The sequence below is a fragment of the Argentina anserina genome, chromosome 5, assembly GCF_933775445.1.
Source record: "Argentina anserina chromosome 5, drPotAnse1.1, whole genome shotgun sequence".
NCBI lineage: Eukaryota > Viridiplantae > Streptophyta > Magnoliopsida > Rosales > Rosaceae > Argentina > Argentina anserina.
Window position 1 is genome coordinate 3827641 of NC_065876.1, and position 136208 is coordinate 3963848.

General features: G+C 38.7%; 24 protein-coding genes and 3 pseudogenes across 31 annotated transcripts in view; 15 read left to right on the forward strand and 12 right to left on the reverse strand.

Annotated features, from left to right (window-relative positions):
* The window catches only part of LOC126794017 (B3 domain-containing transcription factor NGA1-like), a 3473-nt gene extending 1789 nt beyond the window's left edge, over positions 1 to 1684 (forward strand). Inside the window, exons 1-2 of one of the 2 annotated variants that reach the window (XM_050520660.1) lie at positions 1 to 217; positions 346 to 1684. The exon at positions 1 to 217 is cut by the window's left edge and continues 1789 nt beyond it. The gene's annotated coding sequence lies outside the window, so the exon portion shown is untranslated. The remainder of the gene's footprint in view (positions 218 to 345) is intronic. The other variant, XM_050520661.1, reaches the window with a different exon arrangement.
* A 12543-nt stretch (positions 1685 to 14227) lies between these two features.
* Positions 14228 to 15950, reverse strand: LOC126794614 (heavy metal-associated isoprenylated plant protein 30-like). Its single transcript, XM_050521370.1, has 3 exons — positions 15556 to 15950; positions 14997 to 15072; positions 14228 to 14772 (listed from the first exon to the last, which is right to left on the reverse strand). The coding sequence occupies exons 1-3, from the start codon at positions 15730 to 15732 to the stop codon at positions 14450 to 14452; spliced, it is 576 nt and encodes a 191-aa protein (XP_050377327.1). The 5' UTR covers positions 15733 to 15950; the 3' UTR covers positions 14228 to 14449.
* A 3252-nt stretch (positions 15951 to 19202) lies between these two features.
* Positions 19203 to 20438, reverse strand: LOC126794305 (uncharacterized). The gene has a single exon (XM_050520980.1). It carries the CDS (start codon positions 19655 to 19657, stop codon positions 19454 to 19456), a length of 204 nt encoding a protein of 67 aa, XP_050376937.1. The 5' UTR covers positions 19658 to 20438; the 3' UTR covers positions 19203 to 19453.
* A 122-nt stretch (positions 20439 to 20560) lies between these two features.
* LOC126794304 (protein NTM1-like 9) lies at positions 20561 to 24071 on the reverse strand. 2 transcript variants are annotated; one of them, XM_050520979.1, is made up of 7 exons: positions 23787 to 24071; positions 23098 to 23399; positions 22682 to 22975; positions 22198 to 22551; positions 21603 to 22010; positions 21220 to 21531; positions 20561 to 21135 (listed from the first exon to the last, which is right to left on the reverse strand). In XM_050520979.1, exons 1-7 carry the CDS (start codon positions 23950 to 23952, stop codon positions 20815 to 20817), a joined length of 2157 nt encoding a protein of 718 aa, XP_050376936.1. In that variant the 5' UTR covers positions 23953 to 24071; the 3' UTR covers positions 20561 to 20814. The 2 variants fall into 2 exon arrangements, with proteins under 2 accessions (XP_050376936.1, XP_050376935.1); XM_050520978.1 differs by having other exon boundaries at positions 22198 to 22569.
* A 5066-nt stretch (positions 24072 to 29137) lies between these two features.
* LOC126794789 (uncharacterized) lies at positions 29138 to 31160 on the reverse strand. Of its 2 annotated transcripts, XM_050521568.1 has the most exons (6): positions 30525 to 31148; positions 30311 to 30445; positions 30189 to 30231; positions 29757 to 29813; positions 29570 to 29684; positions 29138 to 29465 (listed from the first exon to the last, which is right to left on the reverse strand). In XM_050521568.1, the coding sequence occupies exons 1-6, from the start codon at positions 30764 to 30766 to the stop codon at positions 29332 to 29334; spliced, it is 726 nt and encodes a 241-aa protein (XP_050377525.1). In that variant the 5' UTR covers positions 30767 to 31148; the 3' UTR covers positions 29138 to 29331. The 2 variants fall into 2 exon arrangements, with proteins under 2 accessions (XP_050377525.1, XP_050377526.1); XM_050521569.1 differs by lacking the exon at positions 29138 to 29465 and having other exon boundaries at positions 29595 to 29684; positions 30178 to 30231; positions 30525 to 31160.
* A 2035-nt stretch (positions 31161 to 33195) lies between these two features.
* Positions 33196 to 34214, forward strand: LOC126793882 (transcription factor WER-like). The gene is made up of 3 exons (XM_050520509.1): positions 33196 to 33346; positions 33500 to 33629; positions 33770 to 34214. The coding sequence occupies exons 1-3, from the start codon at positions 33196 to 33198 to the stop codon at positions 34212 to 34214; spliced, it is 726 nt and encodes a 241-aa protein (XP_050376466.1).
* A 943-nt stretch (positions 34215 to 35157) lies between these two features.
* LOC126793881 (dolichol-phosphate mannosyltransferase subunit 1) lies at positions 35158 to 37800 on the reverse strand. Its single transcript, XM_050520508.1, has 9 exons — positions 37708 to 37800; positions 37085 to 37320; positions 36882 to 36981; positions 36759 to 36792; positions 36560 to 36636; positions 36028 to 36053; positions 35769 to 35933; positions 35567 to 35681; positions 35158 to 35389 (listed from the first exon to the last, which is right to left on the reverse strand). The coding sequence occupies exons 2-9, from the start codon at positions 37180 to 37182 to the stop codon at positions 35285 to 35287; spliced, it is 720 nt and encodes a 239-aa protein (XP_050376465.1). The 5' UTR covers positions 37183 to 37320; positions 37708 to 37800; the 3' UTR covers positions 35158 to 35284.
* An 826-nt stretch (positions 37801 to 38626) lies between these two features.
* On the forward strand, positions 38627 to 39136 carry LOC126794170 (uncharacterized). Its single transcript, XM_050520829.1, has one exon. The coding sequence runs from the start codon at positions 38627 to 38629 to the stop codon at positions 39134 to 39136; it is 510 nt and encodes a 169-aa protein (XP_050376786.1).
* Positions 39137 to 39477: 341 nt separating this feature from the next.
* LOC126796539 (uncharacterized) lies at positions 39478 to 39655 on the reverse strand (annotated as a pseudogene).
* Positions 39656 to 39815: 160 nt separating this feature from the next.
* On the reverse strand, positions 39816 to 41811 carry LOC126793880 (WAT1-related protein At3g30340-like). The gene is made up of 6 exons (XM_050520507.1): positions 41478 to 41811; positions 41326 to 41388; positions 41123 to 41239; positions 40613 to 41030; positions 40240 to 40391; positions 39816 to 40124 (listed from the first exon to the last, which is right to left on the reverse strand). Exons 1-6 carry the CDS (start codon positions 41657 to 41659, stop codon positions 39947 to 39949), a joined length of 1110 nt encoding a protein of 369 aa, XP_050376464.1. The 5' UTR covers positions 41660 to 41811; the 3' UTR covers positions 39816 to 39946.
* Positions 41812 to 52303: 10492 nt separating this feature from the next.
* Positions 52304 to 53585, forward strand: LOC126794176 (serpin-ZX-like; annotated as a pseudogene).
* Positions 53586 to 55600: 2015 nt separating this feature from the next.
* Positions 55601 to 56832, reverse strand: LOC126794837 (uncharacterized). Its single transcript, XM_050521621.1, has one exon. It carries the CDS (start codon positions 56823 to 56825, stop codon positions 55854 to 55856), a length of 972 nt encoding a protein of 323 aa, XP_050377578.1. The 5' UTR covers positions 56826 to 56832; the 3' UTR covers positions 55601 to 55853.
* Positions 56833 to 57535: 703 nt separating this feature from the next.
* On the forward strand, positions 57536 to 58280 carry LOC126794178 (serpin-ZX-like; annotated as a pseudogene).
* An 857-nt stretch (positions 58281 to 59137) lies between these two features.
* LOC126795113 (nuclear pore complex protein NUP98A-like) lies at positions 59138 to 61668 on the forward strand. The gene is made up of 5 exons (XM_050521935.1): positions 59138 to 59874; positions 60015 to 60248; positions 60337 to 61124; positions 61320 to 61405; positions 61488 to 61668. The coding sequence occupies exons 1-4, from the start codon at positions 59394 to 59396 to the stop codon at positions 61374 to 61376; spliced, it is 1560 nt and encodes a 519-aa protein (XP_050377892.1). The 5' UTR covers positions 59138 to 59393; the 3' UTR covers positions 61377 to 61405; positions 61488 to 61668.
* Positions 61669 to 62297: 629 nt separating this feature from the next.
* On the forward strand, positions 62298 to 67777 carry LOC126794265 (nuclear pore complex protein NUP98A). Of its 2 annotated transcripts, none has more exons than XM_050520929.1 (12): positions 62298 to 62387; positions 62611 to 62686; positions 62993 to 63943; positions 64056 to 64289; positions 64392 to 64906; positions 65314 to 65401; positions 65498 to 65555; positions 65821 to 65962; positions 66042 to 66158; positions 66235 to 66409; positions 66604 to 66657; positions 66802 to 67777. In XM_050520929.1, exons 2-12 carry the CDS (start codon positions 62668 to 62670, stop codon positions 67482 to 67484), a joined length of 3036 nt encoding a protein of 1011 aa, XP_050376886.1. In that variant the 5' UTR covers positions 62298 to 62387; positions 62611 to 62667; the 3' UTR covers positions 67485 to 67777. The 2 variants fall into 2 exon arrangements, with proteins under 2 accessions (XP_050376886.1, XP_050376887.1); XM_050520930.1 differs by lacking the exon at positions 62298 to 62387 and adding an exon at positions 62491 to 62509.
* An 833-nt stretch (positions 67778 to 68610) lies between these two features.
* On the forward strand, positions 68611 to 69352 carry LOC126796511 (60S ribosomal protein L9-1-like). Its single transcript, XM_050523352.1, has one exon. The coding sequence runs from the start codon at positions 68624 to 68626 to the stop codon at positions 69209 to 69211; it is 588 nt and encodes a 195-aa protein (XP_050379309.1). The 5' UTR covers positions 68611 to 68623; the 3' UTR covers positions 69212 to 69352.
* A 136-nt stretch (positions 69353 to 69488) lies between these two features.
* Positions 69489 to 70610, forward strand: LOC126796512 (WAT1-related protein At2g39510-like). The gene is made up of 2 exons (XM_050523353.1): positions 69489 to 70338; positions 70421 to 70610. The coding sequence occupies exons 1-2, from the start codon at positions 70099 to 70101 to the stop codon at positions 70541 to 70543; spliced, it is 363 nt and encodes a 120-aa protein (XP_050379310.1). The 5' UTR covers positions 69489 to 70098; the 3' UTR covers positions 70544 to 70610.
* Positions 70611 to 70635: 25 nt separating this feature from the next.
* LOC126794179 (uncharacterized) lies at positions 70636 to 77828 on the forward strand. Its single transcript, XM_050520837.1, has 14 exons — positions 70636 to 70948; positions 71061 to 71173; positions 71813 to 72007; positions 72082 to 72279; positions 72423 to 72666; positions 72768 to 72926; positions 73127 to 73278; positions 73396 to 73523; positions 75701 to 75899; positions 75988 to 76167; positions 76555 to 76795; positions 76884 to 77042; positions 77186 to 77337; positions 77422 to 77828. Exons 2-14 carry the CDS (start codon positions 71166 to 71168, stop codon positions 77606 to 77608), a joined length of 2202 nt encoding a protein of 733 aa, XP_050376794.1. The 5' UTR covers positions 70636 to 70948; positions 71061 to 71165; the 3' UTR covers positions 77609 to 77828.
* LOC126796510 (probable cinnamyl alcohol dehydrogenase 1) lies at positions 77663 to 80186 on the reverse strand. The gene is made up of 7 exons (XM_050523351.1): positions 80118 to 80186; positions 79648 to 79740; positions 79204 to 79317; positions 78890 to 79120; positions 78510 to 78795; positions 78167 to 78317; positions 77663 to 78073 (listed from the first exon to the last, which is right to left on the reverse strand). The coding sequence occupies exons 2-7, from the start codon at positions 79725 to 79727 to the stop codon at positions 77877 to 77879; spliced, it is 1059 nt and encodes a 352-aa protein (XP_050379308.1). The 5' UTR covers positions 79728 to 79740; positions 80118 to 80186; the 3' UTR covers positions 77663 to 77876.
* Positions 80187 to 80876: 690 nt separating this feature from the next.
* On the reverse strand, positions 80877 to 82474 carry LOC126795009 (uncharacterized). Its single transcript, XM_050521817.1, has 2 exons — positions 82195 to 82474; positions 80877 to 81321 (listed from the first exon to the last, which is right to left on the reverse strand). The coding sequence occupies exons 1-2, from the start codon at positions 82432 to 82434 to the stop codon at positions 81088 to 81090; spliced, it is 474 nt and encodes a 157-aa protein (XP_050377774.1). The 5' UTR covers positions 82435 to 82474; the 3' UTR covers positions 80877 to 81087.
* Positions 82475 to 84022: 1548 nt separating this feature from the next.
* LOC126794180 (uncharacterized) lies at positions 84023 to 84736 on the forward strand. The gene has a single exon (XM_050520838.1). It carries the CDS (start codon positions 84023 to 84025, stop codon positions 84734 to 84736), a length of 714 nt encoding a protein of 237 aa, XP_050376795.1.
* Positions 84737 to 93851: 9115 nt separating this feature from the next.
* On the forward strand, positions 93852 to 96943 carry LOC126796166 (actin-7-like). The gene is made up of 5 exons (XM_050522931.1): positions 93852 to 93969; positions 94932 to 95005; positions 95102 to 95495; positions 95634 to 96247; positions 96649 to 96943. The coding sequence occupies exons 2-5, from the start codon at positions 94946 to 94948 to the stop codon at positions 96712 to 96714; spliced, it is 1134 nt and encodes a 377-aa protein (XP_050378888.1). The 5' UTR covers positions 93852 to 93969; positions 94932 to 94945; the 3' UTR covers positions 96715 to 96943.
* A 600-nt stretch (positions 96944 to 97543) lies between these two features.
* On the reverse strand, positions 97544 to 98478 carry LOC126796167 (RING-H2 finger protein ATL79). Its single transcript, XM_050522933.1, has one exon. It carries the CDS (start codon positions 98303 to 98305, stop codon positions 97655 to 97657), a length of 651 nt encoding a protein of 216 aa, XP_050378890.1. The 5' UTR covers positions 98306 to 98478; the 3' UTR covers positions 97544 to 97654.
* A 5440-nt stretch (positions 98479 to 103918) lies between these two features.
* On the forward strand, positions 103919 to 112219 carry LOC126794486 (uncharacterized). Its single transcript, XM_050521219.1, has 27 exons — positions 103919 to 104200; positions 104284 to 104426; positions 104515 to 104794; positions 104876 to 104943; positions 105089 to 105158; positions 105259 to 105611; positions 105725 to 105727; positions 106069 to 106152; positions 106244 to 106295; positions 106512 to 106665; positions 106773 to 106860; positions 107413 to 107515; positions 107612 to 107702; positions 107913 to 108010; positions 108282 to 108464; positions 108641 to 108892; positions 109033 to 109128; positions 109248 to 109342; positions 109467 to 109530; positions 109622 to 109709; positions 109794 to 109867; positions 110230 to 110430; positions 110551 to 110624; positions 110887 to 110993; positions 111204 to 111322; positions 111448 to 111525; positions 111664 to 112219. Exons 1-27 carry the CDS (start codon positions 103928 to 103930, stop codon positions 111865 to 111867), a joined length of 3495 nt encoding a protein of 1164 aa, XP_050377176.1. The 5' UTR covers positions 103919 to 103927; the 3' UTR covers positions 111868 to 112219.
* Positions 112220 to 114387: 2168 nt separating this feature from the next.
* Positions 114388 to 118035, forward strand: LOC126794890 (probable methyltransferase PMT18). 3 transcript variants are annotated; one of them, XM_050521685.1, is made up of 6 exons: positions 114388 to 114633; positions 115330 to 116027; positions 116113 to 116323; positions 116666 to 116963; positions 117070 to 117534; positions 117656 to 118035. In XM_050521685.1, the coding sequence occupies exons 2-6, from the start codon at positions 115338 to 115340 to the stop codon at positions 117879 to 117881; spliced, it is 1890 nt and encodes a 629-aa protein (XP_050377642.1). In that variant the 5' UTR covers positions 114388 to 114633; positions 115330 to 115337; the 3' UTR covers positions 117882 to 118035. The 3 variants fall into 3 exon arrangements, with proteins under 3 accessions (XP_050377642.1, XP_050377644.1, XP_050377641.1); XM_050521687.1 differs by lacking the exon at positions 114388 to 114633 and adding an exon at positions 114761 to 114893; XM_050521684.1 differs by lacking the exon at positions 114388 to 114633 and having other exon boundaries at positions 114938 to 116027.
* Positions 118036 to 119612: 1577 nt separating this feature from the next.
* LOC126794893 (uncharacterized) lies at positions 119613 to 124336 on the forward strand. The gene is made up of 10 exons (XM_050521690.1): positions 119613 to 120045; positions 120163 to 120241; positions 120355 to 120449; positions 121188 to 121292; positions 121473 to 121552; positions 122393 to 122483; positions 122562 to 122669; positions 122753 to 122839; positions 123226 to 123294; positions 123898 to 124336. Exons 1-10 carry the CDS (start codon positions 119776 to 119778, stop codon positions 124024 to 124026), a joined length of 1113 nt encoding a protein of 370 aa, XP_050377647.1. The 5' UTR covers positions 119613 to 119775; the 3' UTR covers positions 124027 to 124336.
* Positions 124337 to 126377: 2041 nt separating this feature from the next.
* Positions 126378 to 130897, reverse strand: LOC126794889 (trihelix transcription factor GTL1). 2 transcript variants are annotated; one of them, XM_050521682.1, is made up of 3 exons: positions 129879 to 130896; positions 127673 to 129236; positions 126378 to 127461 (listed from the first exon to the last, which is right to left on the reverse strand). In XM_050521682.1, the coding sequence occupies exons 1-3, from the start codon at positions 130292 to 130294 to the stop codon at positions 127141 to 127143; spliced, it is 2301 nt and encodes a 766-aa protein (XP_050377639.1). In that variant the 5' UTR covers positions 130295 to 130896; the 3' UTR covers positions 126378 to 127140. The 2 variants fall into 2 exon arrangements, with proteins under 2 accessions (XP_050377639.1, XP_050377640.1); XM_050521683.1 differs by having other exon boundaries at positions 127297 to 127457; positions 129879 to 130897.
* Between the last annotated feature and the right edge of the window lie 5311 nt (positions 130898 to 136208).

The following is a 136208-nucleotide window of genomic DNA, read 5'->3' on the forward strand; positions in this document are numbered from 1 at the left end:
TTAGTATTCAGAGACACGCCGCAGATGGATCGATCATGGGAGCAGACAATGTATGTGCTGAAAGAATAAATATTGGTTTGAATTTCTGTACAGAATCGAAGGAGTAAAAGGTTTGGGGTTTATATGCCTAGCAGCAGAGATATATATGCCAAAGCCACCATGTGTTGTTCCAATAGTTAAACAGCTCTTTCTTCTTCATCATCATCATCATCACCAGGTGTATAAATATTTAAATTATTTATATAACAATTTATATAGGAGAGATGATAGATAGTTCATGATATTCGATGAAGCATAGATCCCATCAATTCCAAGATTTCATGCTCTTATAATTTCATTTTGTAGGCTCTGGTCTCCATTCCAAGCCTTCCTGATGAACTTGTTTCCTCGATTTTGTTTATATATTCAGCTCCATCTTCTAATATATTCATATAAATTCTCTTCGGCCACCGACTTCGATCTTCCTCTATCTATTTACTAAGTTTTGGAAACAAAGTTTAGCTTTGCTGTCATGTTGAAGGCAGTGATCGAGCACAGTGCTTGCTAAAGCTACCTGATGTAATTGCAGTTTTGTATTTTACCCTGGTAGGTTGTTGCTCTTGTCGCTGCAGCTAGCTACTTCGTTGGGCTCACCATCCTCCCCCGCAGATTTTGCAGAGAGACTTGCAGACAGAGCTTAGAAACAAACAAAAGGTATAGGGTGTATGTAATTTAAAACTATTTCTTTAATTTTTTTTTGAGAAGATTAAAACTATTTCTTTAATTAAATCTCTTTATCATCATTAATTTTACTCATTACTTCTTGCCAGTAATTAGTTACCACCTTTGCTGCAATATTAATTGATTTAAAGCATCTTATTAGTTCCCGGCCAGCTGCTGTCCCTTCTCTCTATGCATATCATTTCATTTTAATTACTCCATGTACACACTTTGAGATCAATTCTATTGAGACTAGCTTCTCTTCTTATAGTACGTACACTGGAGTTGATCATTATATAATGTATGTTGTTGAAAGATACTACAAGATCTAAGACAGTACGTACTTACAAATTAAACTGCGCTCTCTCTGTTGGCTATGTAACCAGCACTAGGCTGTCTTCTTTGTCCATCCAATTTCACATAATGCTTCTTTGGATTTTACCCATGCCGCACCAATGTAATTATAAAGTTTGCGCCTGAACGTAATTAATGTGTAGACAAATATTGGACATTTCTAGCTGGTAAAGATAAAACAGTACTATATAGGCATGTCTACGTACATTCACTAGCTACCCTGCACAGTTTTTATTTGCATATATAAGTTTTTACTAAGCCTCCTAATTAATGGCTTTCGCTAGCTCCAGTTGAAGGCTTAAACTGTTTGATGAGGCCGGTAAATATATATTACTAAGTCGATCTGCTTATTACTTGTGTATATGTATATGATTTATCAATAGTTAAGTAGAAACCTGTTATTTCATCCATCATATTGCATGAAAATAAATCAAGTATAGGAACAAAATAGCTTGGAAAATAATTGTTTGACTCACGTACGTTTAGTAGCTGTAATTAATGTGCCTAATTATGTCATTCATTTTAGAGCATATCCAATAGATTTGGCAAAATTTCTCTAAAATAGAGAAAAAAATGTCAAAATCTTTAAAAAAAATTATGCTTAAACTCCAACCGTTTCTCTATTTTACATATTTATGCATTTATTACAAGTGAATAAAATATTACATAATCTTATTTTTATAATCATAAATTATTTATATATTTAATTTGTTAGTTTGAAATAAATAATTCTAATTATTTATTATTTTAATTGGTTGTTATTAAAGCTTGAGTTATTTGATAAATTGTAGGAGCATTAAATGTTATTTCTGCAAAATTTTGCAAGTTGTTACAAATTTGAATAATTTTTCATTATCTCTCATGTTTTTCTTTATTTTTTAGAAGGAGATGCAAAAGATGTTGGAGTGGGAAAAATCTCAATATTTTGCAAAACTCCACTTTTTCTCTAAAATGCCAAAGTTATTGGAGATGCTCTTAGTATTTATCTGCAATATGGGAGTGAGCATGTAGAATTCATCTTTCGTACGCACTATTCTTCTTGCTAGCTAGCCAAATATATAGTGTAACAGGTAACTGGATTAGTTACCGGCTTATTACACAAAATAAGTGAAAATCTCACTTCCCTTTACCTGCAGGTGCATTGTTTCACTAAATCTCATCATACATAATCTAGGTTTGAAAACATGCTTTAATGTTTTGGTTTTCTTAGATGGATTTTCATGGGATGTTCAGATAGATTATCGGATTATGCAGTGAGATAGAGTTGGATATCCGAAGAATATAACTAGAAAAACATTTCAATGAGTAATAATTTTTATTTTTGGCAATGAATGAGTCTTAACCTTTGAAGGCTGATTGAAATGTGAGGTTTTCAGATCATAATTATATGTTTTTGTTAGCTAGCGTCAGATGTACATTCTTTTATTCGTTACTATAAATATCATGCCTATATACTGTAGTTGACGCCTAGCTGGTTTGAATCATAGCTAGTCAGACAAAGGAAGGTAGCAGGCAGAAATATAATTAAGTTCAACCCTACAACACTTTATATAGGTTTAGGGAAGCAGCTTGAATTTGTTTCTTCTATCGAGACTGTCCTAATTTACGATGCATAGGAATTACTAGATAGAAATGTTACGTACTTATTTAACATGGTAGGATTTGTTAGTAATTTCTAGCTTAGGCTCCTTATTCTAAGGAAGTAGAGTTCATGCACCAATTTACTGTGGGTCTGCAAATGGTTTCCAAATTTTGTCAAATTGTTAGTTCTTATATGTTGAAAATACGCTAATGATGCTTTCTTAGTACGTAAAAGTTGCAATTCAATTGTCTACTGGTACAGGAGATGCACCTACTAAAAAAATGAGCAGATTAGAGCTCTAGATACTCCCCCCGTCTCCCTCCTTTCAAAATGAGTTGCAGGTTTTATCATGTAGCAGTTTTTAATAATGAATTAACTACTGTTTCAAATAGTTATAGAAGCTGATACTGTATGTATATTCTAATTCAGATATCACTGCATATATATGTATATATAGATATCTTGGTGTTCATGCCTGTTTTCCTTTGTTAAATACAAAATTGTTTGAATGAACACTATACTACCAAGTTTTCTGTTTACTCCGATTTGAGACGTGCAAGTTGTTTCATCTGCATGCATGTGCAGGTTGGTTATATATATGTGCGAACTAGTTCTATCTGCTGAATTTCTTTCACTAGAACAAATTCGCGTGATAACTTTGTGAGGCACTAACCAATTCTAGAGAATCATCTTCAGATTATTTTTCTTTTTGAATAATCATCTTTAGGTTCTCCACATGTTGTACGTGAGATTAGAATAGGCTTATACCGATGATTTGACAAGGGTGTTCGCATGAATTAGAAATTAAAGAGATTACATATCTGGTGCAAATGGACTTGGATATATGGTCTATATATATAGAGTATTACTGTATTACAATGATGAAATAAAATAAAACATCCATCACCATGGTTATGTTTTATAATTTCCTAGGGTTTATGCTATACAGACTACATGTACACCTTAAAGTATCATAAATCAGTGTTATTTATTGCGCAAATTCGCTCGCATAGTACATAGTTACCGACAGATCCAAGCACACAAATTCAAAGCAAATATTGAACCAAACACGGAATCATTTTACACTAATCAAGCGGATAATATAATATACTGAAATTTATATTCAGTGCTGCTGGCGGGCAGGAATTAGGTTTTCAGGTATAATATATCTAGGGTGAGTCTCTTCTCTAGAATATATGGGGAATGAAACAAGCACCTCATCTAATTACCATAATGCATACTGCTCAACGAAATGAAGCAAAATATATTGTGGTTTGCAAAAATTATGGTGCGAAAAGCCTAACTAGTCTTATTTAGGCGGTGTAGATTTCACTTCAGTTTTAGTCACGTATGCAATTGTGCATGGAACTTAGATTAAGCCAGACGCATACAAATAAGCAATTATCATTTGCCTTGACAAATTGCCTAAGCACAAGAACTGTAATTTGAGTATCAAAATTTTCTACGTACGTCTTGGACTATGACAATAACTCGGAGAAAATTTCAGATATATAGCTTGATGTGTCAAAAAGTGTCAAGTGTGCTATCTAGGTAGCTGCCCTCAAGTCACGTCATGCTGCATTGAAAATGCCATGTTTGATTTCTCTCATGGCTAGCTAGCTAGTTACAAGGAAACCAAAAGGTGAGACGGCATATCTGACAATTGACAAGTATATATTCAATGGAAAGATACAGCTCCATGTTCTAGTCAAGGCTTAAGATGCCATCGCAGATTTTTCTTCCAACTTAAATTTACTAAACAGACCACAAAAGAGAATAAGAAGAAGAAGAAGAAGAAGAAGAAGAAGAAACGTGTAGAGTCAATATAGCAGAGTAGGGTGTGTCCTTAATATAACTGTTGGGTGCTTGGGGGAGGGGGTGTCATGCTTTACAGAGACAGGGCCACTGGCAAAGCTTAGTTTGATATATGAACCTCCTTCACTTCTGCCTCAAAAGCTAATCTACATCAATTCAACTAGGAAATTCTCTCCATCTATATATATATATATATATATTATAAAACGGGGACCCTGCCCTAGATTATGGTATAGCTAGTTGTAGACAAGCATCTAGGCACTGATAGATATGTATATAAATCATGAAGATCGAATCGGTTCAATATTTTCGACCAAAAAAAAAAAAGAATCGGTTCAATCTGATCGGACAACAGAAGAGTGGCATGAGTACTGTTACAATATTATAGAGTTCAGTGATATCAGTATGTAGGGCTGCGTATGGATCTGACTTGTACCAGTGGCCGTACTGTTGAGGCATGCCGAGCTATACTGCTGCTGCTGCACCTAAAAGAGTACGGCATGGAGGACAAGCATAACGAATTGCTGGACATATCGATCACTGTTCAACTGAACATTTATCGCTAACTACTACATTGCCATTTTGTCCATTTCTGGTCAGTTAATTTCTTATGGACAGAAAGAAACGTGTTTTCATTCCCTATTTTCGATCTTCTGGGTAAGAACACTTATTCTGATGGTAAATACTGCGGGATTTCACATTCTTGCTGGGTTTTTACATTTTACTAAGCTCAAACGTCCAAACCATGTTGCTGCAGTCGAATCTGGTAGACTCCCTATCCGCATAAAACCCTGAATTGCATATGTAGTTTTAATCTTCTACATGTATTTGTCAAGTCTTTCTGAACTTCTATCTGTTTTTTTATCCTGCAGGGTTTAGTTCTCTGAATCCAACAGTAAATGCTTATACAATATCCTCCTAGGTTTGCTGTAACTAAAAACAAGATTCTTAAGCGCTCGATGCAGTGGCGGAACATGAAAAATAATTTGGGGGAGGGGGGGGGGAATTGTTTTGCCGGAGGGGTAATTTATACTAAACATATCACTAACTGTGTAATTAAAACCTAATTAAGGGAATAATTAATTTTCGCCGGAGAGGCCGTGGCGCTCTTTGGCCTCCAAAGAGATCTGCCACTGTCTAAAATATATGTTGATACACTGAAGTTACTCTCAGTCACTCCTAAAAAAATTAGAATTTGTATATCATTGACTTGTTTTCTATAATTTTATATCCAGCAATTAAATATATGTTTTGATCTTACCAATCTCAGTTGCATAAACTATTGAAGCTATGTGATACATGAATGATAAATCAGAGGTGCCTCCGGTAGAGCAGTCAGTTAGGAATTGCGTCAAGTTTGCGTCAATTTACTCAGCTAAATGTGTTGTATTTGTAGGAGCATCTACATTACTTGCAAGTCAAAAAATAAAAGACAATTGTTTTGTGCACCTCTTTTACTCCTAATCCAAATTATGTATAATTTGGAAATTCACTCTCCCGTCGCCACTACAAAGTAATAGTGCTTTGTGGTATTTTTAGATTGCAATCATGGGGCTGGTTATGTCTAGAGAATATAGCTTATCTAATCATAAAATCAGTCTCATTGATCTTACTTGTCATCAGAGGACACCCTTTTCTGCTCATTTCTTCAGTTTTGTTGTAGTAAAGCACCAAATGATTGTGTGATTGATTAGTTAAAAGGTATGTACGTAGTAAGAACTTTACCAAAGAAATTAGTTAACAGCCTAACACTAATGTTTGAGCACTTATTTTTAAGTTTGTTGAAGCAACATTGTTAAAGAACTATTACTGAAAATCACAAGAGTCTAGTCGGTCACTGCTAAAGTTATTACTTTCATTTCTAGTTGAAGCATTAAGTGCGAATAGATGATTTTTCCATCATTAGCCAAACTGCATTTTAATTAATTGTTGAAGCGATGCATACATTGACTGTAAGATATATATATGTGTGTGTGTGTGCGCCTAGGATGAAATGTATGTGTTTAGTTAAATCAGTTTCCACCGTCCAGTTGTTACAGAAGATTACTTCCATTTGCCTTCCTGGTCCCTTGAAATTTCACCTTGAAACAAGGCATGCTATCATATCTTCTGTTCTTCGCCAGAGAGGCCATGCACCCCTCTGGCATCCAAGAGGTTTCTCCACTGGCCCGATGGAACCATTTGAAGAAGAAGAAATGAAGAAGAGTGCAGCCCCACACTAGTACAAAATAGAGGGCGGTAGGCCTCAGCTAGGTTTTTAATAAGCGTAATCAATGACGCAAAGAGAGAAAGGGTTAAGACTAAGGAGTAATATTCGTCGGTTTGAAACTTCTCCGTCGTATTTCGAAAGACCCTACTTTGCCAAACAAAGGCCGAACGCGTGCAGTCTACACTGTTCCGTTTGCATGGCCCACGTAGGTTGATATTTTCCCTTCGTTTTAATGCACCATATTCCCGTGATACATGTGATTGTGAATTTGTGGTATAAGTCTCTTGGCCGATGAATCGAAAAGCATGTCATACTCTCCTAACACGTCCAATTTATCTTTGATCGATTCTTTGTCATGGTAAAAATGAGAGCATCTTTACATCATAGACTACGAAAGATGAAAAAAAAATACGTACTGTTTACTCCATCATGGTAAAAATTCTTAACTATCTTTCGTTGTAATTATATATGTTATACGTACTGTTTACTCACAGTCACACATACTTGAATCACTATAACAACAACTATATGTAAGGAATACAAAAATATATTCATCATATAACAAGTTCCCGTCATTCATCCGTCAAATAAGATAATTTATACTACTTAATATAATGTACGTTCAATGCCATATGATTATGGTGGCTATGTGGATAGAATATGACATATATTTAGTTATGAGGAGTGCTAGGGAACTTTAATATGATGCTAAATATGATGCTGTAATCCTATGTGTCATGTCACGTTACATTGTCACATCAACGATTTAAATTATATAAAAGTGTAATTATAAATGAAAAGACAATTATTATAAAGTATATATATATATATATATATATTTCAAGCATACTTTATATATCGTATTTTTTTAATTACATTAAAAAAATAATGATATAAAAAAGAACTACAATTTTTATAATAATCTAGAGTCGTTAGATTAACAAGGATATAATTGTCTTTTCATTAAAAAAGACATTTTGTGATTATTTGTAATTGTTGACTTGACAAGATAGCGTGACATGCCACGTGAGATTGCGGCGCCGGATCTGGTGTTATATTTATGACGCTAAATCATTTTTCTTTAGTTATTCACTCTCGAAGTTTACTGTTGGATATACGTGGAAAATGTAGAGTCTTGAGTGACAATTTATATTTATATATTACAAGCTGCCGTAGCTCACTCATTGCTATTCAGGTTAACTATGCAAGCATGCCAAATATAAAGCCAAACATTTAACTCGAGTTAAATGCACCACTCTTGTAAAACGGAACTTGCATGTACGTACAGGGTTGGATCACAATCAAGAATGCTAAGCTTTACAGAGGCATGGCATATGGCGTATTTGCACGGCATGCTTTATTTGTTTCTTTCTTCTTTCCTATCTTCTCCTCTTACCTAACATTCCATGTCCCTAAAGGTTAAACATGGACCATCTACTCATCTGCCTCTGCTCAAAACTCGATCCCGAATCGTCAAAGAAGCTCAACAACCGACGGCCGTGGTGAACTGACTTTTCACTTTTGGTTCGTTACTATCTCTGATCATTTACTGTCATGCGTAAAAGCAAAGCAATATAGAAGAAAAAAGAGACGAATCGAAGAAGAAGAAGAAGAAGCAGCAGCAGCAAGAAATTTAAGGAGGAGGAAACAAACAAGCCTGTGGGGCTAAACAGTCCTTCTGTTTTACACACAGATCAGCTCTACGGCTTTCAAAAAATTTTGGGTGACAGAGAAACAGAGCATTAACAACGACAGTACAGAGGGTGAGGTTGATGCAGCCGATCCCATAAGAAATTACAACCGCAATTATAGAGTAAATATGAAAGCAATAGGTCATGGCGGGTTTCACAGTTCCCAGTTCTACACCCTAAAAGCTCCAAAGCAGTCGTAAAGATGAGCCTAAAAACATTACTATATTCGTGAAAGACGAAGACGATCGCGAGGATACCTAACAGAATTTAACAGGGGAGGAAGAGAGAGAGGTGGGCCTGCAGATCGATCAGCCTGATCGAGCCTGATCAGAAAATAAAGCTTTGCTTTTTTCTTCTGACGACCCACCTCTCCTGGATGGGATGATATGTTTCGTTAAAAATGTGGATCTGTGCTAGCTGATCGATAGAGAAGGTATATATCGATCGAGCTAACATTGCGCTCTATCCTTTAAAGATAGGAAGCCAGTTTCATGCTATGGTATCCAAAACTGAACCGTATGCCAGACCCAGTTGGCCAACCCTTATCTCCACTCTATTCCTTTCCTTTTTCGTCTCTTTCTTTCCCATTACCCATCTAGCTTAACCAGCTCCTTGGAGTCCTTTCTCGTTTCTATTTCTCCTCAAAGTACGTACGTACAGCGATTATCAGCTTATTGTATGTGGTTCTTTAATGACCTTGAGATCGGGTATAGTTTGTTTTTCTTTAACGGGTTAAGTGCCAACGCATATCTTTCAAGAAAAATGATTTGTATAGAACGAGTCTGTTGAGAATCTAGTTTCTGTTACAGAGTCGAGGAATATATACTAGGGATTCATTGATCCTAATTCGGTATGCAATCTTTATCTCAAGCTCATACCTTAATAGGGAGGCTAGGTCTTTATTTGAACACAATAGTAAACTGGGTATATTGATCTGTCAAATCAAATACTGCTTGTTTAGATTACTACCTGATAATTAATTACAGAAAAAAAACAAATAAATCAGTAATTTAGTTGCATCCAATTAGCGTATGGTACTAATAACAATTAGAAGTTTTACTAAAACAGATATATTAACTATCATAGATCTTTAGTTAACGTTTAACTATAGTCTATGTATGTAATAACACGTGGATGTGATTTTGACGACTTATTCATTTGAATTTCACTTCTAAATCAGATATTTTAATTATGAAATGCTGATGTTTGAAATGCGATGTTTTGAGAATGTAAACCAATTAACCAGCTCAGAGAAAGAATATAATATTGGAAATGGTTATAAGAACATGAAGAAACTGTAAGTAAATTTACCTTGCATTATTTAAACTCTAAACCATTAGTGTGACCTTCGATTTCTTTGTGTGTTTCTCTCTTTACTATATTTTATCCCATTTTCTATTTGTGTTACATCAGAATACAGAAGCGTTGGATAGAATTATTATGATGTACGTGATGTGGATCATTTTCAAATGGACCATATATATGAACTATGTGGCAGGGAGTGAAAGAGAAAGAAAGCTTGGTCTCAAAACCATGAAAATGCCAAACTTTTTACTCAAATGGTAGTAAATGTTGATAAGAGAAAAAGGTGATGATTCAAACCAAGTGATTGTTAATGAATGAATTTTAGGGTAAATGGATGGTAGATGATGGCAAAGTCTGAGGTCCCCTACTGCCATGATCTGTCAATTTTCGCTTTAGTGGGTGAATGGGTAGTGTCCAATGTCCATGAACAAGTACGTACTACTACTTCCCACTGGGCATTGGGCTCCTAAAGGCTAAAGCCAATAATCACACAATATTTCATGTGTGGTACCACATGTACCAGCAGTAATCAATTCGAAATTCATAATCAACTATATAGTGAATGCCCTTTTGTTCGCCTATTTTCTATCCCAGAGGAGATTTGATTTGTTTTATACCATATGATAATATGTGTGCCTACCATTGCAGAACACATTTTGTTTGATAATGATGAGCATAAGTTCAGCTGGAATGATTAGCCCACTATGATCATACTAGTTATGGCTTTAGTAGTAAAATTTGCAGGAAAATAAATGTGGACTCTCTCACTGTCATAGTTGTATGATACCCAATATGTTACCATCACAAGTTTGCTTGCAATGTTTTACTGCTGAATGGCCCAGCCCAAATCATCACTTCTTTGAGTTCTTTCCCCTAAGGATAGATTCCCCTAGAAGACATTTTTACCGTACTAAAAGAAGTAGCCTTCTGCCTTTTACAGCATTCCAAACAGTATATTTATCTTTCTTACAGGTAAAAAGTGGCCGTTCGATGTAGAATAAATGCAATATTTCAGACTTATGTGCATAGCTTGTAGTGTAGTTCTTCCTGTACTGGGCTTTTTTGGCCTCCTTTTGAACCAGATGTAGAATTAAAAGAAAATCTTTAAATAGCACAGTGAATTCAACATTGTCTTCAAACAAATTCTCAGCTTAAACCAAAACAAAAGAGGGACAAAAGACATACGTACCCCCACCTCGATGATCTTTGTTGACTTACTAGAAAAAATATGGAGTGCCTGAAACAGTAAAATCAGGCAGCAGAGTCTTTACACCAGCCCTATGTTGTATGCACATACAAGGGTTATTGATTATTTGCTGGATCAAGTCATGATCATCCAATAAAAGGTCTTTTGAACAATATTGTACAAGAAAACTTGACATATCATGCATCATATATAGCACTGTTGCCACATCTACTTTTGAATCTGTCGACAGTAACTTGCATACACCCTTGTTGAGTGCTGACTCACTTCTTGATTTATCCATGGATGTTATTTGATGTTTTAGTCGCCATTCCATTGATTGATAATGATGACTTTGATCCTGCTTTAACAACATATATATTCTCCTTGGAGGATGAACTAGTAGCACCTACTGCTCTAAAATCACTCTCTTTGAAAGATGAGATTTCATCCACATCATATCCATTTACATAGCAATTAACAAATGCTTTTAAAAGGCTGAGGAAAAAAAATGAGGCGCTAGTGGATTCAGACTATAACTTGTTTCTTACACATTTTCAATAGTGTGAACTCAAAGATCTTGAAACTCAGAGTGGAGTTTGGCTTGAAGGCCAGGCTTCCTCTCCAACAAGGTGAGTCCACATCAGAGTCATTTCCATCTAACTTTGGCGAAAGAGAAACAACTACCTCAAGATTAATCCTGATGTTCCAAACTACACTTATCATGGAGCTTCTTTAAAGTGACTTGTGGAGCAAGTTTATCTGTTAGTAATTGGTCCAAATCCTCACTAGATACAGTTTTGCCACATTTCGTCTCCATTCCTGTTTTATCATGGTCAGTCTTTTCGCCTTCACCATACAGTGGCTGATAGAGATCCATTATGTTAGGACTGTACTTAGAAGAACTATCATTGCATTTCACTACAGAGATGCCAGTAACCTCAGAATTATTTGAGGGAGAAAATGATATTCTGGTAGCTGATGAACCAGACCACATATCTGGAATAACAAAGTTTCTTGTTGACTGAGATTCTGTAGAATTAGCTGTACAGGGATTATATGTCGTCAAACCATTCTCACCAAAAGTCATTGTACAATTTCTTTGGTTCCAACTTGCAACTGACGTAGTATATGACTCAGGTTGAGAATAACTCTGAAACATGGATGCAGAGCACTAAAATGACACCGGAAACTCATTTGGAGTCATCACAAGATTAACCGCTGAAAATGAGAAAATTCCGGTATCAACTTGTTTTGTGGATCTTGAAGAGAATGGAGCTTCTTTTCCCTTGGTCAAATGACTGCGTTTCTCATGAAAACTTTTTGAGTTCTCATCGAAGAGTTTTGATTTTTGTTAACAAGCTTTCCTGCGTAGAAGCATGTAATGAGTAAACAGCTTTCTGAAAAAGTTAAGTAGGCTCATTACATAATTACTAATCATTTTCCTCTATACGAGTAGGTTCAGGTCCATTACAACTTACAGTAGACAACAAAATGAGAGGAGAAGAGCAAGAATTATTTTGCTTGACAAAGTGAAGTACTTCCCCAGGAACATTGCATGCAAAAGGTTAAAGCCATTTTCAACTGACAAAGTTTGTGGCATAGGCGCATACAGAAAGATACATAGTGACAGCAAACACAAACTGTGTGATAGAAGATCCTGAAACTGAAAATACAAGATCACTCAAAAAACTTTCCATCCATTATATCGTATTATCGTCGATCATACATATCCAATAATAACAAAACATGACTAGGGAACTATATCTTCACAAAGTAGGCACATTTGAAAAATGCAATAAAATGTTGCGATATAAACAAGGAATTGAAATCATTCATGTGCTTATTATTAACCTCCGAAAACTCTAATGCCAAAAAGTAACTCAATTTTACACATTTACAATCGAGGCAAAGAAACTACCTTGTTCAAGCAAGATCTCATAAGCATAGTTGGCGCAAATATGCAAAACCCAAAACCTAAATCAGAAAAGGCATAACAGTAATGTAATCTACTCAATTTGGATGATGAAAGCACAAATAACAACATGATCGCCTTAATTAAGCTAAAGGATGAGTCTTTGGTGTGCTCCATGTTTTTGGTAAATGAAAGGTGGAATCTTTAGGAAATAAGCATATATATTTACTAAGATAAAGCAAAGAACTATAAAATCTTCGAAGAATATTAAGAATAGAGATTTAGAACATGCCCTGTTGCAGAGGAAGATGAGGAGGAGAGGTAGAACCGTAGAAGAAGGTTGTCTCTGTTGTGTTTGAGGTTTCCCTCAATACCATCGATTTTGTCAAGTTCGACTCTCTGTCTCTTGAGTCTCGGCCGATCCCTTCTTCCTCTTTGCTTTTGTTCTGGTCAATGCCCAGTCCCGCCCATTTACCCATATTTATTTTCGTTGATATTTTTTTATTTTATTTTATTAATTATGAATGGACACATAATATATTACTATTATAACCAAACAAGTTTTGTTAAGTAAAATGAATGTGAAAAATATGATCTAATCCTTATACCATAGACTATATTAAAATAGTTTTAATAAACAATCTAACTCTAAATCATAGACTATATTAAAATAGATTTTAATAAATAAATAAAAATATAATAATAAATAAAATAATATAAAAATAAAATTTTCCTAAAATCTTTTTGCAACTTCCCACTCACACTTTTTCCTCTTACCTCACGTTCTTTCTCTAATAATATCTTCATTAATTAAGCCAATTTTTCATACAGAACCGCCTAACTAGAAGATATTAAAATTACCCTTCGTTGATTAAAACTCTAAAATCCTAAACTGTAAAATATAATTAGTAATTAATGTGTGTCAAGAGGCTAGTACTCTTTTGGAATTTTAGAAAAAAGAACCACGTGAACTACATACGAGAGACCTTAGCAATCTCACATTGAGTCACCAGAATCTGTATGACGAAGCTAACTTATTTCTAAAACACCCAGAACCACCCTACCAGAGAGAACTTCAATTCATTGAGCTCAAATGAAAAGCAAGACAAATTAATAAAGAGAAATGCCCTACGTGGAGGATAATTTTGTACGCATAGATATTTATGAGAATAGAAAACATTCCCGAGTGTTTGTTTACATCATTGTTCCCCTATGGGGCTATACCATGAATAAGAGGACATCTCTAAATGTTCTTTGCGGATCAAATAGTTGGTTATACTTTAATAGCTTATACCATTATGATTTGACTCCCACAATTGCCTTCTCTGCCAAGTAATAACCTCCCTGTTAGCCTGTTACTGTCATAAGATTCATAACCAAAGTTGAACCAAGGAGGGTGACAAAGATTAGAGTCGCTTTCTAAACAGGAGGTATCCCATCTTTGCTCAAAACACTAAACTTTTACAAGTACAAATCCGATCGATTCCTTGGAATAGTTATATTGAATAGATTCCTTACATAACTACAATCACATTGATAACACGCTTAACTAATTTACATACTGTACAGAACTGTATGGTACAGATTGAAAGCTTTGAAAGTTTGAAAACCACACTATGATTTGTTAATACAAGGATCGATCGTCGATCATATAAAGTACATGGTAAACAGAACTGGCAGAAGATCGATCGTCTAGTTACATGATAGAGCAAGCATTGACATTATCGTCGTTGAACATGTTGCTGACTTTATCATCTCCCCTTTGAGTCACCGGAATGGTACCATGTTTGTCCCCGATATTGTAACCATGCTTGTAGTAGTTGTAGCTCTCTTTGAACTCATTGGTTGTGTCCCTGAAATACTCGCTGGTGGATGTGAAGTACAAGGGAGGGTTTGGGTAAGGCCAGAACTCTGCCCTCTTTCCGGCCCTCCTCACGGCCTTCAGTACCTTGTTTCGTTCAACATACCCAATTACTGTCACCTTCTCCATCGGCAAATCCACCTCGACCGAATCAATTCCTAAGTGCACGTAACAATATATGAAAATTGTAAGTAAAATATACAAAAACGAAATAACGGAAGTATGTGGAATACGTGAATATATTGAGACGATAGGACACTTCATTTATATCTACAAATCATAAAGCAGGCATCACAAATCTTAAATTTCAAATCCTTTGTTCTCTGTTGAAAATGAAAATGAAATGAAGAAATAATATCAATGATAATTTTGGTCTAATAACCTCTGAGCTTGAAAATTGCATGCTTGACAACTCTCTCACAACCAGTGCAGCACATCCGGACTTTGAGCTCCACAGTCTGTAAAAAGAAACAAAATTTCAGAATCTGATCTGTTCGTGCAAAAGCTTGTTTCGATTTAATTTTAATCTAAAACTTTCCTTTCTTTTGTTCCCTTGGTTCTTTCAGACATCCTTTTACTTTAGGCAGTTTATTAATTGGAAACCAAAGGGACTAAGAAAAGCCATGATTCATGAGCCGGGATAAACCTTTTCCTCAAGATCATTCAATATTCTTATAGAATAATTAGCATAACTAACAAAGATTTTATCTGATAAGTACACCAGAAAAGCTGATATAACATGAAAAGATTGGTTACAGCTTTTATCTAGTCATTTCTTGTAGTTCATATCATATAAGGTTAGTAACTTAGTACAGACACAGATCAACGGAGGGAGGATAAGAAGTCATTCATGTGCATGGTGAATGGTATACTCATGCACCAAAAGAAGATACCTCAAAAGATCAAAACAAAATATTTCATAAGGGATCACGAAAGCAAACCTGCAACGAAAGGGGTCGACCCCTAGGCATGCCGTACTTGACCTTGTGGATGCTGCTGATGCTTTGGTGATGGTGGTGTTGATGGTAGCGTTGATCGTGGTGGTGATCGCTCGTGTAACACAAGTATGCAATGGAAGATAGGATTGAGCCAAATGTTCTCTTTAGTGAGGTTGCCATGACAATTGGGGTTAGTTGCTATTTATATATAGGAAAAGGTAAGACATGTGAGAATGCTATCAGGACAAACAAACCCTAGAAGATATTCCTCAGTAGCCTTAAGCATGCATTCTCTTCCTTCAGCTTTGTCTAAACCAATTCCAACTTAGCAGATTTCGCAGCTTTCTTGTAGTTAAAATCACAAATTATTAGACCTCTTAGATAGGGAATGGTATCTAAATCCTCACATTAATGCTTGAAATGTGGGTCAAGCTAACATGACTGCTGACAATTGAGGAAATATCAGGTTTTCATGGGGATATGGATGAGCTTAAGGAATAGGAAAGATGGGCTTGGATGCAAAGGGAACAATATATTCTCTCAGGTTCTAAATATCCTTCTTTTTTTAACCATTTTGAAAATCACTACACAACATGCACTACCATTTATCTAAAAAGCTTATGTACAAAGTTATATTCCCACATTGCTATTAGTAAACCCTGTATATATAACACTATAAGTCTATAACCTATATAGGTGTTTTACATTTCTTAGCCATAGCACTATACAAGAAACGAATCATTTGGTTCTATACTGTTTACTTAATAATATCAGTTGGGAATTGCTCTATCAATAAACTATGTTATCAAAATTGGTACACTAGCATTAAGAAGTTAGAACAACCAAGTGCTAAACAAAATGATGACTTTCCCACACATTACCAGAAACATGGGCTTATACACCTGTGTGTATGAATTGTTTAAGCAAAAAGTTAATCAAAATGGTGTAGTTAATTGGTGTACTTTTTTAGTAGAAATTGTATTTCATTTGTTTAGTTTCAAACTTTCAATGCAGTTCATAAAAACCCAGAAAAGAATAATTCTGGAGTAATGGAAGGTTTTGATGCTTCAAGGGATAATGCTTTTCCTGCATTTTGATCACATTTCTGCATTTATAGTAAACTTTAGGAGACACACAATACAAAATGAAGAATATAACAGTACATGTGAATAAATATATACTCTCGCAATACCACCATGCCAAGATCCCAGAAATGAAATACAGGAATACCTGGTAACCTTGGTATTGAAATACCCAGTTGAAAAGGAAACATGGAATACACATTATGCACACACATAAGAAAAGCTAGAGGTTCTTCCTAATCCAAATGAGATTATTATGCATCTGATGTGATTTGGTGAGGTTATTCCCCAACAGAGAATATTGGAGATGTAAGATCATTGATAACCCTGAAATACAAAATACAATGTGCTCATAGATGCCTGGTTTTCGACATTTGATGAGAAATAATAATTGATTTTAAGTAATTTAGAGAGTTAATATACCAATTAAACTTAAATTTATAAAAGTAGAAAGTGGAATTTAATGTCTATATATATGAAAAATATAATTATATAGATAAACAAAGTCTTGTATTACATATTTAAATCAATAAACTATATTATGAGGTAAAAATCAAATTAAAAAAATTATTTTTGTTAAACAAAATAAGGTCATGCTTGGCCTTTTTTTGGTTATATTTAGCTTAGGGATGACAAAAATACCCAGCAGGTAGGATACTCACGGGTATTCGACCATAATGGGAGAGTGTTTCGAGTAAAACGGGTGATGGGTACGGGGATCCCCGCTATTCGAATAGCGGAAAGGGATAAGTGTCGGAGATGATATTTCGATCCTCATCCTCATACCCACCCATTAATATATTATATATTTAATATAAATAATTATTATATATTCACTCAAATCAATTAATAGACAAATTAAATAAATATCAAAATATATTTTGTGATTATTTGCATGTACAACAATTTTTGACGTAAGGAGATATTTTTATCATGATATTTGATTTATATTTCATGTACTTTATTAGAATTTTTAAATATTAAAAGCAATTACTATTAATGGGTATTGAGACGGGTATGAAAACTCAATCCCCTAAGGGTATGGATACGGGGAATACCCAATATCATATTACGAGGATCGGGGCGGATACGGGTATGTAAATGGACTTAGATATGAGTATGGTTTTTCAATCCCCTAACTCTACCCTCCCCATTGCCATCCCTAATTTAGCCTTATTCGGAAGGGTGGGTCTAATCAATCCTTTTAATCCTATCAAAATAAGCTTTTAAGATGAGTAAAGGCTCGCATATTAAAACTTTGGTCAGACTTTATCCGGCCTTAAAATTTGTTGATCAAAATCAAACCGGACTCTATCTAAGCCTTAAAATTAGTGTCAGTCCTAGGGTCGGCCCCGGCCGGGTTAATGATGACCCCTACCGGCAAATAAGTGGCCATGCCCCAGAGGAAACAGTGATGACTGAGAAATGTTATGGTAGTTTGGGCTACAATGGGATTCAAAACATTATTTGAGTTCCAAATACCTTCACATTACATGAATAGAGAATCTCATAATTGGCATATATTCTGCAGCACCCCACTCCAGTACTCCCTACCCTTTTGGTACCTTTTGTCCTGCCAGCATTGGCACTCTTCCTTGAGTTCCATCCATACCATTTTAAACCTATAATTCCCTCCTATTCTTTTAGATAGCAGCAATCTATATTTATTTGAAGAAGAGCATCCAATCCAGGGAATAACTTTTCAAAACCATGGGGTGTATTATAGCAAATCCACTGTCCATAATGTAGTGGGTGTTAGAAACTTAGAATTAGAAACCGAGTCGGCATTAGAAACTTCAACCTCCTACTCACCTGGATGGACTTGTACAATTAGAACAAATGAATGAAATGACCATGAAACAAATTTCGACTTTCTATCACTTTTTCTTTCTGGTTCAACTAGAGTATGAGGTGGTGGAAATCCAGCTCAAATTTTGTACCAATGTTCTCATTGGATTGCACTGTTACAGTTGCATAATACTAGTAGACTGATTGTTCGATTTTGGCCCATCCAGGAGCCCAAATTTTGTACCTCGTGTATAATTTAGGAACACCACAATTGGTGTGGTGAGCAAATTCGGCAAACCATACTACAGTACACCACGCTAATGTTCATTTTCCTGAAGGGATAGATCTTTACGCTTAATGTTCATCTTCCTAAACAAATGTTTCCTTCTCATTAACCTAATGGAGCCAAGGGTTTCCCAAGTGCCGGAAATCTCGAACGAGTTGGAGGGTTTCGAAAGCTAACGCAGCGTAGTTCAGCACTGAGATCAGAAACCTGAAATGCTAATGTCATATTGTCATTAGGCATTGGAAACTAGGGCGTCCATTTTCTGGATAAGGACTATCCATCAACTTTAGAAGAGACATCAACACCTATATGTAAGTATTAGTTGGTAGTGATAATGGAACAATACCTATAATAATTCACCCATTTGGCAATAGGACTAAGTTCCGATGAAGACCAAACTAAACTTATCCACAAGTAGAATGTTCATGAACGAACACCCAGGCATGGGCAAGCTTAGCACCATTTTCCCAGTGCTTAAATACAACCCAAAATTCATATCTACAATTTATAGTTATGCCAAGTTGGAATCTTTAATTTGTTACAATACACAGATAGATCATCATGCGTTGCTCAGGAGCAATCAAAATATGCTAGATTTCCATGCAAAGAAATTACAAGCTCAAAATATGTACATGAAATCCAAAACTCCCCCCTAATAAATTCTGACAAAGAGAACTAATTTGACCCAAGAACCCTTACATCCTACTACAAAGAATGTCAGCAAGCCCCTGTTCTTCAAGTTTCCTTAAGCAGCAGCAGTAGCTCCAAGCAAAGGAGGAGGAGGAGGAGGAAGTGGAAGAGGATACGTGGACACAAAAGGAAGGTTTCTGAGAATGAGAAACCGAACCCTCCAGGGAAAAGGTGCAGCATGAAACATGTGCTCAAGAATCCTGGCCAGCAGCGCCGTGTACTCCTCCATCATCTCCGCCACAATCGCCACCAGTATCATCTTTCTTACTTACTCTGATTTTTGTTCACCACAAGACCAGACTTGAAATACTTGATCTAGCTCTCAAGACTTAAAGAGACCCTTTTATCCAGGCACTTGTGGGGATCGAACTCGAAGAATTTAAAACAGTGGAGGAGGGTGAGTCATGTTATCTTGTACGGGGTTCTGGCTTCTCATGGGTACGTTCTTTCTAGTGGGCGTTACCACGGCGCCACATGGGGATTTTATTACTAGGGGTTTCCAGTGTGTTGGAGGTGACAAGTGCTCTTCCCCACCAGACGACTCGTTCGGGTTTCAGATTTATCATCACTTCTTTTTAAAAGCTTTAATTGGTGGTGAACTGGTGATTGGCTTTTCTGAATCCTTATCCTCTTTTGTAATTTCTATTTCTATAAGCTTTCCAATTATTACGCGTTCGTTGGTGTCGACATATTGCACGGACACCGGTGAACACTTCACTCTGGTTTTGTATGTTTGTGCCGTTTGTTTCTGTGTATTCCTCCTATATATACCACCCTCAGTCACCGGTCTGTTCCAAGGAATAGAACCCTCTGTTTTATCCCACAATTTCAAGTCCCTGACTACGGTGACCAAACTAGCGGACCAGTGCCTTCACATTAGACATTGGCCTAACTAGTGTTGCGGAGACTCGCATGGGATGACCATACGAGTCTCGGCATTCTATTTTTTTAGTATAGTTCTAGTTCACTCTTTCATTTTAAGGTCAATCTAGTGCTCAAGGTCGATAGGCATTGAAAACCACCAACCCAACCATATCTCCGTCGGCAAACCGTATATGACAGCAGACTAGCTTGACTTTCACCTGTTCTGTGCTTGGCATGCTATCTGATAGTTCAGTCATCCTAATCCAAACTGCAACTTATGTAATCACCTATAGGGACAGACTACAACTCATTTCTTTAACTAAATACGTGATAAGTCCACTAAAAGTACGGTCAGCTAGAAGCTTATACATAAATACGGACCAAACCCTAATACACAACAGGTTTCTAACCTAAGGATATGACTACTACATATATATGCACACATAACAATGCAACTTACCCTAACACACCTGCTTCATATGGTGTACATGAGATTCTGGAACGAACCACCAAAGGCCTACGCTGCCCGCATCTTCCTTGCAGCGTAAAGGACTACTGGGATATTAATAATCCACTAAAAGCTACGAACAGGGTTAGAACTAAGGGAATCCCAACTGTAATAATGATCACAGTATTCAACCCATGATGTTTGGAAGGCACTGACATCCCAATATGGCTGTTATGTAACGAATCATCAACCCCTCCCTTCCTTGACCTGATATTTGTTGCAGCTTCTTCAGTGCTTTTCTTGTTTTCATCGTTCAGTGTTGTTGAGGGTTTCTCCGCAATTTTCTGGCTATCATCCAACTTAAGAGGATGAGACTCTACATCTTGCTCGTAGAGGTTAGGAGTTTTCTCAGTGGCTTCGCTGGCCTGCATGGAACAAAACTATTCTGTTAAGAATTTAATTAGAGCATCTACTCGTAATCTCCGTTTGGTTTCATTAATAATTCTTACCTCAATAATACTAGACTCCACTTCCTCTTCTTGCCCATGCTTTGTATCTCTCACATCACTATTGGAAATTGACCCTGGGGAACCATTGATCGCCAAGCCAATTCTTCTAGTATCCATGCTCCGAGTAACAGGCTTGTCCGAGTTTGATGGCTCTGTAAGTTGGCTGGTCTCACAACTGACTCCATCTTTACCAACAAGATTATAATCATTGTTAATAGAGGAATCCCTACTGGTTACTTCTTCCTCCTCGAATATCGCAATAGCTTTCTCCTCTTCATCAGAAGTAAGACTCTCCCGTTCAGCTTCTCTGGCCTGCATGGAACAATAAGAATCAAATAAATGCATACAACGAGTTATCAAATTGGCTCCTCAAGGGTTTTTACCTCAGTGATAGTTGAATGTGCTTCACCTTCTTCTTTTCTGTGGTTTGAAACCCTTGCGTGGTTATCAACAACTAAACGAATTCTTCTGTTGGCAGAGCCCTGATCCACATAGTTTGGGTTAGGTTGTTCTTGAGGACCGCGGGACCTGATCTTAATTTTAGGTCCACAAACTTGATCACTGCTGTGGCTATCTACATTCTTGTGATTGTTAGATATATCCAAATTATTTGACACAGGAGAATCAGCATACAAGTGACCAGAGTAACCGATATTTTCCACTGTAGGTTTACGGTCATAAAGAGATGCTGGGGCTTCAGCTTGGTAAGCACCAAAAGAGGTTTTCCGCAGCAGATCCTCCGTATCAAATTGCTCATTCAACAAGCCATGAGCTCCCATGTGCAGATTATGCTGCTTAACAACAAAGAAAGAGAAAGCATTTAGGTTTACATAGTAATGCGCAACCAATGTAGTCCGATAGCTTCCAAATTCATTTTCAGAGAGCAGCTTAGAATCATTAGTCAGAAAAACAATCAAATATACGAAATCTGTGGGTTCCAGAAAATAAGAAACACAAAAGATATTCTTTGACTTTTACCTGGGCTGTTGTGCTGTCTGTGTAACCCCATGCACCATTTTGCGAAAAGTTTTCTGGTAGCATGTCTTGCAACATGAAAGAATGATCAGATAGATAGGCCTCACTGCCCACAACCAGGTTCTTCTGACTGGTTGACTCCTCAAATGAGCTTTCATAAAGGTTATTGCCAACCTCATCAAACACCTCTGGGAGGTATACATCCTGTTCACATGTGCCATCCTGAAAGTACAATCCATTGTTATGGTTGCCAAACTCAAGTGGTGAACCCACATAATCTAGCTCCGCATTGAATGGTGTATGCGACGGTGAAAAGATTTTACAGTCAATTGTGGGCTCAAAGAATCCCATTTCTCCCTGCAGATGACAATGTACCTGTAGTTGAGATGAAACCAGTGTTGGTAATATATGTAAGCTTGTGTAAAGAATTAGCAACACATTAATTGGATAAATTACAAGACAAGAACACAATTAAGAAACATCTTACTGGAAATATTGCTTCTTCTGGTTCATTGACTTCAACATCAGAAGCCATATAACTGTCAGTAGGTGGCATAGTTACAGCATCAGGGGTCATCTGATCAAAACTGTCATCCCACTTCGATATACCTTCTGAATCTTTTCCACCTTTATCTGGAGTAGCTGATTCCTGAAGTACATCTGAGGATGCCTCATCAGGAGAGGCTGTAGGAGATAAGCCAGGTTGATCTACTTCATCATACTTCAGAACTTCAGCCTTCTCCTCTGGTTTATGGAACAGGCGACACAGAACAAAGGCACACTGCAACATAGAGACATTACAACATCTTTAGAAAGCGAATGAATCTAACAACTACTAGATATATATACACAAAGGACGAGCGACCAAGGCAAGCATCTAGTGAAGGCTCTAGGTGGCAGTACCTGGCCAGGACCGGTACCATCAAGCTCCTTCTGAGTGGGACGATACTCATGCATGATCCAACTAGTGCGCTCGCCCTTGGGAGCACGGCCTCTGTAGAAAACCAGCGTCTTCTTCATCCCAACCATGCCGGTGGAATTAGCAGCAGACTTGAACTGGCGCGACTTAATAGTGCGGTCCTTCCCGGTCGCCTTCCAGTAGCCAGCATCCGTGGCTCTGTTGGAACGATGACCATTCGGATACTTCCTGTCACGAGGACAGAAGAAGAACCATTCTTGATCATCCGACTTTATCTTCGACAGCTCTGCACCACAAATCAGACAAGTAAAAACCTACAATGCCTCCGCGAAAAGATCAAACACTTCAACAGCTTACTGGCCTTAGGCTTGAACTATCGTAATTAAGTACAGCTGATAGAGTGATGAATAGAGTAAAATTCGAAGCCAGCCAATGAAAACACTCTTGTCTACAATTTCCATATTAAGAGTGAGCGATAATCTTTATGAATTAGTAGTACATGATTCTGAAGCGAAGAAATAAGCAAAGAATCTAAGGCAGATAAATATTCACAGTGACGAAGCGAATAAAGAAGAAATTCGAAGCCGTCCAATCAGATTATTCTACATCACAAATTCACAGCTATAAATTGAATATAATAGAAGAAACCAGAGAGAGTGAGAGGGATTAGTACTCGGCAAATCCCAGGGCTCCCATTTACAGACGTCGATTTCGGGGATGACTTGGACCTCGGAATGACGGCCGTTGATCTTGAGGCAGAGGTAGTGGTTGATGAGCTCTTCATCCGTCGGCCGGAACCGGAATCCGAGAGGCAGCGACTCCATCGACAACACAGCCATCACGATCTCGTGGCTTCTTACTTTCCCAAATTCGCAAAACCCTAGAACGATGGAAAAAAAAAGAAGAGGCACAACTGGATGATTGGAGTAAGTAACCTCCTGGCTCTGACAGTTTGGTAATTTCAGCCCCTCGCTCTTCGCTCTTCGCTTTTCGCTTTCTCTCTTTTTGCTTCGAAATAACGTGCGCAGCTTCCTGCCCTGTATCAATTAGCTGCTTGTTTACTTGACCCTCAGCTGACTAGCTTCTTATTGGACGGGTTCAGATGACTCTGCGTGCATGCGTTGCACCAAATCCCGGATTCACTTAACGAGGTATATATATTATATGCTCGTTGTTTATAAAGCCCGACACGTGTCACTGCCATTCGATCTTTACCTCTCCAACTCTTGTTCATTTTTACCGGGGGAGTTGTAGGTGAACATACCTTTGCATGCCAAAGCAGCAATATTTGTCATGTTTCATTTACCATATCATCGGACTAAAAAACTCCGACCGTTGTCGTGAACTTTTAATTATAATTCGCAACCGCACGAATCGTCGTTAATGTGCAAGTATGATGTCGTTCTAAATAGGGATTATGAATCAATTAATCTAAACTAAGAACACAAAATCAAATGAGATAAGATAACAAATAAACAACATAAAATTTAGGGTATGATAATCAATTACCAACAATCATGTTTATGTGTCAATGCAACTAATGAATTCTTTGGTCTCTCTAGATAATAATTCTCGTATCTATGTCATTCTCAGGTACTCTAGACCATAGTTTTCCTTAAGTGTGTGATGTTCTCCATTTTCGGGTCGTATATCCTAACTATGTAGTCTATTATTCTCAAGTATATATTTAACATGCATAACTCATTACGTTCTAGAAAACAAGGAAATCAAGCAAACAATCATTCTCTCTCGAATAATAATGTAATTCACCACACTTAATCACAAAAAGCTTCATAAATTATATTACATCTATGCTTCAAATTTATCTTCGAATTACTATATGCAAAGCTCTAAGGTGATCAATCAGATAACTTAAACATAAAACATCAATTCCAATAATGACTAAGCATTCATCATAAAAGAAACTATAAATCAATCAATAAAATATCAAACTACATAAACAATCATGATAGGGCATCATCCTAATCATAGAAAAAATGTTTAACAAACTATAACTAAAAAAAACATAACAAAAAACATAAAAAAATAGAATGGTGAAGATGAATGGATGGTCTCTGTTTCGTTGGCGTCTACATTGTGCTCGGAAGACTCCCTCTCATATTAAATTCGTGCTCTCATATATAGGAAAAATTATTGTTCATCTTTGACTTTAGTTTCCTTGTAAGACTTGATTTAAGACTCCTAATTTGATATGAAATGAGAAAACCTTAAAATATCTTTTGCAAAAGTAGGAATTCATGTATTATTTGCATCTTCATCTGAAAATCATTGATTTTAATGTATTGGAATTGAATGAACTTTGTAATGACCCTAAATTTCAATACATTATTTGAATTAATTTGAGTTCTATAAAGACATGAATTTCAGTTTAAATGAATTTGATTTGTTTGCAAACGTTACGAAACGGAAACAGAAACGTTCCGAGAACGTTTAATAAGAAAACGCTACGTTTCCGAACGAATTTATCGACTTTTATTTCGTCGCTCGGTTGCTAAAACTTTCTTCACGAAAGTTGTAGAGCTCGTCGATACGAGTTCGGGGATATGTGACGCGTTCTAATCGGACAACGTACGCAAAAGTTATTAACGACGGAAGTTAGTTTCCGATTTTCGGAGGGGGTATAAAAGGAAGTTTTTTAGATAGGGTTCCCATAATTGGAAACCCTTTCGTTTCTCTCTCACCCCGCCTCCCTCTTTCTCTCTCTCTCTCGGTTCCCTCTTCCCTCCAAGTCTCTCTCCCTTCTCCTCCGAGCGTCGTTCCTCACCGCCGGCAGCTGCGACCTCACCACCACGGCGCGACCTCCCCACGAGCAAGGCGCGGTCACCAGCGACGCCGTGACTCTCGGATGCAAACGCAGGCGGACCGAACCAACCAAGGAACTTCAACGACTTCAAATCGTGTTTTAGGTAAGGGTTTTGGTTAGTTCGATTGTTGGATTGCTTGTTGGTGTAATTATGATTGTTCTGGAGAGATTTTGAGGTAGATTGGAGAGGGGGAGCGGAGAAGAAAAAGGAGGAGATACCGCCGCCTAGAGGCGGCGCGTGAGGAGGCTAGGGATAGCCTAGGGGTAGTCGGAGGCCGTAGAAAGGTAGAGGAGGAGGAGGGGGAGAGTTTGGGCACGGCGGGGGCGTGACACGCGCCGTGGTGGTGTCGGCGAGTGAGCCCCACGCGCCACCTGCCGGCGGGTGGCGCGTGCGGCCCACGCGCCGCCACGTGCGGCGGTGTGTATAGTTTTGACAGAAGGGTATTTTGGTAATTTACTGTGTAACGGTAAATGTAAATGTAAATTTTATTTACATATGGTAAATGTAATTAAATTTTACCTGCGGTAAATGTAAATATAAATTACTTTCAGTAAATGTAAAAAGTAATTTATAAAAGGGTAATTTAGTAAATGTTATTTACTGAGATTGTATTTACATTAAACAGTATATATACGTACAGAAATACGTTTATAATATTTATACATACAGAAATACGTATATAATATTTATACGTACAGAAAGACGTATATAATATTTATACCTACAGAAATATGTATATAATATTTATACGTACAGAAATACGTATATAATATTTATACATACAGAAATACGTATTAATGGTATATTTATACAGTAACCGTGAATAGTAACAGTGAACAGTAACCCTGAACAGTAACTTCGTAAAACCGAAAATTGCTGAACAGTATCCGATTACTACTGTTTCGGCATTTAAAGGTTTACGAAACGATTCTAAATTCTTTTCTTATCTTTTCAAGGTGATCGTTAAATCGAGGAAATGAATTATCTTCGGGAATTGTGGAATTACGCTCAAGTCAATAAGGTGAGTAAAATCTCACATATTTATGAATCTACCCTCGCGGTGATTCAAGATTTTACAAGAGTATTTAATAATGAATTACAACATGTATACAATTTAGTGGATTATATATATATATATACTGTATAATGGTAATAAGTGCATATATATATATATATAGTTCATTATATTATATATTGTTATTAATTCATTAGAAATGATCATTTTGATGACGGAAGATTGTGTATTGAGCAAGTGTTGTGAAATATGACATGTATAAGATATAGTGGACCATATATATATATTGTATAAATGGTAAATAAGTACGAATATATATAGTTTGCTATATAATATACTGTTATGATTTTATTGTGAATGTATTGAGCATGTGATTTGAATTGTACAATATGATGTGAGATTATTGTACATGATTTTAACATTGAGATTGTTAAAATATTTATTTGTCCTCGGACGTGATTTGGTACAATATGATGTGAGATTATTGTACGTGATTTTAACATTGAGATTGTTAAAATATTGATTTGTCTTCGGACGTGATTTGATACAATATGATGTGAGATTATTGTACGTGTTTGGCAAGTCGGAACCTAGCCTTTGGCCGGGCGAAAGTTACGATACAGTTAGAGCTCTAGTCTGTCTGCCTTAGTACTGCATGTGAGGTAACGGGTGGTTATCTGCTCATGGGTACTCAGATTGTTTGGATGTTGGGTAGCGGGTGGCTATCCAATATCGGCGGTGTATTACGAGAGGAGTAACAGATGTGTACCAGCGTTCTTGGTACCCGTATATAAATGCATTGGGTAACCAGAAGGGTTACTTAATTTTCTCATGAGCGTTTCATTTCATATTTCTTTGGGACAACCAGATGGGCTGTCCATTGACTCATGAGGGCATTTATATTTGTTGTTTTGTGATTTTTCGTATATTTTGATATGCGAATTATATTTTGATTTTACTCATACGAGCTATAAGCTTACCGGGTTTGTGTTTACAATCCCGGTGCACCAATTCGATGGTGTAGGGGATAATTCCGCAGGTGCTGATTAGTGGAGGTTGAGTGACGACTACAGAGGCTCGAAGTCGTTCGTATCTTACTTGTGGTAAGGTTTTAGCATGGATTTGTGTGGGAGAATTTGTGTAATTTCATTTATGAGATTTATGAGTGATTTGTGAGGATTATTACATTTCCATTTTATGTATGGATAATAAATTTGGGTTGTAATAATTTGTTGTCTGAGTTGTACTGAGAACTCAGAATTGATCCGCTGTTACACTTTAATGATTTCGATTTATTTGAGATTATTTTGTGTTTAACGACTTTAGAATTTTGAGTTTTTAAGCTTGAAATTTTGGGGTCGTTACAAACTTGGCAACACAACTTGAGTTATCCATAAATGAAAGCAAATTCGGGCAGGTTTCAGCTCTGACCTCTCGTCATTCAAACGATTATAACTTCCTCTCATTGTATCTAAATCAAGATCCGTGAAATCCTACATAAAATGGACTTCTGTATTTTGCAATAATATAAGGCTCATGGTCTAATTTGATTTGAAACTCTCACAATAGCTCGACAAAGTTGGATATTATGCACATGCAGATTGTGACAATGAAGAATATAATTGTCATTTATTATTTGTTAGCTCATTTTAGATTATTTTCTTCTCTCTTTGACACAAACCTACATACAAACTAAAATAACATAAATCAATAATAAATTAAAAAAAAGATATAATACATAAAAAAATAGAATAATATGAGCAGTGCTCAAACTTTACACTACCTAAAACCGCATGACACTAACATTTTTTCGGCTCATAAGGTTGCATGTTCATTGTTGGAGAGATTCGCCGAGTAAAAACGTGGGTCAATCAACAACTAAAGGCGGGAATTGAGGATTAATTATGCATCTTTTCCCCTTCTTTTGTTCCATGGTCCAACAATAAACCACAAAGTTCGACGTTTTGGTGCCCGTTGAAAAAGGGCTCGCATGCCTAAACAATGTTTTCCCACTTTTATACAAAGTTAGATTCTCCGGCGCCGCAGCACATGACTTGTCTTCCCCGAAGCACGAAGCAGGTCTTCTTCGAAACGCAATCAATATGAAGCTCCATAGCCCCCCACTAACAGTAAAGTTAAAGTTGGAATATGAATAACAACAGTAACCACCACTTAACCCAACCATGAGGTTTATATCAACCCAGTTTTCTTTGTATTCAATCCAACACTTACCTGACATTTGGTATAAGAGGTAATCAACACTACATGACAAACAGAGCAAATGACAAGCTGAACATTATGAGGTAATCAACATTTACCCAAAATAAAGTTAAGTTTTTGTACTTCTACATCTTCTTATTGTTATTTACAGGTTCTACCTAAAGACCAGGATGGTAGCCAAGAGGCACTCTCTGTGTTTCCACCCGCTGCACAACTCTTCTGGAACTCCACTCATGGCAAAACGCCAAGGCAAGTCTTAGTACAGTTCCAAGCCCAAGGACCACAATAACGCCTATATTAACAATTCAGCTTTTAATATCAGCAAACACCTGTATACGAAACTATGAAAGTGATACAAGATCCACATGTTAACAGGCAAAAGGGTCAAAAGCATACCAATGATAATGTTAAGGGGAACTGCCGAGATGCCAAGAGTAGCAGATATCAGCACGTCCAATAGCAGACCGCCTATAAGGATTGAGAATGCCAACCAAAGTGGGTTCAGACAGCCCTGCAACAAAGAATAGCATAAGCAAAATCATCACAAAATAACTGAACTCAAGCTTACACACTGAAATCTTACCCGGTCTTGGTTTTGCGATCGATAGGTTGTTTCGATTCGCCAAACCCAATAATTTGTCTGTTCCAGCAAATACACTGAGGGTAAGTCTTTGGAAATGACACTGCCAAAACTACATCAGCTAAAGTTTGGATCTAACCTAAATGGCTAAAAAAACATATTGAATGGCAATCAAATTTTGGATTTGAGAGAGTCCAGCTTCGACCAACAATAGATAAACAAATGTGTACATATCCACTTGCATTTAATTAACTCACAATCTCATCTCCACAACATCATCTTTCATTTCCATTTTTCTATCCAACAACATTATTCTCTACGATACAAACATACTATTTTTTTTTTGGTAATACTTCACATCATGTAAATAAATATCATAATCATGGGTTCAAGTGAAAAGGCTGCACATAGAAACCAAGCGTACTTATCACATACAGTTGGCTGGGATTCTGGAGAGGACACATTGCTAGCTACCCCTCTGCATTAAAAAGAAAGAAGCATTACAATGTGATTCCTAATTTGACAGATTATCAAATCAAATAGTGAGAATTAATTACTGGCAAATCTCGCATTTATTGGATCCTTTGCTGCGGAACCAAGTGTCTATACATGATCTGTGCGCTTTCGCAAGCCCACCTCGACAATGGCACCCCAGATCAATCAAGGCTTCATCTTTATCCTGCTGACACACCCTGCGCCAACATTCCGATACCAATCAAACTCAAAATCAACAACAGCTTGCATCGACGAGAGAATGTTGAAGACTCTTACCTGCATGGCTCGTGAGCACTGGAGCTTCTGGAGTGCTCTCCCTTCACCTCCTTCGCCGATTCGCCGGCGACGGGAGCTGGTGTCTCCGAAACCACGACGTTCAGCAGCGGCGGCGACGTGCCATCACCTGAAGAATCGGGAACTGAGGTGACCGCCTCAGCGCCGCTGTCAGGCAGCTGCTGCTTCTCGAGGTCAGGAGGCTCGTCGCAATTTGAGCTCTCGTGGTTGGTGTTGGTGTTCATATCTCACTGCTGCGGCTGTGATCCTCGATCAGTCGGAACCCTAGCGCCACCGAATCGAATCGGATTGAAGAATTGAAGATGAAAATGGTGTGGAAATTCAGGGGTTAAATCGGTGGCTGTGATAATAGGAAGGTTGGGATAGAGAAGCGAAGGAGGTCATAAGCTTTGCATTTAGGGATAAGAAGGGGAAGATGAAGCGGCGAAGAAGATGAGTCATGAATTCGGTGGGTTTTCAGAAGCGTTTTGATGACTGATTACTCTAACTACAACCACTCTTCTCTATCAGCTCTCCAGAATGAGCTCCAGCTAAACCGGACATGTCTGACCCGGCCCACATTCACCTGCTTGTTTAATTTTGTTTGGGTCCCCAGTCCAAGGGCTTCTATTGTGATTATTGATATAATTAAGCATTAAAATTTGCTTACCCCTAAATTTGTTGTCAATCTTTGCCAGAGGGATTGTGCATTTGTTTTGGATCGCAAACACAGATGGCCGGCAGCACATACGAATATGGAATCCTGTTGAGTTGTAACAAGGTAGGCAAAGGCCTTTTCGATATTTAACAATATCATGACTTTCTACTTCTAATGATACTAGTTAGTGATACTTCAATTTCATGCAACTGATTAGAAGGAGTATTTCTGTGATAACAACCTACGAAGAAGACAGCAAAAGAAGCTAATTAAGTGGATTGAAAATGCTACAACAAGGGCTCTCCTGCAGCGCTGCAACAAAGAACAGTGTAGGCACAATCATCGCACCATTAAATCCGGGATTGTACTCCTGGAACAATTGGTGGTAGTTTTTTTTGTCCTTCAACTGCTACATGACTCTGCGTTCTACGCTCCTCCTGAATTCCTAAATACACATAGTCTTCACTCTTCAGCATGCAAAGCAATACCAGAGATATCAATTAATTAGGCTGAGTTTGTAGATGCATCTTGGAAATCTTTCCACTTAATTAGGTATTGTGGCAATACAAGAAGGTGTTATAAACAGGGGCGGATACACATGGTAGACTCTATGGGCTTGAGCCCATACGAAAATGTTCTCTAGTACTTTTACTTTTGTGTGTGCTATTTGATATCATATATGTGTTAGTCGGGTTGGTTTGCTCCTATGTTTAATATCTTTTTGACTCTGGTTCGAAACCTCATTCCCTCATTATTATTTTCTTTTTTACTTATGTGTTTTCTTCCCCATTACAACCACTGAACCACACACTCTCCAGTTTTTCCCCCAATTCCCATTCCTTTTGTGTTGTGAGTCCGATACAACTTACTGCCTAAATCCAAGTAGGCAACTATTGGTAGATATAATTTTCTGAACTGATTTATATTCAATTGTCTCAGCCTTACTCAAGTATGGGATTATCTCTATGTAGCACAAGTGCACAACATCTCCATGCAATTTCTTCTATCATGTTCAACCTAGGTCCTCTATTTGCCTGCACTTCTATAGGCATTAATTATATTTTGCAATGCAAATTTTTTCATGCCAATTCATGTCTCTTAGTATCATTTTTATGCACTTTAATTTTCATCATGATGTAATGTATTTACTCATAGTGTAAGAAAATGTCACTGCAAAGTTTTGATTTTGTTATAGAACTATATGGACTCAATGGAGGATATGGCTTATATATATAGTTAAGTGTTGTTTTATGGTAAGTGTTTGCTTGTAATTTAAGCCTAGACAAGTTTCGGATCCTAGATCCGCCACTCGTTATAAACATACTTAATTTGTTCAGTTTGTTGGGTAAGAAAGCTAGGAAGCTCATTTGAGTAGTACTAATGGTTGTACTAAGCAGAAAATATGAAATGTGTAACAGTTACGACATTCTCGGATCTGAATCTCTGTTTGGGCGAATAATATATACTTCTAGACTCTGGTTTCTACTTGCTAGCCCTTATAAGAAAATAAGCATTACATGTGATGAAACAAAAAACACATGTCGTGAGTTTTGGTGTTATGCCTCATCAATTTTCACCAGGAAATTAAGATATCAAAATTGCAGAGAATATAGATAGAGCAGTTGGACATGTTCGCTGATGAACATGCATATATTTTATTATTACACTTGTATTTCTAAAATACTACGCCGCATTAGGTCAAAAATAAAAAGCCACCACCCAGATTGGTACTTACTGTTTCTATCTACAAAAATCTGTACTTATTGTCGGAAACAAAAACCAAATATTTGTATTTCATAGTTCATTCTTTATTTCGTTTCTTCCCAACCACGTTGTTAAAGAGATGAAAGGATTAATCATAGATTTCATAGCAGTCTGATAATAATATGTGGTTAGGTTAATACCAGAAAACAGCTTCAAAATATGTCACTCCCAAACACTGGCTCAAAACGTGCAATTCTGAAAGAAAGGGAGTTCCGGCCAAGAGAGACAAACGATAACATGCAGGAGTGAGAGATGGGACGAAGCAGCAGCAGCAGCTTTCATTGTGACAATAATGAAAGAGCTAACAGAAGATCCTGCTGGACTGCTCATGAAGATCAGGTTCTGAGAGATTATGTCAAGGAGCACGGTGTAGGGAAATGGAGGAAGATGTCGAGGGAAGCAGGTGATCGAAATTGTTTCAGTACTACGATTACGTACGTACAACTTTCTTAATACATATTGATGCATGCTCTATTAGAAAATGGCCGAAGATATATAGTTGAGGATCGATTTACTAGTGTATCAATGTAATTTGCCTTGTTGGACTTGGTTGTAGGTCTGAAGAGATGTGGAAAGAGTTGCATGCTAAGGAGGTTGAATTATCTGAGGCCTGATATCAAGAGAGAAAACATTACAGAAGATGAAGAAGAGCTCATCATCAGGCTCCACAAACTCTTAGGCAACAGGTACTTACCTCCCTTGTCCCCTGACTCGCTTCAATAACGATCGAAAACTATACCATTCTGATCGATATGGCATAGCTTCTATATATTTACCAGTTTTATATTATCTTTTTTTTATTACTAGCTTTCTGGTATATTTGTAGATGGTCACTGATAGCTGGAAGGCTTCCCGGCCGAACAAACAATGAGATAAAGAACTACTGGAATTCTATCTTAAGGAAGAAACAGAAAAACAGCTCAAGACGCCCTAGAAATGAGAGGCCAACCATCAAGTACCCTAACTTGACCAACAGCCAAATCAGACCAGCAAGCATCACCAGAAATGAATCAGCAGAACAACCATTACTCTCTGGAGTTGAAAGGAATAACAAGGTAGAATCAGACTCTGGTGATGGATCATTTCCGATCACCAACGGTGAAAGTGATGCGGCATGGAAGTTCATAATGGATTTAAATGCAGGGCAACTTAGCATATCTCAGTTTCTTCTTACTGACTTCTCTAAGCTTTGTGAATTGAACCCCATGGCCGTCGACTGCACGAATGCCGTAGACACCGGTCATTTTGACTTAAAAAGTTCGTTTTTATGAAAGCTGTTGATGTACTCTACTTGTACTTTTCTGCAGGAGTTGCTAAATAATTGGGAAGGTGTACAGTTGTCTTCTTGAAGCCGCTATATATGGGTTGATTGTGTTCTGGATTCTTCTATCCGCATGCTTTAAATCCTTCAACAGCCATTGGTGATTTGGTGTTTGATCTCATAAACTGTAAAAGTTACTTGGCCTTCAGGCATGGCTTACTTTAAAGAAGCAATCCAACTCCGATCCACCACCTTTCCAAAATGTTGTGAATTTACGATATTGACAATAAAATTATATCTTTTTTTTCCCTATATTTACATAAGTAATCCAAGACTATAGTATTTTGATTAGTAATGCCATCAAAACAAAACCTATTAGACTCCATCTCATATATTAATTTACAGTTCCCACTAGAAAGGCTTTTGCGGAACTTTTGAGTAATGATCACTTGCGTTTCGATGCTAACTGCAGGGTTTGCCAGAACAATACGAAGATGATGAGGGATTGGTGTGATTGGTGTTCTAGCTAGAGTACAGTTGATCCAATTGATTGCAATAAGAGCAAGTCTTAGACTGCTGAGTGCTGAGTGCTGAGTGCCGAGGAGCGAGGTATAAATTGCATTTTATTAAAACTGTTAAAAGATGATTTTTGAAGCCTAAACATCAAGCTAAAAATCCCGTACTGTATCGCTATCTTTTCATGTTAACAACATTAACATCAAGAGAGTTTTGTGTTCTGTTTTGATTGATTGGAATCTGATGACACTGATGACGGTAATCAGAGAGCTGTTGGCTCAAGCCCGGGAACTCTTCCGGTTCAGTACTAATTATAAAAATCATCAACTTATTTGCTCTTGTGCACGTCATAATAATGGAGCAGAGCACGAGTAAGACGTCTACTTTCACAGATTTATCACAAGCAACTCATATAAGCAACTGCGAAACCTTTCATGGTGGCCTTAATTTAGTTTATATCACTACAAAACCCAAGTCATGAGCCAAAGGATATAAGTAACTCAAAAAGTTTACAAATGCTCCGGCCTAGTATGAATGTAAATGGCAGTGAACCGTAATAATGTCTTATGTTGTAACAAGAAGATAGGCAAGGCCTTTCAGATATTCAACAATCTCAGAACCTCCAAGCTTTGAAATACCATATACTCTGTCAACAAAAGTGATTGGAACCTGCAGGTGCGTACACGTAGGCAAAAGGACCAGGAACAGTGAGAATCCAGCTAATTGGAATCAAAGATAGAAAAAGCAAGCAGAACAAGCAACAAAAAAAAAGGCTTCAACGTCACAGAGCTATCAATCTCATCCAGAACCACAGTAGAAAAGCATGTATGATGTAATTTTATCTACCTCTTCAATATGGTAGCCTTTTCTAGAAGCCCGAACTATAATTTCCATCTGAAAGACATATCCCTTGCTGACACAGGAACTAATGATATCTTCAAGAGCTGATTTTCTGTAAAGCCTACAAAAGAACCACAACAATCTGAGTCCTACTATTGTGCTAACTATGACTTTCCTCATAGCTCAATGCCAAAATTAACTCATGTACCGGAAAGATCCAGTCAAGTCTGATGCACCAGGCCATAAAAGCGTCTGTGCAAGTACATTAGCTCCCCTACTTGTCAGTTTGCGCATTAGATTCCACCCATGCACACCTCCACCTTTAACATAACGGGTTCCAGTAACTATACTAGCATTAGTCGCCAACTGTTTCCTGATGAATATGCCACAAGCACATTAAAAACATCCAAGACATTAAGCACAGTATTGTATAGTGGGCAAATCAAGTGAAATGATATTGTTCTCACTTGATGAAGCTTGGCAAATACTTCGGCTGCAGCACAAGAAGCAAACAGATTATATGAATAAACAAGTGATTCTCTGAAGCTGATGAAATTGTATACGAATTATTAAAGGGAACAGATACTTCAAATCTAAGACTTCTTTAAGATAGTAGAATGAAGACATACTGATGATTTGAATGAAATTACTCAAATCTCATAATTTCCCAGAAACATTTCTGCCTACTGCTAAATGCTCTAGCATTTGAATCAACTTAAACCAAATTACATTCTATACTAATATATGCAGGCAGCAGCTATCACCCTCTTCAAAATAAATAATAAAAAAGATAGCTCCATTAAAAATACACAGAAGAAAAAAAAAGTGAGGAGTGAGGTTGACCTAGTGCAACAGAGAACATTTCAGAAAACCTCACTAGTGTTTGCCTAGTACCGATTCAAATACAGCTATCGGGCATCGCACCCTTGACAAATTTAATCAAAGAAATTAAGCATATCCAAGGAAGACATCAGATAATCAGAATGATGATCAACTTACATGATGGGACAAATCTGCATCCATTATCACAACAAAATTCCCAGACGCATGCTTCAATCCATGAATGTAAGCCGTTCCTGCAAAATCGCAAACAACGAAAGGATTGGTTACCAATTCTAACAACATCCACATTTCATTTACCCAATCCAAGTTATCCATCTCAAAACAGACAAGTCAATAACAAAGCTATGACACTCACCCAAACCGAGCTTCTTCGGTCTAGCTCGCAACAGCTGCAACACGTCAACATAAAACAACCAAATCAATCCAAGTATCAAACCCTAAACTCAAAATCCACAACTATTTAGGGGCTTCTACTTACGATGCGATCCTGACCGTACAGGTCCTGCAATTGCTGAACCACCTGCTGAGTCCCGTCAGGGGACCCATCGTCTACAATGATGATCTCAAAATCAACATCCCTAGACCCCCCCCAAAAAAAACAGATTAAAACGTCACCGTTTTGGCTGGATATTCAAATGTTTTAGGGATTCATAAGAGATTGGGGGAAAGAATAAGGATTACCGGAGATGCTTGAAGATGAGGTAGACGAGGAGGGCGATGTTGAGGCGCTCGTTATAGGTTGGGACAACGATACTGTACTTGTTCCTCGTCTTCTCCATTCTTTGATTCCCAAATCGAATCTGATTCTAACTCTTCGATTCGAAAAGAAGGAATGTAAGTTTGGTCAATTAGACGTTTGACTCAGAATCAATGGGTAAAGTTGATCAGCGCCAAATATTAGGAACTAGGAAGCACACCTGCGCCAAAATCACATTCCAATGTAAAACAGTGGACACACAGAAAACTCACTAATAGTTTATACCTTTCATGAAAGGATTGAGAAGAGACAGCCACACTAATCAAGAATTACATATGTTGCACACCTGCTATGTTCTCCTTGATAACTCATTAGCAAGTAAATTGCAGCCCCAATAGCTCAAATTTAATCTAAGAACAAAAAAATTCTACCTTAATCTTAAGACAAATTCGCTGAGAATTGATAGAATTACATAGATTTTGATCTGATGACGATTCCAACCCCAAACATTACAATGGCAGATCAAAAATTCACAACCCCTAACAACTGCAACCGAAAATTCAGCGAGGCAAAGGGTGATCAGATTGAAACCCAGAGGAGGACTTACCGATCAAGACAAATCAGAGGAGGCCAAACTCTACAGAACGATGGGAGAGAGAGGGAGAGACAGAGAGGAAGAGATTGTATGCGCGCTGTGGAAAACTAACGACCCAGATTCGTTTGTCGTAAATGTAAAAGAGAGCAGGGGCAAAAAAAGGCATGAATAGTGTAGGAACGGTCGAACTGCGCCAAACCCGCCAAACTGCGTCGAGAAAAAAAAAACCATATATGGCCCAATTTCGGAACTCTGCAATTTCTTAATAAACTGTAAATTACTAAATTTCATATTACAATGGTCGGAAAATGGTATAATGTTGCATAGAATGTGGCAGTGAGCAGCCGTGATGTGCAAGTGAGTAGGACCAGAGAAATAAAATCAATTGTCAACTGCATGATTTCGTGTTGCATCGCATATGATGTTACCGTATAGATAAATCTATAATGCTCTAGCATTTATAGTTTCTACTATTAATCTGATGTTTGGAATCAGTTTCAAATAATTAAGCTCTCTATTTAAATGCCTAAATCGGTATGTAGTAGATACTCATTGGATTAATATACAATGAGAATTGAAGTGTTGGCAATAATAATTTATGATACTTCTTCCGACTTACGTCCATGTAAGGATTGCTATACTAATTGAAACATAACTAAAACTTCCCAAAACAGGAGTGTGAGTAACAAAAGCATAAAGTCCAACAAAACATGGGATGAACCAAATCTCAAGTCACCCACATTCCCTCTTCCCTTTATTTTTCTTCCCCATATGCAATAATTAATATCCTTGTATTGCCAATTAAGGCATTACTTTATTCCTTTACTCATTTATATATCTACCTATCCCATGCAATGCCTAAACCTCAAACCTTCTACTCACAACTCAAACTCATCACCATCTCCATCCTTGTGTCCTTTTGATCATAACCATGTCGACCGAGGCAGGCAAGCCCACTGGCCAGAAGCAACTCGACCGGGAGCTCCGCGACATGGTCACTTCCATCACCAATCGCATAACCGATCTCCACAAATCCGGCTCCGTCCACGGCCACGAGGATGAGGACGAGCATGGTGTGAGAATCATCACCCTTGCAGGTAACAACACCGGAGCCACATTGCGAAGCGAGTTGGATGATCATCAAGAAAATCCTCGCAAACGTGGTGGTCATCATGGTCTTCATCAAGGAGTTCCACATGGAGACGGCGAGGGGCTGAGCACATATGTGAACAGCAACTTCCAAGCCGTCAACAACTCGCTCATGATGGGGGGAAGCTACACCACTAATGATCCAGGTGTTCATCTCGACATTACGGATTTTTTTGATCCACATGGCCATGGTAAGCCGGAGAAGAAGGGATGGAAGGGTAAGAAGAAGGAGAAGGAGAAGGAGAATGAGAACTTTCATAGCGACCACCATCAGGAGCATGATGATGAGTGAGACCATATGTGATACTTGAAGAAAAGAGGAACGGCTTGATTTACTTTTCCAATGAGTGGGTTAAGAATAATAAGCCTTTTATGGCTTTAGTGTGTCTTTATGTTAAGTAGCCAAGTGATAATCTAAAACATACATATCAATGGTATACCATATTTACTTTCAGAAACGAGAGAATGTGCCTGCAAATTAGATTGGGGGCTTATATATAATTCGTACACAATTCAAAGTTCCCAGTTGAACAAAAAGTCTTGGTTTGGTTGTGAAAAAAAAAAACATAAGTTGATACAAACCCAAAATGTAATGATCCCCAAACCATGGAAGACAAGTTTGAGCTGGATTTAGTAGGGTGCGCCAAACTTTGCTGTAGTGCAACGCAAAAATGAACCCAATAGCAAGTTATTGTGATGGATTCACCCCTAAAAAAAATCAATTCGTGTGAACCATTGATTCCCAATATCAGATATTAAACTAATAAGTACAGATAATACACTTGATCTAGTCAAAAGGCCGAGAAAGGTTTGCTGATTAACCTCACTTGTGTTCTCTTACGTATGCTTTTTTACGTCCCTGCTTCTGCTTACCTTCGATGTGGGATGTGAATAGACAAATAGCAGGGTGTGAACCAAGCTTAACAAAATCAGCATGTCTAGCAAATTCATGAGAAGGAACCTAGTTGACATTATCAATAAACAGGGAAGAATTCAAATCTTCTTTTATTCAGGTTATACCAACTGTTTTGTTAGAAGATCATAACAATCGGGAGGGAAGAAAAAGAAAACATCTGTATAAGAAACCATGTGTAACTTGGCTTCATGGACACCTTGAATCATCTTCAACGGAAACTCTGATGGTGACTGGTGTAGGTTGCTCCTGCTCCTTCACTGCTTCGGCTTCCTGGGCTAGTTTTGTCATACACTTCTGCATTTCTTTCTTCTTTCCCCAGAGAAGAATGTACAAGCCGATTATTACAATGATAGACCCCAATAAGCTGTTCAATGCGAATGTAGCGCCAACCGGCAAAGTTAGCACCACAGGTATTTATTACACATTATGATTTATGAATGGGATTGGCAATCTAGTCTGGAGTTGATAGAAAAATTCACCTTCCAAGGTGGAGTTGTTCATGAAACATTGGGATTCCGATCATCGCTGCCATAATCTGAACAAAGGGGCTAAATGCTGCAGTAAACACAGGTCCCCTTTTCTTCACACACCATGACATCCCTACAAAGCCCAAGCCTGATGCTATCATCCCCTGGACACACCAATAGCTCTCTTATCAACCAAGAAATCACTCAGAGACGGAGAATAATTTAGTAGTGCTCTTGCGATCGAAGTTATTTACTGATGCTCAGAATAAATTCTTCAAAATCAGGAAACATATAATGACACTCCAATAGCTAGTTTTCTATATAGAATGTTCAGTTTTTGAAAGAAGCTAAACAATGATAATGAGAAAAGGAAGAAATCGCTTACGGCAAACATGACAGTGAGGACTTGAGCTTTTCCTCTCAGAACCCACACGGAGAGGTTCTTACTAGTGCACAAACCTAAGATTGCTGACTGAATGGCACCAAAGAAGTTCATTATAGTAGTGCTGGAATACTGACATGGATATAGCTTGCTTATGTTTGATTGTACTAGAAACCATGAAGACCACAACAGAGTTCCTGCAACCAATGCTGCTGAACCTATTGTCCATCTCTCTTTGTTTCTACTGCTGCTCAGCTTGATAACATGATCTATCGTGGTAATTTGAGTACTCGTAGATTTCGAGTCATCAAACAATGGAACTCCTTTGTAAAGTGTCAATATTGCTGCACCGCATAAGCACACCAGTGCGCCGAGTACTTTGGCTCTACCACTGTTGCATTTCAAGTTTACCGTCTCCAACCTGTCAACAAAACAAGAGCAGCATTTTCTTGAAGAGGTCGATCGAAAATATTCATGAAGTCTATAACTGATATTTCTGTAATAAATTCTTACCCAAACGGTAATGCCATGATGAATGTGACCATAGGCACCATGTTGACAAATGCACAAGCAAAAGTAGCAGATGTGTATTGGATTCCAAGGAGAAAGAAGTACTGTGTTATGGACGATCTTCAAGAAATTAAGCATTATGTTAAATAAGAATCGAAAATACAAAACTAGGTGGGAAAATGAGTCTGTTTTTTAGATTAACTAACCCAACAACGGCACTCAAGAAGAGGTAACACACAATTCTTAGTGTGAGCTTTGGTCTACTGTGCCTGCAAGCAAATTTCTTCTGTATCAGTAGAAGTCCAAAAAAATGAGTTCTTGCAAGGAGAAGTGATACTGAGAATCAAAGGTTGCTTACCTTTCCCAAAAGTAGCTAATTGGAGCCAAGAAGATAGTGGAAATTGTCAATCGATACGTAATGAGAACCAAATGGTTCATCCCTTCATCAAGCACTTTCTTGAGCAGAATATTCACTATGGCAAACGAAAAGTCTATGGCTACCATAGCAATGAAAGGCTTCCATTCTTCGAATCCCTTCATTTCCGCTGCAATTGTCAGTTACACCAGTAGAAGAGAACTCTTCCGAGTTAGCTATCACGTACTAATCTCCTGGAAAACTATTTAAGTTTCTGTGGTTTTATAACAAACAAAACCTATAGCTAGCTAAGAGGCTGCAGTCTGCAGAGAGAACTAAACCATCCTCTCAATTTATGCCTATTTATCAATGATTTTTTTTATGCATGTGCTTGATAGGAGGTAATTAATAGACAGGCTCCAGAATAAGTGGGTACAAAGCAAGATTAAAATTCTTCAAATCATATCAATGCTTTAAGCAACCAACTTCGACATTATAAAATGTTTGATTCCTCTTCTTTTCTACTTTGTTTTGACTGATCCTTTCCATTTCCTGTACATATATGGTAGTTTTTCAGGAATTAGAATAATTTGCAAGGCTCATATAGTCCTATGCAATTTATGAAACGTCATCCAGTTTTTTACTATTTAAAGCCTACCAGTTTTTCTGTATATATCTTATAATAGGCTGTTAGGCATCAATCTAGTGGCCGGTGTTGTATTAGGGAGATAAATATATACTCTGACCTCTGCTAGTGTACCATATATGCATGCATGGCATCTAATACTTCATCTCAGAAAACAGAATTAAACATCAACTGTGTGGTCGAGAACAACTCGTCAATTCTTAAAACTTATCAAACAGAGGAAATAAAGCAAATAAACTAAAAAAGAGAAGGAACATAACGAGGAAAACAAGAGTTTAGTTCGTACGCATGGTTTAATTACAAGTCAATTGAGCATAAAGATAATGTGCTAGGTAGTTAGCACGCATGTATCATTCTCATTTTAAATCAAGATCAGTGAATAACATGGGATTTCCTAACTCAAATAGAAAAAGTATCATAGTGGCATGGGGTAAGTTATCGTACTTCGTCCAAAATTTATGGTGTTGATGATCTGTTTCTGTTCTTTGTTCTGCTGCTTCTGCACTCGTTCTATCGGAATGTTAGAAACTGGATTATATACTAGGAGTTATGTTGTTTATCCCATCGGTCATTCTCATATTAAAGTCTTCTGCTAGTGTTGTTACATTCATGGTGTCAATTACTCTATGATTGATACTTTAATCGATATGCAGATCGAAATGCAGGACCAAACAGTTAGAAGATGATACCAACTACTCAAGCTTTCTATCATGCAATGTTAAGATATGATTAGTGAAAAGGAGATGTGATTATAGCTAGTCTTCTCATCTTCTTTTTTGTTTTTGTCCATTAACGATGATATAGTGATAACACTCAGAAGTCAGAACCTTAAAATGATAATTGCTTTCATCAGTCATTTCCTTAACCAAGCTGTTATGCTTTAATTTGAGGTTTCTTCCCATCGTTTTCTCAAAATAAGAGTCATAGATATATCTGGTATCAAAATATAAAACACGAATATATCTTCATCTCAATATGAGTACTTTCTTGGGATCACCAGGACCATCAAACAGTTATATATGTCAGTTTGCTTTAATTTGTTGGGTAATCACGAATTGACGACCACTCCTTTGGTTGTTGGAACACTCTGCACGTCCATTCCCATCAACTTTTATTCAATTCAAGTCAGGGTACGTAAAGGATCATGACTAAGCTCTTTAGCTCATTGTAGGATCGATCCTTTTAGCTAGATGGGCGCACTAGCTAGTTCCTTGACAAGATGGTTTTTTGAGTTGATGGCATGAGCCTAAACGAAATCATCCATCTATTGAAAATCAGGACAAGTGATCTATTGAGATCTTTTTTATTGAAGAAAAGTCGATCAGGAGTGAATGATCGAGCTCACAACTGGACAAGTTATTGACACTCCATAATCCATATTATCTAAACCACCACGAAGTACTTTGTTATGAGTTATGACTTGTGAATTATGATACCAGCTCTTCATATTTCAACACCCCTCTATGCCGACACCTTAATCAAAATGAATTTCATTTCAATTAGGGAGCTTTTATTCATACTTCCAAAAAAAGGTCCAAATACCCCATTGCTTGGTGGACCTATTATTGAACAAATTGGTTATGAATTTCTTCTGTATTGAATGACTAATTATGTACAAGAGCAAGGCACATATAGCAGTAATTGTTGATTACACTCAATGTATGTTGACTATGTTCTATATAATAACAATTCTGTATTCTAACTTCTGTTTCAGCTTCATATCTAGGGGCTATCGATTTGTATCACAGAATCAAAAGAAAGGATGTACAGTATGTTGTTAGTAACCTTTCTTTATTTCTCTATTTAGGGACCGTCTAGCGTACAAATTGTTCCACCTTCCCGCGGTTTGTGCGTAGTTTCGACGCAAACACACAAATATATACGCTTGCCGACTGCAGATCGATGGCCCCTACTTCTTGTCTCTCCCTTCATCCATCCGCAATTTCAGGTATATATTTTCCAAACCCTAAATATTGTACATTCTCTCTTTCTCTGTTCCTCACATTCTTAATTTGCCTCTTAAATCCTGTTAATCACCTCATATTTTCTCGATCTGCAGCCGATCCTAATCCCTCTGTTACTGCATCCCTCGTATTATCTCAATTACTGTATGATTTTTTTTCAATTGCTGTTCGTTGTTCTGAATGTTAGTTTCTTTTCATGTTCATGTAATTGTGTTTCATGTTTGTCAAATTTGTGTTGTGCGTTTCATTCAGGTCGATTTCGATACGCTGCCATTGGGTTTTTAACATTGTCATAAATCTTGTGGTGTTAGTGGACAGTTCTTTAAGGCCTTTCTTGTTGGATTCGGGTTTCGATACTACGCAATTAGATTGTGGTGATTTTGTTCCAAGATTATTAGGATTGATCATGGCCTTCATGCCTTCTGTTTGTTCGTGTTTCAAGCTAGAAGAATATTTCCTGAAACTTTAGCTTTACTTGTTATGCATGAACATATAACTCATTCTCTTAATCAACAGCTTTTGATCCTCCAAAGCCGTTTCCTGAAACCAAACAAGGCTTTGGATGGAGTCCTTCCGGAAGCACAACCCCTGGTTTTGGCACTCCCACTACTCCGACTTTCGGCACTGCCAGTTGCCCGGCTTATGCCACTAGTCAGCCTGATTTTGGCCCTGCCAGTAAACCAGCTCCAGCATTCGGCACTAATTGTACCACCACTTCGGCCACTGCTGATACTCCAACTGTTGGGACTTGGGACTACTATCACCATAACCCCCAGAGTAAGTACTTCTACTGCTCCAACTGGTAGCTTTAATACCATCACCAATTCACCAGAACCTCGAGAGTTGTCACTGCTAGTAATCCAACTGTTGGCAACACTATTACCATAGCCTCATATGTTGGCTCTAATGTCACCATAGCCCCAGCTTAAGGAACTAGTATCACCATAACCCAAGCTGCTGGAACTACTTTCTCCATAACCAGCAACCCAGCATCTGGTGCAACAAGCACCCCAGGCATTGGTGGCACAACTACGCCATCCTTTTGCTTTCCAACATGGGGTGGAGCTACACTAGGGCCAAGAGTGGCCATGGCACCCCCAAATCATTGTTCTCAATGTAAATCTTCTATATAACCTACTTTAAATGAGTTTAAGGAAAGAAGTAATCATATAGTGGCACCCCTCATATATTTGTAAATCTTCTATATAACATTCTTTAAATGAGTTTAAAGAAACAAGTAATCATATAGTGGCACCCCTCATATATTGTCAGTTTGTCACTGGCTCCGCCACTACTACATCCACTACTCCTACAAGCACCCCAGGCGGTTTTGGTTTTGGTTTTACCAATTCTTTGGGCTTTCGAGCATGCACAACCCCTGCATTAGCCCAATCAACTTTTACCTCTTCCAGCAGCCAAGTTGGTGCTTCATCTCCGTTTCAGCGATTTCCATTTGGTGAGTAACCTTTTTATTTATTTATTTGAGCACAACAGAATTGAACTACTGTTTTTAAAGGTCAAACGAGTACCTCATTGTATTATACTTTTATATGTTGTAAACTTATAACGTAGTTGGCAACTGTTAAACAACGATAAGCGTGACATATGGATCAACTATACCGATATTGTCCCAACTTAGTCACCTCACATGTGTTGGGTTTTAATCACAAAAGGCCTCGGTACAATTAGTTATTATCCACCCACTTATAATATCTATTTTATTTGTCACTTCTTAGATGTGAGATCTCTCCTCTCTAATACGCCCCCTCACATGCAACCTAATTTTTAGGTCTGCATGTGACAGATTAACATCCCACACACTGGGACGAAATAGACTACGGTCCAGTAACCAACGACACTTGGTGATCATCCAATCGGAAAATTCTCCGATGACATGATAGTGGTATCCATCATGGGCCCATGACAAAATAAGACCCAACTCAAATCTACGACAGATTGGAGGCGCGACTGGAGAGTGACCCGCTCTGATACCATGTTAAATAGCGACAAGCGTGACCCGTGGACTAACTGTACCGATATTGTCCCAACTTAGCCACCTCACATGTGTTGGGTTTTAATCACAAAAGGTCTCGGTACAATTAGTTATTATCCACCCACTTATAATCTCTATTTTATTTGTCATTTTTTAAATGTTAGATCTCTCATCTCTAAAAGCAACAATCTCTTCAGGCAGTCAGCTTTTAGGAGCCACCAGGGGCGAGGAAGTAGAGTGGTTCCTTACAAAGAATCTAAAGATGATGCAGAGAGTTGGCATTCACGTATTTCGTCAATATCGGCAATGCCAATTCATAAGATAAATCTCACGAGGAACTGAGATGGGAAGACTATCAATTGGGGGATAAAGGTATACTTTTCAGCTTGAAGTCTTCAACTTTTGCCCTAAGTTTATCAGCAATGGTGTCATTAAAATGTATATGCTAGGTTCTGTTAATTTCTTTCATAATCTATATTCAGGTGATGCGGTACCTCCCGGTGGGATCTTTAACCTGTTAACCACACGGTCATGTCCTCAGAAAGAAAAACCCAAGTCCTTTAGTCTGTTTGGAAGTCCCTTTGCTCAACCATCTTCATGTACTTTTAATACCCCGACTTCATCTTCATCTGCTCAACAATCTGCAAGTCCATTTGGTCAACCATCTCCAAGTCCATTTGGTGCTCAACCATCTCCAAGTCCATTTTCTCAAACATCTACAACTCCATCTGCTCAATCATTATTTGTTGATCCTTTTGCAACTTCAGTTTTTGGGCAAACTTCATCCCCAAATGTAAGTAATTGTGTGTCTGATCAAACATTAGAATTGCTGTATTTCATCATTAAGGCCTTGAACTTCAGTTGCGGTTCTTTAAAATGTTATCTACACCTCGAAACCTTATCACAAAATTTTTATAAACCAAGTGTTTTCTTGTGCAGCCCTCTTGGTGTAACTAAGGAAGGCAGTCTCAGCTGGTTCAGACTAGTACCTCTCCCTTCAGCAGCAATCTAACAAACACAGGTAGATTCATCGGTATGTATATCAATTGGTATGGTGGTTTGTTTATCAGTTGATCTTGCTGACTTTTTCAATTTGGTTCTGCTTACCTTTGTAGGCAACATAGGTGGCTTTGATTGTTGATTCTCCAGTCTTTTTATAATAACTCTGGACAATCATATGCCATATCTCCTGTCAGTCTGTCACTATGACTTTTGTGCATATCATATTTACTATAGTTGTACTTGGATTTACTCTGTGCATATCACAGTTACAGTGATTTTTGGGATGAAGCACATCTCATTTGAAATGAATGTCCTGGTGTTTCATCAGTCACCCATTTTCAATTTTTTAGATATCCCAACTTTAGAGTTTAAACTGTTAATCTCAGTGAATTTAAGTTTCCAAGTATTGACATTTTGGATTTTACATAAAGTTAGCTTCTTAATCTTTTGAATCCTTTGATAAACCTACTTGATTGGCGAAGGATTGTTGTTCCTACATTGCTAATTAGCACCTTCTGTTTGGTCATCTTCACCCTATGCTGAATTTTTTAACTGTTAATCAGTACTATGTCCCGTACTCATTTGTGAATTCTGTGCTTACACCCCTGTGCTTGTTCTTGTGTTTCACAGCAGGTTTTTGATGAAGTCTCTGGCAAAAGTAGCAGTTTCTCGTGTGCGGACTACCAGTAAAGAAGTCGTATTCTGTTATGGTCGATATCCTAAAATAAAGCATATTAGCTGTTTTTGGTTGGTTCTTTTTACTTTTGTTTAGAATGAATTGCTTTTGGTCGGATATGAATGGATCAAGCGTGTTGGAGATGAGAGATCTCCCATCTAAGAAGTGACAAATAAAATAAAGCTTATAAGTGGGTGGATAATAACCAATTGTACCGAGACCTTTTGTGATTAAAACCCAACACATGTGAGGTGGCTAAGTTTGGACAATATCGGTACAGTTGGTCCACGGGCCACGCTTGTCGCTGTTTAACATGGTATCAGAGCGGGTCCCTCTCCAGTCGCGCCTCTAATCTTTCATGTGCCCGAGTCGGGTGCCACTTTGTCATGTCATCGGAGGATTTCCGATTGGATGACCACTAAGTGTCGTTGGTTACTGGACTTTAGTTTCTTTCATCCCAGTATGTGGGATGTTAATCTGTCACGTGCAGACCTAAAAATTAGGTTGCACATGAGGGGGCGTGTTGGAGAAGAGAGATCCCACATCTAAGAAGTGACAAAGAAAATAAAGCTTTTAAGTGGGTGGATAATAACCAATTGTACCGAGACCTTTTGTGATTAAAACCCAACACCTGTGAGGTGGTTAAGTTGGGACAATATCGATACAGTTAGTCCACGGGCCACGCTTGTCGCTGTTTAACAAAGCGTTCAACACCTCAAAAGTCTTATGTGGGTTTGTGTATAATTTGTGAATTTGAGTACAATGATTTCATAGTTGATGGTAGAATGGCATGAGGGAATGAGTAGCGAACTAGTTAATGTGTTCAAGCAATTAACTTTTCTTAGTGTCAGGAATGTGACGTCATCATATAAGACAATTATATTTTAAGACACTTTATTTGTCATATGCACACTACACTTTATGGAATAACCAATGGTGCCAGAAAAATGGCGCCATCTTTCTGTCCCCATTGATCAAGGTTTTGACATCCTAGGGCCTGATACATGAGAAAAATTATGATAGCAATGGGTAGTGCCAGGAATACAACATCACTTATGACACCATCAGATTTTTAATCAAGTTAGATAGACCTAAGGCAAACTAAAAATTGAATAAGAATTGATGGTGCAATTAATTTTAATGTTTTCAAAGTCTACATTTTGAAAAATATAACAATAGAAGTAGGGGTGGGCACGGGGCGGGATGGGACGAGACGGGGCTCATCCCACGTCCCATCCCACTCTTTTGAATCGGGACGGGACGAGGGTTTTTAAGAATGCATCTCACTCGGGATTAATCCCGATTGGGACGGGACGGGATCGGGACGGGACGTGACAAATCCCACATTCATATGAAGTTAAATAAAAACCTATATTTTTACTTTATCATTAACAAAGTAACATTTAATAATGAAATTTTAACAAAAAAATGCATATTATGTTTAAAAAATTATAATTTACCATTACTATTTGCGTTGATATAATTTTAGAGTTATTAAGAACATAAATAAGTTTCATTTTGATACAAATATATAAGAATTTTTAAATTTTCATTAAAGGTGGGACATGACGGGACGAAGCGGGATAAAAATCCTTAAATTTATCCTCAGGACGTGAGACGAATAATTTCTATCTGCACACCCTTAGGTACAGATATGGAATTACCTTGATTTCGAATTAATGAAGAGAATAAAATGAAATCCTAAACTTGCACAGCTCTAAATCGAGTTCAATGCTAAGATGAGCTTCTGAACATGATTCCTGGCACTGCGAGAAATTATTCTTCGTCCAAGAACAAATCCATATGGGTATGAAGTTAATTGTGACCGAAATTGGTTATGAGTTTCCTAATCTTGAATGTAAGCATCAGTTGAAGAATCTTTATCAGGTATATAGTCTTCAATAATATTAATCACTTTATTCGCTTAATTACAATAATTGGATGATCTGATCTATACTAAAATTAACTTGCAAACAATTCTTAGGAAATCCTACTCCATACGTGATGCTTCAATAAGGCCGAACAACAACTCTTTCCCATTAACTATGAACAAGCTAACTAATGGCCTCAACCCAGATCACTATAACTCAAAAAACTTACGGTTAGAAAAGTTTTCATCAGAACACCATTATATAAGCTTATAATTAAGAATAGTTTTGAAGTATTCATGGATTGATACTTAACTACGAAATGAGATATACCTTCAAAGTTGGATGCATGAGTAAAAACCGACAAAAAATACCTGTTTGCTGGGTTTGATAAGAAGGGGTTGGGGTATGATATATGAAATTACTGATATGTTTAATATAGAAGAGCATTGTTGAAAATTGACTGGGTGCAATTAGTAATTGTGTGGGTGTAATAAGTTTGTTGGGTCTACCTAGAAATTTGCTGGTACATTTAGCAGCACTTTAATTTTAACGTTTTTAAAGCCTATTTTTTTGAAAAGTATTATGATACAGGTCAGTGGTGCCTACGATATCGCGATATAGCCCAAGTCTAATGGGCCAAATGATGAATTCAAATGGGCCAACATTATATAGTTGGAGAGTTCCCGCGTCTAGGGGCGTCCTCTTCACGCCAACTAAGCTCCTCTATATATACTTGAAATTCGCTTCTCACTTTCTTCAGAAAGCTCAGCAACTTTTCAGGTATCTCCGAAACCCTAACCCTAAATCCTTGTCTTCCGAGTCTCATCGATTGAATAGGCTCAAAATTGCTCGTAATCACAATCGAACCTTGATCGGATTCGATTTTAGTAGTTTACTGTGCTGTAGTGTATTTCTCGGTGATTTCATCTTTCCGGCCATGTTTCTCTTGTGTTGCGTCTAATTTCGCTGTTCGTATTTGTGTTTCAGATTTATATCGAAGGAATACCACTGGTTTAGTGCGGCAGAATCAGAAGAAAGGATGTTCGGTCCTGACTGTACGGTTTATCAATCTCTCTATCTATCTGTTTCAGCATTACTCAATAGTCATGTTTTGTTGCGTCTAGAATCAATAGATACATGAATTCTCGTGTTGTATGATCTGGATTGTAGTTCGGCATCTTCGTTTCTGGTTGCATAATGATTTATTTGAAAAAATTGGTTTAATGTATGTTTTCGCATCCTCGGCAAAGTTTTCTTTGTTGTCAGGCAACTGTTTTTTAGTATGAATTTCAGGTTCCTAATTGTTTGTGGCAGCTCTGTGTATTATGCCTCTTATGTTTTTCTTTTGGATTTATATTTTTGGGTTTACTAGAACTTGGTTGTTGTTTTCTTTTAGGAGTATGTGGATTTGATCAATTTTAAAGACGCATATAGGACACGTAACTGGTCATATGGTTTTTATTTGTGCTGCTTTAAGATGAACATGACCTGCATTTCGCTAACTTGTATTGTCTGATGACTGATGACTCTCTCTCTCTCTCTCTCTCTCTGCAGCAGGTTATGGTCCTGTTAATCCACAGGCTGAAACCAAATCCAATACTACTATCATCAAAAGTGAACCGTCATTGTGTAATGGTGCATCAAGTCAGCCTGGTTTTGGCAAGACTAGTAGCTCAACTGGGGGCACTGGAAGTAGCATCATCATAAACCCAACTTCTGCAACTACTATCACCATAACCGCCGATTTGGGCTCCACTACTGTCACCACAGCTCCGACTGGCACTACCTCAACTTCTACATCCGGACACACTCCTTTTCGACCTGTAAGTATCTTCTGAAACAGAAGCATTACATCATTGAGGTCTTGAACTTTGTTCCTAAATTTCTTAATTTGCTATTCGTGCTGCTGGCTTTCCCTAAGCTTTCTTTTTTGCAACCTGCTATCTGCACCTTGAAATCTGATGCTTGATTCGTTCTCTCTGCAGACCTTCATGCCTTTCCAATCTTTTCAGCCAATTCTGACTAGTCCATTTCAGAGTAGTACTTCTACCCCTCACATCTTTGATCAAACACAGCCAGGTAACATTTAGTATGTTCATGTCTCTGGCATTTATTCTTGGCCATTTCATGGTGCGTACTTTACTTATTGCTTGTGTTTTCCTTTGTAGGGAACAGAGGTAGCTTTGGCGAAGGGCCATTCGAAAGATCGCAGAATACGTCCGCAGAATGGTATGTCATATTCATGTTAATAACTTGTCTGTGTTACCATAATTACTGTTGTCCTGTTTGTTTCCAAATTTTGGTGCTTTAAAGTTACATGATCAATAATCAAATCTCATCTGATGTAGAATGTTATCTTAACTACTACATTTTAATGTCCATGTAGGCTAGGATTTCTATGTTTGGGTAATAACTTGATTTTTATTGGTTTTTTTTATTTTTATAAAATTGGTCCCTACCTTAGATATTGTATTTTTTTTCAAATTCTGTTCCGAGTTTCTTATATAGATACATTTGGGCGGCTGAAGGTTGTTAATTATGTAAATGACTAGTGTTCCAATGTTGTATAGACTATAGAGTTGTTCTCTGTATATTTTTCCTCTGGGAATCTCCAATTAACATTTGGACTGAAGAAGCATGTATGGTGTTATGTTTTCTTTCACAGGTTTGGTAGTGCATGCCCTGCTACAAATCAGTTTGGAATGCTGCTGAAGGGCATCCTCAGCTTTTATTTGGTCATACTGCTCCTTCACCATCAGTTCAAAACAGAATTTCGGGATCTTGGACAGCTACAAGGGATCTCAACGAGTCTGTTCGCAACCAAACTGATGTCGCACTGAGAATCACAAAACAGCTGCTTTTGACTGACGGCAAGGACAAGAACACGGTCTACTCTCCTCTGTCCATCCATGTGGTTCTTAGTCTGATCGCAGCTGGGTCAACAAAGGGTTGCCCCCAGGACGAGATGCTTAAATTCCTGAAGTCCAAATCCATTGAGCAGCTCAATGACCTTGCCTTAAATCTTGTCCCTCTTGTTTTTGTAGATGGAACCCCCAGTGGTGGCCCTTGCTTGTCATTCGCCAATGGTGTTTGGGTTGAATTATCTCTCCCCGTCAAGTCTTTGTTCAAAGAGGTATTGGACAATGCCTACAATGCAGTCCTAAAGCGAGTAGATTTCCTGTCCAAATCTCTGAGGAAGCGCGATGTGAAGTTAACTCATGGGTGGAGAAGGAGACCAGATGTCTGATCAAAGATCTTCTTCCACTTGGGACAGTTAACAGCGCCACAAGGATCATTCTTGCAAATGCTTTGTACTTTAAAGGAGCTTGGGATCAGAAGTTTGTTGAATCGGGAACAGAAATGCTTGATTTTCACCTTCTGAGTGGGAGGTCAGTCACGGCACCCTTCATGACCAGTTGGAAGAATCAGTTTATAAGTGTCTTTGACCATTTCAAGGTCTTAAAACTTCCTTACAAACAAGGTGAAGATCACAATCGACGCTTCTCCATGTACATGTTTCTTCCAAATGCAAGTAATGGGCTGCCATCGCTGGTTGAGCGAGTTTGTTCAGAGCCTGAGTTTTTAGATCGCTATCTTCCTCACAAAAAAGTTGAAGTCGGTAAATTTTTAATCCCGAAGTTTAAGATCACTTTTGGCTTTGAAGTCTGTCCAGTTCTGGGAACTTTAGGACTGGAGTTGCCATCTTTGTCAGAGATGGTGGTTGGTGATGAACCAGCTGTTGGCATGATAATTCATAAGTCATTCATTGAAGTTAATGAAGAAGGCACAGAAGCAGCTGCTGCTACTGCTATGATTGACTCGTTTTGTTGCTTTGTTCCTCCTCCGGTGATTGAGAAGATAGACTTTGTGGCGGATCATCCATTTCTTTTTTGATCCGAGAAGAAGCAACTGGGGCAGTGATGTTCATTGGGCAAGTCCTCAATCCCATTGCTGACTGATCTGTTTACATGTTTCGGCCAAGTGCTATTAGGTTATTTAAATGTTCGTAAGGTTGTGTTTGTCTTGAACAGTTCCCTCTTGATATATCTGTATCAAATTAATACGAGGATCCAGGTTCTTAAAGAATTCATTATAATGATTATATGCCTCAGGGGTTCTGCTTGATCTATTTCTGTCCACCTTTTTCTTTCTGTTGTACGGATTGTAATCCATCATGTAGTGGTTAGTGCTTACTATAGTTAGCAGACGAAATTGCAGACAAACAGCGAAGTGAAATAGACATCCATATCATATTTTAGACAAATGCCAATACTTCAGAGGAGCTTGGTATCAGAAGCTTATTGACTTACACCTTCCTCTGGCACCCTTCACGACTAGTTTGAATAGGCAATTACCAAGGGCTTCTGTATGTAACTCAACTCCTGGAAGCACTGTCATCAACTCATCATAAGAACTATACTTCTGGTAATATTAGTCAACCTAAACCCCCCACTTCTGGAACTACCTCAACTTCTACACCTTCGTTAACTCGACAAACTTCATTTCCAGTTACAAATATCTTCTCCTTAAATTAGTCCTTTAGATCAATTAGATGGTGACCTTTAATATGCTATCCCCACTGCAGGCTTTTTGGCAACCTGTTAATCTTCACTGGTAGCGTTATTTTGTTGTAAATTTTTGTTTTTTTTATCTGTTGATTTTGTCAAGTTTTTGTTATATATTATTGAATGAGGATGATGTACGTCTCTGGCGCCATTTAATATCTTTTCATGTTTCTTGTTGTGAGGCAATGTTATTTTCGTGATGACAAGGTTTTGCCTATATTTCTTGTCTTTACTCTTTACAGGTCCCTTAATATTTACTTATATATATTTGAGTCATTTGACAAAGACACCTTGCAGGCAAAGGAGCTGGCAGAAGAAACATGTATTGTGGATTTGTGGTAAGCAATTCCTACAAGTATTGCTCTATTTTCTTTAGTTTCCACTTTCTAGTTTCTTTATCACTATATATAGGAATGAACAGTAGAAATTACACTGGTAAACTAGTCTCAAAGCCTCAACACTATTCTCTGTAAACCCTTCGAGCATTCAAGCACATACTTTTCATAAGAAACCCAAAAAGAGCTTGCTCTTCCTCACTCGAGACCGTTTCCAGGAGTAGATATTGCCAGCTCTGGCCAAGAACAGAACTCTCCACCACCACCAAAACCTAGGTTGCACGGAATCGGATACGGGTACGTGGAAGCGAAACGTTTGGAAACGCGGAAGCGTGTTTTTCAAAAAATTTAGGAAGCGGGTACGTTTTGGAAACGTCAAAATAAAAAAAATATAAATATATATAAATTATACAAAAAAATAAATATAATAACAAAATTTTAATTTAAGTAATTCAAAATCTCAAATAAAAAAAACATTAAAAAACCTTTATTTTTTGGAAACTCGCGTTTCCAATTCGGAAACTCGCGTTTCCAATTCGGAAACTCGCGTTTCCACCGCGTTTCCAAAACTCATTTTTCTGGAAACACGTTTCCGAACGTTTCCGGGCGTTTCCGGCACGTTTCCGGGCGTTTCCGGCGCGTTTCCGGACGTTTCCGGAGTGGTTCCGGAGTGGTTCCGCTTCGGAAGCGGGAAACGTGGGTGTATGCACGTTTCCGTGTTTCCTAGACCAAAACCAACATTCTTGCCTATAATTGCGAATGAATATACAGTATTGGATGTGACTTGGGCTGACATTATTGTAGTATGGTACCTTCAAAATTTGATTTTAATTTGAATCTTGATGTTGTCAATCCATTTTTTTAGTTAAAAGGAGGTTCTGGAAGAATAATGAAATTATGCCAATTGTTGATCTTCCTTTTAGTTTATTGAGGACCTCTTTGTTCTGATGTTCTCCCTTAATTTGTTGCTTTCTCGATTAAGTGTTTCTTCCTTTCTTCAAACAGATAATTAGCTAACCTCATGGTATGGACATGAAAACTTCTTACAACCCAGGAACAGAAGAAAGATGTTAGAATTTGACCAGAAGAAAGAAAAAGATTATTACATGTTACATGCGTCGATCATAAGAAGCTATATATATTTTTCGCGCGCTTCTTATGATCATTCACTGCTGCAGGACACAAACAATGGGATATTTAACTTATTTGGTAGCGCACACTAAAGAATGATTAGCATTTGATGAGCTAAGGTCAAAAAACGAAAGAACCAGAAAGAATAGCACAGAGATGATCAAGTATAAGTACTCATACACTAATTTAGTTTATATCACATCACTCCAGAAACAGAGGCCTGATAGAATAGACCTTGGGATTCCCAAATTCCATTAGCAGCTGAAGCCGCCCAATTGTTTTCAAACTGCAAGTACTGCTGCTCTGCAGGCCAAGCACCACCTCCCATGGCTCCTTCAATCTGTGACAGCTGCTGCGTCACGCTTATCGCAGTGACTTTCCCATGATCTCTACTTGTTGTTGCCATTTCCATCGGACACTGATCTGTATATAGCATATTCACAATGGTCGACTGATCAGTTGTTACTGGCCATGTAGGCATAGGTAGTGTGTTGCACCAAGTCGCTTCATATGCTGGAGATTCATTGGTCCACCCCAGGCCCGTGTTTGACGCAGCGTTACCGGCAGGAGCCGCCTGCGTCTGATCACGGTCATCAAACATACGGTCCTGAGAGAGAAGTTGAATACACTGATGATCTTGAGTAATACTTTTCTGTTTCGAAGACTCAGCCGTATATAAACCCTGCTGAATAGGATGGTTAGCAAATCCAACCCCACCGCCACGTGGCGCAACCCTTGGAGACGGTTCAATCTTTTCATGCACTAGACCAAGTCCCTTGCCATCAGTAAGCTGCAACTTAGCTCTTAGGGCACCAAGCAAGCCATCTGCTTCAGCTCCATTGTCACAATCAGTCTCAAACGAAAACGGTTCAACATCTTCCATCCCGGAACCTCCGACGCCCGCACCATTGGATTGAGACAGTTCAAAGTTAGTGCGGGCATTTGGGCCGCGCAAGGTCCGCGCGGCCTCATCATAAGCCCTTGCAGCATCCTCAGCAGTGTCGAAAGTCCCAAGCCAAAGCCTGACCTTTTGCAATGAGTCTTTGATCTCCGCCACCCATCTTCCCGACGGCCTCTGCCTCACTCCCACAAACCTATAGTGCCCTCTCGATGATGACTTCCTCCGGCCGCGGCGGACACCATCGTTTTCAGCTCGTACAGCTCCCATGGTACTGATGGTATCTCTAGCTTAGCTTGTTCTGAAAACCGAAAGGTAGGAAGGAGTGGTTGATTTATAGTGCAGATAATATTCCAGTGTAGTAAACTGACAAGAGGAATATGGCCATGCCATAAACGTCACTGTTCCATCCTTGCAGGCGTGGTTGTTTTTAACGAAAGATAAAAATATAAAAAAACCACAGAAATGGTCATTGATCAATAATTGTCCGTGTACACAATCAATGATGTAATTGCATACGAACAAGGTTATATATATATATATATATATATATATATGTTTTCAGGTGCGGAGGCCCGTACCTTAAGATAAGGTACGGAACAAATTTTCATTTTTCACATCTCCACCGTTTAATATTTAGATAATAATGCATAAATTACCTCTGTAAAATTTCAGCCAATTCGGTTATCGTTAAGGTATCTAACTAAGTTAAACTAATGAACGGATTAAATCTGCCGAATTTGAACCGTTCATGTGTATAATAGAAGAACGCAGTTTTGAGTGACTTAACGATAACCAAATTGGCTGAAAATTTTCAGAGGTGATCTATACGTACCTTAAGCTAAGGTACGTACCTCCGCACCTGAAAAGCTCCGTATATATATATGTGTGTGTGTGTGTAAACAATTAAAAAGTGAAAAACCTAAGAACTTTTAACGTACTAGACGGTAAAAGATTTTGGTTATTTTGGTTTATCACTTATGCACTTCAAAGAGGTTCTTCCCACCATGTCAATTGACGAAGAACAAGGCTCATCCTTGCTAATGCATTATACTTCAAAGGACATGGGACTCGGAAGTTTGACGCATCGTTAACAAAAAGAAATTATTTCCAACTTATCGATGGGGGGAGCTCAGTAAAGACACCTTTCTTTCATGACCAGCTTTAAGCATCAGTTTGTAAGTGCCTTTGACGGTTTCAAAGTCTTAAAGCTTTCTTACGAACAAGAAGAAGATCACATTCGGCGTTTCTCCATGTATGTGTTCCTCCCAATAAATGCAACAAATGGCCTCCCAGATTTGACTGAGAGAGTTTGTTCAGAGTCTGGATCTGTGGATCGCTATCTTCCCCGCTATATAGTTAAAGTTAATTGGTAGGTTTCTAATCCCCAATTCAAGTTCAAGTTCTCTGCTGGCTTTGAGGTTAAAAAAGTTTTGCAAACTTTAGGACTAGACTTGCCATTCCGTCCTGGTAGTCTGTCACAGATGGTGGACTCATCTGTGGGGCACAGAAGCATTTCTCGCAAATTACATAAATCTTTCATTGAAGTTAATGAAGAAGGCACAGAAGCTGCAACTGTTACTATCGCTCTTGGTCCTTCTTTCTGTATGGAAATCTTAAAACCTCCTCCAACAGAATTTGTGGCAGATCGCCCGTTCCTGTTCCTGATCAAACAAGAATGTGATGTTCGTTGGTCATGCCCTCAATCCCATTGCAGATCAGTGATTTATTAGATCTCCTAGTTCTGTTGGGATATCGATGTGATTATTGTTGAGAAACATACTGTACTTAAATTAACACAGGCCATTACTAAAAGCATTTGGGCCCAGTCAACGGTATAGTTGGGCTTTGACTCCATACATTTACCCAAATAAAACCTTCCCGCGCTCTCTGCTTACTTTCTAAGCTAACGCACACTGTAACACACACCTCTCTCTCTCTCTCTCTCTCTCTCAAGAGTCACAGTTGCTTCGATCAGGTACTTCGGAAACCCTAATCTTTGTAATTTCTATGTTAATACTGCTATTATTCTCATAATTACTGTAATTAATCCTTTTGATCGCATCAATTGCCTTTGTAATTAACGAATTTTCCCCCAATTAGTTAACCTAAACCTTCCTCGCCTAAACCGACTGCTTCGATTTTTGTTCTTTTAAAGTATATCATGCTCTTCGGTTTAGTGCGGAATTAGTTTGCTCGATTTGGATTTTGATTTCGATCTGTAATTTAATTTCTTAATTTCAATTTTTTTTTTCAGTTTGATATCGATTATATATAGCTATTTCTGGTTTTTGAGCTGCAGATTCATCATAATCGATGGTGCTTGGTTCTGGTATCCCTCATATGTCTTATCTTTACCGGTTTTACATGAACGTGTAGTTTGATTTGGTTGCCTTAGCTTATGTGCATCCAGTGATTTTCATTTCATTTCTACACATGAATTGTTTTTTTTTTACTTTTACTTTTTAATTGATTTTATATGGAATTTTTTTGGGGTGAGAGTTGTAAATTCTGATCGAAGTTTTCGGTTTTATATAACACGGTGCCGACTTTGGAATTTAGCGACTAATCTATTTGGAAGGAGCAATTAATGTGACTGGTATACAATTTGTTTGTGTTTTTGTATCGAGGATGACATGGATTTATGGCAGTTTGTTTGTGGCCTTATGGATATGATTTTTCTTTTGATATATTGTTGTGTTTTATACTGATTTTGGCCCCTTTGTTATCTGTGAAATATGATGTGATTTTGTGGATTTTTTCTCAGCTTTTGGGCAGTCATCCAGTGGCGCATTTGAGTCTTTTGTTGCTTCATCATCACCGGCTTTTGGAACTACAATGTCTGGCTTTGGAACAACTTCTGCTCCTGCTTTCGGAGGATCTTACCCGCCGGGTACTAATTTTGATCAGAGGCCTAATGTGGGAGCATTTTGGTCTAATCCTGCTCAGACTAGTTCTTTAGGAAGCATAAATCAACCATCACAGCCAGCATTTGGGAACAATATGTTTGGTGGAAGTCAGCCTGCATTTGGCATTACTAGCACCCCAGCGTTTGGTGCCACAAGCTCCCAGGGATTTGGTGGTACAAGTACTCCGGTCTTTGGCTCAACATGGAGTCCTGCATTTGGGGAATCAAGAACACAGGCGTTTGGTTCATCTAGCTTCCCTTTTGCTACTCCTACATCAAGTGCACCTGGTTTTAGTTCTTCAACTGCATCTTTCAGCTTTCCTTCCCCTCATGATTTGGGCCAATCAAACTTCACATTCAGTGGCAATCCAGTTGGTGCTTCATCTATTCCCATGCAGAATTTTCCATCTGGTGAGTTTTCAAATTGTACACGAGTGATTGCACATCGTCAAAATATTAAACCGGACCAGTGTTTGCACCGGTCGAGGAATACTTATTTGGTTTTTGTTTTGTTGTCACTGTATTTTATTTTCGTCTGAGTTGTGCTGCAGGAGCTCAAGCAACAATGCCAACATCTGGGAACACTGGCTTTTGGAACTCAGCTTTTGGGGGCCAGCATCGAGGAAGTAGAGTGGCGACATACACAAACACAATTGCACCTGATTCTTTCGGTAATGGTAATAGTCCAACAGTGGTGAGATTCATGTCAATATCGGCCATGCCAGTTTATATAAACAAAAGTCATGAAGAATTGCGCCATGAGGACTATCTCATGGGGGATAGAGGTAATGTAAAAAAAAAAAAAAAATCTCTGCACTTGGCCGTATTGATGGAATTTATAAAGTTTGATGTGTGTCATATTATAACTTTCAGGTGGACTGACTCCTGCTGGTGGGAGTGGGTTTGTCATCTCTACTACACAGTCACGCCATTTGAATCCTTCTTCAGTATTTGCTCAAACATCTTCCACTCCTTTCAATGCCTCAACTTCATCTAGTATATTTTCTCCACAGACTCTATTTACATATACTGGTTTTAGAACTTCATCTTCACCATTCACCCAATCAGCTTCACCTTTTTGGCCTTCTTCTACAACTAATCTTTTTACACCTCCATCATCATCTCCTTCAGTGTTTGGTAAAATGTGCCCTCCATCTTCCTTAAGTACACCAGCAACATCTTCATTCACATTTCCAGCTCCATCATCTTATTCCACATTTAATTTCACTCCCACATCTTCTAATGCTCAGATAGGCAGTGCTTTTGGACAAACATCTAATTCCTTTTGGCCAACTCAAACTCCCATTGGTCAATCAAATATGTTTAATAGCCCTTCCTCTGGGTTTTCTACTCCAATCAACTTTGTTGCACCTTCAACTTCTTCTCCATCTTCATCAGTCTTTGGAAAACTGCCCTCTCCTTTTACCTCACAGACTACATCTGCATTTCCATTTTCTGCTCCCCCTTCAACATCAACTTCCACATATAATTCTGGCCTTCGCAACTTCACACCTTCAACACCACAAACAGGTGGTACTTTTGGGCAGACATCCACTCTCTTTGGTCAAAACATATTCAACAATCCTTTCAGTGGTATTGGTTCAGGGGGCTCTTCGGCAGCTATTCCTACAAGCAATTTAATATGTTTCAGCCAACCAGCTGTAAGTATCCAGCTGTTTCCAACATACATATATAGCATCTTTCATCTTTTAATTCTCCGTGATAAAACATCAGCATTTATGTAAATGGTGCCATAAACTCTTAAACTTACCTGCACTTTTATGCCTAGGCTTGATGCTTCTCACCGAGGAAAATGAATGATTGCAACAGTGTTATTCACTTTGTTTTTGTGCCAGTTTGTAGACAAGGAGTCGGATAAAGACATGGATATGGATGATTGGGTCTTGTGTTGATCCTTGTGCTGCAAGAATGATGATCCATGGTGAGGATTATGCTGCTGATCTCTTGTTCTTCCTTTATGAGGTAACTTCAATTGCGTGCTGACACCGTATTATCCTTTGCAGATCATTTTCCACTTAGAGATGTGACATAGGAATCCTGTTCGTAAAACTGTAAATGGAGTTGGCAAAAGTAGCAGACGCCGGAGGAAGTATTGCTCTATCAAATGTCCTACGAGACAATACATAACAAAGCATGGTAGTATCTAGTACAATCTTGTGAATATTAGACAGTACGAATTCATGCCTATAAGGCTATAACTGTGAATGAATTGTGGATGTGGTTTAGGGCCTACATGCCTCAAATGAATCGATATGTCAAACAGCTTTTCGGTTCCTTGTGCTTTATAAGTCCTCTGCTTCATTAATTTTTCGTGGAATTTGAAAGCAAATATTATAATGATTTTTTAACTCTTTGACCATGGAAATAATCTCAAATGATCTTTTAGAAGCATGTCTAATGACGTCTCATCGCACATTTTCCTTTAAAATAATGACATCTAAAACTTTCCGAAACTCTTGGATGACCATGAAAATATACGTCATGAGAACAAAACTCACACGCTAGTTAGAATGCAATAAATACCACTTTTAATGGCCGAATGAATTACATTATTAATTTCAAACGACCCAACCAGATGACAATTTTCATTTCTTATCCAGTCTCCCATTGGCTGAGACTCCAAAACAGTGAAATTATATAACAGAGAAAAAAGAAAAAAGAGAAACCAACTCGGCCATTTTCGTTTTTCAGATTGTCCGAAATTTTTACGGCCCGTAAAATCCACGCAGAGTAGTGCTTAGTTTTCACGCTAACGAGGCCGTCACTCATCTTCATCCTCTCCATACTCACTACTATTAAACCTTTTTAGCCTTCCTCCAATTTCTCACATACTCAACTTCCTCCCTCCTCCTTCGATCTCACTACCTCAGATCCCCCTGCCGCCGCTCCTTCTTCTCTTTCCGGTACAATAACAAACCCTAGCTTATTCATCTGATCTAACGGTTACTACTACCGCTCGCCGACTATCGATTTTCGTATTTGATCGGATTGCGATGAGTTTCTGAACCTGCTGTTGTTACCTTCGGTTAATTCTGTTTGCGCGTGATATTGTTAGAGCGTTGTGTTTAAATTTCAATTGCTGTGGTCAATTTGTGTTGAATATGCGGTGTGTTGTTGTGTTTACAGATTGAGATCGACGAGTTGTAGCCTGATTTCCGAGATACAGAATCGCCGGAAGTTAAGATGTTCGGTTCTACGAGCCGTAAGATTTCGTCTCTCTTGTCTAGACAATTTTTAGGTTCATTGATGCCTTATAACAACTGCATTCTACGATTTTTGATTCGTTCCGTGTATGGATGAATTGTTTGTGCTGTTTATTGTTTTGATCATGTGTAAGTTTTCATGCTGATGTGTTTTCGACAATCGTACACACATTTTACTTGTGACTTGTGATTACTTCTGGCCTCTTTCGTCTCGTGCAAACTGTTTATAGGGCTTTTATTTCCTGCTGCCTTTGTGTTTGTCTGTCGAGATGAGTTAATTGATGGAGTTTGTTTTTGTGTAACAGCTTTTGGGCAGTCATCTAATAGCCCGTTTGGGTCCCAATCAGTCTTCGGGCAAAGCAGCAACACGAGTAACAACAATCCTTTTGCTCCCCAGCCCCAGCCCCAGCCCTTTGGTAGCACTAACGCCTTTGGCGCCCAAACAGGGAGCTCGCTATTTGGGGGAACTTCTACTGGCGTATTTGGTCAAACCCAATCCTCACCTTTTGGTGCTTCATCTTCGCCAGCTTTTGGACAGCAGAGTTCTCCATTTGGTGCATCTTCTACTCCGGCATTTGGTGCATCTTCAACTCCGGCATTTGGTGCATCTTCTACTCCAGCATTTGGTGCATCGTCTGCTCAAACAAGTCCGTTTGGTGGAGCTTCCGGTTCATCTGCTTTTGGCCAGAAGCCTGCTTTTGGAGCATTTGGGGCGAGTCCTGCTCAAACAAGTCCATTTGGAGGCACAGCTCAACCATCACAGCCAGCATTTGGAAGCAATATGTTTGGTGCCACCTCCTCACCTTTTGGTGCAAGTCAGCCTGCATTTGGCACTAATACTACCTCAGCCTTTGGTTCAACAAATACCTCAGCTTTTGGTAGCCAAGCCACCCCTGGTTTTGGTAGCCAACCCACTCCAGCATTTGGGGCTACAAGCACTTCGCCTTTTGGTGGTACAAGTACGGCCTTTGGTGCCGTCAGTACTCCCGCATTTGGCTCAACACCAACTCCTGCATTTGGGGCAACAAATTCCAGCTTGTTTGGAACTGGGGCGGCCTTTGGGACGACTCCAAGCACCCCAGCATTTGGTCAATCTAGCTCAGCTTTTGGCACAACAACAAGTTCTCCTACTTTTGGCCAATCAAGTTCAGGCTTTGGCTTTTCAGGTGCTCCTGCATTTGGCCAATCGAGTTCAGCCTTTGGTAGCACACCATTTGGTGCGTCATCTCCTTTCGGAGGGCAGAGTTCTCCATTTGGTGAGTATCTGAGATGTTAATGAGTCATTCAACATTCTGACAAGAAATTGTGTTTACATGTAACAGGTCATTATTTTATGGCTTAATATAGCAATAATAAATTCTTGTATAGGTAATGCAGGGGCTCAGGCAGCAACACCAACACTTGGAAACAATGCCTTTGGACAGTCAACATTTGGGGCCCAAGCTGCCCAACGGGGTGGAAGTAGAGCAACTCCTTACACAAGCACATCTGAACCAGATAGTAACGGGATCGCGAAATTGGAGTCCATATCAGCAATGGCAGCCTATAAAGAAAAAAGTCACGAGGAACTGAGATGGGAGGATTACCAGTTGGGCGATAAAGGTATATCTTAAAGATTTTCTATTTAATGTTAAAAGGAACTGTCAGCTTCGATCACTTCCCTTTTGTATAAGATTGTGATTTAACTTAAAGTTGAACTTTCAGGTGGACCGTCTGCTGCTGGTGGGGGTGGCTTTGCATCACCTGTGCAGACAAATCCTTTGAATCCTAATCCTGCAACATCGTTTCCTCAAACATCTTCAAGTCCTTTTAATACTTCAACCTCACCTAGCTTATTTGCTCCGAAAACCTCATCCTTCCCTTCTACTGGTTTTGGTGTTACTTCATCTTCACCATTTAGTTCTACTTCACCGTTTGCCTCATCTTCAACTCAAACAAATTTTTTTTCACCTGCATCATCAACATTTGGTCAAACGGCGGCTCCATCTCCTTTTAGTTCAACGCCTTCCTTTTCATTCTCTACCCCGGTTACATCATCCACTCCCTCATTTAATTTCCCCACTCAATCAAACCCACAGACACAATTTGGTCAAACAAGCACTGGCTCATTTGGGCTGAATACATCTACCTTTGGTTCAAACCTGTTTAATAATACATCCGGTTTGCAGAGCAATTCATTGGGCACTACCAGCAACCAACTGGGTATTAGTCAACCAGCTGTAAGTCTCTCCTCACTCACTCTCTCTCTCTCTCTCTCTCTCTCTCTGTTGTTATCAGAGTGGATTCAAGTTGGGTCAAAGATGTTCTTAAATTTTGTCTTAATAACTTATACATAAGATACCGGATTGATAGGACTGTGGTTCATTATATCCATGTTGTGTTATAGGGGTTCAACCTGCTGAACCATTTGGTACTTGAAAAGGTCAATTTAAAAAAAAATGTGTGTGTGTGTTTGTATTTGCTTTTGAAATTCTAGTGAAAGCAATATTAAGGCACTTCTGTTTATATGCTTTTTTTTTTCTATATAATGTGCAATGTGTCTTTGCATTTTTCATCTTTCATTTAGATGTTTTTAATTGTATGCGATGCTGTTGGATTAACCCGTTCACTATTTTTTTTCCTATAGCCCGCTTTTCCTAATTTCCAGACATCTCAGCCTCTTCAGACTAATCCGTTTAGCTTTAGCAACAACACTTTTAGTCAACCGCAGCCAGGTAACTTGCACTTTGGTAGGATGTATGATGTTTTTTGAGCCTCTTCTGTTTTATTTTGTTGACTGACCTTATTAATTGGTGCTTTTGGCTTTGTAGGCAACACAGCCTTTGGTGGTTTAGCAGGCATATCTGGTCCGAGCAACTTTGGGCAATTGTATGTCATGATTGATATCTTTTGTAGTTACTATTGTGTTAATTGAGTTGTTGGTGTATCACTTGTATTTTCACTAAATTTTAGGATGAATGAAATATCTAATTGAGTTGAGTTCAAAATGTTCACATATTATCTTTGGCAAAATTTTCTGATTATGGTATTTTCCCAATTTGATCCGTTATGGTTTCTATATTGTTATTTAGCTTTGTCCAAGCTGCTGCCCTCTTTATGAATGGACATTAATGAGCTATGTTGTCTTCTACAGGTCTGTGGCTCAAGGTTCTGCAGCTGTACAACAACCAGTACCTGCCACAAATCCATTTGGAACACTCCCCACAATGCCGCAGGTGTCAATTGGTCGTGGTGGTTCTGCCCCCTCAATTCAATATGGAATTTCAAGCATGCCTGTAAGATGCTTTATAAGTTACTTTTTATATTAGTGAGATGGTTAACAATCATGAATGTGACACTCTTATATTCTGCCAGGTCGTTGACAAACCTGCTCATGTTAGGGTGACATCCATCCTGACTCCTCGACATCTTTCACAACGCCGGATTAGATTACCTGCAAGAAAATATAATCCTAAGAATGATAACCCAAAGGTTAGGATGATGCTTACGCCAAACCATAATATGTATGTTTCTTACCGCAGCTTACACTTGTATGATGTGCTTGCAGGCTTTTTTTAGTGATGATGAAGAAACTCCCACCACACCCAAGGGGGATGTTGTTTTCCATCCCAGGGAAAACCCAAGAGCACTTGTCATTCGTCCCCAAGAACAGTGGCCTCTAAGAGCTAGTGCTGAGAAATCAACGGCACAGAAGAATACAGCTGCTCCAGTCCATGAGAATGGTAAAATTTGCTACTTGTTTCATTTTCCTTTTGGTACTAAATTATATTTCTTGTCTGCTTTGTTCATATCTATGAGAGAACTTGAATCATAGATTCACTTGCTTTTGTTTATCCCTCCCAAACACACATGGGTCAGGTTTGTTTTATCCATCATAAACTCTGTTGCTGACTCTTCTTACACAAATCTCTTTCAGGAAAGAATCCAGGGGCAGCACTCTTTGTGGGAGCCAACTCTGCAGATAATAATGGTGAGCATGTGTTTGGCATAGCTTGTTGTATTTATATATTTTCTGTAAATTGAATAGGGTTTATTTTCTGTAAATTGAAACAAAATAAAAACACTTTTGTCCTCTTGGTGGTTGATGGACCTGTTCTAACATGTGTGGTTTCAGAACCAGAAACTTTGCAAGAAAATGGTCCTGTCAAGGAGCATTTAAGTCATGTCAAAGCTAACCAGAAACATAATGGTGTATATGTTGATCACACCATTCAGAAAGGGGACTCACTAAGTGGGCACAGAGCTGGCGAGGCTGCTATAGTATATGAGCATGGTGCTGACATTGAGGCACAAATGCCGAAGCTCCGACGCTCTGATTACTACACAGAGCCTAGAATCCAAGAACTCGCAGCAAAAGAAAGGGCAGACCCAGGGTTCTGCTGCCGTGTGAAGGACTTTGTGGTTGGGCGACATGGTTATGGCAGCATAAAGTTCTTGGGTGAGACAGATGTAAGGCGCCTTGATCTTGAGGGTCTGGTGCAGTTCAACAATAAGGAGGTAATAGTGTACCCTGATGAGAACAAGAAACCTCCTGTTGGGCAAGGACTTAATAAACCTGCTGAAGTAACACTTCTCAACATTAAATGCATTGAGAAGAAGACTGGGTTTCAGTATACAGAAGGACCAAAAGTTGAGAAATACAAGGAGATGCTGAAGAGGAAGGCTGAAGAACAGGGTGCCAAGTTTGTCTCCTATGACCCGAAGAAGGAAGAGTGGACGTTCATGGTTGACCACTTCAGTGGGTACAATCTGAAAGATGAAGACGAATGTGATGTGGATGCTGCCGAAGATTGCTGACAGGATTGAGTCGAGTCGAGGAAGTGTCTGTTTGTTTTTGGCCAAGGGTTGATGACAATTGATTTTGGACCTGTATAGATATTAGGCTTGTGGTATAGCTGCTCACGCCTTGGTCAGCCTGTGTGGTTTAGTGTTTTCATTTATTTTTTGTTCGCCCTCTACTGATCTGGACGCTGTAGGGTAAGCCTCAAATTTCTGGTTCATGTGGAAAGTAGATCGAAGAGATTTTAATGTATTTGATTGTGTAGATGCTTCAGTGCTTTAAATCCATTGGGCATTTGTTTGAGCCTCCATTCGCATGCTGTGATTACTGACGTAGTGACGTTTCTGTATTTACTGCACTAGATGGAAACTAGTTTAAAGTTCTATCCTAGAGAGATGGTTTAGTTTTAACTACGCTTTACGGCTATAGTATGCAAACAGAGAAGCCACATTCACACTTTCTCATTCAAAACTTTCAAAGATCGAACATTTAGTTCCGATGAATTACCACTATGTAAGATTTAAGTCTGTAGAAAAGTGAGTCGGTGTGAAGTCTGTGTTCACCAATTTGCGCAATTTTTTCCTAAAATTATAATTATAACATGCGGTTTTTCAGTGAGGACCATTAAGTTGGAAACTAGTTGGAGATTTTTTTAGTTTCACCCATCATATCCACATCTCAACCGTTTGGTCATTAGGTAAATGAGTAAGTGAAAAGTGAAAATTATCAAGACATCCATAAATGTGATTTACCTATCACGAATCAGAGTTGATCTCATTTGATTCCTTAATGACCACTAATCTCATTTGACTCCTTAATGACCACTAATTTAGTTCAAAATTTGTCGAGGTGACAAACTTACATAAACCAAAAATATATACGTTTGAAATGCAAAAATGTGACTGAAAAGTATGTATTGTAGACTCGGTTAGATTGCCCTCGACCACTCCTCAACTTAATGGTGCTCTATATAATAAAGACTCGTTATCTCCCACAGAGTAGTCTCATACTCTTTTTATCTTTGGGCTTCTACATCTTTATGAAAATAATGGGCTTTTTGGAAGCAAACTACAGACCAGCCCATAAAGAAAACCGCCAGGCTCTCCCGTATATGAAGACGGTTGCCACTGCTAGGGTTGCCGAAGCCAGTGTAAAAATGAAGACGATTCTGTCCTCGGAGACCATGGACATCCCGGACGGCGTCACCGTCAAGGTGAAGGCCAAGGTCATCGAGGTCGAAGGTCCCCGCGGCAAGCTCACCCGCAACTTCAAGCACCTCAACCTTGACTTCGAGCTCGTCACCGACGAGTCCACCGGAAAAAAGAAGCTCAAGATCGAGGCCTGGTTCGGCACACGCAAGACCAGCGCCGCCATCCGCACCGCCCTCAGCCACGTCGACAACCTCATCACCGGCGTCACCAAAGGCTACCGCTACAAGATGCGATTCGTCTACGCTCACTTTCCGATCAACGCCTCCATCCCAAACTCCAGCAACGCCATCGAGATCCGCAACTTTCTAGGAGAGAAGAGAGTCCGGAAGGTGGAGATGCTCGACGGCGTGACGATCACGAGGTCGGAGAAGGTGAAGGATGAGCTCGTTTTGGACGGGAATGACATCGAGCTGGTTTCGAGGTCGGCGGCGCTGATCAATCAGAAATGCCATGTGAAGAACAAGGACATTAGGAAGTTTCTGGATGGGATCTACGTCAGCGAGAGGAGCACCATTGCCACCGGTGACGAATGACCGATCAGTTCACAGTCGGTAGCTATTTTTTGTTTAATTTTCGAGCTTGTTTCGATTTTCTTTTCTATTATGCGAGTGAGGAAATTTTGATCAGGAATTATTGATTACTTATATATATATATTTAATTTAATGTTTAAGCAGAGATTTTGGTAAATTTAAGCTTGTGAATTATGGGAAGCACCTCATGCTGATAGCATTGTCCACTGATGAAAATGCTTTAAAATTTTGGTTTAATTGGTGAACTGATTTAGAGTTCCACTAGCCAAGTAGTTAGCTTCTTTCTTTTGCATCTTTAATTTACTTGGGGCAATCCTTAAGTACTGCAAAAACCCATTGAAAGTTTATAACTTGGAAGCTAAGCTTTAGAATTGCTAGGTCCTTTCGCCTATGTATGTTCTTGAGAGGTAGGCTTTATATACTTTTGTCTTTTCTCAGATTCTCCTTACTTATTATGGATTATCAAATCAGGAAGCAGAGACCTTCACTCCCGATTTCAGTAGCTGTAAAAAATTTCGTGCTCGCAGCATTTGGGAGTTGGGACTACTATCCATCTCAACGTGTACTATGCTGGTTTAGCATTACCCTCAGTAATGTAATCCCAAGTTAGAGCCGTTCCTGCTTGGGTACCATCTCTAATCTGTCGTATAGCCACTTTTCCTTCACTTGTACAAATTATTCTTTGCAAGTTTCTGTTACATATTAATAACCACTTGAGGCGTTTTCGGTTTCTAGTTTTGTGATTTTGAAGGATTACTCTCGAATATGTAACAAATTGCAAGTATAAGCTATATGCGATCACGGGACAGATATTTGTACATAAGCAGTGATAACTATATTTAGAACAGGTTCTTTAGCCCGTTCACAGACTTGATTGCTCCAATTCAGGATGGAGAAACTGAGCATGAAAAGTAGCCGAAGTCAAGCAAAGGTGTTTGGTACGCTTCTCTGCATCGGTGGTTCTCTTATTTTCACTTTCTGGAAAGGAGGTCACTTGTTCAAGGGTTTTGTTGAAAAGCCCCTGATAACTGCGTTTAGCACTCAGAGGCATGGTAAGCAAAACCAAATCAAGGGTTCTGCTCTTATTCTGACTAGTCACATTGCATGGTGTTCATGGCTAGTTCTCCAGGTGATTAAATCCTCGATATAACTTGAACGAATAAAAAACAAGTGTTTTATTGAACTTGCCCTTATGGTTATTTGGCCCACAGGCTATGATCTCCAAAGTCTACCCAGCTCCATTGTCACTTACCACTATCATATGCTTTCGCATCGTTGCAATCTTCCTTTTTTGCCTTGTTCTTTGCAAGAAATCCAGCTTCATGGAGACTTGAGTGGAACCTGCAACTTTTAACCATCATCTACTGTGCGAGTATTTCTCGTTATATATGCATACATGTTTATCTTGTATATCCATCCAGACAGTGATCTGAAAACCAATGATTGGATTGTTGTTAAAATGTGGGTTTGAGCTCTTCAATCTCGGCAATCTTGCGATTATACCAAGCATAGAGCTCAAATTGGTTAATAGCATATCCCAAATTCCCAATCATCAGCAAGGTTAAGCTCTAACTACTACATATTCAGGGAATTGTATTGTCAGCACTAGTCTATTACCTGCAAGCGTGGTGCATCAGTCACAAGGGACCAGTTTTTGCGGCTATGTTTAGTCCTCTACAGGTCATTATAGTGGCAATGTTCTCGGCAGTTGCTTTTGCGGAGCGGCTTTACGTTGTCAGGTAAACTGAAGAACACAATCACATTGTTCGTGTCCATGTCGCTTCCTTTTCTTTCTTTTTCTTTTTTCAGTTTTTGTTAAGCAAATGCATAAACTGATTGAACTATTTGCAGCCTGGTCGGAGCATTCCTCATTGTCGTTGGCCTTTACTGTGTGATATGGGGAAAGAAGCAAGATGGTCTTGTTGATGAACCCACACAGAATGGAAAAGGAGAACAATGATAAAGTACTTGCCATTCCTTGATTGATATTCAAGCGAGAAAACCTGTTATTAGTGAAAGGACATGTTCATGAGAACAACTGATATGTGTGGAAAAAATTTTACACCAGGGAACTTTCGTAAGAAATTCTGATAATATATTCTAATAATGAATCGATGTGATTCTCCACTTGCAAAACGTTGCTCCATTTTAAAAGTTTTGGATTTTAGTTTGACTTTGATGAATTAGGTAACTACCTTTGTCTGCCGGAGTCAAAATTTACATCAGCTTTCTTTGTTACTTTTTTCCGCATTCTTTTCCTTTGTACCAAAATCTGGACAAAACCACATGATGAAAACAATGTGCACATGAAAATGCCCCAGAATTTGCTCCAAAAGAGTTGCACCATCCCTGCAAGTTAAATTCTGTTTAATTCAGGAACCTGATTTGAGTAAGATGAGTTCATTTCTGTTTCATTCAGGGACATTAAGCATAATTGCATCATTGGTTAACTGATTGTGAATTCCGGTACCTATGTAAATTCTTTTTGCTTTCCCACTTTAGTTTTAACTATAGACTTGAAGAGTATTACCCTAGAGGGAATGGTAGGATGTGTTCCTTCAGTACTATAAACTTGAAGCAAAGTGATCCATTTTGAATTATAGCATGCAAGTACATACGGAGGGCATGGAGGGCTGCAGTTACTACCTGGCAATGGTATTTGCTCAGCTATCCTATGGTGCATCAAGTATCCTCACAAAATTTTCTCTATTGCAAGGCCTCGATCCAATTGTCTTTGCGGTTTATAGGCATGTTATAGCCATGCTTTTGTTAGCACCATTTGCTTACATTATTGAGAGGTGAGCTCTACGTTCTAAACATTTTTGATGTGGTTATGTGCTATTAAGGAACCGCAGAAATTAATCAATACTAGAATGAATTTGCAAAGCAGGAAGCAGAGACCTGAACTGTCAATTTCAACAGCTGCAAAAACATTTTTGCTTGCATTATTTGGGACTACCATCCATCTCAATGTATACTATGCCGGTCTATCATATATTCCCCCCACAGTTGCTTGCGCACTGGGTAATGTAGTCCCAAGCTTGACGTTTGTATTGGCGGTTCTCTTTCGGTATGTTCTCTACTCACATTGTGATAAAAGCTTGATGTTTAGAATATCGGAAATGTAATAAAATCGAAGAATAATGCAACATAGCTTTAGGCACAATTGAGCACATGTACTTTCCTGTTCAGAGTTTTCTTGCTTTTATACAGGATGGAGAAGTTGAAGATTAGAAGTCGGAGAGGTAAAGCAAAGGTGTTTGGCACACTAGTCTGCGTTGTTGGTTCTCTTATTTTTACTTTCTGGAAAGAAGGTTACCTATTCAAGGCTTTTGTTGAGAAGCCACTTATCAATGCATATAACACTGAGATGAAGCATGGTAAGGAAAACTGGATCAAGGGTTCGGCCCTCATTCTCACTAGTCATGTAGCATGGAGTTCATGGCTAATCCTCCAGGTAAATAAATCTTCGATTTCAAATGACATTTCTATTTACATCAAAATTTAGTGGATAGTTTATAGATCAACTAGACCATATGGTTATCTTGCTCGCTGCAGGCGGTAGTCTCCAAAGCGTACCCTGCTCCATTGTCACTAACCACCCTAATCTGCTTTTTTGCATCATTGCAATCTTCCCTTGTTGCCTTGTTCTTTGCAAGAAATCCAGCCTCATGGAGACTTGAGTGGGATTTGAAACTTTTAACCATCGTCTTCAGTGTGAGTGTCTTCTTTTGTGTACTTTATTGTATATATGGAATCTTCCCAAATGTGGATCTGAACGTTTCAGTAGTTGGATTCAGTATTGTTTTAATGTGGGGGATTATAAGTTTCCAATCAAACAGTAAGACAAGTGAGGCTTGATTTTGTCACTACTATATATTTCCTCAATTTCTCTCAATCTGATTCTTTTGTATTAGGGAGTTGTGGTCTCAGCAGTAGTCTATTACCTGCAAACATGGTGCATCAGACATAAGGGACCAGTATTTGCAGCTATGTTTAGTCCCCTACAAGTTATTATTGTGGCAATCTTCTCGGCCATTGCTTTCGCAGAGCGAATTCACTTAGGAAGGTAAATTACTTTCTTTTATGTTCCATATTGATACAACTTCCCAGTTGCGTCTTGTAAGCTTGATAGTACTATTACTTTCTGCTTGTCATAAATAATCTCATCTAGAAATATTTTCAGCTTGATTGGAGCATGTCTCATCATCGTTGGTCTTTACTGCGTGCTATGGGGAAAGAACAAAGATGGAGCTATTGCTGATCTCACCGAGAATGAAAAAGGAGTACTTAATGGTGGCATATCCATGAATGGTCGATACAGTGATGAAGCCTGAAACTAGAAACTAGATGAAGGACAATCATAAGAACAATTGATGTAAAAGAAAATTTTGTTTTAGCATGAGTCACAAAGCCCTCTATGAAATTCATGTTTATCCACATAATCTCTTAAACACATTAATATGCTGTTGATCGAATCCAAATTAATTTACAAATAGAGTTTAAACATTCCATATGAACTTTTTTCTTTTACATCAAAGAAAATGACACTCAATATGATAGCAGACAACTAGGCTGCACGGAATCGGGTACAGGTACGTGGAAGCGTTTTTTTTCAATTTTTTTAAGAAGCGAATGCGTTTTGAAAACGTCGAAATAAAAATTATATATATATATTATACACAAAAATAAACATAATAACAAATTTTTAGTTTAAGTAACTCAAAGTCTCAAATAACTTAAATAATTTAGTATTCTACATTCGAAAATAACACAAATATAATAAGAGAGCTAAGTATCAACAAGAGGAAGGGAGGGTCGATGACTGGGCGAGAGGTCAAAAATATGTCGAAATAAGTCATTTGACTCGACGGAGATAGGTTTAGCCTTTTATTTTTTAGAAAAAAATATATATTAAAAACACTTATTTTATCGGAAACTCGCATTTCTAAAACACTTTTTTTTTAAAACGCGGTTCCATTGCGGTTCCGTAATGGTTTCGCTTCGGAAGCGGGAAATGCATTTTCCCCTGCATTTTCGTGCTTCCTAGGCAGATAGTAAGAACATAAATTTTGATCTCTGTTACACATATTAATATAAAGTCTAAACCGTGTAATTGCTTTATTTTCATAGAAGCACTTAAATTTTGATCTCTGTTACACATATTAATATAAAGTCTAAACCGTGTAATTGCTTTATTTTCATAGAAGCACTTCAATCATAGCTGGAGAGGACTGAATCACCTTCTCCGAATTTGGCCCTCTTTCCGTTTCTTAATAGGAGATTTTGATGAGAGGTCTTTGTTTATATTCATGGTTTATTATATTTAGTTATAAGCCGATGTGGTTCTATTAGCAAATGGTTTTTGATTGTGCAAATTGGTATCCATTTTAAAGATGCTGATGCTGATTCTATTGAATGCAAATTTCATATCGGATGAGCCTATTGGTTATTAGTTTTTCGTCAATCTTTTCCTCTCACTACAAGAAATGTGAGCATTACTCATAATCCATGAGCACCTACAGTAGTTCTTATCCAATTAGAGCTGATTAAAACCATAGTCACACCTCACTAACTATTAAGCTGGTATTTGTTCAGCTTGAGGTGGCATACTGATATAAGCAACCTTCTTTTGTGGGAGTGGATTAGAGTGGAAGTTGCACATGTTTTCATCTGGTGATTAGCATATCCACTAATTAGTTTATCCAGGATTTAAGTTGTGAGTGCCAAAAGTCTAAAGAAAACAATACAATCTTGAGCAATAATTAGTGTTGTATAGCAGTAAGCAACCATACGTCTGATACCAACATGCACAGAAAAAGAAAAAAAAAAAGCTTGCATGTGTCTGCATAATACAAAACATCATCACTTGCATCTCTAAAAATCTCAAGCTACTGATGGTATTGAACAAATTGATTCGGGGAAAATCTTGTTCACAGCACTAACTGATACACCATATATAGAACAAGGAATTTCCACTCTAAACTCTAAACTTAACTAGCAAATATATATTGAGGCCAGCCCTGAAGCTATATAAATATCAGTAATTTCTCAAAATGAAGTGCAGTTGCTCGCTGTCAGTGCAGATATCACATCCCAACCTAAACCTAACTAAACAACAGGACAGTAGGAAGTCCGACAATCGAATTCACCTCCTAATCAGTGTCCTCCATTGTGGAAGAAAATTTTGACGTAATTTTGTAGTGCATCTGTACCAAAATCTGGACAACACCTCAGTGTGCACTAAATGGAAAATTCCCCAAAAATTATTCTGAAAGAGTTGTACAATCCAAGTGTTTCTCTATTCTGTTTTTTGAATCCTTTTTTATTTTAAGGTGAGTTGCATGTGAATTCCACTAGCTATTTAGTTAATTGTTTTTGAACCTTTTTTTCTAACTAAAAAGAGTGGTACTTAGAAGGTGTGGTTCTGGTTGATCCTTCGCTACTATAAAAACCAACTAACTGAAACTTGTTAGTAAAGTTATTAATAGATTCCATCATAGCAGTTCATATAAACATGGAGGGTTGCAGATACTACTTGGTAATGATACTGGTTCAGCTAGCCTATGGTGGATCAAGCGTCCTCGTTAAACTTTCTCTTGAGGAAGGTCTCAAGCCAGTTGTCTTTGTGGTTTATAGGCATGTTCTGGCCATGTTTTTGCTAGCACCATTTGCTTATGTTCTTGAAAAGTAAGCTGTATATTTTTGCATATTTTCAGACTCATATTGTTGCTAAGGAACAGAGAAAACTAATACTACAGTGAATTTTGCAAACCAGGAAGCAGAGACCCTCACTCTCATTTTCAATAGCTGCAAAAGTATTTGTGCTGACATTATTCGGGACTACCATCCATTTAAATGTGTACTACACTGGTTTAACGTACACCTCCCCCACAGTTGCTTGCGCCTTGAGTAATGTAGTCCCAACATTGACATTTCTAATGGCAGTTTTGCTTCGGTATAGTCTCTACACACATAGCGTAAATCCATCTTTCCTTAATTCTCAAATAATATGAATTAAGCCATTGCAGATATGTTTGGTTCTGTGCTTGTGCTTATGCATGTTCAAAGTAATATTGTGTAGCAATGAAGGTTTAACAGTCTACTGTGCTTTACTTTGTTAATACATCCTACACCAGCTCCATGCACTTGTAGACTAGCTCCATGCACTTGTGGACTAGCTCAAGGCCAGACGATGATAGTCAACCATTACATGGAGTCAGTCTACTACAGTATGGAGTTGGTCTAGTTGATGCTGATCCATTGATGTACTATAGACAAACTGAAAATATATTCGAAAAATTTTCAAGCCTAAGCAGGTGATCAACTACTTGTTCTCATGCAGGATGGAGTATTTGAATATAAGAAGTGTCAGAGGTCAAGCAAAGGTCGTTGGCACACTTCTTTGCATTGGTGGTTCTCTAATGTTCACTTTCTGGAAAGGGTACCTATTCAAGAGTTTTGTTGAGAGGCCACTGATCAGTATATATAGCACTCAGTTGAAGCATGGCGACGAAAACTGGATCAAGGGTTCTGCTCTAATTCTGATTAGTCATATAGTATGGTGTTCATGGCTGATTCTCCAGGTGATTAAATCCTTGATTTCAGATGATATCTCTATATAGTAGATTAAGTGGTTTTTCAACATGGACTTGTGGTTTCTTTGGCTCACAGGCTGTGGTCTCCAAAGTCTACCCAGCTCCATTGTCACTGACCACCCTGATATGCTTTTTCGCATCATTGCAATCTTCCATTGTTGCTTTGTTTTTCGCAAGAGATCAAGCTTCATGGCGACTTGAGTCGAATGTGCAACTTTTAACCATTGTCTACAGTGTGAGTGTTTTCTTTTGTATCTGTTTATCTTTTGTTCATATTTTGATCTGAACCATTGAGTACTTAAATATATTTCATTCGGCCTAGTACCATATATATATTTCATTCCATTTGTTTTCATACGCTTATTTCTTTTGTAATAGGGAGTTGTGAGCTCAGCATTAGTCTATTACCTGCAAACTTGGTGCATCAGCTACAAGGGGCCGGTGTTTACAGCTATGTTTAGTCCCCTGCAAGTCATTATTGTCGCATTGTTCTCAGCATTTGCTTTTGCTGAGCGATCTCATGTCGGCAGGTGAACTATTCTGTTCTTCTGTCTTGCTACTTCACAATTTGATAAAATATCATGAAAAGTCAAATAAATTTGGGTTATTTGCAGCTTAATCGGAGCTATTATCATTATCGTTGGTCTTTACTGTTTCCTATGGGGAAAGAAGAAAGATGGACTTGTTGCTGCAGTCACAGATGAAAAGGGAGTACTTAATGAGGATAAGGTGGTCGCCATTACGCTGAACGATATTAAAGTGACGAATCCTGTAACTACAGAACAGGCAGTCCCAACCTAAGAACAGTTGATAACAATGAAAAGTTTGTGTTAGCAATAGCATGATTCAGAATATCAATCCCATTAGAAATTTGATGTTTTTTCACATAGTCTCGGTTCTCTCTATCAAATTATGCAGAAGTTCAATGCCAATAACAAGTTTCTCAAGGAATTCTCACCCTAAACACACCGCCTTGTAAAGTTCTAACTAGACAACAAAATCAAAGAGGAAAAATTCTGCTTATCTTATTTTACTAGATACTTTGAAATTCTGCTTATCTTCCATGGTATCATTTCAGGGAGTTTTCAATGTCAATCACAAATCGGTATTTCACATCTCTCTTTGTAAGCCTGTCAATAGCTTCATTTGCATATTGAATTGGAATTACTTCAATCATTGGGTGGATTCCATGAGCGGCACAAAAATCTATCATTTCTTGTGTATCCTTTGTTCCACCCGTTAGACTACCTGAAATGGTTCTCATACCTGTCAAAATGTAGATGAAATTAAAATCACTATCCTTGTAAGAGTTGGATATATGAAAACTATAATTTCTATCATTTGAAAATGCCAAAATACCTAGATTAAGGTTTGCAGGGCTGAATTTGACTTCACTGGGAAATCCCACCAAGACAAATGTTCCACCAGTCTTCAACAATGCCATGTATGGATCAAATGGGTGATCACCAGATGCTGTGTCAACTATAAAGTCAAGCGACTTCACCAAGGCCTGCATAACAAAAGGCCGAAAAATGAACAAGAAATGCATGGATAGTCAATTTCACTATTTCTTTGTGGTCAGGTGAAAAACAAAAAAAGCGGCTTCATGACAAAAAAAAATCCCTTAATAAATACCATAACAAGAATAGATCACCAGATTTGGTCAGGTAAAAGAAAGTTGCTTTATGAGAATGTTGCTTACCTTCATCTGCTCTTGGTCAGATGAGAGCACAAATTTATCGGCACCAAGCTGACTTAAGGCTTCCTCTTTCTTGGATATGCTCGTGCTGAAAATTGTTACATTCAAACCAAATGCCTTTCCAAACTTCACTGCCATGTGACCGAGACCACCAAGCCCAATCACGCCTAGAGATTTACCTGGGTTGTTCATCTTATGGCGCATCATGGGAGCATAAACAGTAATTCCGGCACAGAGCAAAGGTGCAGCTGAGGCCAAGGGGTAGTTATCAGGTATCTTGTAGCAGTACCTTTAACATGAGTAGGTATTAGGTTAAAAGCAGCAGAACTTTAAGTACAACTATATCAAAGGATGGAAACAGTCTGTAGCAATAAACTTCATACCTATCATGAACAACTATATGACTAGAGTATCCCCCTTTGGTAACTGTACCATCAGCATCAACACCATTAAAGGTAAAAACTGATCCCTTTACGCACTGAACTTCAAGTCCATCATTGCAATACTCACAATCTCTGCATGAGTTAACATACGTTCCCACTCCAACACGGTCACCAACTTTAAACCGCTGAACATTTGAACCTACCTCTTTTACAATACCTGCAATCTCGTGTCTGCATAAAAAAAACAAAAAACAAAAATGTTTTAGACAGAAATACAGCAGCAACAATATATGGTAGTCAGTCAGTCTGCATACCCAGGCACTAAAGGGTACTTTGAGTCTCCATGCTTATTTCTGGTCCAAATCACATCAGCATAACAAACTCCGCAATGAGTGATTCTAACGGAAACATCCTCGGTTCCAATATCCCTGAAGTTAGATTCCCAGACAAATAAAAAATGAGTAATTCACAAAGTCGACATGATCACCTACTAGATGCAACTGCTCTAGATAATCAACACTCTGAGAGTTATACTACGGCCTAACAATGACAATTTCGTTTTAAATCATATCCTCAATTCTATCTGAAGTCGTTTGTCATCACAGCTTAACTGCATTACATTCAATAATCGAAGACCACTATAATTTAAAAGAGTGTAATGCTTCAAGAAAAGGGCTTTCTATTTAATCTTTCCACGATTGACGATAATTATGAAATCGGTGCAACTTTTATAGAGTAAAAATGACTCGAAAACACACCTGCGGCTAAACTCATAATGTGATAGAACCCCAGATGGATCCCTTGCAGCATATCCAATGCAATTCCCCTTTTCACTCATTGCTGACTAATACCTATAAACACACAGCAACCAAACATAGATTCCATTAGGATAAAGCTATAAATGATTGGGCATTCCGTCTCAAATTGACTGATCTTTATTATAGAACATTTTGCAATACAACAGATTCTGAATACCAACTAAAGTGACTGTTATGTGACTTGTTAACTACCGACTACACATCAACTGGGTGTCTAATATTTGGGAAAAGATTGGATCTTTTTGTTGTTCCACTGATACCCAAATAGTGAAAGACTGTCTAAACCACACGAAAACAAGGCTTTTCATGTTTTACAAAGCTAATATATGATAAAAAGATCAGACAACGGTCTTTCAGATACAAATAGCTTTGACATCAACATGAAACTGAAACAGTGCGTGTTCGCTTACCCAAAGCTATGGACAGAGAGAGAGCTCTCTCGTCTTTGTATGAGAGACAAACCCAACTCGACGTTACTTGGCACTTATTACGACTCTATCGTGTCTCTATCGTTTTATAGCAGCCTCTATCTAGTATCTAGTATAAATCGTCATCCTTTACGACATCATCAAAAGAAAAACGTCATCCAATACGATATGGTGTGAGGTATAGAGGTAGTCTTCTACCGAAAATTCGTTCATTTTCAGCAAACCTACTACTGTGGTAGCACTATAGTCACTAGTTTGAGTCAATTGTTTGTTTTGACTAAAGAATTTGGAGCGTGTATTACACACTCTATTAGAAAAAAGGAAAAGTCATATTATACTAGATAGAGGCTGCTATAAAACGATGTGTTATACATGGTGAAGGGAAGAAGCTCCGGTCTTCTACTCTAAATTAGTAAATTATAGAGCCAATGAAATATGTAGTCAGTTGAGAATAGATGTCTGACACAACAAAGTTATACCTGATAAAATAAGTGGAAACACAACGTTGGCCCAAATTGGAAATTTCCCCACAAAAGTGCTTGTTTTCCAGTAGCTAAAATCAGTCACACTATAAGGCTGTTCATCTTCACTTTTAACCTTGCTCCCACATTACCACAGACATACTCCAGCTCTGAATCTAAACATTCACTGTTCTTAGATCAATAAAACAAAGATTGTGCAATCCACTCTACAGTCTATTGAGAGCGATCGTAAGACAAACATTGAAATTCAGTCGTGCTAAAATTCAAAATAACATCTGCCACCAACATTATTCTAGATATTCCAACTTGTCATCCTAAACAATACAAAGTAAGCTACAATAAGAAATGCATTGTGAAAAGGGGCGAAGCTAAGTGATCAATTTCTCATCCAACCAAAAGGAGCACTGGAATCGCAATGGTTTATATGAAGCAGACAGGTCCCAGCCTGAAGCAGATGCTATGACACAGAGCTACCTCCTTTGCTTTTGCTTTTTCTTCTTGGAGGAAGGCTTCTTAGACTGCACTTTTACTGCAGTAGATTTTATAAACTCAGTAACATGAGGGTCTTCAGGTAGTGTACATAACAAAAAAATTTTGTTTGAACCAACTTGGTTGGGAAACAGCTTCAGCATCTTCCTTCCTCTCATCCATTTGAGCATTATCTTCATGTGTGTTTTGCTATTCAATCCACTGACACCAGACTCCTGATTATTTCAAATTCAAAAGGACGTGATCAGAACCATGAACCTATAAAAAAAGAAGAATTTGATTCATCCTTAAGGCAATGTTGTTTAAAAAAACAGCTCTAGGACAGTGAGGACAAGATAGCAGGCATATCAAAGAAAACAAGAGGGTGAAACATTTATCAGTTTGATAATTGTAAATGCAGTACGCACCAAAGAAAATTTGCACTATCATAGACAGTATAACTGTATAAGCTCCCTGGCTTCATATAACAACTAAAGAGTTACAATGTCTACACTTCAGAGTCAACAACAGCAACAAGACGAAAGTATGGTCAGCCTGAAAATGTTTTTACTTTAAGCTCGAGAACTATATATCAGGCTGGAAACAAACCCATAGCTAAACAATCTTGCAATTCTATTCATCAGAATAAGTGTATAACTAAACTAGAGCTAACACCAGCTCTTCAATAATCAGGTAAGTATGACTAAGCAACCTCCTATAGTTAAGATTGAAACTATATTACTCTAGTGAATGACAACACCATTATATCATCTAAAAAATTGTGTGAGATGTGATTCAACACATTACAATCTTCCTGAACCCTTCAATTCAATCCATTCTACAATAACATAAAACCCAATCACCCACAACACAAATCCCACACTTGAGCATTTGATAAAATCTCACACTCCACAGACCAAACGGACTGGAAATGACAAATGACCAAATGGGCAAATGGGTCCAGCCAAAAATGTGCAAGCTTTAGTAGAATCATACACATCAAAACACACAAACAAAATAAATAAATAAATAAAAACCCAAACTTCGCATTTTCTATCACAAAACACTAAAATGGGGATTCTTTAAAAGGGGGTAGCAAAAGATACAACCTTGGCTTGAGCCCAAGTATTGGGGATGGTGATAGGTCCATGTTGCTTGACGACGTCGTATAGATCCCTCGCAATTGTATTCGCCTCCGGAAAACTCACCTTAGGGTTTATCTTCCTCAAATTCTCGGCGCGTTCCTGAGAAAAGTACCTCGAAAACGACGCCGTTGCGGCTCTAATCAAACCATCCCCACTACATTTCGCACCCGAAGATGCCCTAAATGCGCGACCGGCGAGCCACATCGCTCTTTTTTGGTCCTCACTGAAAAAAATGTAGCCGGAATCTGATTCAGGGGTTTAAAGTCTCAGAGAGGAGCTACAAAACCCTTCTAGGTCACGTGCCGCTCACGTGCATAATTATACGACTCTGATTTGTGCGTCGTCTTGTATAATAAATAGGAAAGCTGTTTGTGTGTTTTTTTTTCCTAATCAGCCTACGTTTCCTACTTCCCGTTGGATTGCCTAAAGGAGAAGGAAAGGAGAATTTTAGAAAGATGTATAGATAGGGGTACCTAGCATCCGTGTTAGCTATAGTTTACTTGTTATTGAAGAGTTTTCATGATGTTCAAGGTGTCTAGATGGCTTAAGGCGTTGTGGCCGGTTCGGAGATCAAGTAGGCTACACCCGGTTAATGATGGGGTTACAAATGTGAGGCTTTTCATTAGCATGGATACCTTTGTCATGTCGATTCCCCTTCACTCAGGAACAGATGAGATGGTTGATTTAAGCTCTAATCATGTTCAAAGAATGAAAAGTGATTGTTTGAAAGCCGAAGACTGTTCTATATGCCTGGAGGACTTTCAAACGAGCATTCATCGTCAAGTTTGTCGCTTGCCGTGCTCGCATTTTTTTCATGCGATATGCATTGAAACATGGTTTCAAATGAGCTCAGTTTGTAGATGCCCGTTTTGTCGACAACTAGTGCATGCCTCATCTTCCGCTGCTCACCAATAGTGTGCACTTGGCCGGTCACTATGACTAAAAAAATATGTGATACTTCAAATTCTACCACTGATGATCTAGTACTTGAAATTCTTATGATACTTGATGGCCTCGGTTGTAGATGTACTTATAAGTAGTGTGCATGTATTACACTTTGATAGTATTAATAAAAGCAGAGAGAAGTTAAAATCAAAAGTATTGTAATTTGTTATTTAATATTATTTACTAAACGAGTATATATTTTAGACAGTAGCCACAAAACGATTTACTTTATAGCTATAATTAAATTTATAACAAAAGTGGGTGTGCATGACTCAAACTTTTGTGCTAAGGTTTTGGTTTAACATATTTTCACTTATTAGCAATTCGATCAAAATTTACATTTTTAAATGGGATTTTGATAATTAAGGGCATTTAAATACTTAAAATGTTAATGAGGGTCCCTAATTTGGAATTCTGATAAATAAGGAGCCGAACAAAAACTCTACCCTTTAAATTTTAAATTATTACAAGTGTACCACTCATTAACCCTATTGTTTCACAACCACCCACCCAATTTTTTTCTCTCTCCTAAACTCATCCATTCGTGTCTCTCAAACTCTCTATTTTCTTTGTTGAACAAAAATGTTGGGTCTCACTTCTCTTTTAGCCCACTGTTTTGGCATATCTATCGTTTAGTCCACTTATGAGATATATATGTAATAGCCTTGTGCTAGTAGAGAGAATAATGAACAACTATCCAGTATTATTTCTGCCTTTATCGTCTTCTGCATCTATTTTCAGTATTTTCATGTCCTGCAACTCAATTCTTCTTCAATCAACCAACCTAGATTTAATCCCCAAAGAGTGTGAGCCTAACATTGGTATCTAGAGCCAGTACCGTTCCATGATGCGTAACCTTCACCAACAACCTCCTTCCTTACCATTTTCCACTGCGTTAGCTGACCCTCCTCACCCACCACCACCTTCTGGCTCTGTTCTTCCCTCTTCCTCTAACTCCTCTGCTAACACCCAGTTTCCCAACTTCCAAAATACAGTCGAGTTCTTGCAAGATCAGAATGATGCTCTACACCTTTCAATGGAAAAGCTCACACAGCAGGTCCAAGCTTCTCAGGCTGCCTTTGAGAACAAGATCTCAGCCCAGATTTCTTCGCTGCAAAACACTATTGTGGCGGCAGCTTTCTACCGTCCGAGCACACAAATATCCCCCCAAACAGATCTGTTCTTGAACCAGTCAAGCGGCAGCTCCACACCCCACCCTCCTCCCCTCCTGTGGCCTTCTCTCTCGGCTCCACAGCAACCCACTTTTCCGCCCACCATCCTTCCTTCCCAAACATCACCTCTGTCCGGGATGTCGAGCAGCACCACGACGTACTCGGTGGTCACTACGCCGAACCACACCACTACTCCACTCCCTCCTCCTGGTTTTACAAGCTTCTCTGCTCCATCCCAATCTACCCCACCAGGTTTTGTTTCACATCCCAATTCATCACAGTTCCCTCCCCGTTACAATTCCAACCCACCTCCAAACCAGGAACCGCCGCATTACAAGGCACCGAAAGTGGAGCTCCCACGGTTTAATGGCAAGGATGTATTGGGCTGAATGGCAATGGTGGAGCGTTATATGCGCTTCTACAACGTTCCTCTTCATGAACGTGTGTATCTCGCTTCTTCCCATTTAGGTCCCTCTGCTTCGATTTGGATGAATGCCTTCGAGCAGCGCCACCCCTGCGCTACTTGGCAACAATTTGTTACGGCGTTGCTCGACCATTTTGGTACCGGCACATCCAGCGACTTCAAGGCGGTGCTCTCTCACCTGCAGCAAGAAGGCACGGTGGATGAATTCGTGGCGGAGTTCACCAAGCTTTCTTGTCGCGCGCCTAACTCGTCGGACGCCGATTTGGTTCCCATGTTTTGCGGTGGCCTGAAACCAGAAATCCGGCATGATGTGTTGGCATTTGATCCCCGCTCCTTGGCACATGCACATCGCCTGGCCCGCCGGTTTGAGGCGAAAGTCAAGGACAACAAAGCGGCTGCCCTCCGATCACCCAAATTGTCGCCATGGCACGTGACCAGCCGCGCCTCAGTGTCCCCCTCCACTTTTTCCTCTTCCACAACCACCCCCACCCACCCTGGACCACCGACAACTCAGCCTCCACACAATAAATTCATCCCAAGGTCTTCTAATCCAACCAAATTTCGTACTTTTTAAGCGCCGAAATGAGGGAGCGCCGTGCCAAGGGCTTGTGTGACAACTGTGACGAGCAATATTCCCGGAACCACGTTTGTAAGAACCATTTTTATGCCCTATTAGAGCCACCAACTTGTGAGGAGGACCACCAAGAGTTTCATGATGCTCAGCCCACATTGGATGCGTCCGACAAAGGGCCGGAGGTGTTGCCATTACATGCCATTTCAAAATCCTCCATGAGTGAGGTTCTCATATTGCAGGGATCTATTGCTGGCATACCTATTCGATTATTTATCGATTGCGGTTCCGCATCGAATTTTTTGCACCCAGCCATTGCTCGGCAACTTGGTGGTACGATTGACTTGGGGAGCAACCGCCGATTTACGTCGGCATCGGGCCATCACCTTACTCCGGCGGGTACGGCACGGTCAGTCACAGTGCATATCCAATCCTATACTTTCACTGATGACTTCTTACTCCTCCATGTCGAAGGGTGTGACTTGGTTTTGGAGTTAAATGGTTGAGCAATCTTGGATTTATTGGTATGCATTTTGCGGAGAAAGTAATGATCTTCTTTGAGCATGGGAAGTGCTATGTGCTTCATGGTACTGTGGACGATGGCCAGTGCCGGGATGAATCCGGAATATTAGCCTTGGTGGAGGCGGAGCAGCACTCACCAATATTCCAACTAGTCACCAGTCCAGACCAAACAATACCATCAGCCCACCCAGCCCAAGCCCAGTCTTTAATAAGTCAATTCTAGAATTTGTTTGACCCACCCACTGGTCTTCCCCCTTCTCGGGCCATTGACCACAAAATAACCCTCCAGCCCAACACAAGCCTAATCCGAGTGAGGCCCTATAGATATGCCCACTCTCAGAAAAATGAAATTGAGGCCCAGGTTAAGGAAATGCTCAGTGCAGGGGTGATTCGGCCTAGTTCTAGCCCATTTTCTTCACCGATGCTTTTGGTGAAGAAGAAGGAAGGGACATGGCGTTTTTGCGTTGATTACCGGGAACTTAATGCCGCCACCGTAAAAGATCGATTTCTGATTCCGGCGGTGGACGAATTGTTGGATGAGTTACATGGGGTAAAGTTCTTCACAAAATTGGACTTACGATCCGGGTACCACCAAATTCGTATGCATGAGAGTGACATTGAGAAAATAGCCTTTCGTACTCACGATGGACATTATGAGTTTTTGGTTATGCCATTTGGACTCACAAACGCTCCGTCGACATTTCAGGCTTGCATGAACGAATTGCTCAAACCGATGCTACGTAAGTTTGTATTGGTTTTCTTTGATGACATTTTAATATATAGTGTTGATTTACAGAGCCACTTGGAACATATACACACTGTGTTCAATGTCTTACAACAAAATAAGCTGAAAATTAAATTGTCCAAGTGTTCTTTGATTCAAACCAAAGTTGAATACTTGGGCCATGTGGTGGATGCCCAAAGTGTCTCTATGGATCCGAAGAAGGTGCAATGCATAAAGGAGTGGTCCAAACCCAAAACTCCAAAACAGTTGCGCGGCTTCCTTGGCCTTGCAGGGTACTACCGCCGTTTTGTGGCCAATTTTGGAGTCATTGAACAACCCTTACACAATATGCTCAAGTACAACAGCTTCTCTTGGTCTCCAGCTGCTGAATCAGCCTTTAAGCTTCTGAAACAGGCTATCAGCACAGCTCCAGTGCTAGCCTTGCCATATTTTGGACAACCATTTGTCATAGAGACCGATGCAAGTGGCATGGGTATACGGGCAGTGCTTACCCAAAACAAGCATCCGATAGCCTTCTTGAGTCGTGCACTATCTCTACGCCACCAAGCCCTACCAACATACGAGCGTGAGATGATAGCTATTATGTTTGCAGTGGACAAGTGGAGACCGTACCTCCTTGGGAACTCATTTCGAATATTGACAGACCATCAGACACTTAAGTACCTTCCGGATCAGCGCATATCGACACCGGCACAACACAAATGGGTGGCCAAACTTTTAGGTTACAACTATACTATAAAGTATAAAGCCGGCAAGACAAATGTAGTTCCTGACCTTCTATCACGCGGCCATGAGTTATGTGCTATCACCACCACCTCTGCACCAATTTTTGATGGAGTTGGTATGATTGACAAGGCCTGTGAACATGATTCCATCGCAGGGGAAATAATTCAAGCAATCAAGGCAGGTACAAACACAAAGAAGCATTTCACATTACACAATGGTCGTCTATTCTACAAGGTTAGAATTTATGTGCCTGCTACATCCGAATGGCGCGCCAAACTCCTTCACGAGTTCCACGGTATTGTGCAAGCTGGTCATTCTGGCTACTTACGCACATTAGCTCGTCTGTCTCGCAACTTCAAATGGCTCAGAATGCGACGTGATGTTAAGATGTATGTTGCTACATGTGATCACTGCCAGAGACAAAAGTACGAAGCAATACACCCACCCGGTCTTCTCCAGCCACTCCCAATTCCCACCCAAATTTGGACAGACATATCAATGGACTTTGTGGAGGGTCTGCCCCGCTCCAATGGTTATAACTCAATAATGGTAGTGGTGGATCGACTGTCTAAGTTTGCTCATTTCATACCCATTTCTCACCCATTTACTGCCAGTCAAATTGCGGACATCTTCATGCGCAATGTGTTCAAACTCCACGGCATGCCGAGATCGATAGTGAGTGATAGAGATCCCATCTTCATATCCCATTTCTGGTTAGCATTCTTCCAACTCCAAGGCACCTCCTTATGCCACAGTTCGGCCTATCACCCCCAATCCGATGGTCAGAGTTAGGTGGTCAACCGATCCCTTGAGCAGTATTTGAGAAGCTTTGTGCAGGACAACCCTACAACTTGGTATGACTACCTCCATTGGGCTAAATGGTGGCTCAACACCACTTACCACTCCTCCATTAAAATGACACCATTTCAGGCTGTTTATGGGTATCCTCCACCTACTGTGGACTGCTACGTCCCTGGCACAACCTCAATTGGGGCAGTTGATAGATCACTTACCGACTGAGATGCCTTGCTACGCGATCTGCGCGTTCATCTCCTTGCAGCCCAGAATCGTATGAAACAAATGGCTGATAAGGGATGCACTGATAGGGAGTTTCACGTCAGGGATTGGGTCTTTCTCCGCTTGCAACCATATCGGCAGAAGAGTATTGCCAAACGGCCAGTACACAAGCTCGCCCTTCGTTACTATGGTCCCTTTGAAATTACACAACGAATTGGACAGGTGGCTTATAAATTGGCTCTCCCAGCACACTCCAAGCTCCACCCAATATTCCATGTCTCACTCTTAAAGAAACGAATTGGGGATCAGACTCCAGTGATGGGAACACTGCCTCAATTCAATGATGAAGGGGAAATCATACCTGAGCCATTGCGAGTACTTGATATGGGTACCAGAAAGTTGAAGGGCAAGACCATCTCTACTTGGTTAGTTCAGTGGAAGGGCTTCTCATCAGATGATGCAACCTCGGAAGATGTGTTTGCTATGGCCGCCAAGTATCCAGCTTTCTGCGCCTCGGGACAGGCTTAGTTTTCAGGAGGGGGAGTACTTGTTGGGTCTCACTTCTGTTTTGGCCTATCTATCGTTCAGTCCACTTATGAGATATATATGTAATAGCCTTGTGCTAGTAGAGAGAATAATGAACGACTATCCAGTATTATTTCTGCCTTTATCGTCTTCTGCATCTATTTTCAGTATTTTCATGTCCTGCAACTCAATTCTTCTTCAATCCACCAACCTAGATTTAATCCCCAAAGAGTGTGAGCCCAACAAAAAACCTCTCTCTCTCTCTCTCTCTCTCTCTAACCCCAAAACCTTATATGTCATCACCGACAAGGAATCCACATGGTGGAGGAATAGCACTACACCTTCTCAACATAGCGATCAAAGCTAACGGAGACCGGTGAAGCAAAAAGGAGGAAGATCTTTGGATTGACAGCAGAGACTTTAGGATTGGGAAGAGAGGCTAGGGTTGGGTAGGTTAGGTGGAGACGAAGAATTCATGGAGGGATGGGTAGAGGTAGAATCTGTGGTTGTGAAACAACAAGCTAAGGAGGTGGGATGAGAGTAGATCGATCTGACTCGATGGCAGTAGAAGGAGAGGGATGAGGAGGAGCAGAAGAAGGAGGCGATGGTGGAGATGAGGGTGCAGGAGGAATAGGTTAAGAGGTAGAGGAGGTGAGGTGACCAAAGATTAAGCCTCGACCAAAGCATGGGAGGTGGAGAAGCGTTGGATCATGGAACACAGGCGGAGCTGGAGATCTGGGTTTTCTCTACAGGGGAATCTTTCATTTTCCCCTCTGTCACTAATGGGTAGGTTATATGTTGTTGTACTTATTAGAGATCTTAGAAGTTTCATGACCAGTTACGTGGTAGTTACATTGATAACTGCATTGGTAACTATATTGGTATTGAGTAATTGTCTTAGTAATGGTTTCAGTAACTATATTGGTAACTGTATTGATATTGATTTAACCAGCTCGATGGCCAATTATATGGTCGTAGTGCACTACTATTGCGGTGTAGCGGGATGTTGTAGATAGTTACTTGAGTAGTTACATGATAGTTACCAAAGTAGTTACATAATTAGTTATTTGCGTATTGACATGACTAGTTTAGTTACATGGTAGTTACTGAAGTAGTTACATAATTAGTTATTTGAGTATTGACATGGTCAATTTGAGTAGTTACATAGTATTTATGTGAGTGGTTACATATCTAGTTACATAGACAATAGTGTTTCCATTAAGTAACTTTTTTTTAACTGTGTGGACATATATTGGTTTTTTGTAGGTGTGATGTTGGGAGATACAACATAGTCGCAGACACAAAGAGGTAACTATCATTGTAACTGCTTGAGTAACTTGATAGGTAATTGTGAGTGTAAAGTAATTGTGTTAGTGTATTTATCATCTAACTATGATTTAGTTTTTGAAATTTCGAGGAAACCAAAAAAGCAAAGGCAATAACAAAGAACGATAGTGGCAGTACATGCAGCAAGGAAAAGACAACAAGGTTAGTGCTTATCCTTGTAACTTCTTAAGTAACTTGATGGGTAACTGTGTGAGTGAAAGTAACTGTATATGTAACTTGATGGGTAATTGTGATTGATCATGAATAGTTCATTTTAGAAAAATATAAAATAACTGTGTGAGTAATTAGATAGGTAACTGTATGAGTCTAAAGTAACTAGATATGTAAAAATGTGTCGGTAGATCATGTAACTGGTTGAGTAATTGTTTGATTATGATTTGTTTTTGTCACTTCCATGAACCAGTTTACCAATTCAGAAGCTCTCTTCCTTGCTTCAAAAAATACGGTTCTATGCCCGAAGGCACACTGAAGTTGCTGGATGAGACTCTATTTGGGAGGCTTTTTTGAGCGATAGAGCAAGTCAGAATGTTTGCAGAACACTACGATTATGAGAATGGAGGTTTTGTATATGGTGGAAGGACCTACTGTTTGATGTTATAAGAATTAGTTTATGAACTCAATTGCAAATTGTAGAAGCAGCATTAGCATGAGCATTTGTGCCTCATTCTAGCATGATTGATGAATGTACATATAACCACCATCAATACCATATAACTATTAATATTGAGTAACTGTTTTGGTAACTGTATTGACTATTGAGTTTTAGTCTATCTAAATGTCACGATAACTGTATTGACATGAGTAACTGTATTGGTAACTATTTATGTAATGAAAACTATATCAGGAACTTTATTGACATAAAGTAACTGTTTATGTAACATTAACTGTGCTAGTAACTACTCATGACCTCATGTAACTATTCAAATAACTAATTAGTCTTGTAATTACTCACATAACTATTCAAGTAACTACTAAAGAAACTAATTACTTTTGTAACTAATCAAGCACCGTGACTCTCAACCATGTCAATACGTTATGTAACTGACTAAGTAATTGTTTATGTAACTAGTCATGTCACTACTAAAGTACTAAATATGTAACTACCCAACTATCTAATCAAGTAACAACTCATGTAAATGAACCACATACTCATGTAAATTCGCAATGTAACTACTCAATTATTTAGTAAGTACACAAGTGATTAAGCATTGATTTAACTTGACTATTCCAGTAACTACTCATGTAATTACTCAGGTAATTACTCATGTAACTGGTCATGCAACTATCCAAGTAACTATTAATGTAATTTAAGGTTACTATTCAAATAACTGGTCATGTAACTACCAACTATCCAATTATGTTATCAGAACATGCTCCTATTATGGTGTAACGACACACTACAAATAATAGGTTACATGAGTAGTTACGTGGTAGTTACTTTAGTAGGTATACAAGCTCAGTTTCAAGATGCTTAAGTAGTCACATGGCCTCATGACATGGTTGAGAAACATTTTTATCACAACGCTTAAGTAGTAACAAGACTAGTCGTTATATGATGCAATTTATCAATTGCATGATCATTAGCTTTAACAATTACAGGATCAGTAACATAAGTATTGCCCAGTTACATGAGAAGTTATTTGAGTACGTAGTCTAGTTACATTGGTAGTTATTTGATTCGTTTGATAGTTACATGGTCAGTTACGTGAGAAATCATTGCGAAATGGTTGCATTGGGCATACTATGACATTTTCTCCATTATATTGTATCTCCCAGCTTCGCACATACACAAAATTACTATACACACAGTTATCAAATAGTTACTCAATAGCTACATAGTACTAACATAGTTACCTAGAAAGTTTCTGATATAAAATTTTGCCCCTACATCCAAACTCTTTTATCATGAAACCTGCAAATTTGACGAGCATGACAAAATTGGTTCATAAAGATTAGTCTTGGGTTATACCATACAAATTATTAGTTACATGTTGCAGTTACAAGACTAATTACATACTTAGTGGCTAGTTACTTTAGTAGTTACATGAGAAGTTACTAGAGTAGTCTAGTTACATTAGTAGTTACACAGTCATATACATGATTATTTAACATTGTTTATACTGCACAATAGTCACATTTCGAAATCAACATAAAGAACGAGTAGATGTTGATGTAACTTTCAAACTGAGTGTTCCATTAACTAATTGACATATTTACAAGTACAGTCACACCACCGAATAACTATTATGATTGGCATATAATACTAGTAACATAACATAATAGTTACAATGATAGTGAGATTGTTGATGTAATAGTTTCTATAATTAACTATATTGACATTGAGTAACTGTCTTCGTAACTGTGTTTGTAACTGTCAACACATGAAACAATATGCTTTTCAACATTCATAACCTCATTGAGGAGTTTGATCAAACACCTTATATGCATCATTTCTTAACGCATGAAACAATAACAACGGAGCAAGGCAACAATCAAAGCATTATATATATACAAATTCATAACTAAACAACCTTGGTTCAATCATGGCAGTGAATTGAAGGAATTTGATGGTTGATGTGTTGCCAAAGCCAAGCCTCACCTCTAGTGTCACCGATTTTGAGGAGATAGCCCTGGAGTACACAAGGTCGATGCCACATTTTTAATCTAGTTTCTGGAGATTTAGATTGCTGAGTAGTTGTCGTTCCCGAAAGCTCAAACCGTAGCCTAACCTCCTCCTCCTCCTCCTCCTCTTATTCCATAGCGAGCACAACCATTAGAGTGGGCGACTCTGATGAGGATGAGAGAGGAGAGAGATCGGAGGGGATCTCGATCCTCGGGAAGTTCGGCTACTCGGGTGGTGATTTTAGTTTTGGCGTTCATCCTTCTTTTGTGAGAGATAGAGAGAGAGAGAGAGATCAGATTAGTTAGGACTTATGAGTGAAATTAGGTAAAAATATTATGAAGGGGTATAATAGTCTAAACAAATAATGAAAACAACCCTATTTTATCATTTCTTAAATATGAAATAAACTTTTTTATCATGTACGTACTATAACAATGCCTCTTTTTGTCAAGTGATAAACAAGGATATTTTTTTTATCATTTCTACCTTCAAATGACCATTTTCAATAATTTCTTCTTTGTAAATCTACCGGAGATATTTTCAAAATATTACATAAAATAATAAAAAAATGAAAAGATATCTTATTGACCTCAGAATGAAATAGCTACCTAATCCCAAAATTGAATGACCTACCTTGGACAATTAAAGACCTTCTTTGAAATATATATAAACCGTGATTGGCATGGAAAAATGGTTTCAAAAACATTTCGTGGCCGTTGATATTTATAAACTTTGGCCTTGTTTCCTCCGTGATTTAATTATATTCATAAAACCGCATATTCAAAGTAGTTCACCTCTTAGCCTTGAGAAGCTGAGAAATTGAAACTCAGTCCACCATTTCCAGCTGCCTTTTTTGTTCCTGTAATTTACATTCTGGAAAGTTCATTTTGGGCTCCACTGTCCACCCTATTTGGTAAAGCTCACTCCTTTTTTCCTATTTATTTACTGTTTTTTCTTGTTTATTAGTTTCTATCAGCTTTAAGATTAGACAAAGCAGAATCTTCCCACTTTCCTTCACATTATATTGTCACTCACACTGTTTGCCTCTTTTGGTTTTCTCTTCGCGTTTCTGCCTTGTCCGACTCCTCTCAGTTTCTCATCGACCCCAAATTCTCTCTAAAGGTTTGTGCTTCTTCTTGCTAAAGATTGCTCCTTTCCCTTTTGGTTATCTCTGATTTGGAATGGTAAAGGCTTCTGCTTTCTGATGTCTTTTGGTCTTAGTATGTGTACCCATTTGTGAAGTTGTGGTGTTTGATTGGTTTACTTGGGATTTGAGATTCTGAGTATTTTGATCTGATGGGCTCTTAGTTTAATACTTTATCAGATGCTATAGAGAGGTTTCTAGTGTGATAAAGATTGATTTTTGGTTCTGCATAGCTTGCAGTTTTATGGGGCAACTGGAAATTCAGGAACCCAGTTCTTTAATCTAGCTTAGCTGATCAAGTTACCGATTGTTGGTTGCATGTATCTCAAAAAAATGAAGGTTTCTAAGTTTAACCATGTTATTTTTATTGGGATTGTGTTTCTGCTTGGGGCTATCTTTGTGTGTTTTAACACCAATTTTGAAAATAGTTCAAAAACTGTGGTCAAATTGTATGTCGAATAAGGCAGTATTCTGTGGGCTTGAAGTAGAGGATGTCAGTTGTGCCTAGTTACCGGATGCTAAGCACTTGTTCAAGTTTGTAGTTACATAATGATATCATCACTTTTTATGGTTGACATTGTGAGATGTTGCTATTGCTGTGTCAAAATGACTTTATGTTGCAAGTGTGGAAATTTGCTTTGTTGTAATGGTATGATTGTGGTAGGCAATCTGCGGACCAAGATCATAACTAGGAGTTATGTGATATAAAAACTTACTTTTACATTAATTCAATGAAGAGCAGTTGTTAGTTGTTACACATTTACGTATGTAATTGATATAACAATTCCCAACTGCATACAAATTTTTTGAAGTCTTTACCTATGACTATCTAACGATATTAATGTGGGTGTGGTCAATGTAGCTGATAGAGGTGATTTTTGGCTAACGAGCTGTTGTATGCCTACTGGTTTCCTCACAGATCATCCTCGTTCCTTTGCAGGGCTACTTTAAAGAATGGCAGATTCTGAGGACATTCAGCCTCTTGTCTGTGATAATGGTACTGGAATGGTTAAGGTAAGGCTTTCTTCTTTTTTCACGTAGCAATGTATGAAAAGCTGGCATATCTTTCAGATTTCCTTGGTAATAACTTGATTATAATCTCTTAAACAGGCTGGATTTGCCGGAGATGATGCCCCAAGGGCTGTCTTCCCCAGTATTGTTGGTCGACCTAGGCACACGGGTGTTATGGTGGGAATGGGACAGAAAGACGCATATGTTGGGGATGAGGCTCAGTCTAAAAGGGGTATTCTCACTTTAAAATACCCTATTGAGCATGGGATTGTTAGCAATTGGGATGACATGGAAAAGATCTGGCATCATACTTTCTACAATGAGCTTCGTGTGGCTCCTGAAGAACATCCTGTGCTCCTTACTGAGGCACCCCTCAATCCTAAAGCCAACAGGGAGAAGATGACACAGATCATGTTTGAAACCTTCAACGTCCCTGCTATGTATGTTGCCATTCAAGCAGTTCTCTCCCTCTATGCCAGTGGCCGTACAACAGGTATGCAAATTGAAAAATTGAGAGTGATCTCTCTGTTTGTTCCCTTAAAATTCTTTACCCCTAAGGTAACCTAGTCCACAGTAATTTCAGACAGTAACTCTGATAACCTCTTCTTTCTTACCCCAAAACATTTCTTAGGTATTGTGTTGGACTCTGGTGATGGAGTTAGTCACACAGTTCCCATCTATGAAGGTTACGCACTTCCACATGCCATTCTGCGGCTTGATCTTGCTGGACGAGATTTAACAGACTCCTTAATGAAGATCCTGACTGAGAGAGGGTATTCTTTTACTACAACTGCTGAACGGGAAATTGTACGTGACATTAAAGAGAAGCTTGCATATGTGGCACTTGATTATGAACAAGAACTTGAAACTGCTTTAAGCAGCTCAACAATTGAGAAGACGTATGAACTGCCTGATGGTCAGGTAATTACCATTGGAGCAGAGCGTTTCCGTTGCCCCGAGGTCCTATTTCAACCATCATTAGTTGGAATGGAAGCAGCTGGTATTCACGAGACCACCTATAACTCGATTATGAAGTGTGATGTTGACATAAGGAAAGACTTGTATGGTAACATTGTGCTCAGCGGAGGGTCCACCATGTTCCCTGGAATTGCTGATAGGATGAGCAAGGAGATAACAGCACTTGCACCAAGCAGCATGAAAATTAAGGTGGTGGCACCTCCAGAGAGGAAGTACAGTGTTTGGATTGGAGGATCTATATTGGCTTCCCTGAGCACATTCCAGCAGGTACTCTTTTACTGCTTTTCAAATGACAACTCTATTATATTCGATTTCTTTTCCTTTTAGCTGTTTAATGATCCCTTTTGATCATATAATTCTGGATGATGACTGAGTTTACTAATAAAAAACTCAAGATTTTATAATCGGAAAACCAGTGTACTGTAATGTGGAATCCTTTCCTGATATTCTCAAGGAGTACGATGGAGGATGAGCCAAACTACAATTGCTTGCGTTCTTAACTTATCGTTTAACATCAGGTGGAAAGTGTGGCAAATTATGATGTACATTGCATGTTTAAGAACTTAAAACGACACAATTCTTTCATATTCATGAATTCTTGCGGTATCTTGTATTGGTACTATGATTGTAATCTAAATTTTCATTGATGTTTTGCTGGGATCATGCAGATGTGGATATCAAAGCCAGAGTACGATGAATCCGGACCATCCATCGTCCACAGAAAATGCTTCTAGACGTGATCATATTGTCTTCTTTTTTTCCCTTGGATTGTGTGGTTTAATTGGCGTTGTCAGAATATGGTGTGTTTCTTAGTCTCTTTGTAATCTTGTTCCTATTCTCTTATATATCAAATCAGTAGTCTACGCAGTTGTTTTGTACGCATTTTTTCTGTTGTATTGTGTTTTAGGGAAGCAAATTTGCCGACTACTATTCATTCACCCACCTTGTGACTATCTTTCTAAACTCATGTCATGTGTTTTTTTTCAACTTATAGTTAAATAATAATTGATCAATTGAGCGCATGATATGATTTTAAAATAATAGGTATAAGGTGGGTAAATAGAGGATGATCGGTAAATTTGTTTGATGTGTGCTACTCCTTTTCTCGGTTCTTGAAATAGAATAAATATGATAGCGTCATCGATCAGGTTGTTCATTTCCGATGCTTTTATTTGGGGAAGTGGAAACCACTTGAACATTATAGCAGACGTTACCAATAAGGATCCCTATAAAACAAACACAGCCATAGACTCGCATGACTTCAGTTCTGTTTTTTCACTCATCAATACACACCAAACACAATTTGTCGTAAAGCCAAAAAATAATGGACGGTTATGACTTATACTTCATGTGAAATTCTGACCCGGAAAGATGGTAGACATCACAAATGTGACATAACCATCTAACCAGAACCCGGAATATTCCGGTGGGCACGGCTAAGTTAACAACATAACTTATCGAAAATTTATCAAATTTGTTTACCAAATGATACGTACGTGTTGTATATTCTTTGATCTAATCTAAGCTTGCTTGTAACTTAATTTATGTCCGGCCGGATTGTAATCGAGAAGTAATTTTAGTGAGAAGAATCTATTATACCGTTGAAGAAACTTAAAAACTTGAACTCAAAGCTAGTTTACATACATGCCTGGAATTAATGTACAGTAAGGCCGGTCACGGAACAGTACTTTCCGGCAAGGGAAGTTGGTCTACCTCGGTGGTCTCCGGCGGCGGATGAGGAGAAGGAGGGAGACACGTGCTACGGCACGTGGGACAAGAAGAGTGAGAAGACAGCCAGGCCTGTATACAGTGAGAGTGGAACCCATGCTTACACCTTTGCAACACCCTTATCCCCTCCCCATCAACGAACTCCGACAAGCAAATGGCGCACTCCGCAGCGGCTCCCGCCAGCTCCGCCTTCATCTCCGGGGAGTACACCAGCGTGGGGCCCCCGTCGAAGCAGGGAGCAGCGGCCGCATTGGTCTTGAGCTGCACTTGATCAGCCAGCTCCTGGGAGTTCCGGCGGCGGCGGGGGTTGTGCTCTTCGTCGTTCACGATGTGCGTGCTGCGGAGGAAGCAGCGGATGGCGGAGTTGAGGCCGAGGGCGCAGATGAGGGCCGAGAGGAGGATGATGAGCACCATGGCTGCGTTGGCCTCGAACTCTTTGGAGCCGGAGTAGGGCCACCAGCGGCAGGCGTGAGAGACGCATGGTGGCGGTGTTGGAGGTGGTGAGGCTGAGAGTGGCGGTGGAGAGAAGCGGACTGCGCCGGCCTCAGATGTTGCTGCTACTGTTGCCTCTAGTAGTATTCTCGGAGGTGGTCTCATTTCTCTGCCAAACCTAATCAACTAATAAATTGCTATTTCTCTCTCCTTTTGATGATTAAACCAAAGTTTTGCAGAAAGCTTGAATGTTCCTTTTAGTTTCTGCAACTGTGACTCTGAGAGAGAGAGAGAGAGAGAGAGAGAGAGAGGTTGCGTGAGAAGAGAGAAGAGGGTGGTGATTTTATAGTGGTGAGAGCGAAAGAGAGAGTGAGGATGGTGGAGCAAGAAATGCATACGTGCACTTTAGGTTATACATAATTTTGCCTTCAGCAACAAATTTGTCATGTTCTTATATTCGTTCAAGGGTTTTTCACATGTGTGGGTCATGCAGTTCCAGTAAGAGTTATCCTGATCTGATCGATCTAGCAGATCGAGTTCAGTGTCCAGATGTAAAATTACCCGTCGCCAATTTTTCATGCATGATTTATGCTTTCAGGTGATAATATGTTTGCATTTACCATGCATTGATACAGTTAGCTAATTACTAATTACTCGTACTGTTAAGTTCCATGATTATTTGGTGGTTTAATCTTTTATTGGCTCCCTTAAGGCATAGTTTGTTTATATATAGTTGTGTTACAACTTACAAGTCTCTGATGTTATCTTGTCCAAATAAAAAAGGTCTCTGATATTCGGTTATAATGTACAACTAACTGTAGGGTTTATAAAGAAATAAAGGAATTAGATGATTCTTAATCCAAGTACATATATAGAGTTGCGCATAGAACCTATCATGGTAAAGAACATAAGATATTTCACCTAAAAGTTTGAGAGTTTGATAAGTTATCTTTGATAAACTAAAACAAAAAAGGGACTAAGATAATGACAATATCTATAACATAGAAAGTCATGTTCCTTGGGACCTTAATTTGGAATCGAAGCAGAAAAATACTTGGTCCTTGAAAGGAAGTAAAATTCCATATTTCCTTCAACCTGGGTTATGGTCCGTACATCACTCTAGCTAGTGAAGTATTGATGAAGGAAAGAGGAGAAACTTTAGCTGAGTCTGGCCCCTAGTTTTACATAGATTATGAGCTTAAATTCTCAAATAATCTAACTAAAATGTTTGTTAAATTAACTTATTTTATAAGTTCATAAACTCTAATAAAACTTTTGAGTATATTATGAAAACTACAAAATGAAACTTTTAGCTGCTAATTAAATCACAGATTTTAAAAAAATCACCTCGGGACCAAACCCTTTATTGATTCTTCTTTCTCATTAAGGAATATAAGCTAATCAATTAGTTTTTCTTCTTTCCCAATCTGAACAGGAATAGCTAAAACAAAGATTTGGCCTAAAGTCCTAAAGAATTTTTGATTTTGTGAAGCACACAGATATTTCAAAAGCGCATGGATCTAAGATTTCCTGGGGGTAAGGGAAAGAGATTTGGGAGTGGTGTATGTGAGTAGATCGTTGAATTTTTAAAAGTCAAACTCATATGATCCCTTCATAGTGACAGTATCAATATATATCCGAAGTTCCAAACAAGTCTTCAAACATATTCATAATCAAAATATCAAATAGCATGCATCACCCTACTTAATTTGATGCCAAATTTTCACTTTTATCATGCTTTCCTGAAACAAAGCTAAATTTAATTAGAGAAATATAAAGTGTTTCTTTGTAAACTAATCAAAATTAAGCAGATATATCAGAATACAATTGGTCCCATGCTCCCATGGAGCTTCAATTCATCTATATCTGAACTCCTCTTCCTTCCATTTAAAACACATCAAATTGCGAATGGCTCTTCTGGATATGATGATGATGTAAGCCTTAAATCCAATTGGTAACAATGGAGCCTTGATGAATTGGTACAGCCTAACAGGCAATGATGTTACAAGTTGTCAAGGAAAAGATTGAGGGGACTATTTCTATCATAATAATCAATGATATGGTGGAGAACTTGGTGGAGTAGATAACTACACAAACAAGGGATATTTGTAATTGGTTAGCTGCCTTTGAAGATTGAAGAACTGTGTGCTTTTTACCTTCTTGTCTGTCTGGAGATATTGAAAATGAAATGTAAGAAGGAATGGATAAGCTGATCACAAGGGTAGTTTGGACACATCGCAATTTGCCAAGAACATAAACAGCAACTTATATGAAACTTCTGGAACTATTGGAGGAAAGAGTGCGATGGGGCTCTCAATGAATTAAGGGCCCATGAATTAGAGAAAGACGTAGACGCTTCTAAAGTCACATCTTCGTCTCCAACCTTTGTGACTTGGCTTGCCAGGTGTTCGCAACGAAAAGACCTACATATTCCTGTCTCTATAACATTCGAGAATTCTGGCAATCTTTCTGGTTCGAATAAAAGATTAACAGAAGGGGAAATTCTTAGATGTTGGGTGTTTACGTACGTACGTACCCTAATGAATGCCTCAAAGGCTCCACATCGATCATTCTCTCTTCTTCCCAAAATGCAAGTGCCGTATCAAACTTCCAACGCAACATGGTAAGAAAACAGTTTGATAACAAATTTAACGCAAGTAAATCTATCCAAAAACAGTCATATATTTGTTATCAAACAGGTATACTTGGTCCAAAATGGAAACCCTAAAATGAGGTCCACAAGTGCAGTGAACTTTGGGACTTATCACTCCCACGGTCTCACCAAGTCGGCATGTACAAAGTTATTAGTGGCTACCCAAAACAAAATAGGCTACCAGTCAACCACACTTCGGAAAATTCTATGGTGCAGCGTTGCATGCGTGCAACGCCCTTAATCCACAGTCCATACACTCCACCTATTCCACGTGTATTTCAAGATACCCTATATCCATCGTCTAATTCGGTATGTATGGTATGCAGCGCTGCACCATAGACGAATCCTAGAACTTCCACGGTTACTCTCTAAAGTTCACAACCCGAAACAAACTACAACGCGCGAAACCAACTATTCAAACTGAAGTTGCCCTCATCAGAGGGAATTTCACAATCAGAATTAAAGTTCAAAGATGCAAAGAATGCAAGGAGTGGGGACTTGGGACAACGCCCATGCTCCTTAATTCAATGAGTTTGGCTAAGGCAACTCTCAACTCAATTCTATACAATTACTACACATGTGTCACTCATAAACGCCTTAGCGACCAGGGCGGTGGTTAGAACACAGAATTTTAATACTTTATGAGTTTTGAGTTCTCATTACAAGCGAAAGAGCAGAACAAGATCAATGGTTCTAGCATGTTCACAGTCAACAATTAGTGTCATTCACCGTATTCTAAGCTTCTAGCTGGGCCTAGTATTTAGCAAACAAACCGATGGGGTCAGCTTGATCAGGAGTATTCGAAACAGGACAGGAGGGACCTTCGTACAAATACTACCTAGGGAGGAGGGTAGTCTAGTCTCAATCAGCCTTGATCACACATATTACTGGTATCAGCAACTACTAAGATGTCACGCGCGCATATACAAAGAGTGAGAGGTCATGAGATTGCATCCACTTTCAAGTTGTTTTAAACCAGCTTCACCTTCTTCCACCAGCTCTTGGCTTTGGTTTCACATCGGCATCCTGCAGCCAACCCAAAAGGCAGATATTTTGAGTTTTCAAAAATTATTCAAGGAATGGATTAATAAAAATGTTGAATATCTTTCTCAGCCTTTTGGCTAGGATCAAGACCTATCCATGATGAAATGTTGGAGGATATACCTGTGGAAAGTGGAGGAAAATTGAGGTCTTTGCGGTAGAAGGATTATGCCAGTCATAGCAAACCCACAACACAATTTTGGAATCATGTTTAACAGAGTACTGCAACTCTGCAAGGAATGGGTGAATGGCAAATATGAGATACTGCAAGCAAATTACCGAGTACGCAAATATGGAACATCATTGTTGAAAATACTGCAAGTAACGGATAGATTGCACTTTGGCATGGCCTAAAAATCAGAAAACCTGTATTAGACAACTATATGCATACAACTACAGAAGATCAAACGATTACCCGAGGTGATAAATGATGATTTGTTGAGGAAACATGATGGTTTCAAAGGTATAAGTCTTGGCTACTAGACAAAGATTACTAGAATAGAGAAACAACATATAAATTAGATGTGAGAAGAACCTTAAGTCTCTGTTTGCTGTCCTTATCCCAAAAACTGATAGTACCATCTGACCCAGCTGTAGAAAATGTGAAACAAGCGGCACGGTAAGATCATAATTAGAGGATGAGTAAGAATGAGCAGAAAAGAAGCTATGTATAGAGTAAAATTTCAGAATCAGAATGAGATGAACATAACAAAGCAGACCTATGACAAAAAATGACATCCAACAATTACCACAAATAAAATCTATGTCAAAGTTCCAGTAGGCTTCATATAAAAGAAGATATAACATCAAGAAGAACCTATGACGGGATAATTATAAATTCGTTAATGTCTCAATATGGCCATCAGCAAAACACTCCATACCTTAAATGGCAATCCATCACTATGAAATTTCCAGAATTCTTACCCTTCATTATGCCATATCTAGTAACATGTCCAGTATTTGAAAGAGTAATACAGGATTCCCAAAAGAACTGGATCCACCAAACTCAAACTTATAATATTGGACTCTCAAAAAGATGCCAAAATATGCTACAATAAACAAGCATGTCTTGCAAGACATAAAAGAAGGTGCGATCAAATGTTATAATGACAACTTTTCTGTCAGGAGAAAGTAAGATTAATAATGGCATAAGTCCATGAAAGAAACAGGTTGTGGTTTTCATTTTCCTAGTTGTGATCCCAACAGAAGACTACATAAGATCACGTTCGTCTGTTGTACATTGAAGTATGTCATACATACAATGATGTGTGGTGATAGAGTGGGGTGTCATAACATGCACGAGGGTGTGTATGTGGTAGTGTGTGGAGGAAAAAGCTGATGTATGCTATACAGCGTGTAGGCTAGAATTTTCCCATAAGATCTTGGTAAATAAATGTAAAACTGTTCTAACTCTATCATCCTATGACAAGACAACAAGCAAAACAATCCAGTGCTTACTGTAGATTAAGAATCTCTCTGAAAACGAAAATCTTTCACATAAACCACTCCTTTCCTACTTATCATCCCAAACTTTTTGTCCAGGCCCTTCTCACTTTAGTAAAAATAAAAACCAGGAACAAAATGTTACTAAGCAGATCCTCAGTATAAACAGCCAGAAAATAATGACACAGAAATTATGGAAACCGAAATCTGACAAGATGGAAGTTTATAGAGTTGACTGAGTAAATAGTGTTGTTTTCTCTGTGGCATTTGAAGGTAAAGTTTATATCTTTGTTGTTTTTCATCTAGATGCTGCACTCCGACCCTCCCTTCAATAGAATCAACCTGGCAGAACATAACATCAGAGCCATCATTAATTGTTTACAGTATGCAACATATCAGTCTCATAATTCACCATCAAAAAATAAAAAGGAAAAAAGAGAAGTAATAGAGCAAAGATTATCATGAAGAGGTTTATCCTTTGTGTTGAATCCAATAGGAATGAAATATAATTTTGAACATTCATTGCCCCGGGTCAGCCAACTGGCAATTTGGGCCTATTATCCAATTGACCCGGCCCGTACGAAGAAATATATCCCTCTCGTCTCCCATTTTAACAAACTGGAATGACTGAGAAGCCGAGCAAAGACGTTATGACGGCGACTGTATCACAATCGCCGGTGAGGTGGTGGCGGACGGCGTTTCTCACCGTCAGAGACGAAGCCCTCACAACTCCTCCTCGCACTCCAATCCCCGAGCTCCTCCACAGCTTCATCTTCTCCCACTCCCACACTCTCCTCTCCGCCGCCCCCGACCTCCCTCCGCCGGAAGTGACGTCAGATTTGCTCTTCTTAACGGAATTGCTCACCGACAAGTCTCACGGAGCCGGAGACTTAACCCCTACCTTCGCTCACATAATTCACCTGGTATGGCTATAACCGATACCTTCGTTTTCTTCATCCTATGCTTCGATTCTTCATTTCAATCTCAATGAAGTTCCCGATTTCAGATCCATGACGTCAGCCATCGCCTTCCTCTCGAAGTCAATTCAGCTTCGTGGACGGTGATGCTCGACGGTTTCGGCAACATGCTTCAGTCTTTCATTGCTTCTTCTTCCTTTACGCCGATCACGGAATGCTTACAGACTCTGAGGTCAGCTCCTCTGGTTTTTTCGAGTCGATTTCGAGCAAATGTGTGCTGTTGTTGCAGATTTTTTTTATATGAATTACTATTGTTTTAGGCGTGTGATGAGTATCTACCATAGGAAGTGTTCAACTGGTGATGAGATTCAGCTGGTGAAGTTCCTTCTGCGAGTGATTGAGAGCTGTCATTTGGAGTTGAGCAGCTTTTCGCATTCGATTCGCAGCCAGAGCTCTGCTTCTGAAGTTGGAAAGAGGAAGCCAATGCCGCGATACGGCAGCTTATGGGAAGTTCAGACTCTTGCATTCAATATGCTTGGAGAAGCAATCTCTAGAGCCGGCTCGTTGTTTCCTGTGGATGTCTGGAAAGCATCTTTTGAGGTAGCAATCCGCTTCTAGGCTTGTGTTTTATAAGCATGAGTATGTACATTTTCATTATGAGGCCCTTTTTAATTGAATCAGGTTTTTCGGAAAGTGATGGATGTATTGGCAGCTAAAAGCCTTGTTGTAGAAGACACTGTAATGTCGAGGTAAAGCTTCCTTTGAACTTTCTGTTGGCTTTCTCTAAAGGAAAATGTAAATAAAGATATAAATGTAAGCATGAATATAGGGGTACTCCTTGTCAACTTGGTGTCCATATGTCGTCCTTACATATTGTTGCCTTGTGCTTTGCAGGTTTTATTTATCTCTACTGCAATGTCTGCACTTGAGTCTTGCAGAGCGTAAGTGTTCCCTCTCTGACCATGTAAGTTGTTAATGTCTTGTGTATCACATTTAAGATAAATTACTGAATTTACCTATGCAATAATTATCATTCATACTTTCTGAAGATTCTATCTTTTCAGGTCTCAGGATTTGTAGCTGCTTTGCGAATGTTCCTTTCCTATGGTATTAGTAGTAGAAGCCAGCTTGCCAGGCCGGCAACTGCTCAAAAGGAGAGTGAACTTAGTGTGGCCAGCCTTAAGTCTGGTTCGGAAGATCCTAAACTAACTGATCGCCGTCCATATAGACCTCCACACCTACGGGAAAGGAACAGTTCAAAGCAGATTGGAGCTCAAAATTTTCAAGGTTTATCAGATCACGAATCTTTCAAACTTGACTTCGCCTCATCAGATTCAGATTACAGTGACAGTGATGGTTCACTCAAAGACACTGAGAACATTCAGAAATCGAAGGTCAGAGTGGCTGCTATTGTTTGGTTCTCACCCGGTTAATCCCAATTTCAAATAATTATAGATGTAGCCTTTAAAACTCCCTTCTTTTTTATTTTTTTCTGTTGGTATTCTTGTTTTTTAATCTCATTATCAACAGTCTGTCACACGATAGGAAAGATGTTCCCCGTCTTAAGACTCTTGCATCCAGGAGAAATTTAGGTCTCCTTTTTGGTGCCTAATCTGTACATATCTACCAAAAGTTGAAAGCAAAGAACGATGTTAAAACTTAATATACAGAAAGATTGAAGAATGTTTTTGTGCTTCATTAGAAGTACCTTCTCTTTAAGTTGATTTTGTTAGCTGGAATACCCAATCTTTTGGCGAAATTTGAAAACACAGGACAAATCAAACAATAACATGATTGATTCTGCATGGTATGCTCAACTTTGAAAGTGCAACCATGATAGCACGATTAACATTTATTTTCATTTTTATATTTAGGAAGGATCTATGTCAAGCTGATTCAAAATCATTTAGTAGCCAATGGACACTGCTGTTGCCAACCAGTGATGTACTACAACCTAGGTAAGCATAGGATGTTCCCAATCCAATGTTGATTATTCATCTCTCTCTCTCTCTCTCTCTCACTTATTTCATGCTTCCATATGATATACAGGAAGTTTGAAGCAACACTAATGACGTGTTTGCTGTTTGATCCCTATTTGAAGGTAATGTCTACTCTTTCTTTTATTGCCATCAGTTCCTTCATTACCCTTTGGTGAATGATTTGGCAACTATACCTGTGATGTACAAAAAAATGATTGCATTAGTTCAGAGAATGAAAATGTTATGATATTTAAAACTTTCATGTCTTCTGATAGTCATATAAATGATTTTTCTTCAGTGGTGCTTCTAGCTGACACATGCTTCTGTATGGTGCCTAGGCACGGGTTGCATCAGCCTCAACTCTAGAAGCAATGTTGGATGGGCCTTCATCTGTTTTTCTGCAGGTAGCTGAGTTCAAAGAGTCTTCTAAACAGGGATCTTTTACAGCACTTTCAAGTTCCCTTGGACATATATTAATGCAGCTTCATACAGGTATGTAAGAGATGAAATTATGTGAAAATTCAGTTTCGGTGTAGTTATTCTGCATAGACATACTATTGTCTTCTTTTGATATTAAGACGCTGATGTATCTGATGCAGGTATTTTATACTTAATTCAACGAGAAACTCATAGTAGATTGCTGGCATCCTTGTTCAAAATTCTCATGCTTTTGATATCATCTACACCGTATGTAATCTCCAACCAAATTATTTTCATTGTTAATCTTATTTTCTTTCTTTTTGCAATGTAACACATTTGCTTGTTTAATCTTCGTATGCTGCCCTTAATCCGTATTCAGATTCGAAAATGTTGTGTTGGAATAATTAGTGTGATCTTGTCCCTAATTCAATTGAATGTAACAGAAAAAGAAGGTGGCACAAATGATATGAATTACAGCTTTAAGTGCATTGGTGTTATCTTTTGGGTGTGATCACCCACCCCCCTCTTCTTCTTTTTTTGGATATATCTTTTGGCTGAGTCAGTTTGTCCTCCGCATTAGGATCCTATGCAGAAGCCACGATGGCATTTCACGTCCTCAATCATATGGCAATATTCAACATTTATGGAACGATGATGGATCCATTATCTCAATAACATATCATTCATATTATAAGATGCTTGTAGAAAGTCAATAAATCCTATTTGTGATGCTGCATTGCTGATTCTTATTTAATTTGTTGTCTTATTTAAGCATAATCTTATGTGTACTTATTGTTCCTGCCAATCATCATTCTACAGATATCCAAGAATGCCTGGAGAATTGTTACCAACAGTATTTAGATCTATACATGAAAGGATACAAAATGGATTTCAATTTAAAAGTGATCACACTGGCCTGCTGGTTAGTTTTCCTTTTGCTCTTTACATACACGATATCTGTGATGCATGCTTCTTCCTCACTGTGATATACAATACTATTTCTGATCTCACTGAACAGGCTGCTTCTTTTAGTTGCATAACAACAGCTCTGAATACCTCACCATCTTCCGCACAAATTAGAGAAATGCTTCAAAGAGAGATATTTAGTGGTGAGCTTATGTTTTTTGCGGTATAAACGATACTTTACTGATACTATATTCATTTGCTAGTTCTTAGACTTTACAGTCCCACCCAAAAGAAAAAAAATCTTCCTGGTCATGTAACACTTGATACTTCATTGAGCTTTCTTTCCCCGCTATTAACAGATCTTTAGAAGTTCATCAGTTTCTCTTTTAACTGGTCCTGTGCCTTTTCTCCAGGTTTTGCCGAGGCCAAAAAGAAGTCAGGTTTTCTTTCTACATTGTTTCAATATTCAGAACAAGTTAGCAACCCACCGATATGCTTTGAGGCTCTTCAGGTAATACTGTGTCTAGTGTAGGACGACTCGGAAACCTACAATTTGTCTGTAGATTTCTCATTGGAAGTTCTGATTTTCTTCTGGAAAACATTGTTGCATCAACATACCATCAACTATCAAGAAAATGCTTATCCCGTTCCTGATAGTGTAATCTCTTCTATGCAATAGAAAGTCTGATTATTCTGTAGAAAGGCATGTGGCATTGTTCATGCATGCCATTGTTATAATCAAGAAAGATGTCACATTACATTACTTATGTTTTCCCTTGCAGGCGCTTAGGGCTGTGTCACACAATTACCCAAGTATAATATTTTCCTGTTGGGAACAAATTTCCACCATTGTTTATCGCCTTCTGAGGGCAGCAACTCCTGAAGTTCCTGTAGGACAATGGAAGGGGCATACTGGAAATTCTGTTGAATTTATTGGCGAGAGGATCATTACAGCTGCAATAAGAGTAAGAGTCCTTTGCTGTTATTAAGTTTTCATTCCCTTATTTGATTAAAATATATTCTTGGTGAATCTGTAAGTGCCTTACACAGTGGAAGCTTTTTTCTATAAACATTACGACTCTTTCCTATTTTTATATCTATAAATATACAGACATAATGATCTAGATCCCAATTATCTCAGGTTTTGGATGAATCTCTTCGTGCAATATCCGGATTTAAAGGAACGGAAGACCCTTTAGATGATAAACTACTAGACGCCCCATTTACCTCTGACTGCATAAGGATGAAGAAAGTTTCTTCAGCTCCTTCATATGAATTAGAGAATTTAGAATGTACTAGAGATGAAACTACATCGTGTCAGTCTGGAATCGAGCAGTGGTGTGAAGCCATTGAGAAGCTTATGCCTTTAGTTCTACAACATACTTCTGCAATGGTTAGTTAAATAACATTTCTTGTTTAAACAATTCTAGATTTTCTGATGGTCCTTTCGGTACCTAGGAGATTAAGAAATGTACCTGCATTTTGCTGATTATAATATCTTGACCTTTTTGTTTTCTTCTTTTCACTTGGAAGGTAAGAGCTGCCTCAGTTACCTGTTTCGCGGGTATAACTTCGTCTGTGTTCTGTACAATCTCAAAGGAAAAACAGGACTTCATTCTTGCATCTTCAGTAAGTTTTTGTGTGACTTCTAGTTTCAGCTGCACTATAAATTGCTGTGTATTCTGATGAATGGAATAGAAAATCCTTGTTAGCTTATGGATTTGAATTTGAACTACAAAACATCGTAGGTTCGTGCTGCCGTACACGGCGATGCACCTTCAGTTAGGGCAGCTGCTTGTCGAGCTATTGGAGTCATTTCATGTATTCCTAAAGTTTCTCAAAGGTGATTTTGTTATGTTATTAAACTGCACCAAATTATCACTCAAACTTGTATTTAACGAATTTGGTCTAGCAATTTTGCAGTGTGCAAGTTAAGACAAAAAGTTTACTGAGAACTCAAATTATAGTGCAGAGACCCTTGATAAGTTTGTTCATGCTGTGGAGCGTAACACTCGTGATCCTTTGGTTTCGGTACTTTTCTTATTTCTGTTTTTCTTTAGCAAAAGCATTCATGCTCCATTTTAATTCTAAAGCAGGTGTAATCTTTCTTGTGATTATTCAGGTCCGAATAACTGCTTCTTGGGCTTTAGCAAACATATGTGATTCTATCCATCATAGTATTGGTGATTTTAGCTTGGAAAACACTGGAGGTAGGAGTCATGTGGTTAGTTAAGTCTATTTCTCTACTACCTTTGCTTCAGCTTTTCAAACTAATGTTTTTTTTCCTTTTATAGGCTCTCTTAAAATTTCTCAATTGTTTACCTTATTAACTGAGTGTGCTTTGCGTCTGACTAAGGATGGAGACAAGGTACATGTGCTAATGAGCGACATTATTTAAATTTTATAATTGCTCGTTGAGTAACTTATTCCCCCCCCCCCCTTTCTCCCCCCCCCCCCCCCTCTCCATCTGTTTACTAAATAATAATATAGGAAATACCATCTCTATGTAAATTATAAGAATGTAAAATTCTTGTGCTCGATTCTGATTACTCTCTCTCTCTCTCTCTCTCTCTCTCTCTCTCTCTCTCTAAATAATCTAGGAAAGACTACCTCTCTTTAACGTTTAAATATAAGAATGTAAAATTCTTGTGCTCGACTCTACAAATTTATAGTATTCGAAAATCATATGTATTCTCACTGTTCTGAGACCTTTTTTTCCCCTCCTAACAGATTAAATCAAATGCTGTAAGAGCTTTAGGGAATCTTTCAAGATCTGTCAAATGTAGAGTTGAATATGAGACCCCTACAGGGGATTATGGGAAAGATTGTCAAAGAGATTTATCATACCATCCAGCTGCTTTGAGAGATTCACGTTGGCTTGAGAGGGTTGTTCAGGCATTTATTTCTTGTGTTACAACTGGTAATGTCAAGGTATCACAATTCTAAGTTTATTTGTAAAGAATGAGTAATTAGACGGTTAATGGACAAGAATGTTTATCGTTATTATTATTATATTCTGTTCTGTACTAAAACTTCAAATGTATCTGACAGGTCCAATGGAATGTTTGTCATGCTTTGAGCAACCTATTTCTGAATGAGACATTAAGACTGCAAGACATGGATTGGTAAAGTGATTAAACCTTGTTTCTGGTATCCGTTTATAATATGAAATGCATTTATGTGCTTAAGTTTTATATATGGATTTGTATTGGATGAACATGATCTTTGAAACCCTCACAAAAAAAAAAGACTGGAAGGTTTTGTTATACTGGAAAGTACTATCAATAACTTTTGGTTATGGTGAATAGATAATGAGCATATGATCTGTACAAGCTTCACAATAAGCTTGCGACAAAAAAAAATAACATGCGCATGTTTGTCTGACAGGGCTCCATCCGTGTTTAGTATTCTTCTACTACTATTACGGGATTCTTCCAACTTTAAGATCAGGATCCAAGCTGCTGCTGCTCTGGCTGTTCCGGCTTCGGTATATGGTGAGTAAGAGCAGTTACGCTTATTTCTAATATGGTTGCTTTTGTGACTAGTGGACGCCTTATCAAGTAATTATCTTCTGCAGGATGTTCACTGTCATTTTTTGGATTCATTCTTGACAAGATTTTTTGTTTGTTTCATGTTGTGGTAGTTTGAAGTTATTTCTTCGTAAAATCTGGTAATTGAAACAGACGCCAATTTGTTCGATGCAGATTATGGGGAGTCTTTCTCAGATATCATACAGGGTCTGGAGCATATATTAGAGAATCAAGGTTCAGACCAGATTGCATCAGCATCGAATTTCAAATATAGGATAGCCCTTGAAAAGCAGGTCAATAATCCAAATCACTTGCACCTGAGTAGCTATGTGGCCCAATATTGGCTGAACATATTTAATTTGTTTGGGCATGTGTGGTATATGTTGTGTTTAATTATTGTATCTTCTGCTTGATTCAGTTAACTTTAACCATGTTGCATGTTCTTGTCCTCGCTTCAAGCTCTGATCATGCACCGGTGAAAGATTTTCTTGTAAAAGTAAGTCATGCATACATCCTGGTAGCACCACATTTCTCGTAAGAAATATGAGTTGATTAATTTTGTTCCATATCAAGAAATCAGTCCAATTGCTGATATGTTTGTACTACTGGCTTTTTTCTTGTTTGCTGCATACAGAAAGCCTCCTTCTTTGAAAACTGGTTCAAGTCACTGTGCTCATCATTAGGAGAGTCAAGTAGTCAACCAGAACTTGAAAATAAGAAATCCCTTGAGAACCCAAAGAAAGAAATGATCCGCAATGCGATTCGATCACTAATACAGCTGTACAATGGCAGGAAGCATCCTGCAACTGCTGAGAAGTTTGAGAACAGCATACAGTGAGTTCTCTCGATCTCCCTCGATGAACTTGTGTACTACATATGTGGAAAACCCCATAACCAAGACCCTTCCATAGTCACCTAGTATGCAATGGCATTTCTGGGACAATATGTGAGGGGGGTGGTTTTCGACATACTGAATTCTTATTTCTATTACAATTCAAGTCACAAGGTTAGAAATTAGGATCTAAATGGGTCAGTGTTGTATCAATGTGCATGTATCATGTTAGCTAATAGGGCACCTTATTTGATTTGTAACCTTATTGTATGGTGCATATCAGTGTATGGATTGCCTAATAACGAGAGGCTTTCTCTTACTTATGAAGAAGTGCGTGGTATTACACGGTTACATACAATGTTGTATCAATGTGCATGTATCATGTTACCAAGAACTTACTTACAAATGAAGAAGTGCGTGATATTACATACAATATTGATGCTCATAAGTCATAACAATGATAACAATGCGTCACATCAATATGATTAACATGTCTATATAAATCAAACAGGCCGTCATTGTGGATGCGAGGATAAGTACTTTACGTATTCATATCTCGTTTCTACTAGCATCTTCACTAATGAATATGAATGAATTGTCGTCTTTTCGACTAAAAAACAAGTACTGGATATGGAGATAAGCAGAGCCTTACACTTGCCTAAAGCAATTCTATGGGAAAAGAAGGATAAACGATGAGGGGAAAAAAGCCAGGATGACAAACACCACTTTTGACCAAAGAAAATGAATGGATGAAATAATACATGGTGACCTCACCTTTAATTCTTTAAATCTCCTAGCTCACTTTTTGTGTTCCTCATGTTTCAGACTACGTTCTACGTAGAGATAGGTCGCCATCCCGACTTTGTTTGTTTATTATTGTCCAGATTTAGACCATTTACACTTCTGTAGTTTCTTATTGGAAACCTTCAATCGAAACCCAAGTGCTTCTCCACTTTAGACTCCACAAATGTCTTGAACTGAGGGAGCATATCACTATAGTAAACCATTTGCTTGATCTTCATTTTCGCAAGGGAATGTGCTACCTCCGTTCCCCTTATCTGTCAATACCGCAGATACCATGATATCATTCCCATTGTTATTGAATCAGCTATTGATTTTGACTATGAAAGTCAGATTCATGACTTCTCATTTACGAGGTATATGTATGACCAGACTAAACTGTTGTGCGCATAACACACAAATGATTCACATCATATAGAAAAGATGAGAAATATTGAACTATATTCACAAGTAATGCAACTGAGCATTTCACCCGTAACCTATAAGATAATAAGAATGCACATAATATTAATATTCAAGCTCTCAAGTCTTCATTACCAAAAAAAAAGCTCTAAAGTCTTATCACCTTCTTTTCAGTTGAAAATTTGGCAATACATTCCAACTTCCTCACCTCCAAAATTTGGCAAGGGATGTAATGTGCATGATCCCTTGAGACTTTTAATTCCTTATCCCATAATTCCTGCCTACCTTTGAATTTTAATATCTGATTAATAATGCAACCAAAATTATGAGATACCGAACATACCATAGACGTAGACCGTGGACCTCACCGCCCATTATATGTCGTGTAGGCAACTTGAATGTCGTTTTCTCAGGGCTTGGCCATAGTTGCATGTAAACCTTAACAAACATACACACGCCCATTGATGAGCTTCACGTGATAAACTGATAACTCTATGCAAATCTAGCTTAATAATAATGGATCACTTCCATCCTTTTCCATTTTCTGCACGTACACTTTTTTGTATTACGCGTCGACAGTTTTATAATCTCTGGCTGCAAATCCCTAGCATCATTTTAGCCATTAGGTAGACAGACTGACAGAGACATTCATATCCCTTCAACCACCCATTCTGAGTTTAACACTTAAATTTACAGATGCTCTGAGATGGGAGAAACCCTAATAGTTTAATCCGGGTTTGGATTGTTTAGCAACCCAGAACAGCTACTGCTTTGCTTTGTGTGTTTAATTTTTTTTTGATACACTTCGTGTGTTTAATTTAGTACATAAAAGGGTGTGAAGAAATTTATAAAATACCACCCACAGTGTTCCCACTTTGTCCAAGAGGGGCCAATGGCTCAGTCGCTCAGATTAGGTTGAAGTTGAACAATGAACACTGTCACCTTTGTCAGTGCTTTTAGGACTTGGTTGGATTCTGATGAAACCTAAAAGGGTTCCCAAAATTTAATTTTAGTCAAGCTAAAATGACATTACTAAAATAAAAAGAAAGCAGAGAGAGCAAAGATGGTGAAGAGCAATTTGAGGCTGGTCAGTCTCTTCTCTTCTGTGAAGGCCGCAAATGTCGTTTTGTAGAAAAAATCCTCACTTAAGAGAGTCCCTTAATTACTCTTTACTCTATTTTTAGGTCCAAATAAATTGGGGTGCCCCTCAAATGCCTTAAAACTAAACCCCCAATCACAAACTGAACCGCTCTGCACACAACTCTGTCTTCTTTCTTCTTCTTCTTCTTCTTCTTCTTACCTCTTTCTCATTCCAAATAAACAAAGAGAAAGACATGCACAGTTGTTGCGAACCCCACACCAGTTCTAACCAATCACCACTTGCCCGGTTCCTGTAATCGCAGAGAACCCTTTTAGCTTTCATTTTATTGTTAATTATTAAATCTTGAATTTCCTAATTCATATAAGGAAACAAATCTCACTTGTATGTGGGATACTACCATACTGGGGGAGGAGTAATCAGAGAGATATGCACAACTAGACAGGCCTTGGTTGAGATTTTCCTCTCAGGTAAATAATAAAGGTTCTGGTTTCTTTGTTTTTAAAAACATTCACAACTAGTACTACTACCACTTTGGCCTTTTGGACAATATCCATTTCCAGCTGCTTCTATTGTACACGTTTTCTGTGGGTTTCCTTAAGAATCCGTTGATTGGGGGGTTGGGGGTCTTTTTGTGGTTTCATGACAAGAAACTTTTGGAGGTAGAAACAAGCAAAGAATAATAGCAACTTAGAAGCTTCAGGGACTTCAGAGGAGGAGGGTCTTCAAAGTTTGTAACTTTTGTTTTTAGGTTCAGCTTGTGTTGCTGGCAGTTTCAAAGTTTCTGATTTTGTCTTTGGTTTTCTTGTCGTTTTGATAGTTTTGCTTAATGGGATCTTGTAGCTTTGGCTTTTGAGTTTTGGATCTCTGTGAATTTTGCATATTGTGTTCTTGATTTGAAGCACCATTAGGAAGGTTTAATGATGTGGGGATGGGTGAGGTTTGGTAAAGATTGGATCTTTACGTTTTTATTTGATAGTTAAGAGTATGATCTTGATGTTTCATACAAAGATATGTGGTGGGATGTGGTTGGTTAATGACTGTATGTGGGGTTGGTTTTACAATTTGTTAATGAAGTTTGGAACTTTGACTATGTTGATTGATGGCTTCTTCAGCCCTGTGTTGTTGTTGTTCATGTTTTGTAATTTGAATTGAAACTTTTGCAGGGACCAAAATGGCTAGGGACTATGGTGGTGGATCACCAAAGCACCACCAGCTTGAATCCAAGAAGAAGAGGCTTACTATGATCTTTGGGGTTAGTGCACTTTGCGTAGTATGTTACTGCTTAGGAGCTTGGCAAACCACTTCTGCTCCCGTCAGTCGGTCTGAGCTCTACAACAGGGTTGGTTGTGACGAACTTTCTAGCAAATCGAAGACCTCCAATGCCACATCTGAGCCTGCTCTAGCTCACTTGGATTTCGAAAGCCATCACCAAGTGGAGATCAACAAATCCGAGGCAGTCCAGAAGTTCCCACCTTGCTCCATGGTATACAGTGAGTACACTCCTTGCCAAGATCCAAATAGGGGAAGAAAATTCGATAGGAAAATGTTGAAGTACAGAGAGCGGCATTGCCCCACCAAAGAAGAACAACTTCTTTGCTTGATACCTGCTCCACCAAAGTACAAGACTCCTTTCCAGTGGCCTCAGAGCCGAGATTTCGCTTGGTATGACAACATTCCACATAGGGAGCTTAGCATTGAGAAAGCTGTTCAGAATTGGATTCAAGTTGAGGGTGACCGCTTTAGATTCCCTGGCGGAGGTACCATGTTTCCAAGAGGAGCTGATGCTTACATAGATGATATTAATGCGCTCATTCCTCTTACTAATGGTCAAATCAGAACTGCAATTGACACAGGCTGTGGTGTAAGTAACATATCAAACTTAGAATTTACCACTCATGTGTATAATAACGTGAATGCTTATGAACTTTTATTGTTGAATTATTAAGGTTGCAAGTTGGGGTGCTTACTTGTTGAAGAGAAATATATTGACAATGTCTTTCGCTCCAAGAGATACGCATGCAGCACAGGTCCAGTTCGCATTGGAGAGGGGAGTTCCTGCTATGATTGGCGTCATGGGATCAAAAAGGCTTCCTTACCCTGCGAGGGCTTTCGATATGGCTCACTGTTCCCGCTGCTTGATACCATGGCAGAATGATGGTAAGCATGCATGTAACTCTTGCATAAACCAGTTAGTTTAATTTATTGGACAGATACCAGATGTAGGTCACTTTGACAGTGACTTGCATGTAAGGAATTTAGGCTGACCCAGAAGCAGGACTATGCTTTGTGTACTAGTTGCAAATTTGTTGAGCTACATGCCAAGTGTGTGTGTGTATATATGTATGCACGTTATGGACATCTCACGATTTTCACCTAACAGCTTCGATATAGAAACTGATAAGTCCCCTTTAACTTGAATTGTTCAAGTAGCTGAAAAGAGTACAGTTGAGTACTAATAGTTTACTAATTACATGTTCATTTTCTTTTGAATTTGAGCAGATGGTTTGTATCTAATTGAAGTGGACAGAGTTCTAAGGCCAGGTGCTTACTGGATTCTTTCTGGGCCCCCTATTAACTGGAAAAAACACTGGAGAGGATGGGAGAGAACCCAAGAAGACTTAAAACAAGAGCAAGATGCTATCGAGGCTGTTGCAAAGAGCTTGTGCTGGAAGAAAGTGATTCAGAAAAATGATCTTGCTATCTGGCAAAAGCCCCTCAATCACGTTGAATGCATCAGAAGCAGGAAGGTCATTAAGACACCACATATATGCAAATCAGACAATCCAGATATGGCTTGGTACTGCTACTCCCCCCCCCCCCCCCCCCCCCCCCAGCATATTCATGATCTTATATTATATTTATTTGATTTGCTGATTCTGTTGTTGACTTATTGTGTTTTAAAGGGACAGAAATATGGAAACTTGCATTACACCTCTGCCAGAGGCAAGCAATCCAAATGACGTTGCTGGTGGGCCATTGGAGAAGTGGCCTGAGCGGGCATTTGCCGTCCCTCCTAGAATCAGCAGTGGTTCAATACCAGGAATCACCCCGGAGAAACTCAAAGAGGATAATGCTCTGTGGAAGGAGAGGGTGGAACATTACAAGCGGATTGTACCAATTTCCAAAGGAAGGTATAGGAATGTGATGGACATGAATGCTTACCTTGGTGGATTTGCTGCTGCATTGTCGAAATATCCAGTCTGGGTTATGAACACAGTTCCTGCAAATACAAACCAGGACACTCTTGGTGTGATCTATGAAAGGGGTTTCATTGGTACCTACCAGGATTGGTGTGAAGCATTTTCAACATACCCCAGAACTTATGATCTCATCCATGCTGGCGGTGTCTTCAGCATATATCAGGACAGGTAAAACCTTCTAGATCACAGTTTACCTCAATGCCTTTGGTAGTGTAATTCCTAATATCATGATCTAATGTGCTTTGCATAACAATTTGGTCTTATGTGATTTGTTTTACAATTACTGAAGGTGTGACATCACATACATATTGCTGGAGATGGATAGAATTCTGAGGCCGGAAGGAGCTGTTATATTTAGGGATACTGTGGAGATACTTGTGAAGATAAAGGCCATTACAGATGGGATGAGGTGGAGGAGTCAAATTATGGATCATGAGACTGGACCTTTTAACCCGGAGAAAATTCTATATGCTGTCAAAACTTACTGGACAGGTGAAGCTAAAAAGCAGAGCTAGTAGAGTTGTAGTAGTGTATTCTTTTTTCCTTCTGCTTGCAGCCCTTTTGTGGGTTGTGTTTCTCTATTGTTCTATATCATCACCACTATTATCCTCTGGGATTTTGTAAACCAATATTATTCATCTAATTGAGAAAAGTGATTAGTTTGGCTCATTCGTTATGCATTATTGATTATTCCTCTCTGGTAAGTCGTACTGCTTTTACTTCCAAACAACAGGTATTATATATAGATTGTTCACTTACTGTAATAAGATTTCACTAGGCTGAATGCAAACAAACTCTACAATCTCCACGCCATGTATTGGAGATAACCAAAATATTATGCTCTTACTGAACTGGAAAATGTATACACAGGCATGTATCAATGAAGCATAAGTTTAACGAAGGAAAATGTTACAACTTGAGTAGGCTGAAACTGAGCCAGACAGGCGCGTACTGCGTACAGCGTACTACGGTCACACTACTACTAGAGGCTCAACTAAACAGATGCCGACTCAAAGTCCGGCCGGTCAAATTTACATCCGGCCAACCAAAGCTCGAGTTTTCAGATTCGATAGAACTGGTGCAGCCTTCATTGTTTTTTCTATTTTTAAAGATCAAAACGAAGGGAGAAGACAAAGCCAAGAAGAAGAAGCAAAACTTGTGCATGGTACAAGAGAGTAGTGAAACTTGGGAACAAAAACCTGAAGAGGTAGATAGCAAGTCCCCCAGAATCTAGAGGTTAGAAATTCAACTGTCCCAGTCCCAGAGACCCAGACCTATGGACATGAATTAATAGCGACTAACATTAACCCCAGCAAATTGATTTAGTGGTAGACCACCTTGTGTATCTATCAATTTTCACGTACGTAGCTGCCGTAATGGCTCTGTATTATTTATCGTTCAAGCCATGACCTATTCTAGATATAGTCATAGAAGCATGCTAGTTGCCGCAATCAGGTCGAAGTGGACTTCTCAACATTTTTGTGCTTCCTTTTGTCGTGCTATTAATTATCAAACGTTCTTGTCACAATTATGCTTCTTAAATATTTAGTTGAGAGAGAGAGAGAGCGTGTGTGTGTGTAATGTATTAACAAAAGATGATTATGTGCGATACCTTATGACATTTTGGAATCTCATGTTGTTACGAATCAAATTATACATGAGTTTTTTCTTGAGGTTTTAGAATAACTTTTGATATTTGAGTGTTGTCAAAGCAATATTGAGACAATGACTTTTCACCCTTTTGTTGTAGTATCATGTCAAGCCCTCTTCTACTACCAACATCGACAGTTCGACACCACACATTCGGCATATGATTCACACATGATCGACCTGATTCTCACCACCGTAAGCAATTCTTTAATTTGTCAAACACGCTATCTAAGCTTAATTGTAAGACAACTAAAACCTCTACCAACACTTGGTTGACTTAAAAAAGAGAAACATCAATGCAAATGCCATCGCTTGACAAGCTCTATTTTCTCTCACTTACAACTTTCAACCTTCAATTTTGTGTCTCATAAAACAGATTACTTCCAACGTGGTGGAAAGTAAAATTGGTATGTATATATATCATTATGTATTATGCCTTGCTCTTGGGGCAAAAGGACCCTTTGCCTTGGCTTGCAATACACAACGGGCACACACTTGTCTTCCCCAAATGTTGGCCAGCAGTGAACTCAAACCTCAAAAACTCTTGCGTGCGTGTGAGTCAGGGCCACGAAAAAACGCCCCATACACTCCTCTCTCTCTCACACTTTTGTGGACTCTGAAACGCTCTGGAGAGACAGCAAAAGCTCACATTCATAGCCAACCCACCAAGTTACCAACCCTAACACTCCTCTCTCTCTCTCTCTCTCTCTCTCTCTCTCTCTCTCTCTCTCTCTCTGCGATTCAATCCTGAACACTAAGATGGGAGATGATGACGCCGCAAAGATGACCTCCTCCTCCTCTGATTCCTCCCCAACTCTCCACGCCCTACAAGCCGAGGTCACCAAAGCCATGGAGGGCGCCAAGTCCTTACAAGACTCTGCTTCCTCCTTCATCTCCCGTAACTCCAGCGAAGAACAGTCCCTCCGCCACCGAGCCCAGTCTCTCGATTCCTCTCTCCGCCGCCTCCGCTCCCAAATCTACTCTCTTCACCATCACAACAAGGCCTTGGATCCCAAGCTCTCCGAAAAGGTATGCAAGTTTCATCCTTTATGTCTTGCATGCAATACCCACTAGTTCAATTTGTCATAATCGATTTGGGTTTTTGGCTTCTTATTTGTTTTGATGTGAATGTGTGTGTGATGTCAGCTGGAGGAGGATTTGCATAGGGCGACGTGTATTTTGACGGATGGTGACGCCGGTTCTTTTCTTCCTCCTAAAGCTCATGGTGCTTTACCCCCTTTTCTCTCTAAAGTTTGAGTCTTTTGGGTTTTAGTTTCATTTGTTGGATTTGGTTTTGGGTTTGATGTGTGTTAAAGGAGTGACATTTTAATGTTGCAGGTGGGTTTCTGAGAATGTTTCTTGGTCCTATCAATGTGCGTTCGACTAGCAAAGACATTCAGCTTAAGGTTAAAGAAGAGTACAATGCTTATAGAGTAAGTGAAATGTGTTCTTGATTGCCTTTTTCCATTTTGCGATAGTATTGCCTCTTACTTTTGTTAAACACCCTACATTTGTGAGCTTTGAGTAGAGTGGAAATTTTGGAGATTGGAGGAATTGATTGTTGAGTAGAGATGGGTACTCTGATTGTTTCATATGATTAAAGCTGAGTTTGGGTAAGTTCAATAGAGAACATGGTTCTGGAATCATGCGTATTAAGGCGAAGTAGATAAACCTGATTATTCGTTAGGAGGGTTGACATAATTGATATCCAATTTGTCGGACCACTTTCATTTACAAAGTATATGAATATGATTGGAATCAATCTCACCTTCGAGGTGCCGGTATTTACTTGACTAGGCTGAGTTTGGATAATTGAGTGCAGAATCTGTGCTCAGAATTATGTTAAGCTAACTCCAATCAATGAGCGCAAAAATGATACTCTGATCAATATTCCTTATGGATCACTTCCACCTTGTTTCCTGTCCAGGTCCTTTATTTCAAGCAAAGGCTTTCTTCCTTTTCCTATTGTAGCCTTTCAGCCAGAGGTTGAACTTTTCTCCCAAGAGGGAGAGAAATGGTTTCTAAGTTTAGGATAGTTTGAATTACCAATCAAGTGCAAAATTGAAATGCCCTTTAGGATAGGTTGGGTTGGATGCCGTCTCAATCTTCTGATACTACAAAAAATATCGAGTGAGATAGAAGGTTTGCTTACAAAATTTCCTTTGGAGCAGGATCGAACTGCCCTGCTATTCCTTCTCTTTCCGTTAGCATTACTTATTCTGAGATCTTGGATATGGGATGGATGCTTGCCAACATTTCCTGTTCAGGCTTACCAGGTATGTGCCTATCACTTGTTATCTATGAGATATAAAGAATGGGTGTGTACTGCCTGCATGCTTGATTTTATTCTTCTTTTGAAATAAGGGCTTGTGATGCCCGCCTTCAGGCCTTCATTTTGATGAAATGGATGCTGTGTTTACTGGGCATAAAATTTGACTACAATTCTATGTTTTTAGGCATGGCTCTTATTCCTTTATACTGGCTTGTCATTGCGAGAAAACATACTGAGAGTAAATGGAAGTGATATTCGTCCATGGTAAATACAGTCTATCCTGATTGTTTTCTTTAATATTTTTTCTTTGCTGTTATTCTCTTCACTAAGGCTTACAAGATAAAGACCGGATGTAAAGGACCTACTATGCTCAAACATGGGTCAATTGTGACCATAATTCGTCATATTGTTATTTGACTGTACTGTTTTGCTGATTGTTATTGCAATTGAATATTACTGGTTCAACTAGCACTCGTCATTTAGTGAGCCTGAACTCATTCCCTCAGATACCTGAACTCATTCCCTCAGATACATAAACACACACAGCACTAGTTGGACTTCAAAATGCCTATTTTAGGATTCATAAACTGCATAATTCCATGTTACATTGCAATTGGAAAGTGCAGAGTTCCTTGCTGCTTTTAATGTAGTCTGTTATTTCTTATTTCTAGTATTGTTAAGTTTACCTTTTTCTGAAGTATCAGATGTCTTGGGTTTGTTTTGTCAGATGTTGGTTGGTCATGGTGAATTTCTTGTGTCAAATTGGCATGTATGCTGTATGTGTACCTTGCAGTTTTAGATGCTTGTAACACATTCAGAATCTTTTTGACATGACAGAAAAAAACTTTATATTTTCCAAAATTGTGGGTTAAGTTGAACTTAGAAGGGTTTATCATTTGTATTTCTTTAGTCAACTTACAGAAACTTTAATTTCTGTCATTTTGTCATGTATACATTGGTTCATTCTTTGCATGAAGCTTGATGCAAAACAATAAGATGCCTAGCGGGATGCCTAGCAGTCATGCATTTCATGTATTTCAGTTAGGTGATTACCATTTTGATTGAGCAGAAATTTATCAGAAAGAAACTGATATTCTTTTGCAGGTGGATATACCACCACTATTGTGCGATGTTTATGGCCATGGTTAGTCTCACATGGGATATTCAAGGACATCCAAATTGTGCCCAAAAACAGGTAGCTTTAGTTTTCAAGAAAATTCTTATTGTATGGTGATAGTAATGGAACATATGAAAACTATTAAGTATATTGCAGAGAGGGGTTCAACTTTTCCTGCAATGGGCAATGATGCAAGGAGTGGCTATGCTTTTACAAAATAGATATCAACGCCAGAGACTGTATACTCGAATTGCATTGGGAAAGGTAGAATTCCAACTATTACTGTTTAGTTTAAAAGTTTAAGCCTTTTGTTCCTTTTGTTTACGTTTTTGATTTTGTAATTTCAGGCCAATAGGATGGACGTCGTATGGGGTGAAACAGCTGGTGTTGATGGTCAATTGTGGCTTTTATGTCCCATACTTTTTATATTGCAGGTGATTAGAAACACTGTCCTGAAAGATTTGTCGAGATAAAAAAAATTCAGAGTGAACTAATAGATACTTGGTCTGCATCAACTTACTTTCTTGCTTTTTTACAAGCTTTGCATGACAGGCAGCAGAAAGATTTATTTTGTAAGCCCAACAGCACAGCATAGGCAGTAGAAAGTCATGCCAAGATTCTTATTTTATGTTTTTTGGTTTCTGACGTGCATCAGTGTTCTTAGAAATTTCATGCATTATTAAATGTCAAAATGATATGTTGCATATCTGCTTGATCTTTTCAAGATTGGGGTCATACTACCAACTGAAATGGCTGACCAGATTTCGCATGCTAGGTAGGTGCATTGATAACTTAAAAGACTGTTCTTACATTGTTTTAGGGTTTTGAGGCGTATGTTGGACTACAATTGCTCAAGACTGCTATGATCAGGGTTGTTGCCGAATGGCAGGTAATTTGTACTACAACGTTATGCTGATTTGTACAATAACTAAAATGAAATGATCATTCATAGATCTCAGTATTATTTACAAAGATTACACAGAATACTCAACTTTACAATCTTCAAGAGAAATTTTTTGACAACTTAAATTCCACATCTACTTTCTATACAAACCAGAAAGATTGGCTATATGACTGATTTTCACAAGTTTATCTTATAAAGCAAAATGTTATATGTTCTTTTTCTCTCATTGCTACTTCAGAACCTAACAACATAGAACTTTACTTCTAGTGAATACTAATAGTTGATGGTTGCTTGAAAAAATAAATCAGAACACCATATGTTTTTTTTCTCTCACTGCTACTTTTAAAATGTAACAAAATATAACCTTAACTTTACTTTTAGTGAATAATATTGACCAACAGTTGTTTCAAACTGATAAGCCAGAGTAAATGTGCTACACAAAACGTCTTCCCAAGTTTCTATAAGAGCTTTCCATAATATCTTGATACAGGATAGTGAACATATATAATATCACTAACTCTGAAGAAACTTGGAAAGTTAAGAATCATATCTATCATTGTGTGTAATGGGAATAATATCTCCTGTCAGGTGAGTTTGTGCGGTGTGCTATTAATTCTAATGGCGATCGGGAACTTTGTAAATACTGTACAAACACTGATGGTGAAATCAAGGTTCAAGGCAAAGATGAAAAAAACCAAGAGCAAGCAGGAATTGTAGGGCAGCGCTTGCGTAATTATTAGGATTAATCCCCTTACAAACTTATTAGGAACTCATTTGTAAGGTTTTCTCTGAATCTCAGATTGTTGTTTTGACTCATCGGCACTGGAAATTTCCATACCAGTTTGAGCTCTATATACATGAAGAATTGATCTTTTGCAAAAATGATGAGTGGCGCGCTTCCTTCAGATAAGTTTTGTTGCAGGCTCGTTTATATTTGATACTTGTATAGAACACTGTAATATGAGAACTGCTAGACCATTATGGTATGCATCGGCCTTCGATATTTAATGCATGTGAGACTCCTATGCATCTACACCGTTGTAAAGCATGTGAACAGCTACACCAGCCGATTAGGGAGAGATTTGTCCCCTCTGCCGGAAAACCTACATTGATTAGGAATGTGCCGCGTCTGCCAGAAATCATACAATGATTAGGGATTTGTCATTCCACACCAGAAAAAAGAGCCATGGGGGGTTGTCAATCACTCTTTGAGCATTAAGATATGCAAATGCAAGGCTGCAAGCTAAAAAGGAAAAGAGGTGAATGGAGGAAACAGCAATTGGCAGCTTGAAAATATTTTCAGTGACGGTGATGATTTTGCTGAAAGAAGAAAGTGATACACGACTAGATACATGGATTTTACAGGCTTTGGTTTCCAGCCACGTACCGGACAATTAGACATTACATGTGATATGTAAAGGGAAGGAATCTCATGGCACACAGCTTTCATAGCCTCCATCTTGAAATGGAAGCTTAGAAAGGATCCCCATCATTGAATAACACATTATACAAATCCCCCAATATATTTAGTGCCATAAACCATTTGCTTAATCAATCAATCTACTTTGAACTAATACAATTTGGGCAATCCTATACTTTACAATTCAAAGAGGTGCATTGCACTTAACCACTGACATTCTATACCACTTGGATTTGGAAATTTTTAACATTTACAACATAGTTTCTCTCGTTTTTTCCCTTTTCGCGATCGAATTAACCCGTCGGATGAAGGAATCGAACGTTTGCGATAAAGTACCAAATGAGAAAGATTGAAAGGGGAAAAAGGGTGAGGAAGCAGACGCTGGCATTGCGCAAGAAGCTAATACTAGTACAGGCTGGGATGTACATTAATAAGATGTTAATCCTTCAACCAGCACCAACCAAGGCCACTCTTGCCTCCATGTGCTTGTGTTTGCAATATGTATATTTAGTAAACTTCTTTACAAGTTCCTTCCTTGTGAGTTGTGATTAGATAGATACATATGTTTAATAGGGGTTATGGAGTTGAACTCATTATTACACAAGAGGTGCTTAAGTGGAAGATGCATCACTAACTCTATCTTATTACTCGATGGACTGGTAAGGCTTTGTAAGAAAAAAAGAAAAAGATGGGTTGTCGCATGTGGGATTGTGGGTTCAATATATAAGAAAACTACAATAACTTGCACATGGCTGGGGGCGATATGCCATTTGTTTTTCCTCCAACGATTTAAGGAAGAGATAAAAAAAAAACAAGTCATGAAATTCAAGAATTGAACGAGTACATTCATATCTTATAGTATGCAGTCATTTAGCGCAGTGACATGACTGTATGCGTCAATTTTATAAATAAAGTGTTTAGATATTGGCTCACTACTGTGTTTTTTCATAATATATTTTGGCCAATATCTTCGATATCTTAAAATTGGGAATGAAAACTGTAACCAAAAAAAAGAAAAAGAAAAAATTGGGAATCAAAAGAAATTAAAGTTTTAGAGCTGACCAGAGCATAGCCTCCACATATTTGTCATAACTATTCAGCCAACTCACAAAGTTGTTTCTGTTAATTATGTGACGTGGTGAGAACCCAAACAGCCAACACCACCACCATGCCACCATGTTCTCCAAAGTCTTCTAAAGGTGAAAACTCAACACCTCTCAATTTCATTATTAGCTGGCATATTTATCAACTTATCTTTATGATCGCTACCCTCTTTTCACATTTCTCCTCTATTTGACCAATTTTTTTTTTTCATTTTCGGATGGTCTGTGATAATAATGATATACACACTACTGGATAATTTTTAAACTATTTCTCAAATAGTAAAATAATTCAGATGAAGTTTGAATTTTTACAATTGACTCTTGCTGCTCTGTAACATTAAAATTCTCCAATATGAACTAGGAAGGCCACAACGTTTGGTCATACAATGTCCGAAGCTTAAGATTAATCTATGACTCTGGAGTTTCAAATTTCAGACGTATTTCTCAATCCTTGTTCCTTTTGTATCTGATCCAATTCTTGAATACGTATGCCTACTGAATACGTGCGCCTACTATCTGTCGAAAATCTTGAAGACAGGCAAATCAAAGCGGGAATGGTTGATGAACAAAGTAAATTGTGAAGATGAATTCTGTGGAGCTCAGTTTGTTCATTCATGCAAACCAAGCAAGTTACAAAGAAGATCTCAAAAAACTTAATCAGAGCATACAAAATAAATAAATAAAAAGTAAAATGAAAAGGAAAAAAGATTAAACTGAATCATCTGCTTCTGCTGCTTCTGATGAGACTGCCAACTTCTCTCCGATCTCTTTTCTTTTTCAGCGCGCAGGGCATTATTTGTTTTCTTCTGTAAATCTCATCTCTCTCTCTCTCAACTAAGTAGGACAACTATGAAGGTGCTGCTGCTGCAGCTTATTTTGCCAGTGTCTTTAATCCAATCCCCCTCTCCGTTTTTTCCCCTTGAAAACGGTTCTTTATTCACCAATAAATCAATAAATTGGAAAAACTGATACAAATGCTGATGAGTACTCGCCATCCAAGATATTAATTCATCTCAGAGAAGCTATACATTAAACTCCCTCTACCCAATTGAAAGTAGAAAAGAAAAGGATGTAGAAGAAGGAAGGTAAACAACAAAAAACAGAAGAAGACTGATGATGATGGAGACCGAAAGAAGAAAATTAACAACAAAATGAACGAAAGGAAGTGGAGGAATTAAAGGTTATCAATGATTTTCAAGCTCAGATAGATGTTAGGTATCTTACTTGAGCTTCTGAACATGTAGATACGTACATATTGTACAGATTTTGGGCCAAGAAGGTAAGTTCGAGATCATCATATGAGATTGATCACTGAACCATTGCCAAGAAGGAGGGCGCCCCATTGCCTCCCCCATTAGATGAAGGGCCTGTGTTCTGTTGCTTCTGATACTCTATCTTATAATCCATCTTCCTGCTCTCGTCATCCATTTCTTCATCCTCTTCGTCATCTTCGTCGCCCTCCTCCTCATCTTGATCGAGATTAATGTCGCTATCAGCTTCCTCAACTCTATCGTAGTCTTCTACTACTAATTGCTGCTGTACCCCTTGTTGGTTGAGTACTTGAAGTTGTTGATGATGATGATGATGTTGTTGCTGTTGCCCCATCAACTCCTTCACAATGTCTTCTGGCTTCAGATATAAACAAAAAATCAGCATATATCTCTTAGACCACTATAGGGAATGCAACACTAATGAATAATGTCAGTCATCAGTTTATTGAATCTGCCAACTAATTGAGTATTCATCCTAGAATTTAATCATAGTTGGAAGCATGATTTGATGAATTAGCTTGGTAAACAAATTGGGGCAAATGTAATGGTACTCATATGGAACAACGTACCTTCTTGGCTGCCTCTTCAGGTGCATCTCCAAAGAGATTTTTTTGCAGATTTGGGCTATTATCTCCACTCTTGTTTACTGATTGATCCGCAGCTGCTGCTGCTACAGTTCCTTGTGTTAATTGTGGCGCATTTGCTACTGTTCCTTGAGTAGTAGAATCCAATTTCAGCTGCTGCGGTGCTTGTTGTTGAATAATTTGATTACCCAATGAGCTGCTGCTTCCCCCGCTAGGGCCACCGCCGAGTATCCTTTTCCGATAGAGTGCATCAAGTTCGTGAAAATAAGGACATGTTTTGGCATCTTCAGGCCTGGCCTTGTTGCTCTCCTTCACTTTCTTGAAGTACTTGTTGATGTTCTCCCATTTCTCTTTGCACCTCTTGGGATTCCTCTTGTACCCCATTCGCTGCATCCCTGCGGAAATCTCCTCCCAGAGTGGACCTTTCGGCCCAGCCTCTTGATACCTGGTCTCCAATCCGCTCCTCAGCTTTATCAGTGCGAGAACTTCAGCCTTTGGCCACCTTGAAGATGAGGTAGTCGCCTCGAAACCTCCTCCGCTACTGACTACATTATCCTGCGGCGCCGCCACCTGTTGATCGGGCACACAAACTATATCCATCTGAGGACTCGGAGGGATCGAAGTTTGAATTTGATGCCGTGAAATGTGGGCAGTTGGAGTCTGCTGCTGTTGTTGATGCTGATGAGGTTGCTGCTGCGGAGGTGGCGGTGCTGATACTGGCGTGGCATGGACCGACACAGACGGCGGGGGGCCATTGTGGACGTTAAGCGGCGGAGGCAACTGGATAGTCTGGCCCGTAATTTTCTGCAGAAAGGCAATAATGGCGGCGTCTCTGGAAGCCGAAATTGCTCGCTCTTGAGCCATGAGCTCGTGCTCTCTAGAAAGCCTGGCCATCTCGTGCCTCTTCCAAGCTTCTTCCCTTACGTTCCGATCCTGCTCTCTCTTCTCGATCACTTCGAGAAACCTCTGCTGCATCGTCTCCTGCTTCTGCATCACCTGCTTCATCAGAATCTCGAAAAACTCCATCATCCTCCTCGTGCTCCCGCCGCTCTCCCTCGTCCCCCGCTTCCTCTTCCTGCTCGTGTTCGGCTCCCCCTCGTCGTCCTCGTAGTCGTCGTCCTCGCCGCGGGAGGAGGACGAGCTGTTGGAGGAGAAATGGATGTCCATGGGAGCGGCGGTGCTGGCCGGCGGGGGCTGGGAGGAGGGCATTACTGGAATTGAAGCCTGACCTTGGGAGGGCATAACCGGAACAGGAGAAGTATTCCCAGTCGTCGTCATCCGGAAAGAAAGAGGCACGGGATTGCTGATGGATCCTCCGAACCCTATAGAAACCGGGGCGGTGACGTGGACAGGCGGAGAAGCGGACACGGACACGGTGGGGCTAGAGGCGGTGCCGTGGAGGGCCTCCAGCTCACTAAAAAACTTGTAACTCTTGCCGTCTTGGCGCCCGGCGCGGCCTTCTTTGGTGCGCTTGTAGTACTTGTGAACGTTCTCGAATTTCTCCTTGCACTTCTTGGCATTCCTCTTGTAACCCAACTCGGCTAGCTTCCTGCATCCATTACCGGAAATGCAGACGATCACAGCCCATAATATTTTGATTTAAAAAAAATCAAATGGAGAAGGAAAAAAGAAGAAACAAGTGCTCTTGGTCCGAATCTGTCTGTTGTGGGAAAAGGCAATTATTATTAAAATTGGGGATGAAGAGGGAAAGAGGATAAATATTGGGGGAAAATTTAAAGAAAGAAAAATCTTATCGGGATTTTCAAATGTATCCAAAGGAGAGAAGAGAAAAAGAGGGTTGCGGGTAGGAACAAGACATGAAGCAGTGGATCTGAGCCCCGCCCCGCAGAGAGAAAGGAAAGGAAAGAAAAGAAAGATGCCCAACTCGTGAGTCGTGATAGAAAGAGATAGAAGGGCCATGTCCCATGTGCAGCTGGCTTCAGCTTCAGCTTCAGCTTAGCTTAGCTGTGTGTCTGTGTTTCTATCTGCATCTAATTCTCACTTGCAAATCATTTTCCTATTTTTTTGTCATCGGAAAAATTAAACCAGGTTCGGGAATGCGGGAAAAAATGGAAGAATTTGGGGAACCCAGAAATGGAAAATTTAATTTTGAACCTTTTTTAACTGTTCATGTAAAATAGAAAGTTTGAAAAAAAAAAAAAATAGGTTTGAATTAAATTAAAAAAATTACCTGGAAACATCTTCCCACAAGGGACCTTTGAGAGTGGCGTCGCGGAAGGCCACGTCCATCTCGGAACGAATCTTGAGAAGGGCAAGTGTCTCCTGACGCGGCCATCTGTTTCCACCGCCGGAGCCTCCGCCTCCACCGCCTTGATCTGCCGCCACGTCGGCAGCGGCACCGGAGAGAGTCATGAGCTCATCCAAGTTGACGGCGGAGATTGCTCCACCAGCCGGCGGCCTGCTGCTGATGGGCGAGGCTTCCTCGACGACATGCGCTTGGTCTGCCGCGGCCTCCACCGCCATGGACGGAGCAGCAGCGGCAGCAGCAGGAGTAGTAGTAGTAGTAGTAGCGGCTTCGGGAAGAGAAGAAGGAACTACCACTCTGTAATGGGGTTGCGGCGTCCCTCCTCCTTGCTGCTGCTGCATCTTGCTGTCAGAACGGCGTCGTGTCGTATCAGGTGGTACATTAAGCGGCGGATCTCGGAGAGGAAGAGAGTGGGGAATTGAGGTGGGGGCAAAGAGGAGGTTGGTGAAAGAGGTAGAAGAGATGGGGGAAGTTAAGGATTGGGAAAAGGGAGGGTGGGATTAGACAACTGGAAAGATTAGAGAGAGAAGAGGGCAGAAAGTGATTTCCTTTCTCTCCTATGAGTTAGTGCTGGACTAGTTCACCTTCTCTCTTTCTTTTTCTGCCCAGTACAACTCTCTCTCTCTCTCTCTCAGATTTGATTTTTATTCCTCCTTTCCTTCCTACTATGTTTTTTTTTTTTCAAAACAAAAAAAACCCACCAAGGAAAAAGAATTAAAGAATGAGAAAAGGGGTTGATGGGGATGAGAAGGAAGAGAGGAGGAGCAACATCATCAACCCCAATATCAAAACTGGTAGCTGCTGCCGCTGCTCTGCTAGAAATGACAGACGGGGAAGAAGGATGAGGAGGGAAGAGGAAGAAGGAAAAGACAGAAAAGAGTGGATGGGCTGTGGGGGGCGAGAGATAAATGAAGAAAGAGAAAGAAATGAATGAATGAATGGAGAGATTGAGAGATGACGATTTATTATTGAGAGTGATGATGATGATTAAGTTCGAGCTAGAGAGATAGAGGTAACAAAACAATATATAACTATATAATAAAAAATTATTATTATTTTGAGATCGAGATGCGGCTCTCACTTTGCTGCTAATAATTGTCAGAACCCCCATTTTCAGTTTTACCGCTATCATTATTATTATTTTTTAATTTTCAAATTATAATAATAATAATAGACGCAGTAATAATGTAATTATGTAATGTCGAGAGCTGGAAAAATTGAAGGGACCAAAGTCCATCTCTGGGAATAAAAATCCAGGGCCAACTTTAACAATAATGTCATTCTTTTTTTTTATCAAACAATAATGTCTTCTTGAATTGACCCAACAATCCCTCTCCCTCTCGATGTGGCCACGTCCAACTGGACTTTGCTTTAACTTTACCCTATCTAGAGCAGCACGAAATTTTATCTATCGCTTTTCACTCTACCCTCTATTATTCCATAGTGTTAATTTTTTGTGTCCGAATCCAAATCTACGTTTGTTTGACAAATTTTATGTAGGTTCGATTTGTGTATGAGTTATGAGCAATTGTGTTGTGTAGGGTTTTTATAGTTTGACCTCTCGTTTTTCAACAATATACATTAGGTGTAACGTATACGAGAATACGTATAATTGATAATATCTTGATTAAATCATTTTAGATTTACTTAAAGAATCTATCTATTATATGGTTGTTTGAGCGTGATAACGAATTGTATCGTGTTGCATTCTCATATCAGACAACTACTTGTATCGTGTTATATAACATTCTATTTACACCACAATCATATCGTATGTATTCAACCCATCATCTCGTTTGATGTAATTTAACTAATTTATAGTACTTTGTGTTTGATTTGGTGATAACCCGAGTATCGAACTTGTTCAGCAGGTGAACAAAACGAGCTTTTAATATTTCGCGAGACTACTTGAGATTAAGACACTGGTTAACTGGTGTTAGCATTAATGACGTGTTTACTAGCTTAAAATGAGCTCCATAATAAGTTAGATGATTGTAATATGTGATTTCCCAATTCTCCTACATTAGCTAGCACAAACTAAATTGAAAAGAAAGGAAGTGGATCCTGCATTAATAAGTATCCAAAAAATTACTTAACTTCCTTAATTTATACATAGTTCGAATGTAGTGCGGATGTTTAACACTAGTTCTAAATTTGTACGAATTCTAAAGATTATATTGGTAACTTATCGCATGTAGTATGTATGTCATGTACGGTATCTTAATGACAAGACATTGTTGTATTGAATGAAGTTTCAACTCATTATATATTGATTATAAATTATGAGACTTTAGATAATATAGCGTGTATATGTGTCGCTGCTTTATGCTCATTGCACGTTTTTACATATTTTTTATGTTATTTCGATAAATTACGGCAAGGTAGCATCTATAGCAAAGTTTTGACCCCTGTCAATCAACTGGAACAATGATGTACTGGTTATGAGTAAGAACATCTTACGTTTCTGAAAAAAAATTCCCCGGCCCATGGTACGTTTTTACTCCAGCTTCCTTCGGGACATGGTTCCTCAAAGCGGGCAATGTCTTTCATTTTTCAATGGTTATGACAAAATTAATATAAAACAAATGCACAAAATAATTGATGAGATATATTATTTGAGATCATCAATAGTGAAATCAAGAACATGAGAATCAGATTATAACCTATATAGAGAGAATCCCTCCTCCCAGCTAAGAGAGAGTCCCAGGAGATTCTCTCAAGTATTTTTAACACAAGCACAAGTTGTGGACGCCCTTTTATACGGTTTCTTCGAGCTGGAAGAACAAACTCGTAGTTGAAGCTAGCACACAATCAGCACAGCATGCAGCAGCAAACAACAACAACAACAACAACAAAACGAATCAGAATATCTCACCCCGCCTTTAACCATGGTTAAATCCCCAACCCTACACGCTAAGCCGCGATCTCTCCATGATTAGCATTAAAATATCTACACCAAACTGACCAAAGTACTCCACCTTAACCCCCTACTTAATCATTGTTTAATAAGTTAACTATTTGCTAATCATAGAAAGAGTGGGAGGGAAAACCCGGAGAGCCCAAATTTATATTCGTCCCGCATCGGAAAACTTCGAAATATTTTGTTTAAACCTGGAGGGAGAAGACGACCTGTGATGCTGTCAGATACGACTTTAGATTTTAAACTAATGCCCTCCGCGGGTCCCACCCCTTCCATCTGACATGCTTAATAAGTCCCCCATGTGATTGGAGCCGTACCTAGGCTTATGGTATTCATCATTTCTACTATATGCATATGAATTAATAATGTAATGAACAATTTAACCGTAAATCGCAGGTATACCGAGCCGGTGATTCGTAGACTCTAGTTCGAGATCTAGTGGCGCATGAAATTACATTTTGGAAGGCGGTACTGATCATGGTGAGATTTACAGTATTCTTAAAAGTAATCTAAGTTAAAAAATTAAATTAATTTGTGCTAAGAGATCACGTCAGAACTCTTTATCTTTCTATATACTGATTATTAAGAATTACTTAAGATTTTAAATTTTAATCATCATTAGCGGCGGAATCCACACTTGATTATAAAAGTTCTATACTCTTAGCTCTCTTACGTACCAACTTGATCATAGGTGATTAAGCAGATCATGGATAAGTTAAGGACTTCAAGGTACTATAGTAGTAACCACTAATATATAGTCCCAGATAACCCCACATTATGATTATTTTCTTCGAAATTTTAATGTACCAAACAATGACAGCAGCTATGAAGTGATTAATAAATAGACTGCCCGAAATTGAGAGTAAATGGCCAGCGCAGAAGCCACTGTAGGAGAATGGAACATCTTCCATTCCCTTTTGCCTTTTGGAAGCCCCCCTTAATTGCATAATTTGCATTCATTCACTACCCAAAAACCTCAACTGGTAACCAGTTCTCAACTTTTAATCGCATTAACATATTGTGGGTCACATTGTATAGTCTTCTTCATTGTTCATTTCTCGACCTAGCTCGTGGTTGTAGGAGCAAATTCTTTTTTCTTTGAAGTAGGGTAAAAAGGCAATTCTAGGTAATAACCATTAATGAAATAACAAAATACAAGGAGGGACATATAGTCTATACGATATATTACAACCATTTAAAAAAGAAAATCCTGAAATTTCAGCAAAAATCTCATCTAAACAACTAATATACTCCATCAAATATCAACTAACAAATAACGCAACATTGACAACTTCATTTGTTTTATAACTTTGTCAACATACTATGAAAATAATGCTCACACGGAGTCAAAAGTTTATAATACGAACAACTTCTCCACTGTGTGGCCACCGAACCAAGAATTCGGCGACCCTAGATTTCATCCTACAACTAAGAGCCAACGACCAAATGACAAAATAAGGTACTCGTCACAGTCCTAGAGCAGACACAGCACACACGGTGCATATCTCAAGACTACGCTCACCATTTCTTCTTATTAGGAAATTGAAATAAACTAAACTAAGAAAATAAAACTTACAATCAAAGCTCAATTTATTTGTAAGCATATCCCAATCGCCGCCAACCGGTATCTGCATCGCGATAACCCACGTACATTATATAGAATATACATCAATGTGTGCATGAAGCATGCTTTAATGTCTTTCTTTTATTGATAGCAAGGTTGTATTCAACTAAAACTGTTACTAGGCCGAATAGATTACATTTGACTTTGAGTAATTATGGGTTACAATTTCATATATTTTACAATTATAATACTAAAATTATCGCATTCAAAAAATAGTAAAAGCTTATCTTCAAACACCACCGGCATAGCTAGTCCCTAACACCCCCACATGCAAGGGCGGAAAAACTACGTTGCTCTGTGAAGGGGTCCGGACCCCATATTACCAAATGTTAATTATATGTATTAATTTACCATAGTATAAAAAGGGAATTCATGCAATTGACTATATAGGACCCCCCCCCCCCCCCCGAAATTTATACTGCACAGTCTGCACTTATAATTGAACAAAACTCAAGTCTTCGACAACTATTACCAATAATATACCTGCCAAATTTAAGAGATGAGTGATAATTATAAGAATATATACACTACTTAGCATATTGGATATATCTTTCATGTTAATTACTATAATTAAAGTCGGACCCCCCATATTCTAAATCCTAGTTCCGCCACTAAGATAGTAGGCAATGCTTTCAACACAAATGGTTGCTAGCGGTTTCGATAATAAGGATATTGAGTTCCCCCTTCGTACTACCCAAAATTGAGGTTCTTGGAAGTTCATTTTTCGAATCTTTGTTATGTATGTAATTTACGACACAACGCCACGTTTTGTAAGAGAAGTACTATCAAGATTCATTTTCACAAATGTCTAGTACTCTGCTTCATATATTCGTAATGATTTGATATGGAATTTGGCATTGCACTTTCGTGTTCATTTAAACAAAAAACGCCATCTCCTCTGATGATTGAGACTTGAATGTGGATGAAAACATGAAAATGATATTTGACTGCTAAATATTAAAACTCAATTTACAACAAATCATACTTCCTAAGGAAGATTTTATGATCTTTAAATAGGAGTAGTTGTGTTCTGGAATAAAATCCAGAAAAATTACGCTATTGATTCAGATAAAAGGAGCATTAAACCTAGCTCAAGTGTAGAATCTTACCAAGAGAGTATATTAAGACTACGATTCAGCGACTTGTATAGTAATAGAGGAAAGGAATATCTCAGATTTAATAATTTGCTAAGCGATCTAACTAGGTCTGACATTATTTGTCAAGCAAGTTTTTGCTGCGTTGTGTGTTAGTTCTTTTAGTAAATATAGTAGGGCACAAGTTAGAACGCAACTTTTTCTAAATTCTTTTTAATTTGATTATTTGCCTGGTTTCACATGAGAACTATAATGTAGCTAAAGTTTACATCAAAATGGATGCCCATGCAAGAAAGGGTAGGCAACACATCTGTTAAATGCCACCGCATTTGTTGTAATCTTTAGGTAGATTGTCTTTCACTTATTCACCCGTGAGGAACAAATGATATTTATTCCTAAAATCGACCAAAAAAACGGTTACGTGTATTATATTTACATCTCATTTATTTTCTATTTTATGTTTATGTGTTTCAAATTTCATTAAACACTCGATTATCGTCTCTCACCACACTCTATTCTCTTAGGAATCGTCATACTAATTAAGTATCTTACGTTTGATAATAAATATTGAAACAACTTGTTTATTTGAGCTTAAAAGTTTATCAAATATGACTTTT

Excerpts from the sequence above, each read along its gene's own strand:
- LOC126794614 (XM_050521370.1), bottom strand. The coding sequence starts at position 15,732 with ATGGCAACCTCACTAAAGAGAACATTTGGCTCAATCCTATCTTCCATT. Across the intron at positions 15,073-15,555 it reads GTCGACCCCTTTCGTTGCAG|ACTGTGGAGCTCAAAGTCCG; the intron begins GTTTGCTTTCGT and ends TTCTTTTTACAG. Across the intron at positions 14,773-14,996 it reads TGCAATTTTCAAGCTCAGAG|GAATTGATTCGGTCGAGGTG; the intron begins GTTATTAGACCA and ends ACGTGCACTTAG.
- LOC126794305 (XM_050520980.1), bottom strand. The coding sequence starts at position 19,657 with ATGATACTGGTGGCGATTGTGGCGGAGATGATGGAGGAGTACACGGCG.
- LOC126794304 (XM_050520978.1), bottom strand. The coding sequence starts at position 23,952 with ATGGCTGTGTTGTCGATGGAGTCGCTGCCTCTCGGATTCCGGTTCCGG. Across the intron at positions 22,976-23,097 it reads ATGGTACCGGTCCTGGCCAG|TGTGCCTTTGTTCTGTGTCG; the intron begins GTACTGCCACCT and ends TCTATGTTGCAG. Across the intron at positions 22,011-22,197 it reads CAGACAGCACAACAGCCCAG|CATAATCTGCACATGGGAGC; the intron begins GTAAAAGTCAAA and ends GTTGTTAAGCAG.
- LOC126794789 (XM_050521568.1), bottom strand. The coding sequence starts at position 30,766 with ATGAACACCAACACCAACCACGAGAGCTCAAATTGCGACGAGCCTCCT. Across the intron at positions 30,446-30,524 it reads AGTGCTCACGAGCCATGCAG|GGTGTGTCAGCAGGATAAAG; the intron begins GTAAGAGTCTTC and ends ATGTTGGCGCAG. Across the intron at positions 29,814-30,188 it reads CTCCAGAATCCCAGCCAACT|ACAAATTATTGGGTTTGGCG; the intron begins GTATGTGATAAG and ends TTGCTGGAACAG.
- LOC126793882 (XM_050520509.1), top strand. The coding sequence starts at position 33,196 with ATGGGACGAAGCAGCAGCAGCAGCTTTCATTGTGACAATAATGAAAGA. Across the intron at positions 33,347-33,499 it reads GAAGATGTCGAGGGAAGCAG|GTCTGAAGAGATGTGGAAAG; the intron begins GTGATCGAAATT and ends ACTTGGTTGTAG. Across the intron at positions 33,630-33,769 it reads CACAAACTCTTAGGCAACAG|ATGGTCACTGATAGCTGGAA; the intron begins GTACTTACCTCC and ends GTATATTTGTAG.
- LOC126793881 (XM_050520508.1), bottom strand. The coding sequence starts at position 37,182 with ATGGAGAAGACGAGGAACAAGTACAGTATCGTTGTCCCAACCTATAAC. Across the intron at positions 35,934-36,027 it reads TATTTGCCAAGCTTCATCAA|GAAACAGTTGGCGACTAATG; the intron begins GTGAGAACAATA and ends CATATTCATCAG. Across the intron at positions 35,390-35,566 it reads AAGGCTACCATATTGAAGAG|GTTCCAATCACTTTTGTTGA; the intron begins GTAGATAAAATT and ends ACGCACCTGCAG.
- LOC126794170 (XM_050520829.1), top strand. The coding sequence starts at position 38,627 with ATGTCGACCGAGGCAGGCAAGCCCACTGGCCAGAAGCAACTCGACCGG.
- LOC126793880 (XM_050520507.1), bottom strand. The coding sequence starts at position 41,659 with ATGAAGGGATTCGAAGAATGGAAGCCTTTCATTGCTATGGTAGCCATA. Across the intron at positions 41,389-41,477 it reads ATTAGCTACTTTTGGGAAAG|GCACAGTAGACCAAAGCTCA; the intron begins GTAAGCAACCTT and ends ATTTGCTTGCAG. Across the intron at positions 40,125-40,239 it reads GAACAACTCCACCTTGGAAG|CTTATTGGGGTCTATCATTG; the intron begins GTGAATTTTTCT and ends CGCATTGAACAG.
- LOC126794837 (XM_050521621.1), bottom strand. The coding sequence starts at position 56,825 with ATGGGAGCTGTACGAGCTGAAAACGATGGTGTCCGCCGCGGCCGGAGG.
- LOC126795113 (XM_050521935.1), top strand. The coding sequence starts at position 59,394 with ATGTCTGGCTTTGGAACAACTTCTGCTCCTGCTTTCGGAGGATCTTAC. Across the intron at positions 60,249-60,336 it reads CTATCTCATGGGGGATAGAG|GTGGACTGACTCCTGCTGGT; the intron begins GTAATGTAAAAA and ends TATAACTTTCAG. Across the intron at positions 61,125-61,319 it reads TATGTTTCAGCCAACCAGCT|TTTGTAGACAAGGAGTCGGA; the intron begins GTAAGTATCCAG and ends TTTTTGTGCCAG.
- LOC126794265 (XM_050520929.1), top strand. Across the intron at positions 65,402-65,497 it reads TTTTAGTCAACCGCAGCCAG|GCAACACAGCCTTTGGTGGT; the intron begins GTAACTTGCACT and ends TTGGCTTTGTAG. Across the intron at positions 66,410-66,603 it reads TGCTCCAGTCCATGAGAATG|GAAAGAATCCAGGGGCAGCA; the intron begins GTAAAATTTGCT and ends AATCTCTTTCAG.
- LOC126796511 (XM_050523352.1), top strand. The coding sequence starts at position 68,624 with ATGAAGACGATTCTGTCCTCGGAGACCATGGACATCCCGGACGGCGTC.
- LOC126796512 (XM_050523353.1), top strand. The coding sequence starts at position 70,099 with ATGGAGAAACTGAGCATGAAAAGTAGCCGAAGTCAAGCAAAGGTGTTT. Across the intron at positions 70,339-70,420 it reads GTTCATGGCTAGTTCTCCAG|GCTATGATCTCCAAAGTCTA; the intron begins GTGATTAAATCC and ends TTTGGCCCACAG.
- LOC126794179 (XM_050520837.1), top strand. Across the intron at positions 72,280-72,422 it reads GTATTGGCGGTTCTCTTTCG|GATGGAGAAGTTGAAGATTA; the intron begins GTATGTTCTCTA and ends GCTTTTATACAG. Across the intron at positions 73,279-73,395 it reads GAGCGAATTCACTTAGGAAG|CTTGATTGGAGCATGTCTCA; the intron begins GTAAATTACTTT and ends AAATATTTTCAG.
- LOC126796510 (XM_050523351.1), bottom strand. The coding sequence starts at position 79,727 with ATGAGTGAAAAGGGGAATTGCATTGGATATGCTGCAAGGGATCCATCT. Across the intron at positions 79,318-79,647 it reads CATTATGAGTTTAGCCGCAG|GGATATTGGAACCGAGGATG; the intron begins GTGTGTTTTCGA and ends ATCTAACTTCAG. Across the intron at positions 78,318-78,509 it reads CTGACCAAGAGCAGATGAAG|GCCTTGGTGAAGTCGCTTGA; the intron begins GTAAGCAACATT and ends TTTGTTATGCAG.
- LOC126795009 (XM_050521817.1), bottom strand. The coding sequence starts at position 82,434 with ATGTGGCTCGCCGGTCGCGCATTTAGGGCATCTTCGGGTGCGAAATGT. Across the intron at positions 81,322-82,194 it reads ATACTTGGGCTCAAGCCAAG|GAGTCTGGTGTCAGTGGATT; the intron begins GTTGTATCTTTT and ends TGAAATAATCAG.
- LOC126794180 (XM_050520838.1), top strand. The coding sequence starts at position 84,023 with ATGCGTAACCTTCACCAACAACCTCCTTCCTTACCATTTTCCACTGCG.
- LOC126796166 (XM_050522931.1), top strand. The coding sequence starts at position 94,946 with ATGGCAGATTCTGAGGACATTCAGCCTCTTGTCTGTGATAATGGTACT. Across the intron at positions 95,006-95,101 it reads ATGGTACTGGAATGGTTAAG|GCTGGATTTGCCGGAGATGA; the intron begins GTAAGGCTTTCT and ends TCTCTTAAACAG. Across the intron at positions 95,496-95,633 it reads TGCCAGTGGCCGTACAACAG|GTATTGTGTTGGACTCTGGT; the intron begins GTATGCAAATTG and ends AACATTTCTTAG.
- LOC126796167 (XM_050522933.1), bottom strand. The coding sequence starts at position 98,305 with ATGAGACCACCTCCGAGAATACTACTAGAGGCAACAGTAGCAGCAACA.
- LOC126794486 (XM_050521219.1), top strand. The coding sequence starts at position 103,928 with ATGACGGCGACTGTATCACAATCGCCGGTGAGGTGGTGGCGGACGGCG. Across the intron at positions 108,893-109,032 it reads TACAACATACTTCTGCAATG|GTAAGAGCTGCCTCAGTTAC; the intron begins GTTAGTTAAATA and ends TTCACTTGGAAG. Across the intron at positions 109,129-109,247 it reads ACTTCATTCTTGCATCTTCA|GTTCGTGCTGCCGTACACGG; the intron begins GTAAGTTTTTGT and ends AAAACATCGTAG.
- LOC126794890 (XM_050521685.1), top strand. The coding sequence starts at position 115,338 with ATGGCTAGGGACTATGGTGGTGGATCACCAAAGCACCACCAGCTTGAA. Across the intron at positions 116,324-116,665 it reads GATACCATGGCAGAATGATG|ATGGTTTGTATCTAATTGAA; the intron begins GTAAGCATGCAT and ends GAATTTGAGCAG. Across the intron at positions 116,964-117,069 it reads GACAATCCAGATATGGCTTG|GGACAGAAATATGGAAACTT; the intron begins GTACTGCTACTC and ends TGTGTTTTAAAG.
- LOC126794893 (XM_050521690.1), top strand. The coding sequence starts at position 119,776 with ATGGGAGATGATGACGCCGCAAAGATGACCTCCTCCTCCTCTGATTCC. Across the intron at positions 121,293-121,472 it reads TTCCTGTTCAGGCTTACCAG|GCATGGCTCTTATTCCTTTA; the intron begins GTATGTGCCTAT and ends CTATGTTTTTAG. Across the intron at positions 121,553-122,392 it reads GGAAGTGATATTCGTCCATG|GTGGATATACCACCACTATT; the intron begins GTAAATACAGTC and ends ATTCTTTTGCAG.
- LOC126794889 (XM_050521682.1), bottom strand. The coding sequence starts at position 130,294 with ATGCAGCAGCAGCAAGGAGGAGGGACGCCGCAACCCCATTACAGAGTG. Across the intron at positions 129,237-129,878 it reads TTGTGGGAAGATGTTTCCAG|GAAGCTAGCCGAGTTGGGTT; the intron begins GTAATTTTTTTA and ends TAATGGATGCAG. Across the intron at positions 127,462-127,672 it reads CTGAAGAGGCAGCCAAGAAG|CCAGAAGACATTGTGAAGGA; the intron begins GTACGTTGTTCC and ends TTATATCTGAAG.